The 144,179-nt window shown below is 41.1% G+C and overlaps 1 protein-coding gene and 2 long non-coding RNA genes across 3 annotated transcripts; 2 read left to right on the forward strand and 1 right to left on the reverse strand.

Moving 5' to 3' along the window:
* The first annotated feature begins 5,337 nt into the window (after positions 1-5,337).
* On the forward strand, positions 5,338-36,839 carry LOC102078135 (immunoglobulin superfamily member 8). Its single transcript, XR_001222955.3, has 7 exons — positions 5,338-5,524; positions 8,283-8,395; positions 26,962-27,220; positions 29,296-29,466; positions 33,426-33,523; positions 34,156-34,197; positions 34,364-36,839. It is a non-coding gene; the product is annotated as an immunoglobulin superfamily member 8 (long non-coding RNA).
* Positions 36,840-37,711: 872 nt separating this feature from the next.
* LOC112843817 (uncharacterized) lies at positions 37,712-39,559 on the reverse strand. Its single transcript, XR_003216339.1, has 2 exons — positions 39,399-39,559; positions 37,712-38,586 (listed from the first exon to the last, which is right to left on the reverse strand). It is a non-coding gene; the product is annotated as an uncharacterized LOC112843817 (long non-coding RNA).
* A 738-nt stretch (positions 39,560-40,297) lies between these two features.
* Positions 40,298-119,745, forward strand: ptgfrnb (prostaglandin F2 receptor inhibitor b). Its single transcript, XM_005460662.4, has 15 exons — positions 40,298-40,693; positions 47,433-47,545; positions 48,896-49,154; positions 57,929-58,336; positions 63,587-63,997; positions 80,576-80,722; positions 80,801-80,961; positions 81,151-81,271; positions 82,268-82,487; positions 82,580-82,767; positions 90,377-90,484; positions 113,866-114,052; positions 114,158-114,276; positions 114,402-114,452; positions 116,509-119,745. Exons 1-15 carry the CDS (start codon positions 40,648-40,650, stop codon positions 116,619-116,621), a joined length of 2,652 nt encoding a protein of 883 aa, XP_005460719.1. The 5' UTR covers positions 40,298-40,647; the 3' UTR covers positions 116,622-119,745.
* The last annotated feature ends 24,434 nt before the right edge of the window (positions 119,746-144,179 follow it).

A 144,179-nucleotide genomic window follows, 5' to 3' on the forward strand; every position in this document is an offset into this window, starting at 1 on the left:
ATCGCCTTCTTCATCTTTGGCATCTTGCGTTCTGTCTTCGCCGCCCATCGTTTAACCGAAATGTTCACACACTTTTAATTGTTCCTCACTTTTAAATGAGCTAGCAGTTCTGGATGGAAATATCAGTTTGCTCTTTCCTTCTTAGCCTACGCCTGTTTCACTGAGCTCTTTAAGCTAGCTGTGTGAGAGGAATTTGGTAAGATGTTAAGTTAAGCACTGGCTTTTGCTTTCTTTCTGGGTGTTGTCATGTTCATGTATGCAGTACACTTCAACTTTAAAAAAAAAAAAAAAAGCTGTGTAGAAGAAATCATGTAGAGGGTTGCAGTTTCATTCACAAGCAATGTGTAGGACCTGACGGCCTGATATCTCAGTGCAGCGTAAAATAATACCTATGGAGTTCCCCTACTTACACTTTTTGTAAACAAAGATAAACAAGTGACTGCTTGCATGTGACTCATTACCACAAATAGTTTGTCAACATGCAACATGCATGAACTCAGTTAGCTTGTAGAAATGAGTGTAAACAACACTGGATCAAAAACATTTTGCTCTCTCATGTTTTGAGGAAATACATGAAACTAATTTTGTAGACATTGTTCATGATCTGCTGAACTTGAACTTGATCTGCTGAGCAGTTAGCCCTCTCACCTCACAGCAAGAGGACTGTGGGTTTGAACCTGTGGGTTGGCTAGGCCCTTTCCTAGGTTTGTGAAGTTACCATGTCACCTGTGCCTGTGTGTGTACACCGATCTTCTCCAGACACATGCATTACGTTAACTGACGATTCTAAATTGGCCATAGTTGTGAATGTGAGTGTGGATGGCTGTCTGGCTCTGTATGTTAGCCCTGCAGCTGGAGACCAGATGTCCCTCTTTAAGTAGGACTGCACAGGATTTTTTCTGTCCCACATCTTGAGACAATGTCCCACATTTTGACTGGCTATGGCTGTGTCCAATGCTATGTCCAGTGAAAGTCACAAGATACCAAAAAGGCACAGAGTCAAAGTTACACTGCAGATTTTGGTGAATGTGATGGAAACGGGAGAAACTGTGGTGTGAAGTGACACAGTCTGTGTCATAATTTGCTAAAAATGGCTAAAACAGTCTGCTATAGGTCAAAAAAGGATGCTGAAACTCAAAGACTGGTACCAGACAGAACACCAGCAGAAATAACAGAGTATATAAAGACTGCTGCATGAGACCACAGGCGACAAATTTCAGCTGCAGTTTATTCTGTTTACTTAGAGTTGGAAAGGTTCCATTCAAATATAATATATTTGACTGCATTGTTGATCTAACGTTCAGTCTAATGTTAATGTTTTTGTCTCTCACTCCAGAAACTACAGCAAGCCTGCATGTAGCATCCTAAACACAATGTGTGACAAACCGCACTGCTGAGCTGATAAGTTGTATCTAAATTTATCTGCCACTTAGAAAAACTCAGTCCATTTAAACTGACTCCTCTTTTTTAGTGTTGCATGCTCGAATAGTGCAATTGCAACTTTCACACCTGCACCATGAACAGATTACAGGAAAGCGATGTCACACAATGCCAACCTGCTGCACACAAAAATATAACTTGCTCATTATGAAGTTTTAGTCTCATATGCCAATAAGATTTAATCACGTATTTATTGAAGGTCCTGCCTCTCACCCTGTAACAGCCCGGACAGGCTAAAGCCCAAACATGACTCCCTGAATTGGATAAATAGAAGAAGATGGATTGATGGATGAATGGAGCTCTCAAGAAATTACTGCTACAAAAGCTCAGTCTAGTTTTTTGAAACTAGACTGAGCTTTTCTGAGATTATTACAAATTTGAGCTCCAATACTTTTTTCAGATTAAGAGGACTGCCACGGGTGCAGCGACTGCTCCAGCATCTAAGTTGTTGGTTCCTGTTTGATGTTAGTTATAAGCCAACCTCCAGTTTTGTGTTTTTTGGTTATTTTTAATCTCCTCAGTGTTTCCCTTCTGTTATTCTACCCTGTTTTTTGTGCATTTATATCATCATTCCTCTTATTGGCCACAAGATGGCAATCTAGCTCCATATTTATGAGTATGTGAGCTCTAAAATGCATAATGTCTGAGACTGCCGTGACGATTACTGACCGCCGGGGCCACTATTTCCTGTTTGTGTGCGTGTGTTAACACTAATAAAGCTGCATTTCTGGGGCTGAGCGGTCTTTGATCACAAGAATTGCAAATTTTAACACTTTGATGTGAGCTTGCCACACTAGTGTCAAAAGTGGGATTTAAGATTAGCCTGGAAATAGCGAGACCCAAGAACTAGAAAGAGCCACTGAGCAGAACGTTTGTCGTCTGGAAAACTGAAGCAGATGAAGCAGCCAGTGATGGTTTAAGATTGTCAGCCCACTCTATGGCTCACTTGTGGAGAGGAGGATAATTTTGCTGAATACAACAAATCCATAGTGTATCGTCACCTTCCAAAAAAAATAAAATAAATAAAATAAAACAAACCCACCTCTACTGGCCCACATCCCCAGTTCAGGGCAGCCTGCAGCAATGTCCAAAACACGACCCAGGCTGCCAAAGTATCGTGGGCTAAACAACAAGACACCACCCATCGAGGCAATCTGCAACAACCAGACAATGCTGTGCGCTGTCCAGGTGAGTTGCTTATTAGGCATAGATTATTTAACTGTGTCGCAACATCTCAGTATAGATTTCATAATTATTTTAAACATTGTAGTTTTGAAACTTTCAGCCGAGCCCGCAGGTGATGAATATGAAGTAGGGTAATGAAAGAATAAAGTAGCCAGTAGGTACCAAGACAGGTCTTTGTGCCAGGGGACAGTGTCTGGGTGTGTTGCCCTGTATGCATGAAGGGCTTGCAATCATGACAGGGCTAAACTGGTGTATCAGCAGGGGCGGATCTAGAGAAATTTTCTTAGGGTGGCAAAGAAATCAAAGCCTTTTTTTTCACAAACACACATGCAGGTGGTTACATATGGTTATAATGATTCAAATGCAGTAAGTATACATGTTTTTCATATAAATATCATCTATAACTTAATTATTTTCTGTAGCCCACATAATTAAACACTTTAGTTACATAAAACATGTGAGTTTTGATCTTATGTACTGTATAGCCTGTATAATAAATAAACATGTAGCCCAATAAGTATAAAATCCAGAAAGCTACACAACATGGGGCGGTTCATTTACAAACACAAGTCTAACTTAAGTTTCACTGTTTTTTGTTAGAAAACAATCACATTGTTACAGCTTATATTACACAAAATGTCAGAAATCTGCACTGTCATGAACAGAAATTTAAACCTAATTTTTCATGATTTCATGATTTGGTGGATTAACCCACTGAAGTCCAAACTATCAGCAGCCATTTTTGACTCCCTTTGATTTTACGGTCAAGATTTCATCTTCAAATTGTTTCATTTTATTTTTTTCCTTTTGCCTTGTTTGGTATCGTTCTTTTCAGCTCAACCTCACGTGTCTGAATTTAGTTGTTTTTTCATTGACATACTAAAATAACACAGCTGATCTGAAATCACACAAAAAAATCCTAGTAGTAGTTTTTTTTATTTTTATAACTTGAGATTTTGAAAACTTGTCCACACATTTTGTAAACATATACAACTATTTATCTGCAGCCAATACACCTGCTGTTTTTTTATTTTATTTTGTACAACCATTGAAAAATATTACTATAACTAAAATTAGAGATTATGTGTGCCAGTAACAAAAAAAAAAAAAAAGGCCTGACAGCAGGAGGTGTATCACTCTGCTGGTTTTCTATTTGGTGGGAGTGTTTACAGTGCACTGTGCCTTTGTGACATTCATTAGTGCCCTCACTGACACACAAAATAATGACTACACAACAGACTAACTACATAATACACTAACTACACACTCCACACTAAATGTCACAAATCGAAAAACCCTCTCTCTCTTTATCTCTCGCTCGCTCTGTCTCACTGCCGTTACCGTCACTCCCAAAACTTTCCCCTCTCCCTAAACAACCACATCCCAAGTGTTGACATTTTTTTTTTTTTAATTGGTCGACATGGTACATTTTTCCAGGAAAGAGGTGGCTTTCCCCCCCTTTCTCTACTGTTTTCGTGCTGTCCTTAGAAAATGCTTTTTTTTTTTTAAAAACGTGATATCTATCTATCTATATCTATATACCTCTATAGATAGATAGAAAACCGGTGTATACTTTGAGGTCCCCAGACTAGTCCGCTGGCACTAGTCTGGGGCCCCAAGTATCTGTGTTGAAGTCCAATCTTTCAACACGGGCTGAAAGACTCAGTGTGGCTGCAGCTTGTTGCTATGTCAGCTTAAATCAGTCATGTGATTTAGAGGTGCAGTGTGTCCGTGGACCCCAGAGGGTTAATAACACTCACCTTCCTTCCATTTCCAGAGTGCAACAACCAACCACCTGTGTGAAATCTGAAATTCCCATGGTGTTGTTCAAAATGTGCTCTGGCACAATCATAAGCATTGCTTGGTACTGAAAACTAGAAAAAAGACTGTCTGTGCTATGGGCTGAACCATTTGTTAATGGTGGAGGGGGGGAACACTGTGCAATATATTCAGTTTTAGCATTTATATTCACTGTTAACTGTAACTACGCTCAAAGTGCTAATGCTATGTTATTTTAATAAACAACTGTCATATGCAAAACTGGGGTGGCACTTGGGGTGGCAAGAGATCATTTTAGGGTGGCACTTGCCACCCCATGCCACCCTTCTAGATCCGCCCCTGTGTATCAGGCACGCATGGCGAGCTGTGGGTGTATGGTGGTATTGTACCAGGACAGGATTTCACCATATTACCCCCTCACCCCTTCCTATATACACCCCAAAAACCTACCCTGTGCAACAGTTGACTGGGAGAATTGGTCACTGTTATTTTATAAGTATTCTGACACCACCAAGGGAGCTGTGCACGCCACTCGGTCATGTTACAGCCACCAGAGCTGGACACAGATCTGGCCGCTCTGAGTTAATTAATGTTAAACTAGCTAGTGTTAAACTAATGGAAGGTTCCTCACTGAGTGTCTGTCACGTAAAGTTAAGAATAAACTGGCAGCATTTAGGTTTTTCTCCTCTTCCTCTTTTTTCTTCTTTCTTTCTGCTTTTCAATTTTCATTTTTGTTCCTAGCTGCCATTAACTTAAACAGAACTATGAATGCCACTTGAACTGTAAGAGGCACGAGTGGGGTCCTTTTAGGGCGGTCAGGCCTCTGCTGTCAGAGACTCGCTGGCACTAGTCTGGGCCCCAAGCATCTGTCTGGTGGTTGACCACAATCTTACGCCCAGTCTCTGTCTCTCTCACACACAGACACACACTCACAGACTCTCTCTCCTCTGTCATGCTGTCACGCATTTCCTGCACTCACATACAGTGGTTAAGTGTCAGTGGAGAGAAAGGACTGGTCTTACCTTCAGAAAAAACACGTGGAAATCAAGGGAAAAGGAAAAAAGTGGAAGGAAAATGGAAAACTATGTCACTGCACTCACTTTTGGGATTTTCATGCTCAGTAAGAGACACTTCTTTGCTTGGTGGCTGATTAACTCTGCTGGTGTCCTTTTATTTAAAAAAAGAAGAAAAGAAAAAGTGATGTATTTTGAAAATATTTTTTATGTTATGTTTATAGTCAACAGGATTTAGGAAGATGTTTTATAAAAAAAAATAAGTGATATCTTTTGCAACTATCGTTATCACTGTGCATTATTTACCTGCTCTGTCTTATACATCTTCATCAGTTCATTTTGCCATTGTAGTTAAACAAGTGATCTGTAGCAGTTTAAGTACTCGCAGTCATTTTTGGTAAATAACTGCAACAGTGTTGGGCAGGCGATCGTTTGACAAGAAGCCAAATATTAATCCCCATTTTGCAGTCTGCCAATTTAATATTTCATTTTTGTCTGTGGGTGGACTATCTTTTTAAAAAATATTATTTAAACAATTAATAGTGCATTTAACATCCAGTATCCAGCCTGGCATACATCCAACCCATCAGTCCTCACTTACTTTTAATTGATTTGTAACTTTTCAACTGCCTGCCTGTGCTAATGCTGTGAATCTGAATGGAAGAAGTTTGTGAGTGTCACAGACTAAAGAAATGCTTTAAAAAAAAAAAGATGAATTTTGAGTGAAACAGAGGTTTTCTGTTGGTATGTTGGATTAAGCCGAATTGAAAAGTGAATCAAAGAGATTGAAAATAAACGTCTCTCAGTCACCGTCCTGTTCAGCCTCTCATTTGCCCGAGCGAACTGTACTCCCACTAAGACCAGTTAGCCAACATGAGTTGACATGGTCCCATTAACCTCATGAGAAGTGATGGCCCGGCCATAAAGATGAGCTGTATTATTATGATCAGGCTCGGCCAGACAAAGCCGGTGTTGGGCTGGTTTTCTTCACAGGGACAAACCAGGACCTGTTCACTGGCATACCTGAATATATGCCCTATAGGAACTGTCCCATTACACATCACATTAGTACTCTGGGAGAAGAGGAAGCCTCTTTAATGTGCTTCCCCTTTTACTGTGACCACCAGACTTCCTGTAACGAGCCATAAAGCATCTGCATTTTTTTCCTTTTTAACGGTTTCTGTTTTGATATTTTTGAGTGCACCACCAAAATGTTTTAGTGGTTTTATTTCTTAAAAAAAAAAAAAAAAAAAGGTGCTGCAATTTTGGGATTTGTGTTTGTTCGGTGTTGCAAATCCATCAATTACAAACAAGTGGACACTTAAAACATCTGTTGAAGGTGAAGTTCAGAAACCCTCGCACTGAGTGGACTGAGCTGGATCTGAGCTCTTTGACCTGGTATTGCAAATGTGTGAATTTTTTTCACTTTCAAATTTTGTTTTAAAATACTTTGAATTAAATCGGAAAGATGTTGGTGGTTGGTCACATGATAGTAACTTGTATTAGCTGCATATTAGACGGTGAAGTGAAACAAACTGTGGCTTTTATGAAGTTTTGTCACTTATGAAACAGAAAACATCCACACTCAGCAGGCTGACTCATACATGCACATCGTGCTTTTTCTTGACGTTGTGGTCAGATTTCTGGTTTACGTTTAAAAATAGAAGATATCTTCTTGCTCTGTAAAAATGCTTCCTCGTTTGTAGACCTCTCAATTGCTGACTGCTAAAGCTTAATAATTTCTAATATTAATAATATTAATAATAATAATAATACGTTTTATTTGAGGGCACCTTTCTAAAAATCCAAGGTTACACAAAAAGAGAAAAAGACATCAATAAAACATCAGATTAAAACAGATTCTAATAAATTAAAATATAAAAAACAGCAAAATACAACCACAAACAACAGATAATTAAAAACAACAACAACAACAAAAACTTGACAGCAAGTAAAATCTGTATTAAAGCAAGTAAGCAATTCCTGAAACCTGTTACATAAAGTCTGTAGATGTAAGAGTATTTGTTATTCTGGGGAAACCTGGATGAGTACACTACATCTGAGGTCTCCTACATCAAGCACTCCACGAACACCATCGACACTGACAAACGCATCTGGGTAACTGCCAAACTAAAAACCCTGGCTGACGAGGAGATTTGCCTGCACAGGATGACCCCAGAAAGTCATCAGCACAGTGCTCTCCTCTTCTTAGAGGAGCTCTACAGGTCTCACTGCCACAGTAAAGCCCGCAGCGTCCTGAAGGACGCATTTCACCCAGCACCTCACCTGTTTCAAGTGTTACCTCAGCAAGGTGGCAGATGAGACAAAGGCCTGTTTATTTCACCTTCAGTGGTGTCGCATTTCTAAGGAAAATACCAGTGCCAAAAAAGCTTTTTCTGCTATTGAGACTTGTTTGGTGTCTCTTTTGTTGTGGAAAAATGTGGAAGAACCACACACAGCCTGGCTGCTCCTCCTCATGCTGGTCTGGATGCCAAGTGTGGTCACACACTGACCAAGCTTGGCTTCCTGTTCTTCAGCCAGGATTTGTTGCAAGTCAGCCAGTGTGGTACAGTACACCTGACTGTCCATGATTAAAACATTGAACATCAGTGTCATTGTCAAACATATCATTACCTTATTCAAGCTGCTACAGGCCCAGCAAACTTCAATATGACCTCAATAGTCTGTTGTACTGAGGGGCAAATGTATATAAATACAGCATATTATTCATGTAAATTGTATTTTGCTTCATATATAGAAGGATTTTCTTTCATCTTGGAGGTTTCAGAGTCCAACTCAGCCTCCACACATATTTTTTTCTGTTACAGACTTTAATCTTTTAAAATGTTTTCTCTGTCCTTCAAGGTGGATGCTCGGCCCGTGTGGTGACGGTGCCTTCTGGTCCATTAATCCGGGTGGAGGGCCAGCCAGTCTCCATCAGATGTGATGTCAAAGAATACACAGGACCTAGTGAGCAGGTCATTTTCCCAACACACACACACACACACACACACACACACACACACACACACATCAGTCTTGAAGTTTTGTCTGACAGATGGGTTACACTTTGAAATGATGCAAATGACCACCATATGCAGTGGTTTCTCCTGTCAGAAATATAGTTAGTGAATTATTATTATTTTAGTTTCTTCCTCAAACTGTTGAACATTATTTATTTTAGCGAACGTGCCTCAAGAATGAACTAATAGTGGATTTGTTGTTAGCTTATTTTCAGTTATAGAAGTCAAGAATGTCATGTGTGAGACTGATCCAATCTTTGGTCCCTCACATACATTTTTATTATTATTTTTATTATTATTATTATGTGTGCCTATGCCAAGAGGCACACATATTACTATTCCTCGGATTTATTATTATGTGTGCCTATGCCAAGAGGCACACATATTACTATTCGTCGGATTTATTATGTGTGCCTATGCCAAGAGGCACACATATTACTATTCGTCGGATTTATTATTATTATTATTATTATTATTATTCTCCAGTTTCCGCCTGAAATTTTGCAGCGAATCTCGCCCCGCAGTTTTGAGACAAGCTTCATATATGTTACCTCATTTTGTGCGGCTGGATCAGGAATGGTGTGCTATGACTTTTGGTGTTTATAACTATTATAGTTTTTTAAATATTAATATTTTAGTGAAAATTTTCCCGCGCCTCTCTGCCTAACAGTTTTGACAATAGGGTTACATATGTTAGATCATTTTGTGCGGCTGGAGCTGGACTAGTATGGTATACACTTTTGGTGTTCATGACTTTTATAGTTTTTGAAATATTTAGATTTTAGTGCAAATTTAGGCCAATTTCCATAGAAACAGACTTTATTTGTGGTGGGTTGGCTCTCTCTAGTGGTATACCGGGAGTAGTACGGCCGAAATCTGTATGCTTGTTTTTAAACTCAATATCCCATAATGCATAGCACGCCTCTGCCGAGTTCAACAATGGCGGACACCTCTTCCTTTTAAACGTCTTTTATTCGTGTTTCTAGGTCACAAAATGAACTTTTAAGATATTTTCAGGCGAGAATGTAGGTGTGTAAACTTCAAATATCTGCTCGTTTTGTCAAAACATCCCATATTATATCTGACGATGTTGCCGGCTAACTAGCTAGCGTGGCTAGCGCCACTAGCTAGCGCCGCTCGATGTGGAATAATAACTGAGTTGTTTGGTCTTGGCTAACGCGCAGCTACAACAGAGAGCAGCTATCTACCGGTGTGTGTCAGAAAAACATGCGGGAACGAGACATAGGAGGCGGCGAGGGGACCGCCGATCGACCGGTGGTAGATCGTGGATCAGGCAAACCTAAGGCAGGAGCGTGAGGTGAACTGAATTTCAGGTAAGAAGTTATGAATTGCACAGGAGTTTCTATAGAGCTGTGTGCGCGCTAAGTTACTGACGTTGAACTTTATTTTATTCATAACGGTTAGTCCGTAGAGTTGTCGTACAAACGGAATCGTCCCACATTCAGAGAAAATATTACGATTTATTCTGTCGTTATGAAGCCTCCCCTGTCATTCTCTGGCCTGTTGCAACTTCAATCGTGAAACTGATCAACAATCGGCTTTTCGCTCTTGTTTATCGCGCTAAACAACAGCAGCACGTTTAAGCTTGATCAGCTGTTGTTAGAATTCATTTGATTTTAATTTTGCGGCTGGTCCAAACCAGGAGATGTCCTTACTGAATCATCAGAGCTGAACTGGTGATGGAGAAACAGGTTTACCCTTTACAGGGCTCGCAAAATCGCTAGCCCGACGTCCCGGGGCTAGCGATTTTTCCAATCGGGCTACCAAAATCCATCTCAGCCCTGCCCGTCGGGCTATCATGGGAGGGAAAGATATGTCAATGCTTTTGCATTCTTTCGCAAATGTAGCTGAGTAATTATGTCATCGGCATCGATGAGCCACTGTCAATATGTGACACATTGAAATCGCGTTTGAATTTGCGCTTGTTTTTTGCTTTCACTTTCACTTTGCGCTAACTGTGTGTAGAGAGCGACAGCACTAATTGGTAAGTCACAGATTAATTGCACACCAATTCCTCTGACATCGTCTTATCAATCGTTAGCTTACTATCAAACATGACAAGTGAAATCTCCTGCAGCAAGCTTAAACGTGATAGAGGCTGATTACGCAGAGAATTGCTGATCGTTATGTAAGTATGCATGTAAGAGCAGATGGATTTAAGCAGGTATTTTAGTTCTGCAGAGCCAAACAAGAGAGGTCAGGGTGAAGAAGGGGCAGCCAAAGAAAAGCCAACCACAAAACGGAAAAGTTATGACAAATCAGACTATGAGGGAAAAAGAAAGCGCAGCTTTATGGTTTCATGGACTAAGAATTTATGTGGCTGGAATACGACGAGCTAAATAACCTCATGTTCTGCCGGGTGTGTTGTGAGTTTCCCTCGATTTCTGAGTCGACAAGCGCCTTTGTTACTGGGACCAGTCATTTTAAGAAAGACCCCATCAGAACCCATGACAAATGCAAGAAATGCATTATTGCCCAGTCTGCAATATCTTTCCCAGAACAAACACCAATTGCAAAAAGCATACTAAAAATAAACCAAGCATAACAAGAAGTCCTGAAAAATCTGTTTAGAACAGCCTACTATGTTGCAAAGAGTGAACTACCACTGGCAAAATTTAGCAGTCTTTGCAAACTTCAAAAAGCAAATGGCCTAGATCTTGGTTGCACTTGCCTCTTACCTGTGATTTCAGTGGAAATGTCAAAAATAAGGATCTGACACAGACTGATTCCTGTTGTACAGTTCTTACAAGTTCATAGAAATTTGTTCAATTAGAACCAAATATTTGAGTTGATGATTGAAATTGTTGTTGTAATTTGTGTTTTAAATATTTTTAGATTGATGTTTTGTTTCCTTTACAATATTATACTTTAATGTATAATATTGTAAAGGAAACAAAACATCAATCCAAAATTGTCCTCTTTTTTTTTTTATTCGGGCTACTTAAATTTATTACCAAAAACTGAAGAGTGCCTCCCCGAAGGGCTACCAGGGATTTTGAAATTTTGCGAGCCCTGCTTTAGGTGACATGAATGAGTTGAAGGGAAGTTATGAACTGTTTCTCAGAGACAAATAAACACCCAGCTCCTGTTTTTGTGTAGCTGACAGCTGGTAACTGTGCAGGGGCGGATCTAGCAAAGCTTTTGCCAGGGGGCCAGGTAGGGCATTAACAGGGAAAGGGGGACACAAAGATATACTTTTCTTTCTTACTCTCGTATAAAATATTTAGCTTTTTATTAAATAGTTATCTGCATCTTACAACCAAAGTTTGTATAATAATACACAAGATTGGCTGTAGACCATTGTTAATCATTTACTGTGTAAAAATAACAAAAAACAAAAAGTAAATGCAAAAGTGCATAAATATTTATTTTACGTGTTTGATGTGTGTGGCGGGGCGTGGTCTGCAGTGCCGCTGCAGGGGAGGTGGACCCACGGGCGTAAAGTCTGTGCTCTTTCGGCTGTTTTTTGGGTGTGTGTCGGGCTGTCAGTTGAAAAGCTACAGCCGGCTGTGTGGGTACACCAAGCATGTGTGAAAAGTGGTCCATAACGTAATGCTTCAAAGAGTGTTCATGCAAACATTGTCGGGTCTGCCGTGGTACAATGGGACTTCTGCTCATGAACCTGTGTGCACAGCATCTGCAAATCGGGGCTGTGCAAAGTCACTTCATCTTTACCCAAAACTGTAAGCTGTCATCTGTGAGGCGCGAGCGGTGTTTGTTTTTACCATAGTTCACGGTGGAGAATGGCTGCTCTTCTGAGTTTTGCTCTCTGTAGCCGTATGAATGTCAAACTACACTGATTCGCAGCGGCATAGGCACACATAAAATTTCTTCTGAAATTTTCCCTTTCTAGTTATTCTTATTATTATTATTATTATTTTCCTTTTTCCGCCTGAAATTTTGCAGTGTATCTCTACCCGCAGTTTTGAGACAAGCTTCATATATGTTACCTCATTTTGTGCGGCTGGATCTGGAATGGTGTGCTATGACTTTTGGTGTTTATGAATATTATAGTTTTTTAAATATTAATATTTTAGTGAAAATTTTCCCGCGCTCCTCTGCCAAACAGTTTTGACATTAGGGTTACATATGTTAGATCATTTTGTGCGGCTGGAGCTGGACTATTATGTCATGACTTTTGGTGTTTATGACTTTTATAGTTTTTTAAATATTACTATTTTAGTGCAAATTTAGGCCAATTCATCTTTTGGCGCCAAATAAACAGACTTCATTTGTGGTGTGTTGGCGCCATCTTTTGGTCCCATTGAAACAAATTTCAAACTTCATTTGTGGTGTGTTGGCTCTCTCTAGTGGTATGCCGGGAGTGGTACAGCCTGTCTACCCTTATTTGGATACCGTAATGATGACAATATCAATGGCGCGCACAGCCTCGCTGCTTTCAGGAACCATTGGAGGTTTTAAGGTTGCGCGAACCATTGAATAGTTACGGTAAACACAATGGCTTCTATGCTTGGTGGAAAACTCCATATCCCACAATTCATAGCACACCTCTGCCGAGTTAAACAATGGCGGCCACCACTTCGTTTTATATGTCTTTTATTAGTGTTTCTAGGTCACAAAATAAACTTTTAAGATATTTTCAGGCGAGAATGTAGGTGTGTAAACTTCAAATATCTGCTTGTTTTATCAAGACATCCCATATTAGCGACAATGCTCTGACGACCTCGGTCCTGCCTGACAGCTAGCCGGCTACCTAGCTAGCTGCCGCACTTGGCTGCAAATGGACAGCGAGGGGACTCTCTCTCTCCTTTCACCTCCCCGGTCTCTCGCAAATGCTCGCACAGAATCGGAGTTACAGCTGGATGTGGAAAAAATAACTGAGTTGTTTGGTGGTGCTATAATGCGGAGCTACAACAGTGGGCAGCTATCCACCGGTGTATGACAGAAAGGACATGCCGCGACCGCCGATCGACCGGTGTTTGCTAACGCGGAGGTCAATCATGGATCAGGGAAAGCGAAGGCAGGAGCGTGAGGTGAACTGAATTTCAGGTAAGAAGTTATGACCTGCACTCTATTTGGGTCAAATATAAACCGAGTTTAGGTGTAGTTTATTTAGCAGCAGTTCTCTTATGTGTTGCTGATAGCCGGCTAGCTAGCTAGCTAGCGCCGCTAGCATAGTTAGCTCGCGCCGCTAGCAACCCTTCGTGAAAAAGCACCCAGGCTTGGCTTATATTGAGGCGGGTGAAACTCGTGTCAGCACCCGGTCGCTCTCTATTTGGGTCAGATATAAACCGAGTTTAGGTGTAATTTATTTTCGTTGACCTTTTACAATCGTACTGCCACGGGAGTTTATATACAGCTGTGTGCGCACTAAGTTACTGACGTTGGACTTTATTTTATTCATTAGGGTTAGTTCATAGAGTTGCCGTGCCGTACAAACGGAATCGTCCCACATTCAGAGAAAACATTATGATTTATTCTGTCGTTACGAAGCCTCCCCTGTCATTCTCTCGCGTGTTGAAACGTCAATCATGATAACTGATCAATGATCGGCTGTTCGCTCTTATTTATCGCGCTAAACAACAGCAGCACGTTTAAGCTTGATCAGCTGTTGTTAGAATTCTTTTGATTTTAATTTCTAGTATCAGCTGATGTTTGCTGGAGCATGAAGATGAAATCAGGAGATGTCCTTACTGAATCATCAGAGCTGAACTGGTGATGGAGAAACAGGTTTACACTTTAGGTGACATGAATGCGTTGAAGGGAAATTATGAGTTGTTTCTGAGAGACAAAGACCAAGCTCCTTTTTTGTGTAGCTGACAGCTGGTAACTGTGCAGGGGCAGCTAGGACATTAACAGAGAAAGGTGGACACAAAGATATACTTTTCTTTCTTACTCTCATATAAAATATTTAGCTTTTATTAAATAGTTATCTGAATCTCACAACCAAAGTTTGTATAATAATACACAAGATTGGCTGTAGACCATTGTTCATCATTCAGAACACTGTGTAAAAATAACAAAAAACAAAAAGTGAATGCATGTGTGAAAAGTGGTCCATAATGTAATGCTTCAAAGCGTGTTCATGCAAACATTGTCGGGTCTGCCGTGGTACAATGGGACTTCTGCTCATGAACCTGTGTGCACAGCGTCTGCAAATCGGCGCTGTACGAAGTCACTTCATCTTTACACAAAACTGTAAGCTGTCATCTGTGAAGCGTGAGCGGTGTTTGTTTTTACCATAGTTCATGGTGGAGAATGGCTGCTCTTCTGAGTTTTGCTCTCTGTAGCCGTATGAATGGCAAACTACAGTGATTAGCAGCGGCATAGGCACACATAAAATTTCTTCTGAAATTTTCGCTTTCTAGTTATGTGTGCCTATGCCAAGAGGCACACATATTACTATTCGTCGGATTTATTATTCTTATTATTATTATTCTCCATCTTCCGCCTAAATTTCGGCACGTATCACGCCCCGCAGTTTTGAGACAAGCTTCATATATGTTACCTCATTTTGTGCGGCCGGATCTGGAATGGTGTGCTATGACTTTTGGTGTTTATGAATTTTATAGTTTTTTAAATATTAATATTTTAGTGAAAATTTTCCCGCGCTCCTCTGCCAAACAGTTTTGACATTAGGATTACATATGTTAGATCATTTTGTGCGGCTGGAGCTGGACTATTATGTTGTGACTTTTGGTGTTTATGACTTTTATAGTTTTTTAAATATTAATATTTTAGTACAAATTTAGGCCAATTCATCTTTTGGCGCCAAATAAACAGACTTCATTTGTGGTGTCTTGGCTCTCTCTAGTGGTATACCGGGAGTAGTACAGCCGAAAAGATTTATCCTTGTGTTGAAAACTCCATATCCCACAATTCATAGCACGCCTCTACAGAGTGAACAATGGCGGCCACCACTTCGTTTTATATGTCTTTTATTCGTGTTTGTAGGTCACAAAATAAACTTTTAAGATATTTTCAGGCGAGAATGTAGGTGTGTAAACTTCAAATATCTGCTTGTTTTATCAAGACATCCCATATTTAGCGACAGTGCTCTGACTACGTTGGTCCTGCCTGACAGCTAGCCGGCTACCTAGCTAGCTGCCGCACTTGGCTGCAAATGGATAGCGAGGGGACTCTCTCTGTCGTTTCACCTCCCCGGTCTCTCGCAAATGCTCGCACAGAATCGGAGTTACAGCTGGATGTGGAAAAAATAACTGAGTTGTTTGGTGGTGCTATAATGCGGAGCTACAACAGTGGGCAGCTATCCACCGGTGTATGACAGAAAGGACATGCCGCGACCGCCGATCGACAGGTGTTTGCTAACGCGGAGGTCAATCGTGGATCAGGGAAAGCGAAGGCAGGAGCGTGAGGTGAACTGAATTTCAGGTAAGAAGTTATGACCTGCACTCTATTTGGGTCAGATATAAACCGAGTTTAGGTGTAGTTTATTTAGCAGCAGTTCTCTTATGTGTTGCTGATAGCCGGCTAGCTAGCTAGCTAGCGCCGCTAGCATAGTTAGCTAGCACCGCTAGCGACCCTTCGTGAAAAAGCACCCAGGCTTGGCTTATATTGAGGCGGGTGAAACTCGTGTCAGCACCCGGTCGCTCGCCGACAGTATGTGTTTTAGCTGGACTTATTTTTCGTTTATATGGACCGATGATTTATTTATTTATTCATTTTAGTAACGGTATAAACAGTGAAAGGTGGTGGATTGGCCAGATGTAAACTTCAAATATCTGCTCGTGTTACCAAGACATCCCATATTAGCTCTGATGTTTTCGGTGCCTGCAAAGAGCTAGACAGGTAGCTAGCTAACCCGAGCTGGCTGTCTTTTTGACTCAGGGTCATAGCTGGACTTATTTTTCGTTTTATGAGCCGATGAGGGGTTTTTTTTTAGTAACGGTACAAACAGTGAAAGGCGGTGGATTGTCCAGACGCTGGTCGATGTGGAAAAAATAACTGAATTGTTTGGTAGTCGCTGACGCGGAGCTACAACCGAGGGCAGCTATCCACCGGTGTGTGTCAGAAAGAACATGCGGGGAACGAGGCGGCGAGGTGACCGCCGATCGACCGGTGGTAGATCGTGGATCAGGGAAACCGAAGGCAGGAGAAGCAGGCGGCTGCCGGTCGGAGCGTGAGGTGAACTGAATTTCAGGTAAGAAGTTATGACCTGAACTCTATTTGGGTCAGATATAAACCGAGTTTAGGTGTAGTTTATTTTCGTTGTGCTGACTTTTTACAATCAGTTATAATAACTCGTACTGCGTGGTAGCTAGCACGATGGAGTTTCTATACAGCTGTGTGCGCGCTAAGTTACTGATGTTGAACTTTATGACAGCCTCCCCTGTCATTCTCTCGCCTGTTGAAACTTCAGTCATGAAACTGATCAATGATCGGCTTTTCTCTCTTGTTTGTTTATCGCGCTAAACAACAGCAGCACGTTTAAGCTTGATCAGCTGTTGTTAGAATTCATTTGATTTTAATTTCTAGTATCAGCTGATGTTTGCTGGAGCCACAGCTGTAGAAGCGGCTGGTCGAAACCAGGAGATGACCTTACTGAATCATCAGAGCTGAACTGGTGATGGAGAAACAGGTTTACCTTTTTTAGGTGACATGAATGAGTTGAAGGGAAGTTATGAACTGTTTCTGAGAGAAATAAACACCAAGCTCCTTTTTTTATTTAGCTGACAGCTGGTAACTGTGCAGGGGCGGATCTAGCAAAGCTTTTGCCAGGGGGCCAGGTAGGGCATTAACAGAGAAAGGTGGACACAAAGATATACTTTTCTTTCTTACTCTCATACAGGGAGTGCAGAATTATTAGGCAAGTTGTATTTTTGAGGAATAATTTTATTATTGAACAACAACCATGTTCTCAATGAACCCAAAAAACACATTAATATCAAAGCTGAATGTTTTTGGAAGTAGTTTTTAGTTTGTGTTTAGTTTTAGCTATTTTAGGGGGATATCTGTGTGTGCAGGTGACTATTACTGTGCATAATTATTAGGCAACTTAACAAAAAACAAATATATACCCATTTCAATTATTTATTTTTACCAGTGAAACCAATATAACATCTCCACATTCACAAATATACATTTCTGACATTCAAAAACAAAACAAAAACAAATCAGCCACCAATATAGCCACCTTTCTTTGCAAGGACACTCAAAAGCCTGCCATCCATGGATTCTGTCAGTGTTTTGATCTGTTCACCATCAACATTGCGTGCAGCAGCAACCACAGCCTCCCAGACACTGTTCAGAGAGGTGTACTGTTTTCCCTCCTTGTAAATCTCACATTTGATGATGGACCACAGGTTCTCAATGGGGTTCAGATCAGGTGAACAAGGAGGCCATGTCATTAGTTTTTCTTCTTTTATACCCTTTCTTGCCAGCCACGCTGTGGAGTACTTGGACGCGTGTGATGGAGCATTGTCCTGCATGAAAATCATGTTTTTCTTGAAGGATGCAGACTTCTTCCTGTACCACTGCTTGAAGAAGGTGTCTTCCAGAAACTGGCAGCAGGACTGGGAGTTGAGCTTGACTCCATCCTCAACCCGAAAAGGCCCCACAAGCTCATCTTTGATGATACCAGCCCAAACCAGTACTCCACCTCCACCTTGCTGGCGTCTGAGTGGGACTGGAGCTCTCTGCCCTTTACCAATCCAGCCACGGGCCCATCCATCTGGCCCATCAAGACTCACTCTCATTTCATCAGTCCATAAAACCTTAGAAAAATCAGTCTTGAGATATTTCTTGGCCCAGTCTTGACGTTTCAGCTTGTGTGTCTTGTTCAGTGGTGGTCGTCTTTCAGCCTTTCTTACCTTGGCCATGTCTCTGAGTATTGCACACCTTGTGCTTTTGGGCACTCCAGTGATGTTGCAGCTCTGAAATATGGCCAAACTGGTGGCAAGTGGCATCTTGGCAGCTGCACGCTTGACTTTTCTCAGTTCATGGGCAGTTATTTTGCGCCTTGGTTTTTCCACACGCTTCTTGCGACCCTGTTGACTATTTTGAATGAAACGCTTGATTGTTTGATGATCACGCTTCAGAAGCTTTGCAATTTTAAGACTGCCGCATCCCTCTGCAAGATATCTCACTATTTTTGACTTTTCTGAGCCTGTCAAGTCCTTCTTTTGACCCATTTTGCCAAAGGAAAGGAAGCTGCCTAATAATTATGCACACCTGATATAGGGTGTTGATGTCATTAGACCACACCCCTTCTCATTACAGAGATGCACATCACCTAATATGCTTAATTGGTAGTGGGCTTTCGAGCCTATACAGCTTGCAGTAAGACAACATGCATGAAGAGGATGATGTGGACAAATACTCATTTGCCTAATAATTCTGCACACCCTGTATAAAATATTTAGCTTTTATTAAATAGTTATCTGAATCTTACAACCAAAGTTTGTATAATAATACACAAGATTGGCTGTAGACCATTGTTCATCATTCAGAACACTGTGTAAAAATAACAAAAAACAAAAAGTGAATGCAAAAGTGCATAAATATTTATTTTACGTGTTTGATGTGTGTGGCGGGGCGTGGTCTGCAGTGCCGCTGCAGGGGAGGTGGACCCACCTGAGCGGCACCTGCAATCACGCCTCTCGGGCGTAGTCTGTGCTCTCTCGGCTGTTTTTGAGTGTGTGTCGGGCTGTGAGTTGAAAAGCTACAGCCGGCTGTGTGGGTAAACCAACCATGTATGAAAAGTGGTCCATAACGTAATGCTTCAAAGCGTGTTCATGCAAACATTGTCGGGTCTGCCGTGGTACAATGGGACTTCTGCTCATGAACCTGTGTGCACAGCGTCTGCAAATCGGCGCTGTACGAAGTAACTTCATCTTTACACAAAACTGTAAGCTGTCATCTGTGAAGCGTGAGCGGTGTTTGTTTTTACCATAGTTCATGTTGGAGAATGGCTGCTCTTCTGAGTTTTGCTCTCTGTAGCCGTATGAATGGCAAACTACAGTGATTAGCAGCGGCATAGGCACACATAAAATTTCTTCTGAAATTTTCGCTTTCTAGTTATGTGTGCCTATGCCAAGAGGCACACATATTACTATTCCTCGGATTTATTATTCTTATTATTATTATTTTCCTTTTTCCGCCTGAAATTTTGCAGCGTATCTCGCCCCGCAGTTTTGAGACAAGCTTCATATATCTTACCTCATTTTGTGCGGCTGGATCTGGAATGGTGTGCTATGACTTTTGGTGTTTATGAATTTTATAGTTTTTTTAATATTAATATTTTAGTGAAAATTTTCCCGCGCTCCTCTGCCAAACAGTTTTGACAATAGGGTTACATATGTTACATCATTTTGTGCGGCTGAAGCTGGACTAGTATGGTGTGACTTTTGGTGTTTATGACTTTTATAGTTTTTGAAATATTTAGATTTTAGTGCAAATTTAGGCCAATTCATCTTTTGGCGCCAAATAAACAGACTTCATTTGTGGTGTGTTGGCGCCATCTTTTGGTCCCATTGAAACAAATTTCAAACTTCATTTGTGGTGTGTTGGCTCTCTCTAGTGGTATGCCGGGAGTGGTACAGCCTGTCTACCCTTATTTGGATACCGTAATGATGACAATATCAATGGCGCGCACAGCCTCGCTGCTTTCAGGAACCATTGGAGGTTTTAAGGTTGCGCGAACCATTGAATAGTTACAGTAAACACAATGGCTTCTATGCTTGGTGGAAAACTCCATATCCCACAATTCATAGCACGCCTCTACAGAGTGAACAATGGCGGCCACCACTTCGTTTTATATGTCTTTTATTCGTGTTTCTAGGTCACAAAATCAACTTTTAAGATATTTTCAGGCGAGAATGTAGGTGTGTAAACTTCAAATATCTGCTTGTTTTATCAAGACATCCCATTATTAGCGACAATGCTCTGACGACCTCGGTCCTGCCTGACAGCTAGCCGGCTACCTAGCTAGCTGCCGCACTTGGCTGCAAATGGACAGCGAGGGGACTCTCTCTCTCCTTTCACCTCCCCGGTCTCTCGCAAATGCTCGCACAGAATCGGAGTTACAGCTGGATGTGGAAAAAATAACTGAGTTGTTTGGTGGTGCTATAATGCGGAGCTACAACAGTGGGCAGCTATCCACCGGTGTATGACAGAAAGGACATGCCGCGACCGCCGATCGACCGGTGTTTGCTAACGCGGAGGTCAATCGTGGATCAGGGAAAGCGAAGGCAGGAGCGTGAGGTGAACTGAATTTCAGGTAAGAAGTTATGACCTGCACTCTATTTGGGTCAGATATAAACCGAGTTTAGGTGTAGTTTATTTAGCAGCAGTTCTCTTATGTGTTGCTGATAGCCGGCTAGCTAGCTAGCGCCGCTAGCATAGTTAGCTCGCGCCGCTAGCAACCCTTCGTGAAAAAGCACCCAGGCTTGGCTTATATTGAGGCGGGTGAAACTCGTGTCAGCACCCGGTCGCTCTCTATTTGGGTCAGATATAAACCGAGTTTAGGTGTAGTTTGTTTAGCAGCAGTTCTCTTATGTGTTGCTGATAGCCGGCTAGCTAGCTAGCGCCGCTAGCATAGTTAGCTCGCGCCGCTAGCAACCCTTCGTGAAAAAGCACCCAGGCTTGGCTTATATTGAGGCGGGTGAAACTCGTGTCAGCACCCGGTCGCTCTCTATTTGGGTCAGATATAAACCGAGTTTAGGTGTAGTTTGTTTAGCAGCAGTTCTCTTATGTGTTGCTGATAGCCGGCTAGCTAGCTAGCGCCGCTAGCATAGTTAGCTCGCACCGCTAGCAACCCTTCGTGAAAAAGCACCCAGGCTTGGCTTATATTGAGGCGGGTGAAACTCGTGTCAGCACCCGGTCGCTCTCTATTTGGGTCAGATATAAACCGAGTTTAGGTGTAATTTATTTTCGTTGACCTTTTACAATCGTAATGCCACGGGAGTTTATATACAGCTGTGTGCGCACTAAGTTACTGACGTTGGACTTTATTTTATTCATTAGGGTTAGTTCATAGAGTTGCCGTGCCGTACAAACGGAATCGTCCCACATTCAGAGAAAACATTATGATTTATTCTGTCGTTACGAAGCCTCCCTGTCATTCTCTCGCGTGTTGAAACGTCAATCATGAAACTGATCAATGATCGGCTGTTCGCTCTTATTTATCGCGCTAAACAACAGCAGCACGTTTAAGCTTGATCAGCTGTTGTTAGAATTCTTTTGATTTTAATTTCTAGTATCAGCTGATGTTTGCTGGAGCATGAAGATGAAATCAGGAGATGTCCTTACTGAATCATCAGAGCTGAACTGGTGATGGAGAAACAGGTTTACACTTTAGGTGACATGAATGAGTTGAAGGGAAGTTATGAGTTGTTTCTGAGAGACAAAGACCAAGCTCCTTTTTTGTGTAGCTGACAGCTGGTAACTGTGCAGGGGCGGATCTAGCAAAGCTTTTAAGGGGGGGAGCTAGGGCATTAACAGAGAAAGGTGGACACAAAGATATACTTTTCTTTCTTACTCTCATATAAAATATTTAGCTTTTATTAAATAGTTATCTGAATCTCACAACCAAAGTTTGTATAATAATACACAGGATTGGCTGTAGACCATTGTTCATAATTCAGAACACTGTGTAAAATAACAAAAAACAAAAAGTGAATGCATGTGTGAAAAGTGGTCTATAATGTAATGCTTCAAAGTGTGTTCATGCAAACATTGTCGGGTCTGCCGTGGTACAATGGGACTTCTGCTCATGAACCTGTGTGCACAGCATCTGCAAATCGGCGCTGTACGAAGTAACTTCATCTTTACACAAAACTGTAAGCTGTCATCTGTGAAGCGTGAGCGGTGTTTGTTTTTACCATAGTTCATGGTGGAGAATGGCTGCTCTTCTGAGTTTTGCTCTCTGTAGCCGTATGAATGGCAACTACAGTGATTAGCAGCGGCATAGGCACACATAAAATTTCTTCTGAAATTTTCGCTTTCTAGTTCTTATTATTATTATTTTCCTTTTTCCGCCTGAAATTTTGCAGCGTATCTCGCCCCGCAGTTTTGAGACAAGCTTCATATATGTTACCTCATTTTGTGCGGCTGGATCTGGAATGGTGTGCTATGACTTTTGGTGTTTATGAATTTTATAGTTTTTTTAATATTAATATTTTAGTGAAAATTTTCCCGCGCTCCTCTGCCAAACACTTTTGACAATAGGGTTACATATGTTACATCATTTTGTGCGGCTGAAGCTGGACTAGTATGGTGTGACTTTTGGTGTTTATGACTTTTATAGTTTTTGAAATATTTAGATTTTAGTGCAAATTTAGGCCAATTCATCTTTTGGCGCCAAATAAACAGACTTCATTTGTGGTGTGTTGGCGCCATCTTTTGGTCCCATTGAAACAAATTTCAAACTTCATTTGTGGTGTGTTGGCTCTCTCTAGTGGTATGCCGGGAGTGGTACAGCCTGTCTACCCTTATTTGGATACCGTAATGATGACAATTTCAACGGTGCGCACAGCGTCGCTGCTTTCAGGAGCCATTGGAATTTTTAAGGTTGCGCAAATCATTCAAAAGTTACGGTAATGCTTGGTGGAAAACTCAATATCCCACAATTCATAGCACGCCTCTACAGAGTGAACAATGGCGGCCACCACTTCGTTTTATATGTCTTTTATTCTTGTTTCTAGGTCACAAAATAAGCTTTTAAGATATTTTCAGGCGAGAATGTAGGTGTGTAAACTTCAAATATCTGCTTGTTTTATCAAGACATCCCATATTTAGCGACAGTGCTCTGACTACGTCGGTCCTGCCTGACAGCTAGCCGGCTACCTAGCTAGCTGCCGCACTTGGCTGCAAATGGATAGCGAGGGGACTCTCTCTGTCATTTCACCTCCCCGGTCTCTCGCAAATGCTCGCATAGAATCAGAGTTACAGCTGGATGTGGAAAAAATAACTGAGTTGTTTGGTGGTGCTATAACGCGGAGCTACAACAGTGGGCAGCTATCCACCGGTGTATGACAGAAAGGATATGCCGCGAATGAGACATACGAGGCAGGCGACCGGTGTTTGCTAACGCGGAGGTCAATCGTGGATCAGGGAAAGCGAAGGCAGGAGCGTGAGGTGAACTGAATTTGAGGTAAGAAGTTATGACCTGCACTCTATTTGGGTCAGATATAAACCGAGTTTAGGTGTAGTTTATTTAGCAACAGTTCTCTTACGTGTTGCTGATAGCCGGCTGGCTAGCTAGCTTAGCGCCGCTAGCTTAGCGCCGCTAGCTTAGCTAGCTAGCGCGGCTAGCGACCCTTCGTGAAAAACCACCCAGGCTTGGCTGATAGTGAGGTGGCTAAAATTTGTTTAATCGCCCGATCGCTCGGCAAGGGTCTGTGTCTTAGCTGGACTTATTTTTCGTTTATATGGGCCGATGATGCTGGTCGATGTGGAAAAAATAACTGAGTTGTTTGGTGGTGGAGCTACAACAGAGGGCAGCTATCCACCGGTGTGTGACAGAAAGGACATGCCGCCAACGAGACATACGAGGCCGGGCAGGCGATTGCTAACGCGGTGGTCAATCATGGATCAGGGAAAGCGAAGGCAGGAGCGTGAGGTGAACTGAATTTCAGGTAAGAAGTTATGAACTGCACTCTATTTCGGTCAGATATAAACCGAGTTTAGGTGTAGTTTATTTTCGTTGTGCTGACTTTTTCAATCACTTACAATAACTCGTACTGCGTTCTAGCTAGCACGACGGAGTTTCTATACAGCTGTGTGCGCATGTTGAACTTTATGACAGCCTCCCCTGTCATTCTCTCGCCTGTTGAAACTTCAGTCATGAAACTGATCAATGATCGGCGTTTCTCTCTTGTTTGTTTATCGCGCAAAACAACAGCAGCACGTTTAAGCTTGATCAGCTGTTGTTAGAATTCATTTGCTTTTAATTTCTGGTATCAGCTGATGTTTGCTGGAGCTACAGCTGTAAAAACGGCAGATGTCCTTACTGAATCATCAGAGCTGAACTGGTGATGGAGAAACAGGTTTACTCTTTAGGTGACATGAATAAGTTGAAGGGAAGTTATGAACTATTTTTGACAGACAAATACAGGGAGTGCAGAATTATTAGGCAAGTTGTATTTTTGAGGAATAATTTTATTATTGAACAACAACCATGTTCTCAATGAACCCAAAAAACTCATTAATATCAAAGCTGAAAGTTTTTGGAAGTAGTTTTTAGTTTTAGCTATTTTAGGGGGATATCTGTGTGTGCAGGTGACTATTACTGTGCATAATTATTAGGCAACTTAACAAAAAACAAATATATACCCATTTCAATTATTTATTTTTACCAGTGAAACCAATATAACATCTCCACATTCACAAATATACATTTCTGACATTCAAAAACAAAACCAAAGCAAATCAGCGACCAATATAGCCACCTTTCTTTGCAAGGACACTCAAAAGCCTGCCATCCATGGATTCTGTCAGTGTTTTGATCTGTTCACCATCAACATTGCGTGCAGCAGCAACCACAGCCTCCCAGACACTGTTCAGAGAGGTGTATTGTTTTCCCTCCTTGTAAATCTCACATTTGATGATGGACCACAGGTTCTCAATGGGTTCAGATCAGGTGAACAAGGAGGCCATGTCATTAGTTTTTCTTCTTTTATACCCTTTCTTGCCAGCCACGCTGTGGAGTACTTGGACGCGTGTGATGGAGCATTGTCCTGCATGAAAATCATGTTTTTCTTGAAGGATGCAGACTTCTTCCTGTACCACTGCTTGAAGAAGGTGTCTTCCAGAAACTGGCAGTAGCACTGTGAGTTGAGCTTGACTCCATCCTCAACCCGAAAAGGCCCCACAAGCTCATCTTTGATGATACCGGCCCAAACCAGTACTCCACCTCCACCTTGCTGGCATCTGAGTGGGACTGGAGCTCTCTGCCCTTTACCAATCCAGCCACGGGCCCATCCATCTGGCCCATCAAGACTCACTCTCATTTCATCAGTCCATAAAACCTTAGAAAAATCAGTCTTGACATATTTCTTGGCCCAGTCTTGACGTTTCAGCTTGTGTGTCTTGTTCAGTGGTGGTCGTCTTTCAGCCTTTCTTACCTTGGCCATGTCTCTGAGTATTGCACACCTTGTGCTTTTGGGCACTCCAGTGATGTTGCAGCTCTGAAATATGGCCAAACTGGTGGCAAGTGGCATCTTGGCAGCTGCACGCTTGACTTTTCTCAGTTCATGGGCAGTTATTTTGCGCCTTGGTTTTTCCACACGCTTCTTGCGACCCTGTTGACTATTTTGAATGAAACGCTTGATTGTTCGATGATCACGCTTCAGAAGCTTTGCAATTTTAAGACTGCTGCATCCCTCTGCAAGATATCTCACTATTTTTGACTTTTCTGAGCCTGTCAAGTCCTTCTTTTGACCCATTTTGCCAAAGGAAAGGAAGTTGCCTAATAATTATGCACCCCTGATATAGGGTGTTGATGTCATTAGACCACACCCCTTCTCATTACAGAGATGCACATCACCTAATATGCTTAATTGGTAGTAGGCTTTCGAGCCTATACAGCTTGGAGTAAGACAACATGCATGAAGAGGATGATGTGGACAAAATACTGATTTGCCTAATAATTCTGCACTCCCTGTAAACACCAAGCTCCTTTTTTTGTGTAGCTGACAGCTGGTAACTGTGCAGGGGCGGATCTAGCAAAGCTTTTGCCAGGGGGCCAGGTAGGGCATTAACAGGGAAAGGTGGACACAAAGATATACTTTTCTTTCTTACTTTCATATAAAATATTTAGCTTTTATTAAATAGTTATCTGAATCTTACAACCAAAGTTTGTATAATAATACACAAGATTGGCTGTAGACCATTGTTCATCATTCAGAACACTGTGTAAAAATAACAAAAAACAAAAAGTGAATGCGAAAGTGCATACATATTTATTTTATGTGTTTGATGTGTGTCGGGGCGTGGTCTGCAGTGCCGCTGCAGGGGAGGTGGACCCACGGGTGTAAAGTCTGTGCTCTCTTGGCTGTTTTTTGGGTGTGTGTTGGGCTATGAGTTGAAAAGCTACGGCTGCCTGTGTGGGTACACCAACCATGTGTGAAAAGTGGTCCATAACGTAATGCTTCAAAGCATGTTCATGCAAACATTGTCGGGGTCTGCCGTGATACAATGGGACTTCTGCTCATGAACCTCTGTGCACAGCGTCTGCAAATCGGGGCTGTACGAAGTCACCTCATCTTTACCCAAAACTGTAAGCTGTCATCTGTGAGGCGCGAGCGGTGTTTGTTTTTATCATAATTCATGGTGGAGAATGGCTGCTCTGCTGAGTTTTGCTCTCTGTAGCCGTATGAATGGCAAACTACACTGATTACCAGCGGCATAGGCACACATAAAATTTCTTCTGAAATTTTCGCTTTCTAGTTATTATTGTTGTTGTTCTGGGGGTTTTTTTTTTTAGAAAACATATGCTCTTCTGCTTCAAGTTTAAATGTTGTTAAAAGTTTGCCTTAATATAACATTCACATCATCTTTGTTCCTCTCTTTTCCTGCAGGATTTTGAATGGAATATGTTAAAGGATGCTAAAGGGCGGAAGACACAGATAATCTCCTCTTTCGACTCTCGGTACTCCGACCAGTCTTACAGCACGCGCGTGGCATCTGGCGACATTTCAATGGTGCGTCTCCAAGACAATGAGGTGGAGCTGAAGATTGCTGAGGTGAAGTTGACGGATGCTGGCTTCTACGAGTGTCAAACACCGAGCACCGACTACGTCATCAGTGGAAATTATATGGCTCAGGTCCAGCTCACTGGTATGAAAGTGTGTGTGTATTTAACAATTCTGACCTATTAATAAAGAGGTTTAAATCCTGAACAAATGTTAAATTTAACAAGTGTCTGATCAAAAAAATAAAAACCTTCAAATCCAGGCACTCATACAGTAAATATCTAAGCATAGCCTACTAGTTGTCTTTGGAAACCATAAATTATTTCTATTTGCACATAATGATAAAAAACAAAAAATGTTACTGTAAAGTATTATATATCAGCATTGTCAAGCGTTTGAGCTGTCCCTATAGAAACTGACTTAATGCTCACTAAGGAGGTTTCCCCTCAGCCTCAACCGGTGGCAGCAGATGGCTGCCGCTCCCTGAGCCTGGTTCTGCCCGAAGTTTCTTCCTGTTAAGAGAGTTTTTGCTTGCCATCATTGCTATTCATAAGGGATCATCTGTTAGAGCCCTTATACTGCTGGGTCTTTACTTTGCATTATAAAGCAAATGTTGTTATGATTTACCACAAATGGTGCGCAGCAGCGCTTCTTCCAGGCATCTTGTTGCATAATCCACCAGAACTAATACAAAGCAATATCCACGTGCGCTCCAGTGAAATGGGACATCCATTAATGGTAAACGGCACAAAGGCCCTTTTTGTATGACTGGCTGGTGAACCAGCTGACACTCTGGGCAGGACAAGCGCTATTGGTTCACATCTGCCCGGCCAATAAAATTGAGCCATTATTCAATCCAGAGTTTTGTCATACCCAATGTGACCGGCCATTGGGTTGTAATGAACCACCTGGAAAATCATTTCCCGGCGGCTTCAAGACGCCAACAACTGGGTGTGTACCTCCTCTGTGCGAGTGTCGCAACTCACTCGATGCAATCTTTCCCTAATCAATACAAAATGCATAAATGTCAGTGCTGCTTCAGGGCGCGCCATCTGACCATCAATTCTTCTCACCTGGTCAAAGGCTGAGTGTAGGGTGTCAACTCAAGAAAGCTCCAGTAGAAAATTTTCTGTGGAGTGAATTCCTGGGCTTTCTCCTCCTCCTTCCCAGAGCCGGTTTCAGATGACCCCGTATCACCGCTTAGCGCAAGGCAGACCCCACATGTCCCTATCGGCCGTCAATGCACCCGGACACACTGCCCTATTAAACTACTGAACCTGGGCCAATCTAGCGTGCGTCAGGCGTGAACTAACCGCAGTCTTCAGTCTAAGCATTTTCCCCTTATATCTAAGGGATATTTGTGAATGTCCCCATGCACACACTTCACCATCACCCACTCTGCCTCCAGCAATGCCCCTGTGCGAACCAGGGTTTGGTGGACCAGGGTCTGCATACAGCCCGAATCCACCAGAGCCTGGTGTGTACCCCATTGTCACCTTACCGGTACGTGGCACGTCTTTCCTGAACCGGGGGAGGGCTGCCCCAGGTGTGTTGGGTGTGGCGTCCGTAGCGGCCATGATCTGCGAAGAAAACCAAGAGGAGAAGGGGTTAGTGGGTGTGAACTGCCTCTGCGCTGCAGCCACGCGCAGACAGGTGGTGGCAGGCCTGGGGCCTCCTTCGTGGGGCCGGGACTGGTCCAGAAAGGACGCCCACGCCGTCAGCGGGAGCCACCTGGGCTTCATCCGACAGCAGCGGATGAAGCCCAGGTGGCAACTGGAAACCTATTTCTCAGCCGACCACGAGGATGCCTCCACCATTGCCTGGAATGCCTCCAGGAAGGCTTTTCTACTGGGAAAGATCTTTGCAATATATCAGGCCTTGAAAAAGTTTTTACCTTTGCGTATAGAGCAGCGGGCCACACCAGTAAGCTTATACAGAGGCAACTAAACTAACAGCAACTAAATCAAATCACATTGAGCTGTTCTTGGCATCGACCATCACACAAAATTCAAAAATGATATCCTGAAGTTGTGGATGTTAGACTTCAGAGGGTCCTTCACATGGCCCCTTGGGAAAATGGATTGCCCAATCCTGCTGTAGAGGCTATCTTTAGTACTTTACTTTATTACTTTATAAAGTCAATATTTTTACTACTAGTTTGTTTCTTTTTATAACATTGTTTGTGTGTGAAAATGTTTTTTTGTTTTGTTTTCCCATCAGTCATTCCTAACACGCTCAAGGTGTCCCCTAAGACCCCGCCCCCTGTCATCACTGAGGGAAGTGACCTAACTCTCTCCTGCAACGTCACCCGGGAGCTCATCCACCCCAGAAATTGGACCAAAATCGTGGAGAGTACCAAAGAGATGGGAACCGTTGCAGTTACTCCTACAAGTAAGAGGACACATGTGAAGCACTGGTTACACCAGTGGTGGGCAATTCCAGGCCTCGAGGGCCGGTGTCCTGCAGGTTTTAGATCTCACCTTGGGTCAACACACCTGTCCCATGATTAGTTCGTTACCAGGCCTCTGGAGAACTTCAGGACATGTTGAGGAGCTAATCTAGCCATTTAAATCAGCTGTGTTGGTTCGAGGACACATCTAAAACCTGCAGGGACACCGGCCCTCGGGGCCTGGAATTGCCCACCCCTGAGTTACACCATTAAAGGCACCATTGCTGCTTTTCTGTTTGAATTAAATGTTTAAAAGCATTTTTCAGACCAATTCTACCAAATTATATGAATACAATGACTATATATTGGAAATAAGCTTCATCACAATTATACATAACCTGCTTGAATGAATTATGATAATGTTACTGATACTTTGATGAGTCTAGCGCTAAAAAAAACCCAGAACCTCTATATTGCCGAGAAATCGAACAGTCAAATCAGCATGAGTTCTACTTTTGATATTGTGCCCATAAGCAAATGTTAGGGTGGATATTTAACCACTCTTCTGGCAGAATACTGCCTGGTTTCCAGGCACAAACCTGGCTTTAAAGTGTAGGCCACAAATTTTCAATATGGTTGCAGTCTGAGCCAATCCAGTCTATAAGGCTGTTGTCCAAATCAAGGCAGTGAGCAGAGAGCAACTGAGAGACCTGCTGCAGAATGGAGGGAGCTTTCATAGCTCACTGGGCCCAGGTGTCTTCTTCTTCTTCTTCTGTATAGGGTTTATTGGCGGTTGGCAAACAGCAGAATGGTGCATTACCGCCACCAACTGGTGTGGAGTGTGAACCAAAATGACAAAATAAATAGATAAATAAATAAATAATTAAACAAATAAATTAATTAATTAAAAGAAAAGAAAATATTCAAATTCTCCTGAACAAATGGGTCCGTCTTAAAAACCAAAATACAGCTTGATAACTTTCACTCATAGAGCTCACGCGAAATAAATCAAACAAGTCCAACTTCACTTTCATATCGTCCAGCTTTTTGACCAGCTGTCTCCTCTCCACATCATACTTCTGACAATGCAATAAAACATGTTCTATTGTTTCCTGTTCCCTACTGCAGTCACACTCCCCTGTACTGTGTTTACCTATTAAAAATAATGTGCTATTTAAGCCAGTATGTCCAAATCTCAGTCGAGATATAATCGTCTCCTCTCTCCTGTTTCGTCCTGTACTTCTCATCTCCCCCACTTTCCTTTGGATGTTGTACAACCATCGCCCTTTCCTCTCCTCCTCCCATTGCTTTTGCCACCTTTCCTTCATTTTGTGTCGTATTCTGCTCTTGAGCTCCGTCCTACTCACACTAATAACCACATCTATCAGTGGTCTCCCTGTTGCGACTTTTGCTGTCCTATCTGCCATTTCATTTCCTTTAACTCCATGATGCGCCGGTACCCATAAGAATGTGACCACAAGCCCCATCATAACAAGTCTGAACAATGTTTGCTGGATCTCTAGCAGAATGTCAGGTCTGCAGTCTGAGTGGCTGTCTTGCAAGCTGGCCAGTGATGAGCTCGAGTCCGAGCACACCACAGATCTTAGTGGTTTCGTTTCCTCAATCCACTGGACTGCTAACAATATGGAAACCATTTCCCCTGTGCATACTGACAAATCGTCACTGATCCTTTTCCCCACCTTGATATTAAATTCAGGAACTATAAAGGCTATCCCACTCTGGTTGGCTGTATTCTTTGATGCATCCGTGTAGATTTTGACATAACTATAATACTGATTAATATATTCCTGTACTGTATGCGAATTTAAGATAACACCCCTCTCCTTGGTCTTCTTCTTTAACAATGTGAAATCCACTACTGCGTCAGGGAGCATCCATGGTGGTATTGTAGGCAGTGGTACTGTGTGACTTATGTTTATCTTGTCCAGATTAAGTTCAGCTGCTTTCTGTCCCACTGTCCACCCAAAGCTCTTCAATTGCATTTTCTCTTTTTCCCAGCATGGTTGGAAAACAGTTTTCGTTGGATGATCGTGACCATGTCCTTGTAAACTTGCCCAGTAATTCAATGTCAATTGCTCTCTTCTTATTTGTAATGGCATTTCCCCCATTTCTACCTGTAGTGCTGCTGCAGATGTTGTTTTGAATGCACCTGAGCAAAGTCTTAACGCTTGATATTGGATACTATCCAACTTACGAAGACTTGTTCTGGCAGCAGAATTATATACTACACACCCATAATCCAATACTGACCTAATCAACCCAGTATATATAGCTTTTAAAGATTTCCTATCAGCCCCCCAGTCAATTCCCACTAAGTACCTCATTACATTCAACACTTTCTTGCATCTGTCTATTATTTTCTGAATATGTATAGTCCATGTCACCCTTTCATCAAACCACAACCCCAAAAATTTAAATTGTTTAACCCTTTCCAATTCCCGTCCATACAATCTGACCCTGACGTCAACCCCACCTCTCTTTCTTGTAAAAACCATCAACTTAGTCTTATCAACTGGGAATTTAAACCCCCATTTATACGACCACTGTTCTATTTCTGCAATCGCCCCCTGTACTTTCTTCACCAAAAAGTCTAACCGTCGTCCTCTTGCCCACATTGCCCCATCGTCTGCAAAAAGTGAAAACCCCATCCCACCCTCTATGTTCCTAAACACATCATTAATCAGCAGTGAAAACAATAGCGGGCTAACTATGCTTCCTTGTGGCGTTCCATTTTCTATCGGCAAACTCTCCGAATAACTCCTCCCAATCCTCACTATTATTCGTCGGCCGTCCAAAAAATCCTTAACCCATCTGAACATTCAACCATTTATACCCATTTCCCTCATTTTTATTAACAGACCTTCCCTCCACATAATATCATACACTTTTTCTATATCAAAAAAGACCGCCAGCACACTCTCCTTATTCACTTGTGCCTTCCTTATCTCATGTTCTAAACATAAAGCTGGATCCATCGTTCCCCTCCCTCTTCTAAAACCACTATGACACTGAGCCAAATATCCCTTCTTTTCCACATAGAACACTAATCTTTCATTTATCATTCTCTCCATTATTTTGCAGACATTGGATGTTAATGCTATTGGTCTGTAGTTTCCTGGTTTCGTATCGTCTTTCCCTGGTTTGCGTATTGGTATTATCACTGCCTCCTTCCAGCTTTGTGGCAACTTCCCTCCCTCCCAAACTCTATTATACAGTTCTAGTAAAACTTCTTTAGCCGAGTCTCTCAAGTGACTTATCATCATGTAACAAATCTCATCCTTTCCAGGTGCTGAAAGATTAAATTTCCTAAGTGCCTGGTTCAATTCAGTTTTTGTAAATGGCATATTCAATGAAACATTTGTGTCGTCAACTTGCTGCAGCATCCCCGTTCTCTGCTAGTGTAACTTCCCTTCCCCTTTGACCTTCTTCACTAATATTACTTGAGCTATGGATGTTAACAAAAGTTTTTGCCATCATATCTGCCGGGCCCAGGTGTCGCTCGTGCAGTCTATTACTTCAATCAGCTCCTGCAGAGCAAAGCAAAGCACAAACCACACACAGATATTTATCTCCTACGTCCATGTTTTGTTTTGTTTTTTGTCGTTACTGGCTTCAGAGGCTTACTAGCGTTATCTTAACACGTTTGAAGGACCTAGCTCAAGTATTTTTTCAGCTAAACAAAAAAAAAAAAGTGTTTCGAACGACTTCAGTCTTTATTTTTTGTATGACACTTGGACCTGGAATCTTTGTTATGTTTATTTGTTTCTTTTCCCTCCAATTTGAGATGGTCACAGGGTCAGTCATGCCCCAGACTAAATTTATTTCAGCAGTAATAATATAGAGCAGGAAAAAGTAATATCTACACCAGCCTCCCTTTAACATTTCTTCAGATTTTGCTCATGCTTGCGCTTTGTTTAACCATTGACTCTGACCTCCACAGAGCCTGTAATCCTGTACGACTCCACGCGGTGTTACATCGTGAGCACCTTCCTCAGCCTTTATGGGCTCATCATCACCAGTATGTTCATCAGAGAGGAGGTGGGTCCTGTTTCTCCTTTGCTGTGCTGAAAGGATTCTGAGTGAATTCTGGTATTTAAAGGAGGAAATACAGTCAGACTGAGTGTTATTGATCACTTCCCAACCTACGCAATATTTTACCACATATTTATTTAACTTCCTCTTATCATAAATCTAATGCAGGCGAAGCACCAATGGGGGCTGGGGGGGCACCCTCCATAATTTGTTGTCCCCCATTAGTGGCGCCCTCTGACAAGACTATGTTGGTAATAAATCTAATAAACTTGAGCACAAGTTTATTAGATTTACACAATTGCTATTTCTCTCTCTCTTTTGCCATATTTTTCTAGTAACCTGTATCTGACAGCATATTAAAGCTGTAAATTCTGTTGGTGTGCCACCCCAATATTTTTAATGGTTGATTCAGGTTTTGCTTGTTTTTAGCATTGAGTTGTCTTTGAATTGGGACTTTTAGCTTTGACTTGTTCATTGTGGTTTTATTTTTAAATATGAGGTGACTTGACTTGAAACTTGCATTGACAGAGAGATGTTGTTTTGGACTTCTTGTCTTGAAACAGGACTTGTGGGTCACAGTAACACTCCAGTAAACAGCAGACTGTTTTTGACTAAACATATTTCACATTTTTCTGTAGTTCTTCAGAACCAAAGTAAAGACAAACCAGGACGTCAACAGTGTAAGTCACAATAAAACCCAAGCAGTAATCTGTATGTTTGCTGTAGCTTGTTTGTTACTGCCTATGTTCACAGATCTTCAGAGTAAATATGTGTACTCTACAGCTAATCTGTAAGTAACTGTTAATGAGGATAATGGTGTAGACTGAAATGTGTTCTTATGTTCAGGAACTGGAAGGTCTGGTAATTTCTCCCTGCAGACAAGACCATGAGACAAAAGAAGAAGAGTAGGTTTGCTGTTCTTGTACAACCTAATGTGATTGAAGTATTGAAGTAACAGGATGAAATATCACAACAAAATTCTTAATTATGTGTCTTTGTTGCTCTGTTTTTTGATTCCAAAGAAGTGAGCCTTATGTTTCAGTACTGCCTTTATTGTGCATTACCATCCTGCAGCAGTATATTATTAAGAGGACTTTTACCAGTTTTCAGGTTCTCTTAAGGTTTTTTGGTTCGTTGAGTCTTGGTGTCAAAGACTTTAACTCTGTAGATTAGTTAAGATTGATAAACTGACAGCAACTTAAATTCTTCATAACAAAGGTTGAAAGAAACACAAAAAACACAGAACTGAATTTTTTAAGCACCTCAAATGATTACACAATAAGAAACGATATTAACAGAGCTACCGTGAAGGATCCCTATAATGCAACATCTGTTTTTAGGGCGGAAGACACAGGTTAGTATTGGAGTAACTGTAACCCTAATTCAGATAGATTCATAGTTAAATTCTTTATTGATCCTACAAAGGACATACTATACCATATTAATTTATCCTCTCCCAATCACAGCTGTCATTTTATACTTTATAATTGAATGTATCTGTAAGTAGATTTAGGGCTTTAAATATGAATGATAACATGAGTAAGATTTCTGTATTTCATGTCAAATATAACATTTACGAGAAGCTGAAACTATTCCAGAATATTAACAACAATAATTATACATAAATATTACATGTTAAAAATATATTTTATTTCTAATCAATAGTTTGTGTACCCATCAAAGCTGCAGTCAGTAATCAATGAATTGATTAGTTGACTGAGAGAAGGTTAATTGGCCACTTTTTAATAAACTGCAAATCATTTGTGTTCAATTTTAAAAATTGCAATGAGATTTTTCTGATTCTCATATATGTTTTTTTGTTAAATTTAAATTGTCTGAAATGTTTAATTTTTAAGATGTCATCATTAGTGCTGGACACAGTAGCAGTCATTAAATGCTTTGTATACCAGGAGATGAACTGTTTCGTTTTCACGTTTCATATAAAGTGTTTCTAATTATACCTGAACACACTTCTAATCACTTGTGAGCTCACACATCAATAATTTATCAGCGACATGGGTGTTTAGTTTTTCATTACCAAATTGTAGGAATGAATTTGACTTGTAGTATTCAGCTGAGAGGGGCTGACTTTGACTTTATTGGGGGGGCCTAAGGCTCATCTGCAATGCAGACACGCAGCCCCAACACAGAGTCTGCAATTTTATCTGTGATTTTAATATTTAATATCCAAAGCTTGTCCAATTTGAGAAACATCTTTCGAATCTGTGTGAAATCTCTTAAAGCTGCAGAGGAGCAAGATTTAGTAAATGAACATTAAACACACGGCAAGCCATGTGAATAAATTTGACGACTATATGGAACTTTTGGAGGCAAAATAAACATAAAAAATTTTGAAACGCTATACGCATTTTATAAATATAAGTAAAAATAAGGATATTAGCGATGATTAAAAACTAAAAAGTTTAAAAGTTGGTTCTTTTACTATTTTTTCTTACATTTTATTTAATTGTTAATTTTTTAATGATTAATTTATTTCATATTCAACATTTTGTGCATGAATTCTTTGCAGCTTTTAAAATTTTGAAAACGAATGCTGCAGCTTTAAGTTTTTATATCGTCTGCCTTGTTTTTCATAATTTGTTTGTTTGTTTACACTTCTCCAAGTTCTTTGACCTGTCATGTTAGATGGTGCTTTAATCCAAGTTAATTTGTTCCTGTACGAATGTTTTGCTTCATTATTATTATCTGTAAAACTGAGTCTTTGTTGTTGTTTTTGTTTTGTTTTGTTTCCAGATATGAAACGTATCATTAAAAAACTCAGTAAAACTCAGTTTGAAGGTTTGCAGATCAGCAAACAGAAGCAGATTTTGGACAAATCTGCTACCTAATGAATTTAAGGTGAAATACATCAGGGGGGAAAAAAGCTTCTAAATGTTATCTTGATATAAGGAATTATATGAAGGATAGATATGAATATGGGAATCGTAATTGCTTGTAATTAAATGATTTAAAAGAATATCTGCATCTACCTTTGAAAGAATTTCTTTAGTGGTCTTTAAATAAAAGAAATATAAGGTTATTTTTAGAATGAAATAAAGATTATTTTTTAAGGTGTGAAATTATTTAAAAACTGTTTAGGAAAATAAAATCCACAGTTAAAGTAATTAAAGATTAAAGGATGAAATATATCACAATTATTATATTCTATCTGTGAGATGAAATACAACACATGTTAATGAATGTTTTTTGTTTGTTTCTCAATTTGGGGGGTTGGATATTCAGTATTTGTAAAAATGTGTCTGTAACGAGTGCTGATGTTAAACAAATAAATACACAGAACAGAAAGCTTCAAAAACAAAGTGGACTTGTCTTTAAAACTGGAAACATTTTGCAGTAGTGGATTTGTGTCAACCATTCAGCAACTTCACCGTCAAGTATGAGTGTGTGTGTGTGTGTGTGTGTGTGTGTGTGTGTGTGTGTGTGTGAGAGAGAGAGAGAGAGAGGGAGAGAGGGAGGTTTTGCATGTAGGTATCATTTAGATCTATTGTAGCCCATCTCTTTGAAGCAGGTACGCCACGTACATCAACAGAAAACCACACCGGGTGCCACCCCTTTCAAAGAACACGAAACTGAGGCTACAGTTTACACAGAAGGTCCATCCTGGTACTAGGAAGGTGTAGTTTAATAGAAAAAAAAACTGTTACAGGAAATTGTTTTGTTTTTTGTTTTTTTTCCTGTCAGAGCTGAAAAGGGAGGATGATTTAGTTTCTTCTGTAGCTAATAATCAACAGCTAATAGTTTATTTGTTTGTTCAAGGAATGAAGGAATAAACCATTAATTACCATTAATAAACATTTTTTTAATGACACAACATGAATTTTAAGAGGGTCGGACCAAGTATGTCTTACTTTTTTCCACATGGTAAAGAAATGTTGCTGCAATAGATGAAAAAAAAAAAAGTGTCAGCAGGACTGTTTTGGGGCTTAGATTGTAAAAAATAAATACAATTAAATATTTCTTAAATATTTAGATGTTTCAATGTTCACAGTGGAGGGATATATTAGCAGGAAAACCTGTAAAATGAAAAAATATGGTTAAAAGTCCAAAATTTCTGCCCTCCTTCCCATTTTCAAAAGCGATCCAGTGGCCAGATTGGAGTCTTTGCCAGGCCAATTCTGGCCCATGGGCCTTTTGTTTGACAGCCCTGCCTTAACTCCTACATTTAGGAGATACTTTTATTCTTTGGGGTCTATTTGGCTGGAAGGATTTAGCTACACTTCCCAAAATGCTCCCTGGAGAAGGAAAACTCGCTGTGAATCAATAAGAAAATAAGTTTCTTAGACCTGATGAAACATCTCCTGATTCCTGAAGAGATTATTCTGTTTTAGGGCAATATTACCTCCATCCAGTGTATATGATAGTGATGGGAAATTATATGCTGTGGCTTTATTGAGGGACTTACATGCAGAAGTAGTGCTGTCCAGGATTTGATACAATATCTTAATGCAGTGTGAAATTCCTCTGGTAATACTTCTTGTGGACAAGAATACATGCATGTGAGTAGATGCAGGGGACACGTTGTCACTCTTCCAATGAAAAGCAAAAAAAAGAAAGAAAAAAAAAGCCAGCTAGATGCAGCATGCATGAAGGCAGCTAGCTGGTAGAAATCCATGTAAACAATCCTGGATCAAAAACAATGTGCTCTCCAGTGTTGGAGAAGACTTACACGAGACATTTGTTAGCATGTACACACTGAGCTTTGGTGTGTAACAGAATGCAAGCAGAAAAAAACCAGAATATATTTGGAGTTCTGTGATATTCTATAAGACCAAACGAGTGCACAGTGGATCAGCTGCTGTGTACACAGCCTGCCTCGCACGCTGAAGACACTGTTCAAAGTGAAAAACAACAGAAAAACAAGAGAGACTTTGTTTCAGTGAGATCAGCTGTCACGTCTATGAGTTCTCATGCCACACTTGAATTTGACCTCTTTGTGCAGGTGGCATGGTGCTCTGCTGGTTTGCACCGTCGCCTCACAGCAAGAAGATCCTGGGTTTGAATCCATGAGCCAGCTGGAGCCTTTCCTTCTCCCTGCACCTGGGCGGCCTCTATACAGATACAGACACATGCATCGGTTGGTGATTCAAAGCTGTGTGAATGTGGGCGTGACTGGTTGTCTTTCTCTCTGTGTTAGCCCTGTGATAGGTAAGAGGAACGGTGTACCCTCTCCTTCACCCTGTAAAGTGTCCACACTGCATTCTTAAGACAATATCTACCCGCAAGCATCCACCATAATCACCTCTGAGACAAGTCATGTGGCAGTGGGTGTGTACAGGAGTGTGTTTCAGCGAAATACGCACACATTCTTTCATAGGGAAACACACATAACAGTAAGGGTGATGTCATGGGTGGTCATTAACTGAATCGAGCTGTTACCTGATCATATCCTACCAGGGTAAAACCTTCACCTTCAGATCATTTACAGTCCCTGGATTTGGTTATATTTTCCAGTTATGTCTCCCTGTTCGTCTCTGTTTATGTGCTTCTATCAGTGTTCCTCTCCGTGACCAGAAGGTGGTGTTCTAGCTCCATATTTTCTGAATAAGTGACTTCACACGGTCTAAAACGAATCATAACTGAGGTTGTTGGTAGGAATAACAGTCAGTGAAACCAGAGGTGGTGCCAAGACTCCATGACCTAGTTAATAACTGATAGAGTAGTGGTGCAATAACATAAACCTGCGTGTGTCCTGCATGTATGTGTCAGATTGAACAGATGTTGTGCGACAATAGAGTCTCCGGTGTTGGACCACATACAGTAGCAGGCTGCACATGCACACTTTAAAATTAGAAAGCACCAACGCAGATGACCTACGAAGTCTTAACCTTTGACCCCAAGGTTGGAAAACCAAAGTCCTTACCTCCTCTCAGCCCCTTGCTTCTTTCTCTGTCTCTGAGGCTGACTGAGCTGTGAACTTTGCCCTGCCCAGTGGCTTTGTGTAAGTAGACAGCATGGGCTTGGCCACAGGACAGTAACTGACAACTGGGATGTGTCAGCGCTGGTGAAAGGGCAGGCCGCAGGGAAAATGAAAATGGGAGAAATGTTAGCATACAAACAAGGCGGTGGGCGTATTCGTTTCGGAAGGGAAGTACATAGATTTTTGCGGATTCTTTTAGCCTCCAAATATATGTGGTTTGTGCATGGAACTGACTACAATGACTATATTGCTTATATAATAGTAAAAATAACAATAAATTGCCTTTGGAAGACCTGAGGAAACATGTTAACTGTAGAAGTTTCAGCCCTCACCTTCCTTTTAAACTTCTCCTGTGGCCTGTGCCATAAATTCCTAGGTGCTTCGCCCCCGACCTTTCTCTGTACTCCTAATTTAGTGTACTGGCCCTTTATCACTGCCAATTTTCAAATATGTATAGCAATTTTCCAAATGAGCTTTATAATTTTTATTATCATAAAGCATCCTGGGTATCAAAGTATCAATTTCAACACATCATGAAAGCAACATTACTGTAGAGAGAAATCAATCAAATGTATCAATTGTTATACACAAGGAGCTGGTGTAATAGCCTGGGCTGGTAGGTCGATATTAAAGGATAATCACTGGAGATTTAGCTGCTGTAATTTATGCTCTGTGATGGAGAAATCCATCATATCATCACTGGACTGTGCCCGACGTGTAATCTTCGCTATTAAAACTTGTGGCACAGTAAGAATGATGTGGGAATCTCTCTCTCTCCACCTGGGACCTCCCTGTTTCTCTCCACCCCTCCTCCAGACCGTCACCTAACTTCCGGCCACTCTCTCTCTCTCTCTCTCTCACCTCTATCAGCCTCACCCCCCTCTCTATGTAGCTCGTCCCAGTTCCCACACACAGAGACACACATTACACCGGTTCAGTGTAAGTGTCATGTAAACGCTCTCCCCCCGGACCCGGACTTTCGCCTCGCTGGATCAGAAACCGCGGTGTGTGCATCCGTTTTGCCTAGCGGCTCCGCCCGGTGTGCGGTGCGGACTGACTGCACACATCTGAGAGTTTTATTGGATTGCCCGACAGCGGCGGGAGAGGACTGGTCTTACCCCCAACGCGGGACAAAGAAAGCGGGGGGAAATTAAGGAAAAAAGGATAAGAGTGGAATAAGAGAGGAGGGAACATGGATAAGTGTCTTTTCGCATTCGCTTTCGGGCTTTTGATGCTCGGTAAGAGACATTTCTTTGCTTGACTATATTGATGGCTAATTAACTCCGATAGATGGCATTCTCTGGTCGCGAGAAGCCAGTGTTGTACTCCGTTTTAAAATCTGACAATTTAATATGTTTCGGTTGTGTACCAGCGAACATCCATTTTAAAACATAATTCAAACCATTTTCTGCATTTTTAACACCACCTATATAATTCGGCATACAGCCAACCCATCAACTATCACTTATTTTTAATGTATTTGTGACTTTGCAACTGGCTCCCGCTGCTAGTGCTGTGGATTTGGATGGAATAAGTTTGGGGGGCAGCAAGCTAGCCTCCTTAAAAAGTTGAAATTTCAGTGAAACAGAAGGGTCGGTTGGTATATTGGGTTAAGCCGAATTGAAAAGTCAATCCAAGAGATTGGAGAAAATAAATGACCGAGTTGTTATCTGAGACGCGGCTGGGTGTGACTGATAGAGTTACGTAAAAATGTATTGTTTTAAATGGAGTTTGTCACGGTAAAAATTTGCACCTACTTCCTCCGTAAAAACATTTTTTTCAGTGTCGGCCTTCTCATACAGGTGTGTTAAGCGAACGTTTTGAAGTCATTCCCACCAGTGATAATTTATTTAGTGTATTTAAAAAAAAATAAAATGTAAACGTGTTATAAATACTTTATTCTATTTAAAAGTAGAGCTTAAGAAAAAAAAAAATAAGGACAAATAAGGAAAAAATTCAAGTTTCGGGTGTTCTTCTGTCTCTCAGTCTCTGTGCTGTTCAGCCTCTCATTAGCCTAGCAAACTGTACTCCCATTAAGACCAATTAGCCAACGTGAGTTGACATGGTCCCATTAGCCTACTGAGAAGTCATGGCCCGGCCATAATGATGAGCTGTATTATTATAATCACATCAGACTGGTCTGAGCCAAAGTGCCAAGCCGGTGTTCGGCTGGTTTTCTCCACAGGGACAAACCAGGGCCTGTTCACTGGCATACCTGGATACTGCAGTTGCCATATGTTTATGAGCATAACCGTGACTGCCACAGGGTTTCTCCAGTATATGTATGTATGTGTGTGTGTGTGTGAGAGAGAGAGTTGGGCACTTGGCTTAAATTAGTGCAGTGTAAGATGATCAGATGCTGCCAGCGCTCATGCTGTGTGTATTCTGACTCCACACAAGGAGAAAGCGACTATAATATGCAAAATACTGTCATGCTTCAGGTAACATAACACCACATAACAGACTATTGATCTGTTTCTGGTTGCAGGGCTTAAAGATCACTTGCTGTGTGACCTCAGGTAGTCCCAACAGAGCCTGATCCCATCTTAGGTTTCCCAAATGTCCCATGTACAGCCATACCCATAAAGAGGAGGAAGCCTCTTAAGTGCAAATCCATCAAAATTAAATCTAGGATAACAGGACAACTGATCCATCTGTTAGTGTTTAATTAACACTCGTCGATGAAAGTTTAGAAAGTCTTAACCCTGACACTGTATGAACCCAGCTCCAGTGTTTCATCCTGGAGCTGGGGATGAGTTCCTCAATCTCCTTGATCTTTGCAAAGTCAACCTCAAAGAGTTTGCAAAGATGTGCTCTGAGTTTTATTGTCTTTTTAAGATGATGTATTACTTTAAGAGAATGTTCAATCAGAGGTCACACATTAAAATCAAAGAAGCACTGCATACATTTATGTGCAAAAGAGAGTTGTCACATGTCACAAAACTAAGTACACCCTTACTGCTTCCCAAAGAATTAGGGAGGTTATGTAACAGCTAGGTGCTGCTAATCAAGTGAATTTGATTAGCCCCCGCCACCCCCCGCCACCCCCCAATTCCCCCTCAAGATCTACATCTCAGACTCTACAGGCTTAGCTAACATGTTAAATGTTAATGTTCATGACAGCACAATTAGAAGGAAACCAAGCCAAGTATGGCTTGTTTGGAGAAGTTGGTGGGAGAAAGCCTTTTCTCTGTAAAAAGAACATGGCAGAACAGCTTAGGTTTGCAAAGTTTGATCTGAGCGAACTGCAAGACTTCTCAAACAATGTCCTTGAGACATATGAGATGTGGAGATGTTTGACCATAATACACAGCACCACATTTGTTGAAAAGCCAAACACCTCATACCAACTGTCAGCACGATGATTTGGGATTGTTTGCAGCCACGGGCCCCGGGCACATTGCAGTCATTGAGTTGTCCATGGACTTCTCTGTATACCAAAGTCTTCTAGACTTAAATGTGAGGCCATCAGTCTGCAGCAGGAAAGTGATCCAGAGCACAGCAGCAAAGCTACAACAGAATGGCTGGAAAAGAAAAGAATCAAGGTGTTGCGGTGGCCCAGTTAAAATCCAGACTAACTACACCAAAATGCCATGAGGGACCTTAGAGAGCTGTGCATAAAGAAGTACCCAAAAACTGCAATGACCTGAAGCAACATTGAAAAAAAAGACCGTACCAAACTTTGCCCTTAATGAAAACCACTACTTTAAGTTATTATTTTCGAAAAGCTACTAATTCATGGGATCTTATTTTGTTCATAGCAAAGAGTCCCTTTGAAAAAGCTCTTTTTCTCATGATTGTATAATGTACCCTAAATGCTGTCAGTTGTTACCGTGGAGTTCTGCCAGATAATTTATCATGTATTATGTATTTTGTTTTTATCATGCAGAAGATTTTCAGCCCCAGTTTGGTGACCTTTATGCTTATTTAATGACTCTCAGGTCAGGCCAACAGAGATGTTTATAGTGAAGCTCACTGAAAACCAACCAGTTTTTTTAGTACTCGTCTATATAAATCATGGGATTTTCTGAAAGCTGTGGTGAATCAGAAGTTTGAAATAAGAAGAACACCTATAATACCAGACAGTATCTATTATAGTACTGCCCAAACTATAGATTATCTATCGTACTTATTAATATAGCAAGGTTAAATAATCCCATCAAAGCTTTTGCAATCATCGTTTAATGGCAGAAACTGTTGAACCTGATCATGACTCAGGGCCCCCAAACCAGTGCTGTTTGTGGTGACTCATTGCAATGTTTCGACACACAATCATCAATTTAAAGGGGAAAAAATGAAATTAGAGACATGGTGTCACAGTCTGATGCCTTTTTTTATATAGAAAGGGGGATTTTTCTTTTTTTTCTTTTCAGATAAGAAAACTCAGCTGGAACATTAAGGGGTACAAGCTTAAATTGTAAATGGCTGACTCTTGCCACCTGTCTGTTAGCAATAGCATAACTGGCTCTTATGAAGCAGAACTAAGACATCAGCTATAAGACAGAAGAGACGGGTTTCAGGGTTTTTGCTGATAAGATTGACAGTAAGCATCACCTCAACATAACAAGCCAACTGAGCGTCCAGATGGTGATCCAGACGTGCTCGCTCATTCCAACACAGTGACGTAAAAATATCCAGATATCCCTTTTTACAAAATCGTATTTTATTATCAGACCTTGTGGGAATTTTCAGGCTCCGCTGGTTCCAATCTTTTATTTTCACAAGAGACCAGGAGTCATACAGGCTGGAAACTAAGTTTGAAAAACATAAATCTCAACAACGTTTTTCCTCTTGGTGATTAATGGCCCTCATGCTTTTTGACCCTTTTATGTTAATGCACCTTAAAATTAAAAGGGAAGCAAAGTTTTTGGTTGCGTCACGTGATGGTAACTTAGCATTAGTATTAGCTAAGGAAGTAATTTAAAGGGAATTTGGAGGAGATTTGCTTGCTGCTGGTTTCGCCTTGGTGGTGCAGAAAACCTCAGTGAGCCTCAGGTGCTCCTTGTAGTGGATGTTCACTGTTAGCATCACATTGTCATTTGAGACCAACCTGTCAACCATGCACGTCTGATGTGAAGATGGAGACAGATTAAACTGTAGACAGACAGTGAACTGGAACAGTAGGTTTCATATGCTTCTTTCTTCATTGTTCCTTGTTACTTGCAAAGCAGAAAAAAACCCCACACTCAGCAGGCTCACACATGCACTCACACCACCAGGCCAACTGCCAAAAACATAAGAATTGAACAACTCACAAGTATTGATGGCTCATGCAAGCACAGGGCTTTTTCTTGAAGTACTGTGTTGTTTTTTTTTTGTTTTTTTTCCTTCCAGATCCATTTATAGGTTTAAGGGTTTAAAGATAGAAGACATGACTTTTGCTGTAAAAATCCTCCTTTGCTTGCAGACCTCTCGGTATAAAGGTTTTGGTGATGTGTTGATTGGTATAGTAAGACCTAAAAAAAAACAAATTAAACTTCGGGTTGCTTTTGAAGTTACAATATATGTTGCCAAACAACAGTCTGACCAGGTAGGTCCTGATGACGGCTAAAACTAAATAATTTCTGAGACCTGTTCTATGAAGTCTATACAGAACTAATTATTAGATTATTTCCCAAACTGTATGATGATCTGAGTGGTTGTTCTCCTCCATCAGACTTATTTTTAGCAATCTGGCTTCGGACAGAGTGCAAATGCTCTGATTGAGCTGAACAGCCATGACATGACTGCTTCAGTTTCTTGGCCTTCAGGAAAATTCAATGCACAGACACACTTTGCAGTGCTGCTGTTCTCATAGTGCAGTTACTGACAGAACGGATGGTAAAAGCAGCTAATTGAAACCTGGCTTCAATAAACCTAAGTTTAAGAATAAAACAGGATGTTAAACAGACCCCCGTTGCAAACCTTAGCCAATTGAATTGCCGTTCCTCATTATCAGTCCAATATGTTTCCTGTACTGTTTAGTCAGCAGGTATAGACACTCCTCATTGGTTGTCATTGTGTCTTTCTGAATGGAGATAATAGGCTAAGTTCTTCAGATTAAACCAAACAAAAGTCGGAGAATAGCACTAGATGGGAGATGTCAAGGGGGTTTGAAACCCCTGTTTTAGGTTTTGTTTGATTTGCTTTCCACATCCTGTTCACTTAGTTTCAGTAGGCTTAAGCGTCAAAACTGCTTGGTTAAGATTAAGAAAAGATCCTGATTATAAATCAGATTTTACAAAGCACACAGAAAGGCTAGCTGTCTCATTTGTAATTTAGATAGCTTTTGGTTTATCAGTGGTTACAATGGAGGATAACTGAATACTGAGCTTGCTAGTAAGTGAAAGCGGGCGCCTACTGATGATGCGTACAGGACTCATTACAGCTGATAAGGGCGTTTCAGTGAGCTGAACTGAGTGCAACAGGGATTGAAGACCTTTTTCCTACATAAGGTCTCATGAATGATATTTTATTGGAATTTTTAATGGTCCCCACAAATTGATTCTGTTAATCTGGATGAAGCGTTTTTAGTGGGAGAAATGTTTCGTCAGTCATCAAAGTGAGTCATTCAGTCTGGGCTCTTCTGATGAACAGCGCTAACTTCCTGGGATGCTCTTACCTGAATGATTGAGTATGCTACACAGTGTTTTTCATGGTGTTTTCACTGTCTGTAGAGAAGAAGAACACAATTGTGAGCAGGGGCAGCAAGATTGCTTTATATAGCAACTACATAATATGATAGCTTTAGTAGACATGAGTGGTGTAAAAGTGGCGAGACATCTTCAGTGACGTATTGCACTTGCTTTATGGTGATTACACTTTACTACCAGGACAGAGGTACAGGGCGCCACCTTTGTGAACATCCCGTGCCCCGAGGTCTTTTATAGCTTGTAGTATAACTCTGTTGAACAAACCAAGTTGAAATATGATAAGACATCGGTGTGTTTGAGCCGTCTTTAATGCCTGTAACTGTGATGTCTGTATTGTCGTCGTATTGGTCGTATTTGTCTGACCCCTGGGACGAAACAAAAATGGAATTTCCAAAAGGAGAGTAAACATTAAATTGACACTGTAGTACAAACAGAGAGAAGGACTAATCTGATTGCATGTTCAGTATCAGCTTTCATATCTGGGTGCCACTTACCAAAAACTACTTACTTTACCATATTAGTATTTACCCTACATTGAAGATAATGTGTGGATGAGTTTGGTGTGGCTCATTAAAACTAGCTTGATGATGCTGGCATTAATTGGAGTGTGGACCGCGCCTCACCGACCAGAAAGCACAGTATCGCATAACTGTACATAGCTCCGTCAGTTCGGCTGTGTTGCTACATGCTCTTACCCAGCTGGAATTCAAGAGTCGAACACTTTGCCTAAGGAGGAATGAAATGCAGATGGTTTGATTTGATACAAGAAGTCTTACAATGTAACCAAACAGCACTAATGATCTGGTACGCAATTGAAGCTAAATTAAAGAGGCGCATATAAGTCTCAGCCTCTCGCTGTTGTTTTCTTCCTTCTCTGAAATCTGCTGGAGGGCTGTCATAACCAGCGGTTGGTGTTCGTGCCAGAGAAAATGATGTGGGTGTGAGCGTGTATAGAAATACATGTGCGTGGAGAGAGTGCAATTCAGGTTTCAGCACCGTCATCGTCAATAACGTCAGTTCTTCACTCAAGTTCCAACAAGACCTGTATCTGTGCCTCGGTCTCTGTTTTGTTTGTCTTTAAAAAGGCAACTTCAATTGGTAAAATCCTTCTTCTTTAACACAGTAGAGTTTGTTAATTGGTTGTCAGACTTGTAGCTTGCTCTTAAACATTTTTCTTGCTGAATTTATGCGAATACGGCGTATTCTTCATGTAAATTCTATTGCTTCACATAAGGGTGAATATTCTTTCATCTCAGAGGTTTTGGATTCCAACTCAGCCTCCAAATATTATTTTTTTCCTGTTATAAACTTTTAATCTTTTAAAATGTTTTCTCTCTCCTTCAAGGTGGATGCTCAGCCCGTGTGGTGACGGTGCCTCCTGGTCCATTAATCCGGGTGGAGGGCCAGCCAGTCTCCATCAGATGTGATGTTAAAGAATACACAGGACCTAGCGAGCAGGTCATTTTTCCAACACACACACACACACACACACACACACACACACCAGTCTTGAAGCTTTTTCTGACAGATGGGTTACACTTTGAAATGATGCAAATGTCAGTTTTCTTCCACTTGCAGTGGTTTCTTCTGCATGAATATAGTTAATGAGCTGTATTTTTTTTTTTGTTAGTTTTTTTTTATTAATTAAATGTACTCCTCCACCCCCAAAATAACTGAATATTGTAAGCTTTTAGCAAACATGGCTCAAAAAAGGGTAAATAATGGATTTTTGGTCAGGCTATTTTTAGCCAAGGATTGATACATAAATTATTGTGCAAAAGTCTTTAAATGTTCCTGGGATAATAGGTGTGGCACTTAACTGAAACATGTGGAAACTTGCATAAAAATACAGTATATAACAAAAAACAGAGTTTGAATAATTCTAACAAGCTTTAAAGTCAATGCTTGGTGTGACATACTGGTCATTGTTACGTAGCTTCGTTAAAAAAAAAACAAACCCTGTTTCCTAAAGTAGTCAGGTACAAGAACTGGACTTTCACCTTGATTAGCCCAGTGTCCAAGGGTGTTAGCCAGTGTTTCTTTTCAAACACTTTCCGAAAGCCTGGAGAACTATTATTACAAAAACACTTACAAAAAATACATGAATATAAAGAAAACAGGGGTGACTCAAGAATTTGGCAGAGTGCTGTTTCTGTTTCTTTGAGAAGAATGCCGTATACGAGACTGACCCAAGGCTGTGTTGAGAAATTTAAATGAATATGTCAAATCCAGTGAATATTTGTGCAGCCGATTAGCCTTGCTCGTGAACACAGCTAAGAATTCATATTTAAATACTTTAACTTTAAATCCAGTATCATAAGCATAAAAATCAATCTTACGTAGGTCCGCTGAAAGATGGTTGGTCATCTGTGTAAATCTGCCCGTCTGTTTTCAAATATCTTTTCCTCCGAGTTGTTGGTTTAGCCTAGAATTGAAATAGTTGATCCTCTGGAGAGTATGAATATTTAGTGTATTACTTGTGGCCACTAGGTTATTAATTGAACCGAATATTCTGTTTATTTGCAGCTGCTAATAGCACTGTCACTAAGGGTCAGATTTCTTCCTCTGAGGTTCTTGAATATACAGTAAAAAGTGAATGGAAGGATACTTTTAAGGCACTTTGTAGTGGAATTCAAAGTCTCTTACATTATTGGCTCACAGGCCACTAATGACTGTACTCCCATTAAGCTGAATATTATTTTGGTTGGTGACCCCACTGCTCTGGCCCAGTGTTTCTAATTTACTCCGCCTATATTTATGTGTCTGCGTTCACTTAACACTCGGATTGTTTTTATCCCTCCTCTGCAGGATTTTGAATGGAATATGTTAAAGGACGCGAAAGGGCCGAAGACAAAGATAATCTCCTCTTTCGACTCTCGCTACTCCGACCAGTCTTACAGCAAGCGCGTGGCGTCTGGCGACATTTCAGTGGTGCGTCTCCAAGACAACGAGGTGGAGCTGAAGATTGCTGAGGTGAAGTTGACGGATGCTGGCTTCTACGAGTGTCAAACACCGAGCACCGACTACGTCATCAGTGGAAATTATATGGCTCAGGTCCAACTCACTGGTATGAAAGTGTGTGTGCGTACTCGCGTGCCTTCGTGTGTCCGTGTGTGTGTGTGTGTGTGTGTGTGTGTGTTTGCCAAGTTTGTCCTTTCATTATTAAATAGGTGTAAATCCTATTTTACAGGCTTTCCATCCAGTCAAATTAAATAGCAGCATTTTTATGGAAAATTAGCTGTGGTAATTTATTATATGATACAAAGCTTCTGATGCAGAGTAGCTGTGTTTTTACTTTGTGTTTGAGGCTATTTGGTTATGCTGGTCCATTTAACAGCTATCCCCACAACTTACTAATGCTCTGCTGACCATGGATGTGTCCTCTTGCACATGAACACCCCTGCTGGTTTCAGACAATCACTGGCTTATAATTTAGTTTTCGCATAGACATGCATACCTCGACACAGCGTCACATTCGTGGGGAGCAGATGTCAGGTGGGAGTACTTGGCTTGTGTCAAATGAGGACCAGGGAGGCACGGATTTGGATGAAGAATATCAATGCCACGGTGTAGGAGAAATGTGTAGTTACATGGTTTATTTCGCTTATAATGTTTGTAATAGCTGCTGTAATTGTCCTTAATGAGATCTGGAAGGGGAAGCGCACCTGCTGCCAGACAATATTCACCTTGGAAAAAGTTAAAAATGGTTTATAAATTTGGCCACGGGTCTGTTTGTCAGAGGGAGTTAGGTGATTGCTTCATAATTAAAGACTGATTAAGATGGATTCATATTAGGGCTGCTCGATTATGGCAAAAATGATAATCACGATTATTTTCACTGAAATTGAGATCTCGATTATTTGACGATATTTATTTAACAATAACAATGTATTGAATAATGGCTTTAAAGATGTCAAAAAATAATATAAAATAGTGTGCAAATACTGATAACAGTGCAAATGTTTGCAATATAAAAAAATAAATGAAAAATGTAAACATCTATGTTTAGTGAACTTCAAAATACTGCATAATACTGGTTGTTCACTGTGTTAATTGAGCAGTGGTCTTTGGCGAGGAAAAACGTTACCGCGTTTGTTATCTCCTTGTGTCTCTGGGAGCTGGTGGGATATTTAGTCGCGTTGTACAGGGTAGCGTGAATGGAGGTCTGTGAGGATGAAGCAGGTGTTGTCAAGAGTTTTTCTCTATGTTCCTTCACTGTTTGATCGTATGTCACTTTGTGAGCGGTCTTCAAATGATTGAATAAATTTGTAGTGTTGCTCTGTGGTGCAGCTACGACACCGTAGCAAAGTTTACACACTATGTCTACTTGATCCACGTCTGACTCCTTACACCTGCATTGAGTTGCTGCCATGTGATTGGCTGATCAGATATTTGCATTAATGAGTATTTGAACAGATCTACCTAATGAAGTTTTATATTTATGATGAAAATGCTTTGCTGGTTCATACCTATGAAGTTACAGTATATCTGCAAAGCCTTAAAAGATTTTTTTTTACCATAGTAAACTTCAAAACAGACTTTATTATATGATACAGTTTTTAAAAAGGATAACAATTGACTTCAGCATAATATAAAATAATGTGTATTCACGATACCTGATTTTTAGCACTATGTATGCATTGGTCAACTTTCAGATCTATGAAGTTCAGCTAAGTTATCTATGTTTTCATTTTTAGTTTCCATTTGTATTTAGATAGGCTGATGCACGGCCGATTCTCTGATGTGTATCTGTTTCTACCTGTGCTGATGCTAGCATGACTAAAGCTGATCAAGCAGCAGTAAATATGTGAAGCAAGGCTGAAGGATATACTGATAAAATGAAGAGAATCATAAGAATATAACAGCACGAGCACTGCAAATGCAACAAAAACATGTTGACATCAAATGGTATGTTATTTAAAATCTATATGAAATAATGACACGTCTATGTTTTCCAATTTTTTTTTTTTTTTTTTGCATTTATTTATCTTTTCCACAATTGTCTAAATCAGTCTGTCTGTGGACTGGTACAGCTGAAAAGCCGACGCAGCCAGTTCCTCTTCTTCTTCTTCTTTGGTTTTTTCTCTGGCACAGTCTTAGCTTCAGTTTGAAGTTCAGCTGGATTGGTAGTTATCATTTTCTGTCTGTCTTCTGTTTGTTGGAAAGAGTCACGTAGAGTAACTGCAGTCTGTGGCAGGGAGTCCTCTTCTTCCTTGTCCTGTTCTTTGGTGTCTTTTTCCACCAGAAGCTCAGATTTTCCATTTGCAGTGTTGGACTTTTGGTCATTTTGCTCCTGTGTGATTTTAATGTAGGACGCTTTGACTTCTTTCAGCTCTTGATAAAGAGTCTCTACTTTCATGTCATGAAGCTCCTTGTTGGAGCAGAGCTGGGATTTAAGCTCACTGATTTCCATGTTCAGTGTCTCCTGGTCCTGCCTATGTTCATCTTCCTGTTCCTTGAGTTGGTTTTGAGCTTCTAGCAGCTGTTGTTGGAGTGTTCCTATTTGCTCTTGTTGAGTCCTGCACTGGCCTTCAAATTCAGCCTCCTTCAGACCTACAGAGTCAGTGTGTGAAGCCTCTGTGGTTTGGTTAGAAGAATCCACACACTGCTCTGTGGTAGGGTCGCTGACGTCTTCATGCAGGACACGGATCATGTCATCCAGCATGACAACTGCTTGGTTGTCCTTTGTTTGAACCTCTGTTTTGCTCTTATCAGGCTTATTATTATCATTAGCCTCCTCCAGTTGCTCTATGAGCTCTTTAATTGTTTCTTCATGCTGTTTTTTGTCGGCAATCATCTGTGCATGAAGTTTGCTCACCTTAGACTGGTAATAAGAAGCCCTCTTATTAGCAGCTACCAGTTTCCAGTAGAGCTCGTTCTGGTGGTTTTGGGAGGCTTGTAGTTGATGCCTGAGAGCAGCGATCTCGCAACATGAATCATACTGGACTCTGCCATGATGGGGTATAAATCTGGGATTGGGCTGATGTTGCCACGTCCCTCCCTTTGGTCCAGGGTTTTGTCCACTGGTGTTTTTCACGTTTGCCTCTGTCTCCATATTCACGTCCTCCTTTGGTTCTGACATAGGGATGGATTCAGGGTTTTCTGACATTTCTTCATTTCTCGGGTTGCTTCCATCAGCCGCGTTGTTCTGGGCTTCCAGAAGAGCCCGAGCATGCGCCCGAGTAATCGGTCGTCTGGGTTCTTCAGCCACTCTTTTCTGTTTTTGCCCCCTTTTTTTCTTGGCTTTCACGTCCACTTCTGTTTGAACTTGTGCCACAGGACGTGTTTCAGGATTTGGTGTTTGGGGTTTTTTGAGGTCAATTTTCGATCTTTGCAAAATTGTTATTTTTGGTCCCACAACCACTTCCATCTGTGCTTCTGCCATTTTATATGCTTCAGCATCTGCGTCTGTGTTTCTTTGCGTCTTCCTTATCTTGGTTTTAACAAACAGATTGTTTTCTAGTTCTGCCATCGAAGAGTCGCTACAGTTGGCTGAATTTCTCCCCTATTTATGGATTTCCAATGACAGAATGTGATGACATCACAGGCTTTGTGCCTTTGATGCTGTGATTGGATAATTCCAAACTAAAACGCCCACAAATTAATTGTAAAAAAGCCTTTTATGTTGAATTAAAACTATAAAAGCTACTCAACCAGAATTGCAGTAAAACATAAAACAAAAGCAAAACACAACTTGTTATAAGTGGTTGTTACAAACAAACCTAACCAAAGGAGAAGACGACTATTTAGTGGAAAAATATTAGACATTCTCACTCATAATAACTGTATAATAATGTAAACTAGGACATGTCGAAAACGTTGATATTTAGTTAAAGGTATTTATTAAAACTATCCAATGAGCAGCATGTTTAACTGAATGTCTGTAGGCACTGGGATCTTGGTGGTTGCCTAGGCGACAGAATGTCAGCTATGTTTTGTTTTTAATTCAGTTTCACTGGTGAAACTAAGAAACAACAGGCTGTAGAGGGAGACTTTAACAGAGCTTTACTAACTCTTACTGTCATATCCAGTGTGGACAAATCTGTATAGATTTATATTAATATATTAATCATTCATTTGAATAATCCAAGGATGCAAAATAAATATCACAGGAGAGTTTATGAGACGAGGTCAAGTTCAGAGACATAAGTTTAGCAGAGGTGAAGCCTAGAGGACAGCTGGCAGCTACACCCATGTATGACAGCACCCACCTGTCACAAACAGCAGCCTCTCCATGCCTGACTCTGCATAATTGTCAGCATCCAAGCATTTTAAATGAGTCATCATCCTCAGAAATCATCCTGTGCACAGTTGTTATGAAGAGAAAAATAAACTTTAGAGCTGAAAATCAGATATGAACCGTGTTTATGTTTGCTCTAAAGTTAAACTTTTTACCAAGAGTGGCACAGACTTTTTTGAACAAGTGGTCATTAAAGGAAATGCAGTTAAGCTTGCGTAATTGCAGCTTAAAAGTTCCAGATTTTAGCCGATGTTATTTTATCTAAAAGCCGGCTATTTCAAACCGACTGTATCCTTTGAAGAGCTAATGGCCCCCTAGATCTTTTGTAGACACACCGTTGAAAGAGACACGCTTTCCATTACTCAGATCATCTACTACATTCACAGTGTGAAGATTTAATTTGAACTACTTCCTGACAAAGAAACATGTATTCAGCATTTTCCTTTGAATTTAATTGGGTTTCTCTTTTTCTAGTTGGCAATTAAAGCTGTACTCTCCGCATTGGTTTAATCTGGTGTTTACCCGTACCCAACCCGTCCTTCTCAGGACAAATCTTTCCTCCAGAAAGGATTTCTTTTGTTTTTTATAAGTGGTAATTTGAGGAAGATTTTACCTGAGCAAGTTTTAAGAAATGAACTCACAAAGAGCGTTGTCTGACAGCAGGTTAGTTAGCTCCATAATGCACCATCATGTTCAGCTGCTCTCTGCTTCCCAGCACGGCTCCCCAGACACCTTGTTAAATTTAGACCTGAATTAACTAGGCAGCGCTGTTTGTGAGCGAGAGATTGTCGTGTATATGTAGAGCATATGTATCAGTGAGCGCTTCGTTTTGCAGCACGTAAAGGACAACATATTTCTGACCGAGACGGTCTTTAACGCAGATGATGAGCTAGATTTATACCATTTGAGTCATATTTGTGCCACATTTCTTACACACACACACAAACGTGCGCTGCCTCTTTCAGCCCACTGAGGCTGATTGGTTATGTAAGAAACAAGTGAAGTACAGGTCGCTGAGGGTTTGAGAACTCCTTTCAGGCTAATTTTAATTGATAGAGCAAAACGCAGATTATTTGCACTGCCTTTGTCATCTGCCACAGACAGCACTGCAGCACAGCAGCATTAGCAGGCCTGCAGGCTACTCTGACCTCCGCTGCCAGGTGTGACTGGTGTCTGTTGCAGTCCTGTTTATGTCCACGGTTTAAGAATGCCTCAAGGATTCAAACAAGTGCTTGAAATCCTGCAATAAGCACAGTTATTCCTATGGATAGAATGTTGTGTAACGAACAGAGACATCATGATGCAAATCTCCCAAGGTCACACAAAGGACCAAAGCATGAGAGGAGGAGTTCTGTTGATGCCGAATCGACAAAACATGAGCGACACCCATGCATATCTGCTGTATGTATGGAATATATTCGCAGTAGTGAGAATGCAACGAAGGCGGAAAATCTCCCGTTGTGTGCTACGTGTGAGAGAGGACAACTTTTCTAGACACTGTCAAGAAATATGTAATTAACCTTTAGAAACAATCATCTGAGTTTATTTCATGCACATACAAGCTGAAATGTGATTATTATGATTGAGACTAGAATCCCAAACCTCTGCTAGAGATCTATTTTGATTTATTTATGTTATACATGCAGGTGTTGGTATGTCCTTCACTTAAATATTGGCTTCATATCCTGCTCTCTTCCATCAATACTTGTGCAGACGTATGCCCTGAGTTTAAAATTTGTAGAGACTCATACATGACAGGAATTGAAACCAGGCAAAAAAAGGGTACAAAAATTCTTCTAAACACAGATAACATCATAAATTATTGTTACCTCTCAACAGATTCTGTCCATATTTAATGTGTTTGCTCACACTTTCCAGTGAACATGTTTATTAGAGGTGGGAAACCTCATCATACGATATTATCACAATATAAATTTATTGGTTTTCTTAAGTTTTGTGATATTCTGAGTATTGCAGTAACATAATGTCACTAAAATTAATTTTTTTTTAACTGCAGATTAAGTCCTCAGACTTTGTCAATAACTTAATTTTATTGGATAAAACGGATATCTTACGTCAGTTATCTTTTTGATGCAAAATGAAATTTTGAGCATACAATCACTGTCACTAAAAGCTGCTATAAATGTTACTATAAGACAGTCAGTCTGATATCAGTCTGTGATTGAATGGGGTCAAGTTGGCAATTAAAAGCACTGCTTCTGATAATACAGAAATTAACTGTGAAAAATCACATATCTGTTGCTCTCTACATAGAACGAAATTTACATTTGACTATTACAACGTTCTCAGCATCCTTCTGGTCCTATAGGAATATAATTAATCGCTCGTTAATCGCACAGAACAGTATTCACGAAGACAGTCAAGCCTGCTACAACACTTGTAAGTGCACAGTAGTAATTATTGTTAATGATTTATTCATTGGAAAGTGATCGAATTTTAATAAAGAGCCGGGACGTTTTCACTCGCGGGACAATAGACGGTTGAAGCAGCGCTGTGCATCGTTTGTACACTATAAAGTTGTCTACACCCGGACGTGTTGACACATTGTTTTTAAGTTTGCGTCTGAAGTTGGAGTGAACTTTTTATTCCTAAATGCTTACAAAGCAGTCTTTCCCACAGGATGTAAACGTGGCATTTCTCTAATTCCCATAATGCATAGCCACGTACTTCTCATTCCCGGCCATCTGCCGCTTCTTGGATTCATTTGTAGCGCGACTAGAGCTGGCTTCCAAAATACACGGTTTATCATTTATCTAAAACATTTCAGTGATAAATCTCAGAGTTTGGAGCTACTGTTGCTTTAAAGTGTTAGGAATGATAATGTGTGCGACAGAGTTGCACACAAACACACACAGAACACGGATTTCTTTCTTTCTTCTTTTTTTTTCCCCCTTTAATATACAAAAGATTCAAATGACTTGATTGCGATGATAAAACAGAGCCTGTAATTTTTGCTTAGCAGACACGCCAACCCCACCCTGATATTGCCTCTCAGCTTTGTTATTAACCCCCCGTGTCTTCGCTGCATCTCAGCATCTGTCTTTCCCCGCACTCTTCCCGTTGCGAGGAGCAGAGGTAAAAACTTATTTTCATAGCTCTCGCCGTGCATGCATTTAAAAGCAAAGCCATGCTCCCATCAGGAAATCCAGGAGTTATAGGCCTTTCACTTTATTTTATTTTTTTCTCTCCAGCAGTGACTCATCATCCTCCTTCGTGTGTCATAACAAGAAAGGAATGAGCGGTGAAAGCTGCTCTGTAAAAACCTTCTGGATGACACGTTTAGTTTCATTTTTAATACGTAAACGAGCCCGAGATGAAAGAGTGGAGGTGACACTGGTTGCGTGAGAATGTTGAGAGTTTATTTGGTTAAGACGGTGACCTTCAGAAGCACTCCTCTGGGCGTGTTGGGGGTTTTTTGCAGCTTTATCTGCGTCTGTTTGTTGGAGCGCTCCTTCAACCAATGACCTTGGCGCGAGTGTATGCGAAATATTATGTTGGATTACATGAATCACTAGGAGTTTACACTAGCCCTGCTTTTGCCTTTTAGTTTAAGCCGGACGACCTGACAGACGGGCCACTTTGAGGCGTGGTAAACACAGGTGTGACACTGAAGTAGGAGGTGTGATCATTAGTTAAGATTTCTGTAACTCCACCCAATAAATAGCTGCTAAATGTCGAGTTGTTCATTTCTTATCGTATGCACATGTGCAAACCGCCTAATATCAGGGAAAAGCCTTTGCTTACCTTGAGCTATTATGTCATCGTTTTACCTACAATTTCCAGCTCAAATACGCTGCTTTTTTAAACCTGGGAATTGGTTTAAACAGATCCTCGAAGTAAACAAGACCTTTTCGCTCACAGCAACACACAAATACGCCTCAAGTGATAGCGAAGACGAAGACAAGTGGAGTAAAATGCAGATATGCTGCCGATCAGCTGCCAGGCTCCGTATGAGGAATCGTGTATCTGCTGAATCTGTAGGCAAAGGGAAAGCTGACTGGTGCACAAAGATTTCTGGTTTATGTTTGTTGTCTGGTTGTAGTCCAAGTTTTATTGGCCTGTTGTGTTCAAGCAGGTTTTTGTCACTTGCAGGTAAACCGGGGAGCGCATTGATGGAAATGGGGCTTGTCTTTCCTTAAATGTAATCTTGAAACACTCAGCTATGGTTTGATGATTGGGGGGGAAAAAGGAAAAAAAAAATCTGTTGGGGTTCTTAAACGTATCCTGGCAGCCAGAGCAGAAGGTGTGAAATACAAAAAAGATGTGGGTGAAAAATATTTAACAGAAAGTTAATTCTAAATAAATATCCAATATGTGTGTGTGTGTGTGTGTGTGTGTGTGTGTGTGTGTGTGTGTGTGTGTGTGTGTGTGTGTGTGTGTGTGTGTGTGTGTGTGTGTGTGGTGTGTGTGTGTGTGTGTGTGTGTGTGTGTGTGTGTGTGTGTGTGTGTGTGTGTGTGTGTGTGTGTGTGTGTGTGTGTGTGTGTGTGTGTGTGTGGAGTCATTTTCAGCGTCTCCCAGTTTCTTGCTGTGTGATTAATTCACTCAAAACATTTTCTGTTTGTTTTTTTTTTACCGTCAGTCATTCCTAACACCCTCAAGGTCTCCCCCAAGACCCCGCCCCCAGTCATCTCAGAGGGAGGTGACCTAACTCTTTCCTGCAACGTCACCCGGGAGCTCATCCACCCCACCTACCTGTCTGTCACCTGGTCGGTGAAGAAGGGGACGACGTCAGAGGAGATTTTGACGTTTGGTCCTGATGGAGATGTGGTCACGGGGTCCAAGTTTGCCCGGCGTTATGCGGACGGAGGCATCCGGTTGGTCCCTGGCAGGAATGGAGTGTTTGAACTGGTGATTTCCAGAATGACGACGTCCGATGAAGGGAATTATGAATGCAACGGGACGGAGTGGACGCACGAAAGTGGAGGAAATTGGATAAAAATCGTGGAGAGTACCAAAGAGATGGGAACCGTGGCAGTTACTCCTACAGGTAAGAGTTGCACTGTTAGTCGCACAGCTAATGCTTTCTTTTGGTTAAATTAACTATAAAAAAACCCCCCTAAAACATGCTTTTGCCAGACAGATGTATTGTATTTCACTGTAGTGGATGCATGCTGCCCCTAGCTGAGCCTAGTTCTGAAGGAGGTCACTTCCTGTTAAAAGGGAGTTTTTCCTTCCCACTGTCGTCAAGTGCTTGCTCATAGTTGGGGTTTTCTCTGTATTATTGGTCTTTTCCTTACATTATAAACCGCCTTGAGGCGGCTGTTGTTGTGCTTTGACGCTGTATAAATAAACAGACTTTGAAATGTGTTATGAAAGATGTCCTGTATCTGTCCTTCTGCCAGTGGAGCTGAATCACTCTGTTAGAGAAGATGCTCTGCTGCCTGTGCAGTAAGTGTTGCAGAGGGCGGTCAGGATTTTACACGATTGTTCGCTGACCTCCTTTCACAGACAGAGACGGCCTTTCTTATTACTTCATTTAGTCTGATTGGCTGATCAGATGGTGCGCAGCATTGTGTTTGTAGGTGGCATGAAAGTGTGAGGTGAACACGAAGGGAGACAGCACAGTTCCCTGTGGAGCTCCAGTGCTGCACAGAGTAATGCATGGGACTGTGGAGATGGTGGATGTGTGTTTACTGACATTTCCTGTAGCTTCTCTCTCTAAACGCTCTCGAGGAATCAAAGGAGGCGATCCTCACCGAGCAGCTGTCTGCAGCATATAGTGTGTCAGATTCAGTCTGTATGCAAACTGCAGCAGGTCAAGACTTGTCTCTGCGTCACCTTCATCACATGTGATGTGAAGGCAACTGGTTAATAACCGTTAAGCTGTGATGGTACAGGAACCAGACGGGACGGTTTCCATAAAACCGATGTGTTCCCCTGTTTCAGGCTGAGGTTGTAAATGTGACTCAGGATCGCTAACAGCTGAGCTCGGGGCTGACACATTCAGGGCCTGCAGCCTTGCTCTGGTGGATTTTCTCCAGCTGTCTCCTAACCTGGCCAAAAGTCACAGAAAAGCCGGATTGTGCTTCTAAGATGTAAACCCCACCCTTCCTCAGACCTTTGAGAGCGTTTCTTCAGCTTCGTCATTGCTGTGTGCCTCTCAGTATTTCCCACTACACTGTTCACGCATCCATCCGTACACCCTCACTGCTAATAATACCAACGTTCACACTTCGTGGTTTTCTCTTTTTTGTTTTTCTTACTTTCATAATTTTGTCACATTTAATCATTCCTGGCTTCAGTCTGCATCTCTCTGACTTTGGAGCCAGGCTGTGACAACGTTGGCTCGACTGGGAGTGCGTAATGTTGAGGAGTGATAGATCAAGTGGACGCTAATTTTAACAGCGAGGTTTATTCATACGGATATGATGCTTATCAACATCAGATACAAGAGGAAGGTTTAAAAGATGCGGGTGAGATGAACTGAAATAAAGGACAGGTGGTGAAGCTGGTGGAGGCAGGTTGAATGGTTTAGATGGGACACCAGGGATAGTTAGAGATGGAGGCAGATGATCTTCTGTGGCAGCAGTGAAAACAAGAAGAGGCTTAACTAATGAGATACAGTAACATGTAATTCCACAAGTTTAAAGACTTCAAAATAAGATGTTTCTGGACAACATGGCAAAGACGTGCATTTCTTTGTCTCCAGCACTCCACACAGGCAGCTTGACTGCAAGCGACCCAGGCATACCACGCTAATGCTCGAGCTTATTGCTGTTGACACAGACTTGTGACTCTGACCTGCGTGGTCTGCTTTAATTCACATTACCGAAAAACCATAGAATCATACCTTTGACTTATTTGTTGAGAGGAGTTGTCGGAGAGTAGCAGTTAATTAAAAAAGGGCCACGAAAGTGAACAGTTTATTAGATTTCTTCATGCAGTCTTCTGAAAAAGTGAACATTAAAATCTGAACACCTTTACATGGAACTTGAGCGATTTTCATACAAGTGGTGGGGACTACTACTGTTCAGATGTAAAGATATAATCAATAAGTAAAGCAGGGATGCCAAACATCGTGGGCCACATACAGCTTACTTTGACTTTGAGTGGACTGACCCAGTGAAAATCCCTTTATATCAGTGTAAAGAAGTTTAACTACAAATTTAATCTATGAGATGTTAGAATATAAGAAAAATAAGTGCAGTTTGATAAGTATGTCTCAGGGTTTGTTTGGGGTTTTTTGCATAACAAGGAAATAAGTTAACGAAATCTGTCGCTACAACTCTTTGTCTATAAATTATGAGAAATAAATGTGTGAAGTTAAAGATACAGCTCTGACAGCTCATCGCTGTTATTTAACTGTTTATTACTGATGTAATAAGAATGAATGAGTGGACATCCGACAATCCATCAAGCGGTGCAGCTCCGTAGCTTACCAGAGTCGAACTAAAACATTTTTTGACAGATTGCTGAGCGCTGTGTATCACATAAAATCGGTTCGCGGTCATCAAGCACAACCAGAATTCATACAAAAGGCGCGCAGTCAACTTTTGAGAAGATGAAAGGATTTCAGGCCGTGCATGGCGTTAGCGTGGCTAGCTCGTTAAAACGTTGACACCGTCCAGCCCCACGCACGGGACGATGCGCAGTAACTCATTAACAGAGATTTGCCGTGTCCATCTTGTCGCTGCCTGCAGGTGAAGCGATGGGGGAGGAGGGGCAAGGTCGAGTAACGCTGCGTAAAGACAAAAGTGGACGAAAGAGAGGCAAACTTGCGGCTCCGCAACTATAATTATAACGTAACATAGACTATATCGATATAAAGGATATTGTCACATCTTATATCTCATATAAAAATATATCGATATTTTTAAGAAACTTGATATATCGCCCAGCTCTAGTCTGAAATTTATCCAAAGTGATCCAGTGGCCGGAAGTCTTTGCTCCGGAGACCGATTATGGCCCCCGGGCCTTATGTTTGACGCCTGTGATATAAACACATTATGGGGCTTTATACACTGAGCTGTGTAAAGTCTGATCAGGTTTATCAACTAATTATGGGTAACACAATTTTTTTTTTTTTTTTTTTTTGCTGCATAGAGTTTTATCTTTCTTTAACAGTCCTCGCACCTCTGACGGTGTTTCTGAGGTGAAATGCACGACTCTTAACACTTACAGAGAAATCTGCTTACTTATTAATTACTCAACTCTTTTTTTTTTTTTTCTTTTTTTTTTGTCGTCTACTTTTTTCAGCCACAGCGGTTAGTGATTTGTTGCCCGGCCTCAGCTTCGTGCGTTTGTCCTTCCCTCGGACAAAATTTAAATATCTTTTTTGGGATAATTGAAAAGGAAGCTGGCCGGTGGTTATTCAGGCTTCAAAAGATCCTTTGAAAAAAAGCCGAGGGTCATCAGCAGCAGTGCAGTGCGCCGCTTCCACGTGAGTCTGTGCGCACAGGTTCCCTGCACATCCCCAGCAGGGGAGGGATCAGTACATAATCCTCGAATCTGCTTCCTGATTTGGGATAAAAGATATTTAGTATGCATACTTAATGTGCAGATCTGTGAGCTGCTGTTGGATGTTTAACTTTGGTTTTTAACGGCAGTTCGCAGCAGCGGTCGTATCAGGACACAATGCTCAGCAAAGTGTAGAGAGGAGCCCCACGATTCCCTGTGAGCAAGTAGCTTGCGACAATGCCCGGAGTGAAATTGGAAGAAAGTCAAGGATGAGAGGGGCGGGGAGGGAGGGGACATGGGAGAGTTCTCCCTCTGTTGTGTGGCTGTCTTCATTTTAAAGGAATCTCCTCCTCTGTGAACCGCTCGTCTTTTCATTCTCTCTGCCTGCCTCGCTCTCTCCCAGGGGGTTCACGACCCTCATTGGCTGACCATAGAGGCCCCTATGTGCACAGACACACACACTTTCTCTGTCTCTCACGCTCATCGGTGTGGTTGCTCTGGTCACCATATCTTATATCTATCCAGGTTGCCATATCCTCTTAAGTGCTGCACAACACACAGGGGTTTGTAATGAAACCAGTGATGAGCAGCGCACAGACACACACAGACACACAAACAGGTCTCGGTCTCAGGTCCATTGTGTCCCAGTCTCTTTATATTGACTTACTGACTTGAGTAAAGAGGATGAGAAAAGTCAAACAGAGTGAGCTTTGTCTCTTTTGTCCGTTTCCAGACACCATACAGACTGTTTTTTTCTCCCCCATACTGCTGTTTATGTTGTCACTGGAGATGATATTTACAAGCCCGATCCAATCTTTGGGTTTAAAGATACATTTAAAAAAAAAAAAAAGAAGAAGTAGGCTGACAGCCATTTGTAATTGGCTACCCCCCCCCCTTTCTTTTTTTTATTAGTAGACAGACCTGCAGAAAGGTTTCTTCAGCACCTCTGCTTAACAATGCTGTAGGAGCAATCACATACACCCATGCACTGCTCTAAATGTTTTTCTGTTATCTCATGACTGATATGACGAGGATGTACAGACTGTGCTGTTACATCCTGTTTCATTCCAAACTATAATGGCACTTCCCACTTTCGTTAAGATTAGAATCAGCCAGTTGGCCAATTTGCTTATTCATATAACTGTCATACTAAATGAGTCACAGGTGTAGTGTTTTTGGCTTTGAATGGGACTTTGTGCTTACGTGTGCTGTCACCGCCCAGCTGGTTTGTGTACATAAAGGAAGTGTTTCCCACAGGTTAATTGTATTTGCGGTGGTTTCGGGAACAGGTGGGCGTGCAGACATGGGCACTTTGCTTACTTAAAGGAATAATCAATAATACTATGCGTACTCTGTAAAGAAATAACTGTGCATTAATTAGCTGCCTCTCCAGCGAGTTGCCCTGGCTCACATTACCACCTTGACGTGCAGTTGCAGACGGTCGTTGTTCTGCCCTGCAGCATCGACGAACTCAGTGTAGTGACACATGAAAGCAGATCTTCACAAATTAGTCATCCAGCTGTTGGATGAAAACTAGTCGATCAATCGCATCATTGATCTATGAAAAAACAAGGCTACCTAAGTAGATGTGTGGATGTAGATGTAGAAAACACCTCATTTAACAAAATCTGTGCCTTTCCCTGTTGTCTCTGACTACCTGTTAACATGAAAATGCTCATTATTCTTCAGTAAATGAAATCTCAATTCATAAAAAGAGTCATGAGATGTGTTTGTTTTGGTTGGTTGGATCAGTGCGAGGACAGAGACTTGAAGCATTTCATTGTCCTCATGCAGCGTTTTCTTAAGATTGATTGACTGATGCCGTGTCTGTCCTCTCAAGGTCGTTCCCTCAACGTGAAGGCCTCACCCTTCTCCTCTCCCTCCTCCACCTCTCTCGTCCTCTCTCCTGGCAACTCGCTGACCCTGATGTGCGGCGTCACCGCCGACAACCTGCCCGCCCTCTCCCTGGAAGTGTCCTGGCTGGCCGACGGCCGTGAAATCATCACCATGGATCGCAGTGGGGTGGTGATCTCAAACACATCCTCCAGCGGAGCGCAAGGAAAAAAGGGGGAGGCGAGCCTGGAGCGAACAGAAGCCGGCGACTACAGGTTGGCGGTGAGGGGGGTGAGCAATGAAAACGGAGGGAACTACACCTGCCGCATCCGAACGTTCATCAATCAAGAAGGACGGAGGTGGTACATGACAGCAGAGAAGACATCCAACCCTGTGACTGTGAAGGTCTCTGAGATCAGTGAGTGTTTTCCACAGTGTTTTTTCTTGTTTGTTGCCACACTATATGTCTCATCTTCATATAAGGTTTCAAATGAATGAGTTGAGCTTAAAGGACCAAATCAGTAATGAGAAGGAAAGATTAAATAATCTTTTTAAAGTGGTCCTATTGTGGTTTCCATTATTGTTACACTGCAAAACTGGTGGTTGTCCATATAAAGCTCCCAGGTACCAAGTTTTTTCTATTCTCGGCTCTGTGTGATGTCAGACAATGTGTATCATCTCTAGCACATGGGTCTGCCCTTGAGTGGAGAAGCCCCACCTACCTTCTGTTTGCCAAGGTCAGCCAATCAGAAGCAACTCAAAGAAGTCCAGACGCTTTTCTTTGCAAACTCCTTTGGCCAATCAGAAGAATGTTTGCAAAAAGCTGGAGAGCGAAGGACAAATAAAGACAAATTATTTTTTTAGTGTAACTCATGCAAACATACTGTGTTAGAGATGAAAGGTAAAAATATGGAGATGGAAATGAACATAGGTCTTCTTTAAGTTCCTCAAATAATTTAATTTATTTGTAATAACAGGCTCTCAGAGGACTGTAAAATGAACTTTACTGGGAAGACTGGGACTTCTTTCTGCTTGTAGCACTGTGTGCGCCTGGGATCAGGATTTCTTTCCAGCACAAAAGCACATTGGTTTAGAGAAGAAAAAGGGGAGACACCCCGTTCTGCTCTGCTGTGAGTGAAGCTGGGAAATGCCACCCTGATGTGCTGCTAAAACAATCAGTAATTTATTGGTTATTTTAAGCGTTTCACTGTCTAAATCCTCTTCTCGTTGAGTGATCTTGTTGGCTGTTTTTTAATTACAGCTTCAGTTCCTATGATGGATTTGAATTGCTTCTGGACGTGTTCTGAGCTATGATGCTTGTTTTGTTTTGGTAGACGGTTTAAATTGTGACACAGCAGATGTCGTGCTCTGTCTGTTGGCTTATTGATTTTTGCATAAAACCAATATTGACTGACTCTTTCTCAACTTTCACCTTATCAGCAAACTTTAAATTTTCCTACTCTCGACAAACAGGAAATGTGTGTGTAATGGCATCTCCTGGGCTGTGGTTGGCTAATTTTTCTTAAAGGAGTAGTTGGGGAAAGTAACAGTAAGAAGCCATGTGCACGTTTCTCATGTATGATTTCATGAGGTGTGGATGTGTAACAGTGGTGCTACAGATGAATCTTGAGTCTCAAGGGGGGGAATCTCTTTAATCCCCTCGTCAGCCTGTCGACTCCTGCTGTGAAGACAATTGATTAGTCATGCCTGTCCTGCTCCGTGTACCTCCGGGTATGCTGTTAGTGTGTCTGGGTACATGTGCACGATGCTCTGATCCTGCTTCTAAAGAGCAGTGATGTCAAACCCAGTTGACACAGCAATCAATTACTGGCGTGGTGGGTGGTCTCTCTGTCTATCCATCTTTCCCTTCTCTATTTCCATCCTGCTCTCACTGTGTTTGAATTTCACTTCATGTTGTATTTAAATATAGCTGGCATGCTGGGAAGGTTATCTGTGTCATGCAGTTAGTCATGGAATTGGTTTCTTTGTTTCATCCATAGCTGAAAAATATTAGGATGCTCATTCATACAGTCATGGTAAGTATATATACATATCAGTAAAAAAAAAAAAAAAAATAATAATAATCTTATGCTTAGAAACTCTTAAAATGAGGTAAATAAATCTTCAGCGGAACTACAAACATGACATATGATACTATTATTTATTTATTTATTTAACAAAAATTAAGCCAAAATACAGAAGCAGAAGCAAATCAAAATGTAGAAGCAAAATGCAGAAGCCAAAGTGCAGAAGGATGTAATGTAGTACGCACACCATTACTACAGTTTGCAGGTCTGGAGAATTCAGGTTTGTTTTAACACAGTGCCAAGAAGGAAAGAAGTCATCAGTGATCTTAGAGAAGCATCATAATAAAGGGTTATAAGGCAATTTCCAAACAATCCAAAGTTCATCCTTCTACTGGTTGATGCTTCCGGCAGTGGACGTCCTATCAAATTCACCCCAAAGGTCGTGCAGTGCTCACAGAAACAGTTCCACAGCTTCTTTTCTCTCAAAAGAACATGACAGCATTGCTACCAGTTTATAAAGCTGCATCTGAACAAACCACAAGAATGCTGAAACAATGTCCTTTGGATGGACGAGACCAAAGTGTAGATGTTTGGCCATGATGCACAGCACCACATTTGGTGCACACAGGTCCACACTGGACCTGGCCAACACACTCCACACCATGTTTGAGATTGTTTTTTCTTTTTTTGACTTTATCAACTAGGGATTGAAGGTGACTTTTGACTTTTTCTTTTTTTTTTTTTTTTTTTTTTTTTTAAAGCCGCAAAGGCCGTCTTTCAAGGGCAGATGCAGGTTTTACCACAAAAAGTCTGTTTGGTGCAGACTTGGGTGGTCCAGGCAGAACCAACCTGGAAAAATGTACATAATCAATGGAAAAAGCGAATGAGGGTTTATGTATGTTGTACTTCTTCTAAATTGACCTTGTTGACCCAAATACTCTTTTCAGCAAGGTCAACCACTCAGAATTTTATAAAAGCAAGACACAACAACAGTGTCACGCAGGAAACAGAATTACTTTGTTCTGATAATGGATGAAAGACAAAAACAGAATTTAGAATGAAATTAAGTGAAATTAACTTCCCATCCATAATATTTGGTGTTAAATTTTTCCTAAATACCATCTAAGAGGGCTCTGTTGTGTAGTGGTTAACATCTTTACATTGCATGCAAGAAATCCCCAGTTTGACTCCAGTAAGAGACACCAACCAACCTCAAGAAGGGTTCAAGGTTTGGGTTAAGAAGCAATGGGCGCGCCAGGAAGGTGTAAAATCTTTGCCTCTTGGGAACTAAGGGATCAGCCAAAAGAAAGTTTAGTGTATAACGTCTACAACAATGGTGAGCTAAATCTTTGGTTTGTTAGCCAAGCCATCCTGCTCGATTGTGGCATCTCTGGTATTCAATACTGATGTAAAAGTCCTGTTATAACTGATCATAAGAACAGCTGAATTTCTGACAAATTCCCCAAATCCCAGATCTTAATGAAAGAAACAGACTATAATGAATAAATAAAAATTTGTTACATAAGCACTCTTATTTCATCTACTGTACTATATTTAATGGTTTGGGGAATTCCCAGGAAGTGCTTTGGCAGATCGACTGGCTAAAAGTTTGAAAAGCCCAAGTGTTGGTTTATTTCAGGAAAGAGGCAATTAGTCTTTTTGTCCCCATTTCGTTTTCGGAGAGCATAAAAGACCCTTAATGATATTCATGGAGTCCAGTTTGCTTTGGTGCTTCTTGGCTGTAATATTGTCAGCAAGGATCAAAAGCACCTCGTAGTCCCATAATCCCTCTACGGAGTTTGGGGGACGTGGTTGCCAGAAAACGCTTACATCAAAAGGAAATCGGAAACATTTCAGCATTTACTGGACGTTCAACTAACAAGTTAATAACCCATAAATCCCTGAACATTGCGATGGATTTGGCACAAGAGGTTCATGCTGTTGCTGGATTCTTCAGTCTACTTGCCCGATTTCTAAAAATATTAGAATTCAAATTCATTTCGGTCCAGTTCTGCTTTATTTATTATAGCTCCAAATCAGAACAACGGTCACCTCAAGGTGCTTTATACTGTAAGGCAAAGACCCTATAGTAATGGAGGGAAAACCCCCAACAGTCGGACGACTCCCTATGAGCAAGCACTTGGTGACAGTGGGAAGGGAAAACTCCCTTTTAACAGGAAGAAAGGTCCAGCAGGACCAGACTCAGGGAGGGGCAGCCATCTGCTGTGACTGGTTGGGGATGACGGGAGGGAGACGTGACAAAAGACACACTGTGAAAGAGAGCCAGAGATTAATAATTACTAATGAATAAATGCAAAGAGAGTGACAAGAAATGCTCAGTAGTCAGCTATTGCTTCATGGGTGACTCAGCCTTAACAGCCGCCTTTGCTTTATCACTTCTTGGTTTGCACCCAGTTTTATGGCCAGCCTTTGGAGAATTTAGCTGGGCTTTCCTTTCCCGTATCCAACGTGTGGATCAGAGAGAGAATGTGGAATCCATATCCTGGTGTGCTTTAAACAGTTGGAAAAGCAGGTTCATTTAGCTTTGCTAACAATGTGCAGAAGTTGGATAATAAAAGCTACAGGGTGTCATTACTGTTAGCTTAAAATCTAACAGTATATCAACCAGGCCGGCTTCAGAATGTGACTTTGAATGTGTGTTGTTCCTGTTTACTCTAGCTGCGCACATGAATTATAAAGGCGCAGGGTGCCTGTTGTATGCTTTGGAACCACTGAACACCCCCCCCCCCCCCTTGATTGCAGTGCCCTCTTTCTTCAAAATCTTTAGACAAATTGTACTGTTACAAAAACAAAAGCAAACAGGCAGATTTGTTCCAGCTACACGTGTTCAGCACTGGGCACATCTTTGTTTTAAAGACAAGTTATCGTCAAAGGTTGGCCTGAGTCGACGGTGCGAGCAAGTGATCAGAGCTGGCGACGTCCAGCATGTTAAAAACAGCTAATGGCTTTGTTTAGACTAAGGCAGGTCTAATGTACATGCACGTGGAGCAGTTTAGTAGGATTTCTTTATATGTATTTAGTATAAAACACATGTTATACTAACAAAATGCTTTGAAAGCAAAGGGAAGCCATAGGCTGTAATGCACCAGTTCCTGGGGTTACAGTTAAATTCTGGGAATACTTGAGCATTTAAGGGGGAAAAAATATTTGCTGTAAGCTAGTGCACAGTCTTATGGTGTAGTCCAGCTATTAAACTACAATATATCTAAACGACAGCCGGTCAGTCTCAGTGGACGGTACAGTGTGCCTCTGCTAGCTGCAGGACATCCTGTAAAGTATGTCAAAGGCAGCCTTTAGTTAAACGAACAGCCATCTCTTTTCCAAACTCAAAAGATTCCTCAAGCCCGGAGGATCCGTGTTACATTTGCAAATATCAGCGAAGCTTTGCGGGCACACGCATATCAAAGTCAGCCCGCATGAGGGCACAGTATCGAACGGCACCATCAAGGACGTCGTCTCGCTTTCCAACGTAACCGTTTGCATGTGTTTGTGTTTACGTGTGTGTGATAGCACTCAGATTTATCTGCATGCTTCCTCTGCGTGTGTGTGTCTGCTGAGTGGTTTACAAGTGTATGAGAATGAAAGTAGGTTTGTTGAAGGCGCTCTCCGGAGAAATAAGTGCCACATACACACGCACGCTTCAAACACTGTCTTCAGTGTGTTTGTGTGTCCCACATACTGAGGGTCTGAGGCGGTTCTCACTGGTGGAACTCTTACATGCTGGCCTGAGGGTATACATTCCTTCATACTGCGTCTGCTGAAACACACACACTAACATTTCTAATTGACTATACAGAAGCTCATATACTCCAAACCCGTTCCTCTCAAGTTTTTCTGTGCGCGCGTGCACGTTGGTGTGTCTCTCCGTGTGTTGTCAACCAGTCAGCTCCTATTCAATTGATGTGCGGCCTTGAGGATTGCCCCTTCTTCCCACGATGCTTTGCTACAGGCTCACCCTACCACGAAGCGCAAAAAAAAAAAAGAGTTGGAGAACTTGTTTAGGAGTTTCCCCACGGCAGGAACACGCACAGACTCACACACAGATACACACGGAGTTAAAGAGGGTGTAATTTGTCTCACCCTTGGCTACACTTCCCCTATGTGTGCACGCGTTGTGGTGTCAGCTGGAGTTACTGTCAGTAGGACCACTTTACTGGAAAAAAGACATCTTGTAGTTCATGCAAACTATTAAATTTTGTGTATTTTATGAATATGCGCAGCAGTCATGTCTGCATACCACGCAGATATGGATCTCTGCACATTCGCTTTGAATCTGTGAATCATTTTGGTCTCTAAGCTGCTGTTTCCAGATTATCTAAACCACTTCATTTGAAGGTAAACTAAAAGGGTTTGTGCACACAGCTGTGGCACGTATACTTCAAATTTCAACCAGGAAGCCAGGCACGAAACTGAGACAGTTTGGTCAGTCATTTTTAACAAGTCCTGTGCAGTAACATGTCTGCTTGACCTCTTTGCTTCATATCACCTCTTTTAGTGGAAGAATAAATATAAAGATGAAAGAGTAGACTAAAAATCATTATCAGTAAATTTCTGCAGCAAAAATGGTTTTAGTAGTCTTCATGTAACCCTTACAGCGCGCCTCACAGATCCGATAGCTAAAGGAACATGTTCACCCTTTCTACAGTGTCATATGACACTGTTGGGAGGAGGAAAGACAGGTGGCTGTAGTCGTGTGTGGCTGTTTGCTGTCAATTTGTAGCAAGAATCCGGTAGAGCAACATGTACTGGCTGCGTGCATGGATACATGGAAAAGCCAGTATATGCATATGAGTCAAAGGCATCTGATCTCAAGCTGAACTAAAGGAGCAGCTCAGAACTTTGATTCTTGTCACTTGTTTTGATTTTTATCTCCATCTTGAGCTTGAGCCAGTGGATTTCTCACATAGAGGGTAAATGGCAGATGTCTATGCTTTTCCCAGCATTTTATTGCAATAAGCCAAACAGTCGAGCTGCTGTGGTTTTCCTGCACACACTTATCTCATGAAAAAAAAAAAAAAAGCTTTGTTCATTGAGATTTAATGAGGGATGATCTGGCGTTATTGGGTTGTGATCTCAAAATAAAGATTAGCATTCACACATCTCTGGTGTTGGAGAACAGAGATGCGAGCTGTTCGTTAACCACTTGATCTTTTTTTTTTCTTCTTTTACAGTCAGTCTCTGAGCACAGGACAGAAAATGAGCAGCTGAAATCTCGTTTCTCTGCTGCCTGCCTGGCCTCGTGCCACGGCACAATGAGGAATTCAGTATTATGTGTGAACCTCTGTGTGTTTCAGCTGCCACTCCACACTGAGAGGAGTCAGTGGAGGTAGTTGAACCACTTGGGGGAGGTCACAGACCCACTCAATTGGATGTATGACTGAGAGGAGACAGTGAGACCTCTCTGCAGACAGGATGGAGAGGCTCAGCCTTCCGGCTGAGATGTGAATGTCAGGTGGTGCCATTTTCAGTGGAAAAAGCTCTGATCATCCAACTGTACTGGCACCAAACAAGCTGTTATCAACCAGCTGATAAACATACCGGAGCATTTAGCAGCTAAAGGGGCAGATCTTCTTCCAGCAACAAAACGCAGATTAAAAGAGAAACTGCTGGAAACACAGTCGAGTAACTTCCTCTGTGTGTGCTGAATGTAGAAACAGGCAACACTTTGCACACAGGATTCCTGTGAAGCTGCATTAATACATCATTGTTAGCTTGTAAAATACTGGAGCCTCATTTGTTGTAATTACCGTGTAAGGCAGCTTCATTCTTATAAGATTTGCAAGAGATCAGGCCTGTGCTATAGGATCTACTTGCAATAAAAGATGGATGTGTCTATGATGTGTTTTAGATGTGCCAGTGATAAATTGTCTGTCTGATAACCAAGTTTTATTGAAAGTAGCTAGTAGAGCAGGGCGATATGACCAAAAATATTTATCACGATATACATTTGAACATTTGCGATAACGATATAACTGACAATATAATTGACACGAGACAAAATACTTTACAACTCCACAGCTTTATTAGTGCAAAAAAACCCCATCAATGTTTTTTCACTTAAACAAGCAGCTGTTTTTTATGTGCATTAAAGTTATATAAAAATGTAACAGTGCAAATGCAAATTCCTTGCTGACAGTTTAATCAAAAGGCATTTCCAGTGGAAAGTGGCCGACATATCCTCAGCATAACCATGTATAATATCCACAAAACTTAAAAAGAGGTTATACACACACAATAGGGTAACATTATGTTGAAGCACAGTACGTATCACTCCGCGAGGCTCCTGCCTACGATAGCCGTAATGCTCCGACAATCCATCAAGCGGTGCGGGTTCGTAGCTTAGCAAAGTCGTACTAAAACATTTTACAGATTTTCGAGCGCCGTGTTCCACATAAAATCGTTTCGAGGTCAGTAAACACAACCAGAATTCATACATAAGGCACACGGGATTATAAGGGACACTGTCGATTTTCAGAAAAATCAAAGGATTGATTTTAAGTGTGCCGTATTTCCAAACAACACGGTAATAACGACGGCCCGCTAGCATGCTCTACCAAAAATAGTGCTTTGTTGTGTATCTGATGGATGAAAGCCAAACCAGTTCCACACCACTGAAGTTGCAGCATTTTTACAAACCAATTCTGGTTCATCCGTTTCATTCAACGATCCGCTTTCGCCCTTCTCATTCTCCGTCACCGCCTTGCTTTTTCCGCCATGTGCGTATGAAAACAAAGGCACTGCTCATACGCGTTTTACCCATATTCTATTGCAGTATTTCATTTTCTTATCGTTGCCCAACATTATACCGGTATTACCGTGAGCGGTATGATATGGCCCAGCCCTAGTAGCTACCTTCCATAGTTGTCATGAACTGTTTTTTGTAAGATCTGGAAAGAGTTGTTTAGCCTTTTGCTAAATACAACAACCAAACTGACTCCTCACTAGCTCTCAAAGAAGCTCTAAAATCTTGTCCCTTACCTACTGATTCTGTACATTAATTTGCGTATGTTGAGGTTTTGCAGACATGTGACCGTTAACTTGTCCGCCATTTTGGTTGTGTGACAATCATGGTGGCAGAGTCAAGTGAAAAGGGGCCAGACCACATGTGCATGGAGCATCTGACATCCACCAATGGTGAGGGGAAAAATAAGCATTCACTGACGAGTGTTTGCCAGGTTAATTGCAATAGCTGGAAGGTCAATAGCTGAAGTTGATGGATGGACTGGTTCTTATCTAATGGTTTTCTGCTCTACTTGAGCATGCAAAGCGCTTTACAACATTTATAACACGCCCCACTCACACAGGCATTTTTTCCTAAGTGCTTTCTATCTGACATTCACACACACTCATACTTGCGGTTCAGTATCTTGCCCACGGATATTTAGGTATGCAAGGTATTTAAACTGGTGACTGGAGCAGCGATGAAAGGAACCACCAGCCTTCTACCACCTAAGCTCCAGCCACTCCCAACTAGGTGTGTCCCAGTCACAAAAGCCTCGAGACTAGTCGGTGAACCCCTGGCACCTATCGATCGCTTAAGAAAAATGTGTACCTGCGATCAGCTGGCAGAAATCCTACAACTGCTTTTGTTGCTTTCAGACTGCCACAATCGCCCACAGTTTGCAAGGAATACACGCCTGGACTTGTCTACAAACTCTCACTTGTTACACGCCGGTTGCTATTGAAAGTGCAACAGATTAAAGATAAAAGGCAAAATATTTTCAGAGGTGTTTGCGTTTGCACTTGGACCAACTTGTACTACTGCTACCAGTATAGCAAATAGTGTAAACTAGCAACTCCTCTCCTAGCAACCAAAGAAACCACAATGAGTTTTGTTGGTTCACCACCTTCTTTCTGGTCAGTTTTACCTAGCGACTGCCGACAAACTCCAGGAACGAACTCACCAGCCAGTCACACACTTTTTTTCATCGCAACCAGAGATGCATGACATTCCACACGCTGGACACTTGACATCATGCCAGAAACCTGATTAAATAATTAGCTCTTGGTTGATGTTCTATCAATTTCCATGGATGTTTTTTTCAAATTTTCCTTTAATGTTTAACTTTATTGTAAAATTGCACTAACAGGAATTAAAAGTTGTATGTGATTCATTGGGGAAAAAGAAATGCAAATAAAGAGGACGTTGTGTTTCCTCAAACTGTGTTGATGCTGCCGAGTGTTTGTGTTGTGGGTGTCCGTAGCTTAGGGAAGTATGGTTGGCTATCATTCTTGGGGATGGTGGTTTTAATTCCTGCCCACATGTTGAAGCTTATAAGCAAGACACTAAATCCCCAGTTGTTTCCAGCATATGTTTAAATTGGAGAAAAAGTAAGTAATTTTAAACGAGTAATGTTCCAGATTCATTTTAATGATCTGAAAACTGTAATTAGTCTCTACTTTGTGGGTAAGGGTTGCGTGAATAAGAGAGTTAAGCTTGGTAAACTTTGTTTCGTACAGGATTAACTGTATGACTTTTTCTCCCCTAAGGAAAGTGTTTAAGATGCTTCCTGCTGCTTTCCGGCAGTTTCCTACACTCGGTGAAAATTTATCCTTCAGTAAAATGAAAAGCAGCTAAATTAAGGAGGTTGTGCATGGCCACGGGCTGCAAGAAGCTCCACTCTGTGGTTTTGTGATGTTTAGCATCTATAGAGTTAAGTATCTGTCTTTCTAGCTGGAGAGCTCGAACGTTCATTCTCTGAACCCCTGCAGTTTTATTGTGCCCTGGCATGATTTTCACCTCGCCATCAGTTTGAGGTGTATTTGTCCAAATTAATGTAAGCCCTCTTAGAGATTCAGTGTCCAAATGCGAGTGTCTTATCCGACATTAGTAGTTGTCTGAGCTGTAAACGTGATATCAAAAGCACATCTGTTCAGTGTCAGCCTGCATTTTCCCTCCGTCCTGGGAGAAGTGCGGTGTGTTGACAGAAGGAGGGAATGGCTCAAGTGGCTTTTTTTTTTTTTTTTTTTTTTTTTCCTTCATATCTGCTTTTCCCGTCTCACACACAAACACACAAAATGTGTGCCCACGCCTGCACACTCCAGCGAAACCACGGCGACTCACACGCCTCTGGTTGTTTTGACATCATACAAATACTCCCGTTCGGTGAAACTGCTGAATCTGCTCTGGTTGAAAGTTTAACTCCGCTGCCCAGGTTAATCGCACAGTCACCGCCAAACTTCCCCCTCTAACCTCCGCTAGTCACCGCGGTGTTATCGTGGCTCACGGCCCACCTGTAAATGAGCCGAGGCAGGAAACGGTGACCAGACGCATTCCAGTTAAAGCCCAGCTCATCGAAAGAACAACATGCAGCACTTCTGAGCTCCGCTGCTGATGGCTGCACTTCCTTGTTTGAGCAAAGCTTCACTTTAATGGATTCTCGGATACATTTTCACAAACTGAAAACTTTGTCTGTAACAGTCTGTAACACTATACGCGTGTGCTTTTGCATTAACTGGAGGTGAAACTCTGTGCTGGCTCCCACCTGATTCCTCCACATCACACATATAACTTTAAGTCTAAACTTAGACACAGGAGCCACCTTAAGAGAGGGACTTAACCTGCTAAGACCCGAACTCTTCCTTGGCATGCATTTTTAATTTCTCTTTGATATTTGGGCTGATTGGGACCTGATGAATGTAAAAACAAAGAATTTCTAGATTTTCTTTTCTTTTTTTCTTTTTTTTTACCTGATTTTTGTTTCTCAGAAAAATGAGATCAACATACGAGGATATTTGTTTAAAGTTTTGATAGAACAGTGGCAGTATAACGTCCTCATAAGTGGATATGAGGCCCTTGTAGAGCAAAATTTAGTATTTTGGTCTAGACATCCCAAAATGTGATGTCCACATATGGGGACGCCAGGTCCTAGGAGGTTAAAGCCATATTACAGTTTAAGATGTGAGAACAAAGTTAACAACATATTGTGTCTCTTACGTCTTTTTTTGTGCTCATGTTTTTGGTCTCCGCATTCTCCTGTCGGAAATCAACATCTAATGCTCCTTTATTTGTATCGTACAATAAATTATACAGGAAAATTTATTGCACTGCTGCTCAAAAACAGGATCTCCTCATAGTATAGATAAAAATAGAAGAAATTAATAAGAAAGTAGATAAAAAATGTAAATAAAGTAAGTAACTGTTCAGAAGTCTAGTCATGTGCGTTCTTAATGTCCTGTATCATCTGCCCAAGGGCAGAAGTTCAAAAAGGTGGTGAGCAGGGAGTGAGTCCTTAATGATGTTTGTTGCTTTCTGAAAGCAGCGGGATGTGAAGATTTGATTCAGGGCAGGCGGGAGAAATGCCTGATCCTTTATCGGGAGATCTGGGAAACTGTTCGGTCAGTTCTAGAGATGACCGATCGACTGGCCAGATACCGGAATCGGACGGTTTCCAGCATTCTGCTGGATTCTCCTCACTGTGAGTGAAGATGCAAAGTTAGTCAAAGCAAACTGCAAAGGGGGGATCATGAAAACATCCATAACAGACCTAATCAGACCTTTCAATTACTCTTACCTGGCTAAAACTAAAGCTATCTACAGCTTAGAGCCAGCCACTGAGTAAGAGCCTCGTTATGAGCAAAGGGCCCAAGCAGTTATCTGTGTCTGGGCTTTACCGTCATGTTCCTTGATCTGTTCCTGGGGAGGTTTTTTTAATATGGTGGCCATTTGTCCCACTGAAGGATAGTGCTGTCCCACAGCTCCTGGTCTCAGTGAATTTACTGTCTGTCATTAATGTTATGGCTGATAGATCTACTAATAAAAATGAATCTGTTTATTCATATTAAAATCAGTTGTTAGTTTCATGTGAGCTGAAAAATAACAATTGATATGTAAAGTTTTAAAAACCAGCACTTAGTGGCTAGTGAATCTGTCACCGTTGCTCTCACTGAAATCCAAAGAGTACCTTCTCGACGTGAACACATGCTGTGTGATGAAAGCTGTTTGTTGTGTTATTGACAATGACCTATTTTTCCTCGCTCTGCCTCCCAGATCCACACACTAATGGAGCCATTTTCTCTGTTCTTAAAGCTTGTTTTACACAATTTTCTTCCCTGCTAAACTCTGCAGAATGCAGGATAACAGAAAGGAGCAATTTAGGCTGCCAGTCAGACTCAGCTTTGAGGACATGACTTCAGGTCAGAAGCGTAAAAAGCCTCTTTAACATGAAATCTATTTTTTCTTTGCTCTTCTTGCATTGAAACAAACTGCAGGATGACTGTGAATTGATGCTCAGTTTCATGCACACTGCATCTGTTTTCCATATTTAGTGCTTTTTCATAGTTGTAAAGCTGTTGTTGGGCAATTTTTGTCATGTGGGTGCGGCGACACGGAGAGTTAGTGGTTTAACCAGAGTGTTTTTAAGACTATTGATTAAATTAGTTTGCATTACTTATATAGTCAGCGGAGTAGGAAACGGATATCCCCTCAGCCCTGTGATGGACTTGTGAACCCCGCCTTTATCTCTCTGCCAGCTTGGATAGGCTTCAGTACCTCCAAGGAGAAACTAAGTTTGAATAGTGGGTAAGAAAATAAATGGATGGGTTGATATTTCCTTAGCTGAAGCATGAGTTTCAGCCAGGTTTTAGAAGTCTGAGGAAATCTTAATTGTTGCAGTAAATGAAAGAAATCTGTCAGTGTGGCTCAGTTGGCTTAAACAGAAAAAGCTGTAAAACCAATGAAAAAAGGCCACAAGTCCAAAATATGTCCTCCTTCACAATCAGACTCCTTTTGTAGTCTGATTGTGGCCCCTGGGCCTTATGTTCGATATTCCCGCTTTACGGGTGTGTTGAGGCGCATGCATTAGATAATAAAAACTGAAGAGTTTGAAGTTTGGAGGTCGGGTTTCCAACTTGGACTTGCCATCATGGTCCTGAGCCATCTTTGCAGTGTGGCGGCATGCTTTCTCCTTGGTATCTGTGCCATTGGCATGGGTGATTGTTCTAGGTGTGCTATTATTTTTAGGTGTTTGGCACATGATGAAGTGCTTTCAGAGTTCTGGCCAGTGAGATGCCACAAGCAAACATTTCACTGTGGATCAATGTCATCCAGTATATCTGTCAGTGGTTTTAATGTTGTGGCTGCTCAGTGTATACCTATTGCGTTTCAAGCTGCTGTACAGTATCAGAGCCCCTGAACTGGCGACGAGTGGTCATGTTACTCTACTAAATAAGGCAACATTTCGGTGTGGGAGAGAGCGTGGAGCGTGGCTAATTGGCAGAGGAGCTTCACACGTTCTCATTGATCAAAGTGTGCGTGTGTGTTTGTTTCACACCAGATGGTGACAGTGCATGAGTCAGTGTGTGTGTGCGTATGACGTCCAGCTGACATCATGCAAACCAACTCGTTTGCCAAACACACCCAAGCCTATGCACTTGATTTCTAACATTTTTGGCTCTGTCTGTTTGTGTGTGTCTGTGTGTGTGTGTGTGTGGTGTAGTGGCATCTATTGGTATGCTGGCACACTTTGGGATGTATCAGGAACTACTTTTATATACTGTGTGTGTGTGTGTGTGTGTGTGTGTGTGTCTGTGTGTGTGTGTGTGTGTGTGTGTGTGTGTGTGTGTGTGTGTGTGTGTGTGTGTGTGTGTGTGTGTGTGTGTGTGTGTGTGAGTGATTTCTCACGGTTAAGCAGGTGGAAATCTTGTTGTGTGTTTCCTGTTCACTGATGCGTAAAGGTGCAATCTGGATGCCTGACTGAGAGGACCTGCCTCCCCACCTACACACACACACACACTATTAATGCTTTGATACCCACCTCATCTCACACAGTTAACGGTGTTATTTCAGCTCTATTTCTGTCATCTGGCTCAATCACCTAACTCTATTTAAGGAAGAAATCACCTAAAAGAAAAAAAAAAGGAGGATTCACTTTGCATGTGTCTGGTGATGTCAGACTGTTAATGTGACCTGGGATTGACTGATGAAAGCAATACCCGGCTGGGTTGGGAATAATTTCTCTCGAGGCAGCACAGTAACTCAATTTCTGGCATTATCACCGAGGAGCTGTTCAGCCGTCAGGGTTCTGATTCCCCTCTTAAAAGAAGTGCTCATTTCAACCCTGCTGACAACGGGGATAATTAAAAACTCTACGTATCCAGTCTCCTGCTGTAGATTTTGTATGTGTATACTTAGATGTATGCTATGTGGTCATGGCCATTAATCTGCCGCCTTCTAGGCCGTTTGCCGGTAAGCTTAATTGCCATTCTAAGTCTGACCACTTAATTATGCCAGTTGCACCATCTGGGCTTGAGGCTTCTTTTCACTCAACCATACTTTATGTATCAAGTTTAAAACAAGGACAGGATATTTTTTTATATAACAAGAAGCACAAACCTGTGCCAAGTCAGCTCACTCTCTGGACAGCATTGTTTTCTATATAAGTGTTATGTAAGGGTATGTTGATTTGTAAATAATTCCACATAATTTGACTTGAGCCTATTGTACTATATTAAACTACAGTATAATTCTAACGAAGTAGCTCATTCTTTCTTTAATGATATAACACATTTTGATGTCAGCCGGACATAAAAAGGCAGATGTGAAATGTAAAAGTAAGGTCAGAGGTCAAATGTGACATTATATTTAGATGCCAACTATAATGTGATATTGAGACTCCCTATATACCAGTATTCCTAAATGTTGCCATTACAAACAAAGGCAGCACATTTTTAAGCATAGCTGAAGATGTCAGAGGCCCAATGGGCAATAAGAAACAGTTTTGAATAGCTCTGTTATCACTTTGACAATGTATACCACACCTCATCTCTAGTTTTGAGGCTTTTTTTGTCAGTTTTCAGGTAATAAATCATGAAGTTGACCTTTAAGACCTTGGTGGATGGATGCCCAATTTTAATGGATTAACGTCGCCCTGCTCTACACCTCTACTAAGTTTTATCAGAATTCAGTAAAAACTTCTCGAGTTATCCCGTTTACAGACAGAATGATAAACATGCAAATGCTACTAAAAACATAAACTCACTAAGGTGCATCAAAAAGAATCATCCAATTTCAAAAGGCTATATTTTTTTAAAGTAATGGACATAGAAGCTTGCGTATATTTTAAAACGCATATCTAAAGTTTTAGATAGGATGTTTAACACCTTAGTGTTGTGTGTTTCCATCATTACCTGAATGAATGGCTGCGAAATTAAAGCACTTTGAAATCGGATGATTCTTTTAGATACACCCTTGATATCAAAGTATTACGTGCCTTTCTTTGCCCTCCTTGGGAGGTTTTTCACTTCTTGCTTACATGCAGGATTAAGAGAAGTTATCTATGTCTTAGTAGGCAGCTTCTTTTTGATTGTCGTCAAGTTTGGAGCTTGACATTCAGTGTGTCCCTATGTTGACTGTACGGCTGTATTCTTTAGTTAAGTATTTTATTTTTGTCTTTTTATTGCTAGCCACACTTGCCAATGAGGCTTGGCTTAGATTTGGTTTATCCAACCAATATAAAGTTCCTGTTAAAGCCCACTTAGTAGTCGCCATCAGCTTTGGTAGAGGTGATTTTGTGAAATAGCCACGGCTTTCCAACACGGCTCAGGCAACAATATTGGACAAAAAGGCCTGCCAGTCAATCTGAAGAATTCTGCATGCTGTTGAAATCAAGAGCTCTGTGCAGGCCAGTCAGGTTTATCTCTTCCTTTACGGGCTAGGCTTTTGTTCAGGTTGGATGATGCTTGGATGGAACTTCACATTTGCAGTTGGTTATTTCTTATAGTCTGCAGTCTGCTGCCATAAAGCTGTGGGTCTTTCCTCGTGCCTTTCCTGAGGTTAAATTGAAAGCATGGCAGTTCAAACTGATAAAAATTAATTGGGTAAAAAGTACTGCAAATGAGTTTAAAACCCAAAAGGACCAGAGTTATCAGACCACCCAACCTCATTTAAAGTTTCCTATTCCGTACTGACACCCAGTTTAATTTTATGCTGCCTCGCTTTTTCACCACAGAGCCAAACTTCACGCTGACCCTCGTAGCTGAAGTCAACCCCCAGAAGACAGCTGAGCCAACAGAACTCGCCTGTCGCGTCACCAACATTGCCAACTTACCTCTCGGAGGCCGACTGGGCGTCAGCTGGGAGTACACATCGCTTCCTGGTATGTTTACTTCAGATTTACTTTAGAGAAGTTTTTCTACAGAATCACTTCATTTTTAAATTGTTCTGATACCGGCAGGGTTAGGGGACGATCCTCAGACCTCACATCCCATTGGCTCCGTGGATGCTAATGGCAACCTGCTGCCAGGGTCGATTTATATGGAAAGGATGAAGAGCGGTGCGTTAACGCTGAGCAGAGTCCAGCCCAACACGTTCAAGCTGCGAATCCTCCGCACACAGGTACAGTTTTTCATGTTGTGCAGCTAAACATTGCCCAGCAATAATTTTAAAGTTTGACTGGAATCCTGAAAATGACAAAGTGCTATGAGGCTAAATTCTGGTTAAATGTGTATAAACTGATGGAAAGGGTAAATGGCAGTCAGGTGTCGATAAAGGAACTTTATTCATTCATTCATTTTCGCTCTGCAGGAGATCGACATGGGCCAGTATGTTTGCAGTGTGTCTGCTTGGAGCGTCAACAGCCAGGGAGACCTGGTGAAGACCTCTGAGAACAGAAGCTCACCGCTGACTGTGCGATGGGACGCCAAGCGTAAGAAAGCTTTTATTATGACTTACAGATTCTTGATTCACTGGCATTAGTAATCAGAAAAAGCATATAGATCTTTATTTTTTCTAGCTTTTATCTGCCGGTCAGTCGGGCAAATATTATTATTTTTAATCAAAAAAATGTGGAGAAATGGCTGTGCAGCATCTATTACAAACTTAACTTCAGTCAACCAAGTATATATACCTGCCTTTCTTCCTGAGGCTGTATCCAAGTCAAAAGAATCATAAACTGTTGTGATATATTCGAGGCTTACCAGCCTCAAAATTATTACAACAAATTGCCTTTTAATTCAGTGTGACTTACCGAAAAAAATATGAAAGTAGCAGAAACCAGTTTCTTTTCTGTAACTGAGACTTGCACTTTTGTGGATTTGATTCTGTGTTACATGCCGATAAAAAGCTGAGCTTTGTATCAGTGTTTTGGCTAAATTAACAGTATACCTGCCTATGTGCATACACAAATGTGCCAGGTCAGTGAGGTACTTAATGAGGTATTTTTGGAAGAAATACAGAAAATCCAAACCATTAACTCACATTCGTGATTCAGAAAACTACTAATGCACTGCCAGGCTGCCACAGTAGCTTCACTGCTGAGTTTCATGAATAAATGTTAATGTGTCCATATCGTTTATAGACTTTACAGAAGAATCCCACAACAGACCTCCTTTTGTCTCAGCTTCATTGCCACAGTGTGCACACAGACACACACACACACACAGACATTCACTTCCTCCCTATTTGAGATCTACATGTTGAACTTGGTGACCATAATTTAGCTGATTGGGCTGTGATGTAATTGCAGTGTGCTGAGCGTGTATGTGTGTATGGGTTTATGGGCCTGCTTTGAATGAGTCACAGTTCATCGTCTAAGTACTTATCACTTCCCGTTGACCCCTGTCGGGGATTTCCCCCTCTCTGTGATGGTTTGAATGACGTTCTTCTTAGAACTAAATGATTGAACGGCTGCTTCTGTTTCCAGGTCCGATTGTGAATGTGGTGGCTAAACGCATCCGTGAGGCATCAGTAGGAGGCTCGACCTTTGAAATGGGCTGCAGCGTCACCACTCAGAACATTGGTGATGCAGGGTACTCTGTGCTCATCCAATCTCAGGACAGCATGGATAGCACCGTGAGGACCATCATGACTCTCAGCCCGGACAATGTCGTACAGCACGGAGGAGCCACAGACCCAAACAGGAGGTACACATGAACACATTAAGTAACAAACTGCAGTTTCTTGTTTTATATTGAGACGTATAAAACATTTTTTTTTTTTTTGACTGCTTATTCAGAGACAATCTGGTTCTGACCAAGTCGGGTGCGGCAGAGTTTCGGTTTCGCCTGGCAGGCGTCCAGCTGTCTGACAGAGGTTACTACTGGTGTGACGTCACTGCATGGACAAAACAGCAGCCGGGACAGGCTTGGACTAAAGCCAGCAGCTCAGAGTCAAATAAAATCAGGATAAACTTCCTGGAAAATGGTGAGTTTGTGCTTACAGACAGTAGGTTTAGTATTTGACCAAAATTTCCACCCTCCTCTATCATAGCAGGTTGACTGAAGTGGTTTTCTGACAATCTCCCCTTCAAGGTTGCGTCAATGGGCAGCCTGCAACACTTTTACGATGGCTGCTGGTTTTAGGTTTCTCTTGTTCTAACCCTTGTACTGTATGTCTGCGATGCGCACTGCATGTCCAAATTTGGTTTCTCTTCAGAGAAAAGGCTAAAGTAATATGGAGCCAAATCTGGCGAGTAGACCATGCAAGGCTATGCAAGGCGTTTATGTAAATTATATAGCCTGTTTTTAAACATTACAGTCAACGTGCTTTTACACGATCAAATCCAAAAATAAAAATGAAATAATAACTTCTTAAGTTAATCAGTTTAGCTAGATTTGGTTAAAGGCAAAATATGGTCAACAAAACTAAGGTTGTCAACCATCATTATACCAAGATTTTTCACATAGGTTGAAGTCTTCTTCTTTTTTTCCTTTTTTTTTGTAAAGATGCAACCGCACATCTTTGATTCCTAAATAGACCGAATTGAAGGAAATTTGTGTAGGTCTCTAATTTTTCAAGACACAAATGTAATGAATCAATAGGAATCATTTGATAGAGAGCCAAATAGATCAGGGTATCATCTGCATAGCTATGCTGAGCTGCCTTGTATACCTGAAAGTATCACTAAAAGATTAAACAAAAGGGGACCAAGGATTGATCCCTGCTGGACTCCACATGGCATTAGGGTTTACTCTGATTCACAAGCATCAATGGAGACAGAATAAATAATCCCTACCCTGAGAGTATGATCTTATACCATGCATGAACACTCCCTGTAGGACCCAATCAAATTTTCTAACCTGTCAGATGGTGTGTTAGGATGTACAGTATTGAATGCTAACATTACCAGGGTACTCAGTTTGCCTGAATCTGTATTCAGGCTGGTATCTGTTAATATCTTCAGGAGGGTGCTTTCTGTGCTGTTGTAAAAGTCTGATTGCAAGATGTTAGAATAATGTTAGGATGTTAGGCCAATAATTATGAAATGTACTAGGATCCAGATTTCTTTTTCAAGTGAAACTGCAGTCCCTAAGGAAGACTGTGTTAGTGTGGCCAAAATAAGCCCTTTATTTTCAGTGGGCTGTGTGCCGACGCACGCGCTACAGTTCTGGCCATCTCAGTCAAATGTCCTTCCTCAGTTACTTCAGAACATTACAGCAGAGATCTACATTAAATCTATCCTGCGGGATGGAGTCACTGTGGACAGCCCTGTGAATATAAACAAGGATGAAGAAAACCCAAAGAGCATGCTCCTGGCTTGGACGCTGAAATATCTGGTACCTGCTATTTGGTCTCAAATTCGAAGACCCACCTCTTATTACCAGAGCTGATTCTCAACATGAAAGCTGAATCACTTTGAAACAGGAGTTCATGCTCAAGTTTGATGAAATAGCAAAAATGCAAGAGGTCAGAACAGGACTCGTAGAGAGCGATTTAGAACAGGCAATCAGATGGCAGGTGAGACGTAACTCTCTGATTGCCGCCTGTACAGAAAACTCTTGATTTCAAGCATATGTCTGCCACTGAAGGGGCTCAAGGCGGCTGTTAAAACATAGCAGCAGAGTATCATTTCAATCACCCTGGAGGACGTCAGTGTGTGTATGCTGAGGAGGCCGGAGTTTATGCTTTGAGATAAACTTTACATGTGAATTTAGAGTCGAAAAAACACTAAAGAAGCAGCAGCTGCTCCTTTGTGTAGCACAGGATGACAGAGTTCATGTTAAACTTCCACCCTAATTGTGCCCTTTTACTCGTAGGTGGGTTTTTTCTCACTTATGTTGCTCCTAAGGCTGTATTTGTTTTGTAAGACACTGTGCTCATTTAATGAAATTTCCTAAAAGCGGCCTTTATACAAAGTGCATAATTTAATGCTAAATGGTGATAAAATATTTTCCAACATTGTAGTGAAATTCATCAATAATATAAAGCCATTGTCTAGTCTTTCGATCACTTATTCACTTTCATAACAGTGGGAACAAATACCAGCGAATAAATTAATATTAAGGCCTTGCAATTATCCTGGAAATCTCCAAGTAGCTGTCTATTTATAGAAATGTGTAAGCATCCGTGTTCTGTACATCCCTCTACACAAAATAAATACACATCCTCCTCCCACACAGTGTTGATAATGAGCAACATAAATTCCCTAAAAATGTGCAATGATAAAGATACTCTCACACACAGATACACACCTTAAGCCCTTTGACGCCCACCACAGCCACTGGCCTACTTAACTTTCTTTGATCTGGGAAGTGGGAGACAGGAGGAGAAACAGGAGCGTCAGAAAGGGAAGGAGGGAGGCAACAAGGAGGAAGACAAAGAGAGAGAGGTGGTAAAGTGGACTGAGGAGGAGGAAAGTGCAATGGGTGAGGCAGAGAAATAGAAATGGAAACAATGCGGAGAGCAGCTGAGGTGAAGGAAAATGGGAATAATTGGCAGTATCAGGGCTGGCTGGGGGGTTGGCGTGGAGGTATGCATCACCAGAAGAAGGAAAGTTTTCAAAAAGATGAAGGGAAGATGAAAGTCAACAATAACAAAATGTGGAGAATTTTAGAGAAAGGACAATGATAATAAAGTGATTAACTGTGTTAAATCAGTGAAAATCACAAAGCTGCGACCGTCTGTTGCTGATCTATTTCTATCTACATACACGTTAAACAGAAATTAACTGCTTACATTGAGAATCCAGTCAGAACCTCATAGATCTGAAAGAGAAATTCAGGAACTCTCCTACAAATGGTGACGTAGTTGCTAGAGGTGGGAATCACCAGACACCTCGCGATGTGATATTATCACAATACTTCTCACTTCAGTTTTTACATTTGTGATATGTGAGTATTGCCGTAACATATATTGTGATTTATTACATTTATCAAATTATGTCTTCACTGCTACTTCCTGTTTAGTAGGAATATAACCAGAATACAAGCAGCTGAGTTGAGTCCCCTCAAGTTCTGCTTATTGACACACTCATTCAGATTGATGGCAACATGTCGTCAATCTGTCTGCATCTATAATTTAGCAATCATTTGGAAACCTTCGCCAATCTCTCTGAGAATGATTGGAATTATCTGTAACACAGAGATTTCCCATGTGGGATCAATAAAGTATCTATCTAGCTATGTAATGTTCCATATATGAATTGATAACCCTGTGTAAAAAGCTAATCATCGCGGCTGAAAAATGTGAAAAACACCAGTTTGTCTAATGGCCACTTAGAGGATGTTTCCAAAACTCAGCCTGTCTCCATAGTTCCTAAGTAAAATGCCCATATTAAGATAAAACCATAAATGTATACAACATAAAGTAGTAGCTACCTGCTAGGCATCATCACTAATTCTCCTGAGTAAACTCGACCTGCGTTTGTGGTTTTGATGCCTTTTGGAGCATCATAACACGATTATATGCTCTGTGGTGCAGATGGTCCAAGAAGTCTGTTCTCCAGTTTTGGTGAGTGAAGCTTTAGCATGTCATTTATATGTTACTTAGCACTAATTAACAGTCTGTGTCATCCACCCATATATCATTTAATGCACCATGCTAACCTTGCTTGTTAGCATTAGCTGATCACTAAATGCGCCAACATCTCATGCAGATATAGCAACATTTTCCTCTAAAAAAAATAAATAAATAAATAAAATATTATCGTAGCTTTGATGCTAAAGTCAAATATAGGTGACATCATGGTGGCTACTTCCATCTTTTATATACAGCTAATAAGTAACCACAAGTAGAACTCTAACCTGCTTATACAAAAAATACAGATAAAAGATGCTGCCATTAAATTAGGAATCATTAAATTTCTGAGTGAATGAGCTACCATGAGGAAATTAGAGCATGGAAATCCAAAGCACAGTTTAGATGACAACTTCAAGTTACTGTGTGGGCAAAAAGATTAGCAAGTCTTCTCAGGGGACATAATATTTATTTTGAAAGCAGACGCCACCACCTGGAGTAAGTCGCACATCTTTGTTAAAAGACTGGATGAAACACTTTTTAATCGTGTGCGAGAGACGTTTGGTGACAGCAGAGATGCTCTGAGGCTGCAGGAGCGAAGACGCAAAAGATGACAGCAAATTGGAGGAAATGTGGAAAAGGAGAAGATAAACTGAAGACCGTCTTCTGTCTTTCTCTGGGGAGGGCAGGAACCCTTGAGCTTTACTTCCCTTTTTTTTTTTTCCTATCACACACTGTTTTTACCTTCTTCGTTCCCTCCACCACCCCTTCCCTCTCTCACCCCTGCCGTCTCTCCCTCCCTCCCTCGCTCTCTGAGACATCTTCAAAGTGAAGCCCTTTGGCCAGCCAGCTGCAAAGATCTGCACCACTGCTTTCCTTTTCTCTCTCTGCTTGCGTGCGTGTGTAATCTTTCAAGTGTTCGAGCGCGTGTGTCCAAGTTGAACATTTTGAGTTGACCCCACATAGAGCAACACACACTCCCACACTAACAGCGATCAAGCTTCAAGCAGAGTGGTTTTCAAGAACCCCTTACACTCGCCTTGGGGGACGGAAGCGCTGTGCACTCATCGTTGTTGTGTGTGTGTGTCGAGTGCATCCACAAACTGGCAAGCCTCCCATTGTTCCAGCTGTATCTTCAATGTTTCAGACGTGTTGTGGTATTTCTGCCTTGCACGGGGATCTTCTGTGAGGAGGTATATGGAAATGCGACGTCTCAACAGCACAGTCACTGTTTAATAATTCAGCCTTTAAGTGATTTTAACCGTTAAAATTAAGTGTGAGGTATATAAGTATAAGAAAAAAGTGGTATCTTTTGCCAAGAGTAATGCCTCCATAAAAAACAATGTCCCCATTTCAGACGTGACTTTTTCTTTTGTGAAAGTCTTCATTAGTAGAGTCTGGCTCTGATCCCAGAGTAAGATAGAGGAATGAGCTAAAAGGAGAACTTTATTGTCCACCTTTACTGAGACACATTCCTAAACTCAATCATTCATCATTTATTAGAAGGCTTTAAATGAAATCAGTGTCATCCAACATATCATTTGTCCTCTCATGACAAGACCATCCATGGCACAGAGTAATGAACACTTGCTTCCTAATACAAACATCAGTGATGTAAAGGATTTGTAAGGCCAGGCTTTCTTTGGACTTGCATATAGATCGCCAGTGGCAAGACTTAAACATGTCTTAGTATTTTCATAATGTTTATGCAGCTGGAGTGCATGCATTATACAGTATGCTACTCATGACAGCATGGGTAGTGCAAACTTCTGAGGGAAAACTGTCAGAACATTTTAAATTTTACGAGAAATGGCTCCAAGGTCTCACGACTGTAGTTGTTCCCGGGCAGTTTTTTTTTTTTTTTTTTTTTTGTCTCCACACGGTCAAATTAATTTGTACGTCACTTTTCTTGTTTTACAACCCGGTCAGCTTTAAGACACAAATTCACCACAAATTATGTGGTCCAAGGATGGGAATCATTTCTATCGGTCTACATGTTTGCTAATATCCCAATGAATCCTTATTTTTCTGTGATGATCCCAATTCTTCCATGTGTTGGTTTTCAGGCGTAGAATCACACAGGCTTAGATCTGGTTTCCAGCTATCTGGGGATAACTGGTCCCAAAGGACACATCTGTATTTCCTGACCGGTTGCCAGTGGTTGCTATGAAATTGATGAATAGAGCCTGGTCAGTAACCATCAGGTCCTGCTCATCGAGTGGTGGCTAAACTGTGAAAAGCGTGATGAAAACCAGAAGCAGAGACTTTTTTGCCTTCAAAATAAAAGTTTTGCCTTTTGAAACATATTGGTAGCAGCAGTGAGGCACAGCTTTTACTTTGAGGGTGAGCGTTCAACGTTTCCTGTTTGCTTTGCAGTTTTTCCAAGTCTAACTACAGCTCAGAGGGGTACACGCTGCTGGTCAGGAAATAAACGTTTCTCCATTGAAACTGATTGTTGCAGATGATCGCTAAACGTACTCTAGGCTAGTAAATGCATCTCTGGGACATATACTTCTTATTGGCAATTAACCAAACAGTAATTCGTATTATTTGTCAGATTATTGCATTCAAATTGTTGGAATAGGCACTAAACACGGTCCAGTTCAGCAACTTGGATGTGAAGCCGCACAGAAAGGTAGCACTCTTCTTGGCACCCACATTTCGTTGAAAGTGGACACACGCCTAAGAAGAACTTAAGGCTGTGTAAAATCTTACCGCTGTACAATTGTCACAGCTATCATGAAAAAGGGGAAATTGGCTGTAGAGCCCAAAAGCTTTCTTACTTTTATTTTTTGTACCTGGCTTTAAAGCTGCTTTTTAATGCTGCAAAGTTGAGCAGTTTAACATGGGAGTCTGTGGGGATTAACTCAGCAGGGACCCTCACAATTCAGCAGACCATCTGCACATATTTTAAAAGTATCCAGAACAGAGTGAGGAGCGGTGAGGGGGGCGGGCAGGCTGTCGGGTTAAGCGGTCCTGTGTGAGGTTTCCATCGAGGCCTAGCGTGGACCTTGACCTGCTGAACCTGCTCGTAGATTTCAAGACTCGGTGAACGTTCGAAATCTGAAACTAGATCCTGGTCCAAGACCCAGACACATATTTTTCTTCATCTCATCCCTGACTGAGAGTGGCTACGCTCTCTTGAGCTTTTTCTCACAGATTAGCTGCCACTCTGAACTGTTTTTAAGGACTTACCTGACTGAGGTGCAGGTGAGAATTCCCACGTCTTACGCAGTCTAATAAGACATTAGCCGGTCTTTAAGCTGCCAGCTCCCTATTACAAAGTCAGTGTGATGCCAGATTGGTCCGATTTGCAAATGGTGCTGTGTGTGGTGCATCATTCATGCTCCAACTGCTTCAGAAACACACCGTCTCCATTTCGACACAGTTTCTGAAGCAGACTATTTTCTGCTCCATGTGAGAGAGATCCTGATCTACAGCTCCAAAAAGTTTCACATGTAAAAAATGGCTTTTCACTCCTTCCTTCCACTTAGATGCATAGCATGCAAAAGCAGAAATTACTTGTTAGTAAACTAATTTTAAACATAACCCGAAAGAGCCTCAAGCTTTTTCCTTTTTTCTAACGAAACGGCCCAAAGCCAACCTGAAAACTTCATTGGGTTGCAGAATATAAAGCCATTAAGGTGTCAACACTGAAGGCACACTTGAAATTGTAGCTATAAATCTTTATAGTTGAGGGCTTTGTTAGCCTTGCAGCAGCGGTTCCATTTTACAAATTTATAGCGGGTGCCGAGCTCTGGTTTTGAGCTACCATCTGCTTTAGCTACAGTGCTGCTGTTTCCTGCTTGTTGATTTCAGCATATCAGAGAACCCGCAGACTGTGACTTTAAAGCAGTATTTACCATCTGAGGACTGAACGCTATTTTCTCCCCGCGAGCTCACATCTACTGTCTTTCCTCAGGGACCCGAATGCTGAATTATCGTATATGTAGGTTTAAAAGCAAGCCTGTGTTTGAACGAGCCCTTTTGATCTCAGCAGAGTTTCTCTGATGTTTGTTGTCTGTGTCAAATGTTTCTCAAATAAAGCTCATTTGAACCGATGTGCTGGCATTTGCAGGCCCATCCTTCTCCATCGCCATCAAGTCAGACGATAGCAGCGTTTATCCATGGGAAACTGCAAAGATGGAGTGCTCGCTCAGCGTCTCCGGATCCTCGCCAAAGACTGGTACAGCGCGCACACACACAGACACACACGTGTACAACATATACACAGGTAGTGTATGTGAGGTTTTCTCACGTGCACTCATAAATCACGATCTGCAACTGTTGCAAGCTCTTTTCATCTTTTTCCACATATGCATCGAGACACTGCTGCAGCTGCTACATGTGCAAATTCATGCAAACATTTCCTTTGCCTTCTTCACCTGTCAACCTGTCAGCAGCAGCTTTAATAAGAATGATGTGATGATTAAGAGTTCTGCATTCTTTCTTTCCTTTGTAGTTTTATATTCAGGGCTTGGTTACTTGGTGCACTGTACTAACATTTCTATTCAGGCTGCTTTCACTCATATTGAATTTGAGGTTCATACTGTTAGGTTTCAGTTTCTTCTGATATGAGAAACCACAGGTTAAAAAAGGGGGAAACGGTATTGTGTCACATCAGAATGCCAGAATGAAGGGTTTGCTTTCAGTGACACAGTTAGGTGGTCTAACCAGTGCTATGACTCAAAGCAGCAACCTTGCCAGGTTTGTTGAATTTGCAGAGTTGAAGAGCCCAGCCTTTCTACCACCAGCATCAGGTCAGAATCTTTAATCCCATGACACAGATTGTCACTGAGTTCATGCTAGGGCTGCACGATATTAGGAAAACCTGCGATGTGCGATAACTGTGATCAATATTGCGATAACGATATGACTTGCGATAAAATAAATAGCAAAACAACAAAAACCCGAATACATAATTTCAGTTTTACTGCAACAGTTTTATTTAAAGATAGCTGCTGTATTAGCAGTGTAACAACAAAGTGCACTTTAACATTGAAACATTGCCCCCATAAAAAATTTTCTGAGGGTAGAATTCTGAAAGATATCCTTCCCGGTCTCTATTATTAGTTTTAAATAAACATAACTTAAATTATACTGCAAATTATCTCAATGCAGTTGTTCATCATTTTACCACTCACCAAGTAGTTATGATGTAAGTCAAAACTGGAGAGGAAACTTTACTGTAGTGCTTGTGTAGTTTTCAGCTTGGCTCAGTTCAAACATGACGGTCTTGCGGCATGTCTCGTACATTTGTGGAATGGCGACATGGGAAAAGTAGTTTCGTGAGGGGATGCGGTATCTCCGGTCCACTTTATGTATCAGACTGGTGAAGCCCTCTCTGCTAACTGTATTTATAGGCATCATGTCTTTAGCCAAAAAATGTGTAATGGCCTCTGTTATTTCTTTGTACCGCTTCGACGTTTTCTCATAAGGAGTTCCACTTGAAAAACTCTGATACAGAGACGGCTGTTGGACTGCTGCGCTCTTTGTCTTAACATTAGCAACCTTTGTTTGGCTAGCGCTAACTTTCTGGAACTCTTCAAACAGTTCTGCGGTTGTATTGAAGATGATGGTGGAGATTAGTCATGTTTCCTCTGGTGGTTGCCACGAGTGTTCGGCAAGTTTTGCAGAGTACCTGTGTTTGGAGAACGTCGTCTTTATCAAATCCAAAGTACCTCCAAATAAGCGAGGTACTGTTTTTTTTTTTTTTTTTTTTTTTTTTTTTTTTTAAACCACGAGTTCATAGTAGCTGGTTGCTGCAGCGTTGTTCGCTCATCCCCCTACGTAGGAGGCGGGCCACTAATCCATTTGATTGGTTAATGCTGTGAAGGGCTCTATTCGACTGGTCAAATGTGTCAAGGGGTTTCTTTGGTAAAGTCTTTAAAGCACGTGTGTAAACATTTTAGGGTACCCAATTATCGCAGTTTACGCCGTGTTTTGCGATGGGCCCACCGCACAGGCAGATATCGCGATGACAATAAATTTTCGATTTATTGTGCAGGCCTAGTTCATGCATACTAATTCAATTATTGGTGGGCAGAATAATTATTTAATCAGTAGAACATAAATCAATAACAGCTTTAACACACTGTTATGTTCTCTTGTTCTAGTCTTTTCAAGTGTGAGGACTTTCCACTCACTGTGGCGGCTACTTCTTATCTTAAATTGGCTGTGGTTAATTAAATTGCCATACACAAAGCATACACTGTATATAAAAGATGGACATGATGGCCTGAAAAGTAAGGCCTCATACGCCATTGCAGACACAGAGGAGGAGTAAGTCCTGTTAAATTTCTTTGAGGTCCACTTTGAGTCTCTGGTGTGCGTTCATAGACGAATCCATGCAGTCGCAGAAAATAATAATAATATAATATAATAATATAAAAATATCCCACATGATGCACTTGATTTTTTTTTTTGTGTGTGTGTGTGTAAACCGGTAAAATTATTCCTGGGATGATAAAACTCTGAGCCACTGACACAGTGCTGGTAGTCTTATTATTAATCCAGTAATCAGTAAGCTTAATTATTAGACTCTACACCATCATAACGTCTGTTTTCCGCAGAATGTTGATGTGCTCACTTCTCTTCATTGCAGTCATGCTCCTTTAAAGGCTTACAGACACACGCTCACTCATACACTACCACACTTGAACACAAAGACACCTGCACATGAACATCAGATCTACCTCATCCAGGAGGTGCTGTCAGATTTCTTTTACTTTTTTCTGTCTTTTTTTGGCCTCTTGCTCATGTAAGAAAACCTTCCAAGAAAACGGATTAAAGGCTATTTTATGCCTTAGTTTGCTCGTATGTATACTTCATTTCATTGGCAGCTTGTCCAGGGCGTACCCTGCCGCTCACCCTGTGACATCTGGGATGGGCTCCAGCCCCCCAGCGACCCTGAAAATGATAAGCGGATGAAAATGGATGGATGGATGGATGGATTAGTGCATTATTTATTTATTCATTTTTGCATTTAGAAAAGTGTTTTCTTTAAATCTGACTATTGTATGACCTGTAAATGCACCAAACCCTTTAGTTCTTTTGAAATGTTGTTTGCAGACTGTTAAAATTTCTAAGAATATTACTCATTAAAAAACATATTTCTCATCCCGTTAATTGGAGTAAAACAATAGTAACAAAGTATTAGATTGCAGTTGATAGCTGCAGACATACATTGTGTTTTAGTCGCATGTTTTAAGCTGTAAACTGGTCGTATGAATATATGTAATAGAAGTTAAATAGAAAAGAATAGAATGCATTTTGATACATTATCTCCATTACTGTACACGTACAATGTTCTGTGACACTGGAAATTCCCCCTGGCACCCAAATGGATGCCTCCTGTGGGAACCATCTGTAGTATAACACACTACTTCTTCTTTCTTTTCTCGGTCCGTCTATATCTCCGTCTGCCTCGCCCCCCCTCCTCCGTCTCTCTTTCTCCATCACTCTAAACATCCATTCATCTTACGCCCTCCTCTTCCTCTTCACTCTGTACTCTTTAACTTAAACACATCACACGACGGTGCGCATAACTCACCACCTCGCTCGGCCCAGCTGTCACAGTTTCCCTCCGATTTCTCTTTGCGTCCTTCCTACTCTGTCCAACATGCGTTTTCTATATTATATCCACATAGTGAGCTGATAAAGCACAGATGGATAGTTAATACTGCATTTTAGCAAGCAGAGCTAACAAACAGAGATGAATACAATTTCTTTTCTCTTTTTTTCCAGTTTTTACAACCAAACATGATTATTTTTGCACCTGTGTCCTTGTAGGTGTGCATGTATGTAAGCATTAACACAGATGTGTAGAGCTGCAGGGATTGTGGGGGGTTGGCGTTTGCACCAGGGAGCAGAGCCTTCCTCTCCATGACAGCTGATAAAGATGCTACACGTGGATATTGATGTGTTCATTGTAGGAGGAGAGAGAGTCAGGAAAAGCATGTTGTGCACATAAAATGGTTTATGTTCTGCTGTTAGCCTTCCTCAGACGGGCAGCTTTAACTTTTAAGAATAAATACTGTGTGTGGCCATCAAGCCAAGAAGTCTCTTTAGGCTTTCCGTTAAAGCAAGTCAACTGGATTCACTAAGGAGTCAGCTGGTGACGGCATTTCAACCGTTTCAAGCTGATAACGTACGCCTAATTAGCTAGCTAATAGCTTCAGCTAGCAAAAATCTGTCATTTCACTGGGTAAAAATAGTTCAGTTTTTTTTATTTTTGTCATGAGTAACTTAGTAAAGTAAGAGGCAGAAGTTTCAGAGATAAACATCTCAAAACCTAAACTGTCTCTACACTCATTTTCTTTTTTTCTGCCATCACCATGGCGCACGTTTCCTGATTTGTGTTTCCTGTGGTCGGGGTTTAAGTTAAACTGTAACTAACGGGCTCAGTGCTAATGGCAAATCATTTGTCACTTCAGCATGTGTTTGCTGTGCAACGCTACGGCAGTGGGAACCGGCTGAATTACTTGGGCATTTCTGTATCGGTGATCATGCTCTCAGCGCAACATCTGGTTCCACTTTGTGCATGAATGAAGCCGCTTTCAGTCACACTTTGCTCTGCAAGTAACATGTGGTCTGAAAATCGCTCTCATTCAGCACCTGATCGGCTTGTTCCCTCTTTTATTTATTTCTTTTTTCTGACGATCGCAGTGGGTTTCTGAAACAGCTGGCAGGTTGTAGCAGATGCGACTCAAACAGGAGTAAAGGGGGAAGTGTGTTGGGGACTATTTACAGCTGCGGATTAACGTAGCACAGCTGGAGCGGTTCTTTATCATATATGAAATACATGTTTATTAATGAAGTAACATGTTATATACATCCAGGGGAAGTATACACGCACCAGTCACTTTATTTAGTACACTTTGTCATGAAGATTTAAGTTACTTACCTTCACAACTGTCTTAATTCTTCATGGCACAGATTCAAGAAGGTGACGGAGGTTTTGGTCCATATCCATGATGTGAATTTCCTGTTCCACCACATCCCAAAGGTGCTCTATTTGATTTAGATTTGGCTGTGGAGGCCATCTGAGTGCAGTGGAGTTATTGTCACACTCACAAAACCAGTTTTGGGAGATCACACATTATCCGGCTGGAATCATGATTTCATGTTGTGTATACAATTCTGACCTTAACGTCTAGTTGAGTTTAGAGCTCATCAGACCAGGCAGCGTTTTTCCAATTTCACAATCTCCAATTTTGGCGAGCCCGTGTGAACTACAACTTCAGTTTCCTCCTCTTAGCTGTAGGAGTGGCATCCTGTGTGGTCTTCTGCTGCTGTAGCTCATCTGCTTACAGGTTTGACGCGTTGTCCATTCAGAGATGCTCTTCTGCATAATTTGTCTATAACCAATGTATATTTGAGACAGCTTGGCCATGCTCGCTGGATTTTTTTTTTCTCTCAGACTCTCTGTGAAGGTTAGAGAGAGTTATGCAGCTTTAAATGCACAGACAAAATAGCGAGCTGTATCAGTTCATGTTTGATCTTTGAAAGCTTGCTATAAATAGGCATTTTTCTGGGTAATAACACGTACGGTTATATCATTGTACGTATCGCTGCGGATGATCATGTGACTATGGAGTTCTTCTGTGATCTAGCTAACCACAAAGCACTGTTTATATTTAGGGGTTAAACGACTGTGACAGGCAGGTGTGTTTTAAGTCGGCGAAAGTAGCCGAAAGTGCGACAAGTATCCATAACAAACAGACTACACACAAGTTAAAGGACCAATTAGGAAACTGGAATCGAGTGACATGCAGCAACAAAGGTGTGACGTGTATGTTTCCCGAGTTTGGACAACCGCCAAACCTCGGCTTATGCAGGTGTCCTTACATCAAACACATAAAGCTTTTTCTTGGGTGTGACAGCATGTTGTATAATAACAGCTCGTGTGTGTGTGTGTGTGTGTGTGTGTGTGTGTGTGAGTGTGTGTGTGTTCTAATACAAGTGATTTGTTACTACCTTGACTCTGAAGCTTATTGTTGTGACACAAGAAGGAAACTTGAGGAAATTACTGAAGAGGTTGAGCAACAGTCTGTCTGTGTGTGTGCACGTGTGTGTGTGTGTTAGAGAGAACAGTACATTCCTTAGAGATGGCCAAAAACGGCTCTCCTGTCAGAGCTTGTTTTAACAGCGAGCATGGTGAAACACAATTGCGAACATAATATCCCGCATTGTTCCTCACTGCTTAGTCATTCAGTGGTCCTGTTCACTGTTACGCTGACTCAGCCCATTATTAGTAAAACTACTGACTCCTTACGTGTAAGTGCGTTGCTACGTCAACATTTATGGAGCGACATTACATGAGTCAAAAGAACCTAATTCATGTCGCTCTGTCGTCTAAGATATTTTAATATTTTTTACAAATGAGCAGGATTGAAATCGGTTATCATGTCATCCACAGTAGATTGTAATTGTGCAACTAATTAATAGTAGATTTTATCCCAATTGGAAGCTTAGGGATAGAATTGCTAGCCAAGGAGACCCTTGTGTTGAAACAGGAGAACTTCCCAATTGCAGATTGTTGATCTTTGGTCCATGACGAATGCTGATCACTAGGAATTCGGTTTATGAGTTGAAGTTATTGCGTAATGAATAACCACTTCCTGTGAGGTGTACTGGATGCCCTGTTAGACGCATGGATAACTGTATTCAGGTGGCACAAGAAAAAAATGCATCTGTCACGATGCCATTAAAGGTGATTCTTTAACCTGCTCCTCATTCACAAGCCCTTCTCTTCTACCATCATCAGAGCATCTATGACAGGGTTGTCCAACTCCAGGCCTTGAGTGCCGGTGTCCTGCAGGTTTTAGAGCTCACCCTGGGTCAACACACCTGAATCAAATGATTATTTCATTATCAGGCCTCTGGAGAACTTCAAGACATGTCGAGGAGGTCATTTAGCCATTTAAATCAGCTGTGTTGGATCAAGGACACATCTAAAACCTGCAGGGACACTGGCCCTTAAGGCCTGGAGTTGGACACCCCTGATCTATGAGAAGATGCCATCTAATCATAATGATGGACATGCTGTAATTCATGTTTCCTGAGGCATGTGGTACATTTTCAACCATCTTGCAACATGACTCAAACATGGAGTCTGTCTGGTTTATATCATTCTCTTACAGTTTGATGAACTGCTATAAAATGCTTACTCAAACATCCCTTAATGTCAAAGTTATTTAAATTGTTCTTAAAACCAAACCTACAAAAATGTATTTGCACTTTATCTTTAGTGCTAATGTGCATGTTAGCACTTATTAGTGGCCAACCAATATATATCAATATTTGGGGATTTAAAAATCTGATAGAGACACAGGAAGCCACAGGTTTCTGTAACATTTGTAGTTATTTGGGAGTTTGTGTTAAAATAATCTAGCTGTGTGGTTTAAAAATAATCTTGTTTTGCTCACAAGCTTAAAAACAACAGTTACCAACAGCGAAGTTGCAGAGTGCCCTCTGATGGACAAACTATGCAATATCAACACTAATAACATGGTTAAAGCGTGTGCTCCAGTCTCTTCTTTACATTGTTATTTTCATTTATCAGCCATTAGCAAATGGCCAATAATGGTCAATGGTTGGGTTCTAGCATTTAGCTCAAAGCATCATGAATACATAATAAGTTCTAAGTTGAACTTGTGTACATGCAGTGAACATGGCAGCTTTTAGTTGGTTTTTAACTTGTGTGTGTTTAATGAGTTTTTAGCAGTACCACACACTGATACCTCCACACAGCCGCTGGAGTTGTAGGTAATTATTTTTCAGAAATCTGATGGTGCGTGGGATAACTTCAGACAGGATTATTGGCGTTCAAATCGCATTTCAATTACCGTCACCGCTTTCATCACCTTCTGCGTGGGGAGCTTCACGACCCCGATGATGACGGGAGAATTAATTGTGGACAAATATGTCAGGTTTACAGGATGTTGTTCCATAATGATCGGATGCTCTCTTCCTCCCTGCGTTGAGATTACTTTGATCCTTTGTTCTTTTAGTCATTAGAGTTAAATTTAGAGCTAATTTGCTAATCAAGCAAGTACCACCCTCCATGGCATACAGTAATTGGACAGTGTAATCATTTGTAAATTAAAGTTTATGGAAGATTTTTAAAGATTTTTCCTACCGCAACTCAAAAGATTGAGATGTGTGTTTGTCTCGCTGTCTTTTTGACCCTGTGTTGTTTTGCTTTTGATTAACTCAACGTGCTTCTGCGTGCGGACATGCAGCCTTCATTACCCGAGGAATGAATGGCATGTTGTTGCACTCGTGGAAGTCTGCACTTGTCAGATGTTGCATACTAGATGTCAGTGGAGGGGAGATGACATCACCATTAGAGATATTTTTCTTTGTGTTTTGAAGCAGTGCCTCTAAAAGTGTGACACTTTTCACAAGATACCACTGTTTTTACCAGCCTGAAATTCTATTGTTTAAGTAACAGCATATCACTCTGTACCTGCTGGGGAAAGCATAAAGCTTTATTCCTCAGTGGTTGCCTAGTACAGACACACACACACATACTGTTCTTTCCCTTTCCAAATGAGGCATCAGGCATGCAAGCAAAAAGAAAGCTAGATGGCTACAATTAGCAAATGCCAACCAAGATGGTTGTTAAAGGTACTAAACTTAACCGGTGAGCTCGGGAAAACAAATTTGCATTTGAAACAGCTTTTTTCGAAGTAGTTTGTATCACTGCTTTTTACTGTAGTGAGGATCTCATAGAAGTGCACAAAGATATTTATAGTGAAAAGAAAACATTGCATTATTCCAAGAAGGTTTTGGTGAAAATTCTTGGGTAATTCTGAAGAAAAACAAATGATATTGAATCCTGTTGGCACAGCAATCATGCCTACATTTGTCTGCCAACAATCCCTCCAGGTTCAGTTTTTTAGAGAACTACGGCCTAAAAACACGGCGTTGAATAGTGGAATAAAACCACGGTACTGGCAGTCTTTTCCTGGTTATCTGATTGTGTTTAGTTCTTTTATGTATTTATATGTTTGTTCCTTCAAATGAACTACTCTAGCATATACCACATAGCAAGTTTACCAAGCTAATAACTGGATTGTATAATTTAGTAGAAGAAGACCCAACCAAAACATTTTACAGAAAGTACGGACCATAGCTCATTCAATCAGTCAATCAGTATAGGTGATATTTACCATAGCCAGCAGCTGATGTCTGTTATTTGTGTATGTATTTATGTAGTTTGGCCCATACAGTGTTGGTGCTTACTTCAACTTAATATACACTGTATGGGGAAAAAGCATTGGGTCACACCTCTAAATCTTTGCATTCAGATCCCAGTACCACAGGTGTATAAAGTCAAGCATCTAGCCATGCAGTCTGCCTTTCCAAGCATTTGTGAAGCAATGCATTGTTCTAAACAGCTCACTGAATTCAAGTATGATGCTATAATAGGGCTTCACCATTGCAAAAAGTCAGTTTGTGAAATTTGTTCCCTCCCAGATATTCCACAATCAGCTGTAAGTGGTATTATTGCAAAGTAGAAGTGTTTAGGAGCCACAGCAACGGCCACAAAGTCGCTCCAAACCTCCTCCCTTTGCAAAAGTGTCTCCTGGCCAGAGAAAGTAAGACAGGATTGGAGTGTATATGATGTGAAAATGATTGTAAGGACAAATCCGCATAGAAGTATCGCCCAGCTCTGCAGTTTGGAGACAAGAACCTGTGATAAACTGAGTACTGCACACCTGCAAATCACCAACCCACAGACAGACACATGATGGACAAATGACTGCCTGCTGATGAAGGGTTCCAAAGGTTTTGTCGACTGAGTGCCAATTTAGGGTGCCAGCGTATGAGTGAGCGCCGCACACGAGCAACACAGAAACGCATCCAGTGTTTCCAGCGTGTCTCCGTGCAGGACGGTGGTTTATGTTAGAATTGAGTTTTTTAGTTTTTGACAGTTTTTTAAATCATTAGTCGGGTGGCGTTTACATTTCCTGACACCAGCTTTACTTGTCAGTGCTGCCGTGATGGGAACAAGAGATGAAATTAAGCATAAATATTCACTTCACCATGCTCTGCAGCGCTGTGCACTGGAAGCTCGTGCCACATTACTGCTGAGGAGGTGGTGGCAACCAAAATGGAGCTAAAAGGAGATGTGACGTTGGCCTTAATTTGGTTGGACTGCTCATGTTGCCTTTCTCATGAGATACAAAAAAATGATTGATATAGTTTAAACAAATTAACCCAGTTTGTGTGTGTATAGTAGAACACAATAACTTTTTTTTTTAATGTGCACTGCAAGCTTGAAGTTATATTTTAAAATCAGGTTGTGCGATAGATACACAACGATACTCGCTTTCGCTCCTCTTCTCATTTCCTCTTCAGTCTCTCCTCCCTTCTCTCCACTCTCACCAAATAACCCAGCTGTCTTCGCAGGGCCGACAGGCAGCCGTTAATTAGCCAATCTCACGCTCCGTTAGCCGGCCGGGGACACAGAACGAGGTAGAGAAAGAATAGACCCAGAGCTGGAGAGAGATGGGAAGAGATGGTGGGAGTGAATGGTTGAGGGTGGGGGGGTGTGGTGGGGAGCTAAACAGATTGTTAAAGTGAGTGAGAGTGGAAGAGAGTGAATAGAGGAGGCAGTAAATGGAGGGAGAGTGGTTGGAGAACACCATGCAAAGTTTCCTAAAGAGAGAGATGAGGACGAGAGGAAGGCAGGGAATTAAAAGTGGCGAGAGAAAGAGTTGTTGAGTAGAAAGAGAGGGATGAAGAGCGGATAGATGGGGAAGTGTAGGAAGTGGTGAGCTGACAGAAAGACCAAATGATTCTCCATTTAATGTTTCTGGTGAACTAATAAATTTACTACTAAAAACAAAAAAAACCCAAAAGGAAACACAGCCAACACACAGAGTCCATTCAACAACTGTTAGTTGAGGTTAGTTGTAGTTTATATGTATAGTTATTAGCCTCGACACCCTCAGTTTGAGGATGGCAGATTTGCCTATTATGTCCATCTTTGTGTCCACTTGGACAAAGAGTCTGGCCCCACCCGCCCCACAGTCAACAGGACACCAGCTTTAGCTTGTCAGCTCTACCTGTCCTGGTTTCAAACTGTTTACCACCCCACCAGCTGGGACGCACTACAGATGCCTGAGATTCATAGGTCTGTATTTTTTTCCCCCTCCTTTTTAAAAAAAAATGTTATTCTCTACCTTGTGGCCCGAGGCATTATACATTTGGGTTGTCCCATTTTTCACGAACACGGTATATGAGAAACATTGTGAGAGGGGATTTGTTGACATTCACAGTCAAGGACAAAGTGATTAGATTTTGCTATTCAAGGTCACAGTGAGCTGTGTTAGAGCAGATTAGTTGGAGTTTTAAGCTTATCGAGGCAAAATTTCACATGTCTAATTATAAAAGCACAAAATCATAGCAGGATGGCATTTTATATCCAATAGATACAAAAAAAAAGTGTGGGTGGACAAAGGTGTAAACTACAACTTTTCTTGACTTATTTACTATATCTACATTGTGATGATACCTTTATTTGACCTTTTTTTTCTCTTTTCTTTTTTTTAAAAAGCAAAATACAGAATTACAAAGTCCTGAATCCTGCAAGTTGTTTTTGACTCAAGTGTTAGTCAGTTCCTCATTTCCTGTTGTGTGCTCAGTCTGAGCTAGAGCAGGTCTAATAAACCAATCCTCATCTGGAAAAAGTCAGATGAGTGGCCCATCTGGTTGTGCTCTTCTTGTGGTTCTTGCACAGCTTCCTCTTCACTCAATGCAGGTAAAGCTTGTTATACTTGCCAGTCCTGCAGGGCTTTGGGATGTAGTTTAGGAAGTACAGCAGGTCATAATAATGGCTCTTAATCCACATGCATATTAAACAAAAGTCAAGCGAATGACTCATGAATCATGTTTAAATTGCCTTGTAATAAACATTTTTTAGTCCAGCTTGTTTCAACAATTAAAAGTATATAAAACTTGAGAAAAATTCAGTAATCATTTGACTTAAAAAAAAAAAAATCTACATTTCTGTGTCCCCTAGATGACTGCTAAAAGTCAGAACTACCTCTTTCAGGTTTTCAGCTCAAATGAAAGATGACTGACTGAAAACATCAAATGCGGTGCAGTTCTGCTTATTTTTACTTTATTGAAAAAGTAGAGCAAATGGTTGCCAATCAAAAAGCGGGAAACCGAGCGTAAGAGGAGGAAAAGAGAAAGGATGGGTTTGACAGTCACACACAAATTGAAAATGTTGCACAGAGTTGCACTGTGCCATAATTTTCACTCCATTACGTCCCACAGTTAAACCGGAGTAGGAACAGAGATGCAGCTTTGAAGCAATCCTTGGAAGCAGCAGATCACAGTGTCATCAGACTGCTAAGGCAGCAGTTTTCAAGCAGAAGTGTCGCACATGCAAAGATAAGACATCGTGACCGCACGCAGGGGGATTCTTCTGTTTGGGCTTACACTGCGTGCCAGTCAACAAGAGAAAGTGTCAAAATGTTTCTGATTGTAGAAGGCAGTGTTTCATGGACTGCCAATGTGTGGTATGGTTGCATCATTAGTCAGGTTGATTGCTTGCAGAATTCTATGGGGCAGTCTTGCGAAACAGCTAACTCTTAAAAATTATATTCAGTTTCTGGTAAAACACATGTCTGTAGAAAATATTTAGCAGCTCTGCTGAGACAAAAGATGCAGGTGGAGGTGAATGTTCATTTCAGTTTGAAGCTCAGGAAAATGGAAATGGGTTCATTGGTTTATTGAAACGTGCAATCATAAATGGAGCTGCAGTATTTAAGGTTCTAACGAAAGTGAAAGTGAGTATTTGGTGTGACCACCTTCATTCTTCAGCACAGTCTGAACCCTCTTAGGCAGCTTTCTTTGAGTAGTCTTCAGGAATAGTTCTCCAGGCTTGTTGAAGGACATTCAAAGCTCTTCTTTAGATGTTTCTGCCTTTTGTTCTGCTCTCCCACTATGCTTCAATAATGTTGAGGTCCGGGCTCTGGGGAGGCCAATCCATGACTGATGGTGTTCCACTGGTAGAAAAGCACACAGTGGTTGTGTTTGGGATCATTGTGATGCTGGAAAATGAAGCTGTTGTCAATCCAGTGCTTTCCATATGGTATTTATTGGTATGGTGGATCAAACATGTTCTCTGCTTTCATAATTCCATCAGTTCTGACGAGGTCTCCAACACCACTGGTTAAAATGTAGCCTAAACTATGACAGAGCCTCCACCATGTTTTACAGATGGCTGTAGACACTCTTGTACCGTTGCATTTATTTGTTTTGTGTAGGTAGACACATAACTGGTTTATCCCTTGCTCCAGTGCCTTTTTAATGCTTGAATGATTCATAGGTCTGTGTTAACTGGCTTAAGAAAATAAGAATTTCTCTTGAAATGGTCAGGCACAAGGAATGGACTGAAAACATTCAGAAAGTCAGGAGAACTATTGCTCAAGAGCTATTTAAAAAAAGACAATGCCTGGCTCCTTGAAGCCAAATAAAAGGAAATGACGGATGGCTTTTGCATAACACTGTATATTCATGGAACTCTGGAACAAAGAGAATTTCTAAAATAAATAATCTTATGTAGGTTTCCCAGCTTATCTTATCTCTTGTAGTTTAAACATCTAAAAGCAATAACAAATCTAAAAATATATTTCCTATGAAGTCCATATCAGTGTGGTCATTTGTTTAAAGGCAGCTGTATGTCAGTGTGCCAGATAAGAAGTACAATTTGCCTTCATTTACTGGCGTTCTTATTAAACATGCAGCGAGTAACGAGGGAAACTTAGCCTCCCAGTGGCTTTGTTTCTGTGAAGCTAAATGGTGTTTTTATAGTGTTTAGTATTCCACTCTACCAGTGCTGTCCTGCTTTATGGAGCAGAGAGCACACACACAGTTTCATTAGATGCACTGGTGGTAATCGTCAGTCTTTTGTGTTCGTGTGTGTGTGTGTTTCGGGCAGTTTTACGCCTTGGACTCTTCTCAAGGGACTAATCCAGAGAAATCCAATCAGACTGTCTTCATTTCCACCGACAGCCATTTTAGTTTTATTAGCTCAGACAGGAGCCAGATATTCTATTAGAGATCCACTGTAGTTTAGTTTCTGCCATCCTATCACCAGAGCAGATGACCCTTTTTTGCTTAATGAAGCTGCAGCAGCACCAGAACGCAGGTTGGGATTTGGATACCATTTTTATCACACGCTTACTGATACACCAGGATATCAGCGTGGCGTTGCTTCCACTCTATCAGATATGATTTTCCCCGTACCATCACTGCACACCGAAGCTGCCTGATGTGTAGCCATGTCAGCTTCACGTGACAACAAGAGTGCATGAAATAATATTATTAACCAGCCTAAACATGAAAAGAGGGACCAGTAAGCAGTGGTGTTGGCCTAGTCATTTATGTTATTAATCAATAGATTCCTTTTTAAACTGCGAGATCTGTCACCTCACAGGTGAACGCCTGATAGATTACGTACATGGATTTATAGCTTAAGCTCGAGCAAAGTTAACCCACTTAAGCTTCAAATTTAATAAGTGAAATTCAGAGATGGCTTATTTTTACCCCCTTAAGGTTGTTGACACACTGCTTTAGGGAACGATATTCATCAAAATAACCCAGTGCTACAATTAAATGATCTCTTCAGTTTGATTTGTTTTCTTTCTTCTCATGGTTGACATGAGTTTCCATTTTTATGCACTGCACCCAGCTGACGAGGGGGCTGGAGTCCAAGTCTCGTCACCGAGACCTCAATTAAACAGGCCAAGAAAACAGTCAATGATCGCCATTGCATCCTCTGATTGCTGGGAAAAAATGTGTACTCCCCAACCAGCTGACAGGTAGTAGCTGGAGGTTGCTAGCTGTCAGTCACAAAGAGGGTATTGCGCTTTACACCTACTTGTGAGTACTTTGGAAAACAGTGGCAACCTGCTAGTGACCATAGTTTGCATGGAAAATACCTACTTGCTTGCAAACACTTGCCACCTACTCACCTAGCAGTAATTTGCCTTAGTGCTATAAGCAACATGTTAGAAAAGACTCAACTGTTTCCATCTGTGGTTCACATCTTCAGTGCAAACTACGAACAACTGCAGCAGCCTGCTGCAATCATAGGTCATGGTTTGGGTTCAAATATACCCTTTTACAGTCCATGGCATTAACTCATGTTTTACTTGCGCTTATTCACCCGCTCACCCAGATGTCCATAAACGCCTGAACTTTTTTGTTTTATTTTTTCCTTTTGAGGTAGGACAGTGTCCTCAAACCAGATGGCAATGGTATCAGACAGTTTGTGTTTCTAATCCCTTTGCAATTCTTAAGATGACGCAGAGACACCACAGAGCTTTGCTGCCAGCTTTACAGGAAACCCAGTAAAGGGTTAAGACTTCAGCACGCCTGAAATAAGCCAGATCGTCTGACCACGTCTGAAAGCAGACTACCTGGCACAAGAAGCCTGCTGTCATAGGCTGTGTCTCACTGTGTCTCAGTGCAACTGTACAAATGGAGATAACGCCACACACTTCAGGCCCAGCTCTACTCAAAGGCTTTTTCCCCTCCTTCTGTACACATGAAAAGTGATTGAAGTAGTTGTGTGAAGAAAGAAACACGAGGACATAAGGGAGATGCTGAAATTCTGTTTGACAATCCAGAAAGCGTTTCTTTTTTTTCTTTCTTTCTTTTTCTTTCTTTTTTTTAAGTGTCCTTTGTAGAGCCTTTTGAGATGATACATCGTGGGCCACTTACTGCTTTTTTCCTCCAGATGATCATTACCTAATTGCAAACAGTTTGACCAGTTCTTTGCTTATTAAAAATACAAACTAGCTTATTTTACAGTCTGTTAGATCACCCTTAGAGCCCCCCTTCTTTCTTTCTTTTTTGATGCCGTGCTTACATGCAGCAAAAATATGGAAATATTTGTCTGCACGTGCTTATGTAGCAGCACATCCACACTTCTTCTTTTTTTTTTTTCCCTGTTTGTTCTGCTGGCTCTGTTTGTAGTACACAGGAAGCTTAAAGGCAGTGTTTAAAGCTTGTCAAGTAACTGTTGAGAGAGTTCACGAGTTCATAAAAGAGGGGTAGAAAGGTCTGGACAGCGGTCTAGATTCAGAGGAGGAACAGCTGTGGGCAAGAGGCTGTGCGTCACCCTGCTGGTGGGGGATCAGTTACTCCTCGAGCCCCTCTCATGAGGAGGGGGCGGGTGGAGACCTCTCTCTCTGGTGATACCGCGTCCTCTCCAAAGGCACAGCTTGAGATGCGTTCACATTTCCGAGTGCCTTTTTCTGCCGTTTATTTATGGCTGCGTAATAAACAAAATAATCTTCTCAGTCACTAAGTATTTTAAATCCCCTCTCTTCCTACCTCCTTCCCTCCTTCCTTCCCCTCGTTCTCCGTCCGCTCCACCATCAAGAACAAAGAAATAAAGGAAGGAGGCTAACTGAGAAAGCGGAGGCTTTCTAATTATAGCTCCGTTCCTCGAGTAGCGGTGTCGTCGCTGAAACAAGCAACTGGAGTTCATGCATCAGTCCCGTGGAATTATGCAAAGCGCGTCTTTGATCACTCACGGCAATGTCAGACTGTAACCTGGTGCTATCACAGCGTCAGAGAAATGCCTATCTTCTGACTGTCAGCTAGCCAGTTTTTAAATGATGTCATTATATAAGAGTATAGTCGTAGTCATTATGCAGTGGATTAACATCTTTTTAAAAATCTTTTCACATACCAAAATGTGCTATTTTTACTCTTTTCCTCGCAGGTATTCAAGGAAAAGTGTGTTTGGCCAACAAATTAAAGTAACGTTGAATGGAGTCACTTTGTTGAACATATAACCAGGGACATAAGGGAGAAAGGTGGCACTCAAAGAATAGAAACCTATGGGAATTTTCTGCAAAGATGGTCGCTGTCTCACTCACTGCGCCCAAAGAGTCAAACCTGAGCTGTTCATGTTGCTTCCCTGGTCCAGGGGTACAGCAGAGCTGCACGACAGGCAGGCATATTTACACGATATCGTAGTAAAGATGAAGCAAATGAGCTTATCATCTTTAATGGGTGACTGAAGCTATATCGCGGACTATCATGGCATTTGTTTAGTCCTCTGTTGGGTTGACAAAGACACGACGAATACATCAGCACTTTGAGTTGAGTTGGTAATTAAGTTATATTATCATGTTTGCACATAGTGCGAGTATGAACTTGCTGAGGCGGTGGGGTTGTTTTAAATATCATCGTTGGGCAAAGTCCCCAGGCTGTTTCAGCGCTTTTTAGATCATCCGGTCAAAGGATTGACGTGGTCACGCTATAGGGAGGCGTCTGTCATCCTGTCTGTCCATTGTTCACAAGAATAACTACCCTTCCTGGAGTGTTGGTCAGCTTTTATTGAAACTTTAATGCAAGGATCACCTAATGGATCTTGATTATATTGTGGTCGAGGTCATATTTGTGGTTCTCTGTGGATTTTAATTCTCATTAGTTTATGCAAAACAGCCAAACCAGTGACAGGGAAACTTCTCACCTTTTTTTCTGTGCTTCACACATTATAATAACCTGTGAACTGTGGTGGATCGTGGGCTGGATGAGCTACAACGTCACCAGTGTTCTGGTTATCAGAGTTGTCTGGTGGCTCCATGCTGGTAGTTTTTATGTGGTTGTGTTTTCTGAATTTAATACATGGATCTGTCCCCATGTGTTTAGATTGGAGTTTCTCGATGCCATTACCAAGGTGGCTGCTTGGGATGTACAGTCTCTCTTTCTGGGATTTATCAATACAATAGCACGATTTACATAAACATCAGCAATCAGATTGTAACCCAACCAAATTCTACCATTTTTGAAAAGTTAAACTAAACGTTGGTGTATCTGACATGTAGTAATGATACATTGAAAAAAAGACAACCACACATTTCTAATAGGAGCACCTACCATTGTAGCAGTATATAATGAAATAAAAGGAACAGTAAAATAAATCTTCTTAATCTCTTTAAGCGTAAGTCTCTGTATGAAATATGCCTGTGCCTGAGATTAGCCCATTATTATAGCTCATTTGATGACATCATAAAGAGCTAAGACGAGATAAAAGTGCTTGAAACTAGTCATTTACAGCTGTCTGATGAGTCCGCCACCTCTAACACTATTTATACAGTAAATAGCATGATTCTCTAAACAACTAGAAAACTTAATTTGAACTTTGGTCTTTCACTCGTCCTTTTCCTTCATTTAAACCAGTTCTGAGCTCAGGACGTGATTCTAAGGTCACTTTGAGTACACGGCCCAGGAGGCCATCATTCATATCATACTCATCATTCATCTTGCACAGGAACTCTTTCCATGTTTTTCTTTGACTGAAGCGTGTGCTGGTGGGATCCCTGACCTAATATGGGGATCAGGTTTGGAGGAGCAGCCCTCGGTGTATTTCACCACGCCTGTGCTCGAGAGTCTCGGAGGAGTATTGGTTTACTTTTAGGCAAGCCTCGAGGTACATTAGGTTTGTGACGGGAAAACAGCTTGAAACACTTAATGTGATGGTGGTGATTGTTCGTAAATAGTTACAGCCCTTCTGTTAGTGGTTAAAGTTTTATAGGGGCAAAACAGGTATGACCATCCTAATTTGTCCTTGAATAAACTTCAAGAAATTTGATCTTGTCTTTAAAGTTTGATTAGCTGCAAGTCTTTGTCATTAACTTTTTTTAATAGGAGGAGCAGAAGTGAGGAAGGACTGATTCTGATTGTCTGTTAATCCGCTTGATTATTTTCTTGATTAATCATTTATCCTGTTAAACATCAGCACAAATTTTTCCATCCTGGATCCCAAAACACAAGGACCAGCAGCCAGTTCTCACATTCAAGTAGATCAAATTGTCACATTATAATTTTAGCCTTAACTTTGGCATTTTTAATCTGCACTGTAGCGGCTTTGAGGAAACGTAGCTTTCTTGAGGATGTTACAGGGTAACTCGGCCCTGTCTCCATGTCAGAACTTAGTCTTCAGTCGATTCTGGTCAGCGAGTCTGGAGGCTGTGTGTGTGTGTGTGTGTGTGTGTGTGTGTGTGTGTGTGTGTGTGTGTGTGTGTGTGTGTGTGTGTGTGTGTGTGTGTGTGTGTGTGTGTGTGTGTGTGTGTGTGTGTGTGTGTGTGTGTGTGTGTGTGTGTGTGTGTGTGTGTGTGTGTGTCTGATGTGTGTGAGGTCAGTCGACCCGCGGTGTCACCTCCTGTTTCCTCCTCTTTGGTTGGATGGAGCGCTCGGCTACTTGTATTTGTGCAAAAATATCAGTGCCCTCCCTCTAGGCTGTCTCAGTGCATCTTCATCATCACCTTCATCATCGCCGCCATCAATTTAGTCAGATTTAACAATGTGAAGGGAGGCTAATACATGACTTTATATGAGCTTTACATTAACTCTTTAAAAATGACCAAATCTTAACTGATTTCTTTACCTTGATATCAAAGATTCTTCTGATAATTGAAAGTTGAAAACAAATTCAATTTGCACATTATTGTATATTTTTTATATAAAACAATTGCGTATTACACAATAACGATAATTTAACCAGTACAAATGTGGCTAACTCCACTGAAATCAGGCTCTGCACGAGAGAAAAGCGTCTCCTCTCCTCTAAATGAGAAGCAGTAGAGTTGATTTGCCAAAATTACATCCTAGTGTCCAGTGTCCACTTCTCCACTAACAGGAAGTGATTGATTTAGACTTTAGAGAGAGAACAGCCAGGGAGGAAGCGCGCTGCGACTTCTAATTTTGTGCTCTTGGAAAAGTAGCACCTCAGACTAAAAGTGCAGTTTGCTGAAGTTCTGCTGTTGTTATTTCTGCATTAAATTTAAATTCTCATGAATAAAATCTGCATGTTTAGTGTGGTTGCGTTACCATTCAAGAAGGTTTAAAGTAGAATTTGTAAGTTCATAAAACCAGAATAAATCCAGAGAATATGGAGGCAGAAAAATGATGATACTCATCAAGCTGTACAGCGGTGCGTAAAAACACACACGCTTACAAATTATAGTGTAATTTTTATTGGGTTTATGTTGATAAATCAATATAGTTTTGACAAATAAAGGCAGCTTACACTTACAGATATTTCTAAATTGGACCATCGGACGATCAGATACAGTCATGCTAAAGAGAAAGTACACATTATGTCAGGTCTAAGGTCTTATAAATCGGACTGTGAAATGAGGTTAATTCACCTTCAGATGAACAACAACCTATGACATATTATACTGTATTATTTATTTAATAAGAACTAAGCCTTAATACAGAACCAGCCCCTCATTATTCAATAGTTTGTAGAACCACCTTTACCAGCAATAACTTGAAGTGTTTATTTCCTGTGTGACTTTATCAGTCACATCATTGTAAAGGAGTTTTGGTCCACTCTGCTTTAAAACATTGAGTCTTCCCACAGCATGTAATCGGGGTTCAGATCTGGACTTTTTCAGCCATTCTGTGTAGATTTGCTGCTGGACTTGGGATCATTTTCCTGCTGCACGATCAGTTTAAGCCAAGCTTTAGCTGTCAGACAGGTGGCATCACATTTGATTGTAGACTACTTTGATATATAGAGGAAATCATGGTGGACACAATGACTGCAGGGTGCGCAGGCCCTGTGGCTGCAGAACAAGCCCAAACCATCACGCCTCCACCACCGTGCCTGACAGTTAGTATGAGGTGTTTGTGTACTACGTCCAAGCATCTTCACTTTTCTCTCTAAAGAATGGTTTCCGTAGGTTCCTATGCTTTGTTACATTTTAACACACACATACTTTTTCAGCTTTTTTCTAATTGTATTGTCACTAACTTTGCCATTTAACATACTGAGGTCTGTAGAGTCTGAGATGTTGCTGATGGGATTTTTAAAGTTTCCCTGTGCATTGCACTGTCTGACCTTGATGGGAGTGTGCGGGACATCCACCCCTGGGATGATGGTTATTAGTAAGAATCCAGGTTTTAGTCTCTTCCGCACTGGCCACTCTTCAGAACATGGTCAGAAATGTTTTTATAAAAATATAAACGGCAGCATTTGCCTCAAACGTTACATCAGTCTGACTACGCAGCCTGTGAACGTGTGGGATAAGGTGACATTTTGCCGTCAGTGGAGCTAAAACTTTATCAAAAGAAAAAGGTACATGCTTTAGGGCTCGTCTTTGAATGCCGCTTTAATTTCAAAAAGTGGTTTATAGTGTGATATTGGAAGGGGTGATGAGATTTCCTGCTAAATTGAGATTATTTTTGAAATGTTCTGGTCTTGCTGTACTGTACATACTGTACTTTTTTTGCGGGCCCTCTGGTCATCTTCTGGTGTGGTGTTCAGTCACACAAAACCTTGACTATCTACAGCAAAACTTAATGAGATTTCAGCCTAGTGTCACACACAGAAGGGCAAACAGTTTTCAGGTGATGACCAATATTGAGACCTGGGGGTGCTAAACTTGATACCAAGGTCGGTGTTATTACTATCGCCGCTGCTGCTCACGCTACTACCGATTTTTAATGATGTAGCACTTGAATATTAAAGCCATTAGGGAAGAGAGGGAGAGAGAAATTGAGATGTGATTCATTTCTCTGCTCTGGCTGAGTTCACTCCTCAGTTTTTTTTCCCTTCTCTTCATTATATTTGCTCCATCCATTCTCCCCACCTCTTTCTTCCTCCCCATGTCTGTTTCTTTCACTCTTTTTTTCATAATTGTTTTTCATCATCATTTATCTTTTTCTTTCTTTTTTCTTTTTTTTACCCTGCACTGTCGCTCGCAAATGTTCCTTTTATTTTTTCATCTGTATCCTCTATTTGTCTCCTAAATGACAGAGGATGACTAAGACTCCATGGGGTTTGTATTGTGCTTCACTGTGTGTGTGTGTGTGTGTGTGTGTGTGTGTGTGTGTGTGTGTGTGTGTGTGTGGGAGGTGCAGTGCTAATAGTCTCTCTCGCTCGTGCTCTCTCTCTCTCTCTCTCTGACAGACTAATGACTAGTTTGTGCTTCTGTCTCTCACGCTCGCTCTCTTTTTCTCTCCCTCTCTCTCTCTCTGAAATAATTAGCTCGCGCGCCCCTTTTTCCAAAGATTGCATCTATTATCACAAATTCTATCAAACTCTCGTCCCCGTTTTTATTTCTTTTGTCATCGCTATCCCCCTTTTATGATGCGTGTCCGTCTCCCTGTCTTTCTATCTTAATGTGGGAAAAGGAACGCCAGCGTTCATAATGTGGTGATAATGGATTTCTTCTGCTTTCTAGGTTTCCTCCTCTCCTCTGTTTGTTATCGTAGTGAAATTAGGGCTGCGCTGGACCTCAAACACTCAGTTTCTATAATGAAGTCGGTATAGTAGCGCTTTTCTGTAAATGTTAGGCTGGCTAAAGTCAATGTTAGCCAGTGACTTAAAGGCTTAAAGAAATGCTTCAAACTGAGCTGGGGTGTCGTGATCAGCGGCAGTAACACACATTTCAGCTGTCCTACCTTCTCTAACTCTTCTGTCACATAAAGCGACTTTGTTCTCCTAAACAGCTCGTTGGTTTACACTTGATCTCTTACTGGCTTCAAATATGTCACATCGCTGCAGTAACGCTATCTTTTAATGGCACTTCTAATCTTCTTTATTAACTGGTACATACAGTATTTTGCCTTTGAGTTTTCTTTTGTAGTTTGTAAGGTTCAGATTGAAGGTATTTGAGAGACGATGGGATTGGTTGGTGTCAGCACATTAACACGACATGCAGATACTGTTAAAGAAACGCTCAGTTTTGTTTTGAATGGAAGTACTTATTGAGACATTACCACCAAAGAAAACCTGTAAATACTGATCTGTGTTTCAGGTTGTACAAAGTGTGTCCATAGTGGGTTAGGCCTTGTTTGGCAGTCCAGCTGTGTCCCATCTAAACAGAGCAAATGAGTTACACAAATTTCAGCGTAGGTTAAAAAAAAAAAGTGGTTTTAAAGGTGTTCAGAGCTTCTACCTGACGAACAATTAGCTAATAGTGCAGTTACTGAATGTCAGAAACTACGGGCGAAAGCATATTGAATGTTTTCGCGAATTTATTTCCACATTATCTCCTTCAAGTTTCATGGAAATAAAATGGTTAAACACATTTTGGTTTTTATTTGACAATTCATTTCCAATTGGACATATATGAATGTCCAATGGATACACTGAACATTCATAATATATGTATGAATGATTAGTTAATACCTAATCTGTATATTTTCTTCTGTCTGTGTTTTGAATATATTTACAGAGGGGTGTTTGAATTTGATGCACAGAACTTTTGGATCTAATATGTCGGAAAATGAATAAGATCTTTGAACCTGGTTTTATCCTTAAGTTCATATTTTGTCCATAACTATTTAGATACTATCCGAAAAGGTTGATTCTGTTCATCTGGACGCAGCGTCCAGATGAACAGAATCAGCCTTTTGGGATTAACTTGGATGATTGAGAATGCATCAAGACTATTTAGATACTAAAAAAAATGTATATAATGATGTCTAATAGTTAAAATCCTCACCACTCTAAACATCTTAAAAGTCATTCACAGCTTCACTTAAATTTGTCTGTGTCTCTCTCAGATGACCTGGCGTACGAGGTGAAATGGTTTTTCACCCGGCTGCGCGGTGGACCCGCGCCGATCCAGGTGGCCAGCGTCGACCGCTTTGGCGTTGTGAGAAAAATCAACCGTAACTCATCCAGCGACGTTACAATAGAGCGCAAAGACACACACATCTACCTGCTCAACATATTTGGCACTCAGGACAGGTGAGGTGCAAACAAATGATTTGTCTGTTTAATCTCTTCTGGCTGAGAGACTTGCACAACACCATGACCGTCATCACAACAACCTGTGTCCTCTGTGGTTTCCAGTGACAGTGGGGAGTATTTCTGCTCCGTCACTCCCTGGTACCTGTCGGCCTCAACGGGAGCCTGGACAGAAGCTCAAGAGCTGACATCATCCAAAGTCTTCCTCGCTGTCAAATTTGCAGGTGTGGTGCAAAAGACACGCAGTTACTTTATAACATGAACACATTTAAACATAAACATAATGATACACATGCATTATTTTGTTATACGTAACACCAATTCTCTTGTTTCCTCTCTCCTTCTGCAGTTTGGGACTCCCTAAAGTTACCTCTCTTATATGGTGCATCGGCCTCACTGGGTAATATAGTCATTATATGTTTGTTGTACTTCAGAGACTTTGCTTTAGGCAATCTTTAATTGTCTATATCCTTTTCTTTCATCTAGATGACATATTTTTAGGGATTTAAGATTTAATTATGGATTCATTTTTCCACAGTAATGCCTGATTATCTCCAAGTCCTCTAAGTGAACTTGTACTTTTTACCCCTCGGCCGCAAAAGGCTGATGGGGTATTGTTGTCAGGTCACAGGCAACGTGGACACCCAAGTTTGTACGATGATTCGAGACTGAGGCGACGTAGGATATTCAAATTGATACCATAGATTCATCTCTTAAAAGGCTCGGACGAGTTTGAGTCCCAGTGACATTGACCTCAAGATGATCTCAAGACCTGTGAGGTCACTGCATCTACTAGAAAGCTGAGGGGTAGCACTGGAGACTTTTTTAAATTTGTGACTCTAATAGAGAAGCTCTGATTCACAGTAGAAAATAATCCTTATTTATTTTATACCGAGCCCTGGTGCAGCTCCTCAATTTATCCTAAAGCAAGGTGTTTTAGTGACATTTGGCCTCCTTTTAAGATAACCTTCTTTTGATTGGCTACCCTTTGCAAACAGAGGGCCACTCTCTATGACATCATTGAGAGCCAAAAGTAGAAAAAAATGTCTGAAATAGTGTTTAGACCTGTCTAAAGCCTGGCCTTTTAGCCCATGGGAATTACATCTACACTTTGCTTGTGTTGGGTATGAGTAACCACTGTTGTGACAGTATGTTGATCCCAGAAAATGAGGAAAAACGCATAAACCACCAACTCTACACTAATTCGGTATTTCTTCCAGTTTGACAGCTGACTAGCTCCGCACCTAAACAGTACATCACGGGTTTCTTGTCTCCTTGTTCTCCTGTACTGTTCTGTAAAGCATCCGCTTGTGTTATGTGTATAGGGTTGTGTGTAGGCATTTATGAAAGGGTGTTGTGTTGCTGTTGCAGTGCTGAATGACAAGCTGTTGTAGTCCGATTCTGTAAGAGGGCTAACTAAAATGTTGACTTAGCATAAAGAAAATGTTAAATGTAGCCAAGCGCAGCAGAAAAATGTCTCTGGAAAGTGAGAAAAGCTTGGCTCACTGCTGCTTTCTGTCAGCGAGGGCGTCCTTGCTAAAAGTGCTGGCCGACAGACTCTCTTTTGTGTTTTCTTTTGTGCTGCACTGCACTTCACTTGCTGACAGTGTTCGTCTCTATTTAGGACACATTTCTGATAGCTGATGTTGTCCGTGCACTGCGGACAAGAGTTTAATCAAAATAGTCAGTAGAGTATGCCTTAATTAGCACTGATGGGGATTTTGGAAAGCAAGGATGGGCTTTTCTGTTTGCTGTTCACATAAAAATCTGTGTTTTATTAGTGGTTGTTGCAGCAATGCTAGCAGCACAGAAGTGATTATAGTCCTGACATAGCCCTAGTCTTCTCGGTGCCACATGAGCTGGAGACGAGGGAATCCCTGCTTGTCAACTTTTAGGCGCTTGAACCAATGCCTTAAACAGACAAGAGAATGAGATTGGAGTAATGAGACCTTAATCAGAGTTAAAGCTATCTGTCATGTGCTCTATATCTCCGGAAGTCGGTCCCTTTTCCCAGCACTGGCCAAGAAATTCTTTTGTCAGACTTGTACAGGGCTGTGGTTTAGTGGTTAACACATTCAGCTTACATGTAAAAGGTCCCTGGTTCAATGGCCAAACTCAAGCCTGGATAAAGTGGGAAGTCTGTGTCCAGAAGGACTTAAAAAGGGTATAAAATGTGTAGCAAATCAGTCAATACCTTGTGAAATAAAGGAGCAACCAAAAGTACCTTATTCTTCTGTAAATTTGAAGTGTGTGAAGACTAATATTAACCACTAAAAAGGGCAAAAACATTAAAGACACTGTTTTTAGAAGGTTGCTAAAGTTATTAGCTTTTATTGTATCAGTTAAAAATGGTACGCATGAATAAATTAATCGATAGAAATGGTAGCATTAACAATCGTTGGCTTGGAATGGTTTTATTGGTGTTGGTTACATGGTGTCTTTTCTGGTTTTTCCAGGTGTCGGCCTCTTCTCTCTGGTCCTGGGTCTGGTTTGCGCCCAGTGCTGCTGCCGTAACACTGCACACCTTCCACGCTCACGCAACAAACTCATGGACCTGGAGATGGACTGACAAACACTTTCCCCCGCGCCCTCACACTGCAGCGCTCACAGGAAGCACCACACGCATAACAGACACACGCCCATAGACGATTTCTGGGACACCCAGTTGTGCCCGGGCGACGGGCGTTGGGATTAAAACGCATTTTCGCAGTGCTTTAAAAGGTGCTCAGGACTGTTGTTTTTTTCAACTCTGCAGTGTAGGAGCAGGGGACTTTCACGCTCACCAATGGGGAAAAAATAGCCTTTCAGACTTCTGTTTCTATGAAGAAATCTTGTGGCACTTCTAGAGAATTTTATGCAGATAAATTTGTGCCCCGCCGGCACCACCGCCGTACAAGAAGCTCTGAGGGATCCAGAGTTTAATATCCGAGGAACAGGAGACTTCTGAGACATCACTGCCACTTGGGAATAACGGATCAGTAAACAGATCTGCTGCCTCTATAACCACTAGGGATAACAAATGAAGTGCTCAGGCCTGACTAAATGCTTTTTTAGGTTTTTTTTTTTTTTCTTATCCTGATGCCAAGGCAACCAGTAAGCGACGTACCAGTGAATCCCACTATAATCTCTTTTTGGGGAAGCACGTAAAATTCATGGGTTCTTTGGGGTTGGCGAGACTGGAGTGCCATTACTTAATATGAATCTGCACAGGGTTAAAAGACATAATATATCCCTACTTAAGTCACATGGGAAACATCTGCTGAAGGTGTTCTGGCATTGCACTACCACCCCAAAGTATTCCCACCTTAACACCTGGATTATATTTACCTTTATTCTCAACTCTAGTTTTTTGAAAATTCAGAGATTTTAAAAAAATGAGACATTTTTAAGCTTTACACAGAGATATGCAGTGTGTTTGTGTGTGAGATATACTGTACATGGTGCCAATATTTTGAACTAATGGAGGCGTGCTTGGTTCGTATTGCCACATCAACACTTGAACTGCTGCTCAAAGCGCCAACAGCAAGCACTCTTCTTTTATAAATATTCAAAAATGTATCCAGCTGTTATTTTTGCCCGGGTCTCGTGTGTGTTTCGTACACTGTGTGAGTGCTGTGCTACAGTGTGTGAGACAAAGAGTTGCATGTACTGTTTTGTAATAACAGTATGATGTCATTCATGAGCAACACAAGGCGTCCCCCCCCCCCCGTTACATTTTGATCACATCAAAGCTTCCTACATCTAGATTTGAAAAGCTAGCTGTCACCTCGCTATGGCAGACTCAAGTTTGTTCGTACTGTGAACAAAATGACAAAAATAGTTTGGGTGATGTAAGGAACTTGGTTTCTTCCATGGTTTGACGTTTTGAATAAAGTGATGCATGTTTCTTGCTTTGGGTATAAAAGGAATAGTTGAATAACTTGGGAAATGTGCTTAGCTTGGTTAGCTTAGCGTAAAGGCTAGGAGGAGGGGAAATGCTAGCCTACCTTGTTCAGAAGTGATGCAGTTTGCTCTGAAAGAACTTATTCTTCCCTCTATATTTAACATTTCCAACCATTTTGCATAACCAACATAAATGAGACTCTCTGACATTGTTGCTAAGTATTTTGTGTCACTTTTGGTTAAGCTAGGTTAGCAGTTCTCCTCACAAACAATATAAAAGATGGACGTAGCTACTATGTCATCCACTGGTTTCTGAAATCCCATTTTGAAGCCTTGAGATGAGGATTTCCACTGTTGCTGTGTTCGTTGCAAAAAAAAGAAACGGCAAAAAAATAGTTGAGACAAACAAGGGTGGGGCCAACTGTAAACCTGTACCCTTATTGGCTAACAGCTTGGGAGTGGCATCTTATTAGCTAAGAGACGTGTGGTTCATTCCACAGATAATGCTCCATAAAACATAGCATGACCAGAAGTTACAAAATATAATTTTTAAATTTTAATTAATCATTTTTGCAGCTACATCTATCGCCATCTGGTGGCCTTCAGATAGAATGCAGGTTTAAGGCACTTTTTCCAAACGGACAGCTAACAGCTACATCCATGTTTTACGCTGTTTGTTGTTCCTTTATTTACGCAGCATGAACGAGCTACAGTGTAGCTAAAAAACTGACCAGTAAACTTCCAGTTGTTCAAAACGTGTCAACAACCAACGTGTGCATTATTTTTCCTTTGATATGTTTAGGTTCTGCTTTTTCAACAGTCCTGCTGTTTTCCTTGCACCTGCTAGATAAAACTCTAAAATGTATTTCTATAAAACAACAACAAAAAGAAACCTGCAATAATCTGCAATAATCGGCCAACTGGCAAAGTTAGCTGTGTCCAACTTGCATCAGCTGACATCTGTTTAGTCTCTGTGGAGTTTTTATCGCAAGTGAATGAACTTGCAATGAGGGGTGTGTCGTGTCGACTGCTGTGCGAACACACACATACTTGAAGCAACCACACACACAGAAAATGAGGAAGTTTGTGTCCAAACCCAGCAGGATCCAAGTGGGCCTGTTGGGTTTTTTAGCATGATGTGCCAGACGGTTTTCTCCTGAACTGGCTGGGGTTGAATCAGGCTTTGTTTGATGTGTTTTAAAGAGAGTTTTAAGCAACTTTACAAGCAATATGAGGCTGTAGTCGGGTCACAGCTCCCAGAAAGTTAAACTTCTATTATTCACTCTTAATCAGAACTAAAACACTCAGTTAACTCAGGCAGCCAGTGCGGAGCCATTATCCAGTCACAATAAACACGTAAAAGATCCCCATCACCGTGTTTCTGAGTTAATGTTGTCATATCCACATTTTTTCTTTTAACTGAAACCGAAACCAGTGGTCTGCATCATTTCCACATACATCCTCCCTGAATTAGAAGAACACTGGTGAGTGTTTTGGCTTGGCTTAAGGGAGGCTGGTTATTTCAGAAACTTCCAGTGTGGTTCCTTAAATCCTCTCCGTGATTATACTGGTGCAGTATTCGGAACAGGTTCTTCCACTATCATTATCATACACACACCTACACATTCACAGGTAAATAATATCGCTCTGTGCCAGTAAACAAGACCTGAAAAGTAGCATCAGTACACATCCCTGATCATGTGATAACGTCACTGCAAGACCTCCCCAGTGTCTTTTTATTTTGTCATTTTATTGCAATTAGTATGATGACTCATGATGATGTTTTTTAATAAACAGATTTGTAAGATGTATTCATTCTGACACAGTTGTGTCTGTATGGTCTCATTTTATTGTGTGGTGTTTCATGAGGATGATTTCAGTGTTGGTCAGTTCCACTCTTCACATTAATACTGTCACTTAGGCTACCCTTGTCTTCACTCCAGCTCTTTATGAGCACAGATATTAATATCATGACTATTTTGAGGTTTAACCCCCCTAAAGTTGTTTATGAAGGGTGGGGGGGGACAACCATTTGTTGTTTACCCCAACAAATGGTTGTTGGGGTAAACATGGTTTTTAATGCTGGAAAAATGGAATTTTAACATGGGAGTCTATGGACAATCAGGCATGTGTTGGAAGCAGCCTTAAGCGGCCATTAGAGGATATACAGTTTCGGCACATCGGCTGAATACATTTTGGCTACATTTTCTGTCCCTGGCTAGACAAAAAAAAAAAAAAAAAGAATAGGTCTGGGTCAGAGCCAATCAGATGCAGTGTTGGGTGTATATTGGCAAAATATGGTTGTTTCTGTGTGTCTGAAACTCAAATAAAAGCAGAGCATGAGCGGCTCACCTGTAAATGACAATACAGTGACTTGCAGTCTGCAAAATGGAAAATCGACCATCATTTGGCATTTGGATGTTGTCAGTTGTAGTCCCCGTTTCCCACCATTCAGTTAAATATTCATCTAAGAAGTTCGTTTGCCATTACAAGCTATTAATTTACAAATATGGTACTGTGCAATAGTGTTGTGCCACCCCTCTTATGATATAGGAGTATATATTTTGTATATGATATATACTTGTGTATTTTGCCAGGGAAATGGGTGGAGGGATTTCTTGAAATATGTAAATGTACATGGAAATACAGTATGTAAGGCACAAACGGAGTCTGTCAATATTTGGTATGACCACCTTTTTTCTTCTGCACAGTCTGAACACTCTCGGGCAGCTTTAAGCAGTCTTCAGGAATAGTTCTCCAGGCTTCTTGAGAGACATTCAAAGCTCTTCTTTGGATGTTTTTGCCTTTTGTTCTGTTCTCTGTCAACATGATCCCACACTGCTCCAATAATGTCGACGTCCGGGCTCTGTGGAGGCCAATCCATGACTGATGGTGTTCCAAGGTTTGTTTTTCTATCCAAGTTTGCGTTCATTGCGTTGGCAGCACTTCTAAAAATGGTCAGATACAGGGACTGCATTGAAAATGACTGAAAAATCAGCCAGTTTCCCAGAAAACCTTCAGAAAGCCTTGGAAACTATTGCTCAAGATCATTTTTCAATAATGACAACAAAGTCTGGCTGCTTGACCAGAGACTTTAGTACAGTACTGGATGAGTAACCCAACTGAGAACCACCTTCTTGATCAGCTAGTGCCTCTTCCTAAAGCTACTCAAATGAAAATTTCAGTGTTTGTATCGTCTGTTGCTGCATGCTGGAGTTGATTTATTGTGTATGAATAAGCCAACCCTTCCTGCAGTTGTCCCTGGCTGGCCCACATTTACCCTCTTTCTTTTAAATGGCTGCTGAATTTTTTCCAGAGGATCTGATGTGGTCGTGATCAGCGTTCCCGCTACGAGATTTGTGACAAATGTGGGCCAATTTAGTTTTCTTTTCCGTCTGTGGGCAAGCCATCAATCAGATTTTTCTATGCTCCCAAAAACATGGTTTAAAAAAAAAAACAACCAAAAAGCAACTTTAAAAACTTCCAGCAGAATAAATGTTTTATAATTCAACATTAGACCACGACTATATCTCTCCCTCTTGCCTCCATGTTGTTCTTTGTGTGTCTCCAATCGCCTTGTTACTCTTATGGGATTCATCTGTTTGTACTTTTTCCTCTATTTGTCACCCATCTCTCTCTGCTGCTGCTGTTATAACCACTTCTCCATCCCTTTCTCTTAATTTCTCCTCATCACACCGATCCCTCTTTCACTCCCCCTCTTCATTAGAAATGCAGATGAGCTGAAACCTCAGCCGCTCTCCGGGGCTTTTACACCTCTTTAAAGCCAATCTCTCGTTCCATCTCTCTCCCTCTTTCACCACCACCCTTTCTCTTTCTCTCATCTCCATCTCGTGTGGAGATGGCAGAGAAGAAAGACACGCTGTTGATTGGCTCTGGAGCTGTCTGTGGTTTTGCTAACATGCTCTTGTTCTCTCTCAGGGTCCATTTGACCCATTTTCCAGTTCCTGTATGTTTGCGTCTATGCCACCCATGGATCACTGATAATGTGGCCTTGTCACAACTTAAAGCATTCTGTTCCCAGTTTAATCAGTGGTGTATATGTGTGTGTGGGTGTGTGACTTTTTAAAAAATAAAAGCTGCACTGGGTATAATTCTTTTTTTATTTAGCTCTTGTTCACCGCTGTAAACTCCTGCCGTTTTGGAGATGGCACCGACTCGAACGTGTCACAGCTTGAGGGTTGCTCCACATAACAAAGAATTCAGACAGAAAAATTTAGCAGCGCGTGGAGCAAAGTAAGCAGCCTGTTATCCCCAGAGTCTACCAGAGGCGACGTTTTCTTGTCTTCATTGTAATCAGTGCTGATGTCTCCAGCAGCTCCAAAAAGCCCCGGCTCCATCACACCAGTCTGCTGTCTGTTAATGCCCCGTTTCCCTTCTCTACACCCCCACCCCTCTGCACCTCTGCCCAAAACAATACTTTGGTTGCAGTTTATAAAACTGATTTTAATTCTGTTTTGGTTTTGCTCCAGAATATGGGGTTTCCTGCTGTGTCAAAGCTCAAATTAGCCTTGCTTTTGTGTGCTTTTGGAGATCAGTCAGGTTGCAGATTTGAAACCATGTCTGCTGAAACTTGCTTGCTATATGTACTAAAGACTTTGAAGAGATTTATAGGAGTTAGAAAGACACAGAGATCCTTTGGCTTGGCACATGAATATCTCCAAAGGTTCAGAGATTCTGTACAATCATTTGCAAATTATTTCAACCCTAAATTATACAGATTTGATGCAGATGTAGAAAGTTATCCATAATGTCCTTATTGTTTCGGGACCATGGGAGTACACATCAATCCAGTTTCAAGGTTCTCACTCAGAAATATCGGCATAGCGCATGAAATCTCATCATCTGCTATGCTGTTTAATAATAACCAGAAAATTGTTTCTCATGTCCCAGTGAAGCAAAGCTTTGAGCTCATGGATATAAAGTATTACTAACACATATAGTCCTGGTCCACTAGTACCTAATTTGGTCAGGCTGGTTTGACTCAGTTTTTAGGGTTTTTTAGTACCTACTCAGTTGGAGTTCCAAGCAATCCGAGGCTATCCAAAATCGTTACGTCAGCAGACTGCATGTCACCAACTGGCTAATCAGTGGTGTCATTTGATGAGTCATGAGAGTGTCTCCTTCTCAAAAATCAAAACAAGCATGTTTGAAACCCAACAACGAGGCAAAAAAACACAGTGGTCGCCGAATGTGACAAAAAGCCAGACACCTGGGCAGCAGGTACACCATCGTCTCGATGTCGACCTTTGTTGTGGCTTCTTTTGTCGCATTCAAATGCCTCGTTGCTATAATGACCCCACGCATATTAGCTGATTAGGCAAAACGACCAAAATCATGCCGAGTAGGTACTTGTGGAAGAGGGCGAATACTGAGCTATCGCCAAAAATGAGTTTGATGGAGTTACAGTTACCTTTAAAGGTACAGTGTGTAAAATGTCACCACTAGATGTCAGTAGATTGCCGATTGCAGTTCATTGAATTCTTACATCACATCCCAACCCCCCACATTTCAAATGGATAATCCTAGCTATGGTGGCCGCTTTAGGACAAACAACTTTTCCAGCCATTCATCTGTATAGAGATTGACAGACCACGTGACTTTCGTGCATTGCACGTCGGGCACTGGTGGCAAAACAATCAAAGTAATGCATCAAACGCAAACATTTGCAGCACCGCAAAAACGTTCATTCTCCGGTTCCAATACCTTCTTGCTTTTTCTTTGCCCCCCCCAAAAAAAAGGTATGTACAAAAATGAAGGAGAACAATGCCGGTCCGTACAAAGACAGACGTGATGAAAAGTCAAAGAAAAGATACGAGGAAAAAAAAAAAAAATCAAAGAAGTGAAAGGGTCAGACCCTTACGAGCACACAGAGTGGACAAAAGATGTTAGCGTGCTGCCCAACTTTTACCACGCTCATATTTATAGTTATACGGTTCTTGGAGTGAGTTCATACACTCATGAAGTTTTTAGTAACTTCAGGTCACTGCAACAAGCCCAGGTACAGTTTACTGACGGATGGGTTCAGGACCTTGAAATGCACCGTGTAGAATGAAAGACCATCGTACGCATCGTAAGTTTACCAGTCTCACAAATCGTCTTCATAAATACACATTCGTTAACCGTTTATTAATAGGACCTTTGAGCTCAACGGTAATTAGTAGTGGAAATAATTTCTGGTAGCATTACAGAAATGTAGCAGTGACAATAATATTGTATGTTGTAATCGTACTGGGCAATTAGTGATACAAAACAACTGTTTTATCCTGTGAATAAAAGTATGTTTTTGTCAATGTACCGTGGTAATAACAGAAGCGAAACGCAATATTCTGTCAGGACAATTCACTATTTATGCACAATAAACAAAGAAACATAGCGTGACAGTTTCTGTTCAGCGCCAGACTTGCTTGTAACCTATATCACCAATTATGTTATGAAAAATGACATATTGACTACTACAAAACACTGACCTTAGTCTGCTCCAAGCATTCTCACAAACATGTGAGCTGGAGTGTTCTGGGACGTTATATTTGGTCTTCGAATGGCTGCAATCCTTTTTATCGCTGTGTAACTGATTTCAATTGGAAGCCTGCGTGCGCTAGTACCTCTTGCCACGAGTTCCCAGAATCCTTTGCGGTTTTACCCCTGAATGACGTCACATTTTCAATCTCTATTGAGTGTAGGCTGTCAGTCTGCTATTTACCTCTACTCTGGGTCGTTACGTCTATCTACTCTGGAGGAGGCTGTAAAACTGGCTGACTGATGTCAACTATACTGCGGTGAGTTGTTGAGGATATCCTGCATATATAATATAATCAATATAATCAGAATACAATGAAGCTGTTCATCAGAAGCATAATCTGGTTTTTAGGATACTCAAGCCTGACATTAGCTGGTATAACGTTAGCTTCTAACAAGCTGTTGTTATTTAGCTGGCTTGTTGTCAGCTGTCTGCAGACGGACGTGTTGGATGTCTACTGTGCTGACAACAACAAACTGTGACAATATTAGGGATAAATAAGCATATTTATTTTTATTTATTAGGTTATTAACTATTTGGACACTACCCTAGATTAAAATCATTCCTTTCATATGTTTTCATATGTTTCTGTTACTCAGACTGTAAAGCAACAAAGATACAAGAGAACCTAGTCCATGATATCGCAAAGAAAGGGAAAAGATTTCAACAGTGACTGGGTGAGGCTGCTGTGCTAACAAGGGGAAATGGGAAATGCAAGGCTGGAACTGAATTACAGGATTTCAGATCCTAATATTTCCTGGAAATTCTTGTCAACTTCTGCCTTTTTGTGCAATTGTTGGTGTGTTTTTCAAAATAGGAAACCTGAAGGAGTTCAAACAACCATCCAGTGAATTTTTCTTTTCTTTTCTTTTTTTTTTTTTTTTTTTTTTTGATCTATCAGATTGATTTATCAGCCACGACCCCTCATGCTCTCATGCTACTTCCCAGAACACAAGTCCGCTCAGACAATAAAGCTCAGCAGCTGTTTTCCCTACAGGAACACGGGTGTGTCTACAGTTCATTAATACTACGTGATGAATTAAACCCAAATTCAAACTCCCTCCATAACTGAGCTCTTGCTGATAAGCCTGTGAAAGCTGATTGCAGGCTGGAGGAGCAGATCTGCTAGTCTGCCCGGGGTGAGATCTCACTGACTGTGTCGACGTTACAGCACTGCAACATACGGAGGCGAAACAGATGCTCTGCCTCGTCTCACCAACTTGTGTTTCTTCTGTAATCCACGGGGGCTACCACACCTTCCATCCTGGCAGTGATTGGCTGAGGGTTTACCTAGACTGTACCCACAATGCTTCCACAGTAGCTCCAAGTCCTGTGGTGCTATAGTGAAGTCTTCAAGATAATAATGAAGTATTTATTCAAGTTAACACCCATCAGCTGTTAAGCTTTGCCTTGGATTATTGTGGTTAACTGAAGAATTTAAACTGGTGTGTCTCTGCATGTGAATGTCGGAAGCTTGCACAAGGTGTGCCTGTAGCCTGTCTTTTATCATCCAATATCCAAAGTAACAAAACACACAAACAATTAAAACTGAGCCCACTCAACATGCATCTTTTTCTTTTTCATTTGCAGGCCCAAACTCGTTGCTTCATGCTTATCAATTATTGCTGCAGGAAAAGAAGGCCCCCAAAGCAAACTGCAAGCTTAGTCTGGGCCTGCAAACCTCCAGGGCCAGAAAAACAAATAGTTTTTATTAAAACAAGCACAAGAACATGTTTAATCAGAATATATGTGTTGAAATCCAAAAGGTTTCAGATATCCAACAACTTCAGTTAATTGAATGGATTCATGTTCTCCTGAGGATTAACTTTTAGAAACCCAGTGAGTTCTCTTCTAACACCTCCTTGTGTCCATGAACAAGGTGTTAAAGTGTCCATAAAACTTGCTGTTTTACTGTCTCCAGAGGATTCATCTTATGGTTTTGTGACCCTTTTGTACTCATCAGGCCAAACCATCTGTGCTTCTGCAACCCAATGACAGTCGGGACACATTATCATGAGTTAGACTTCTGTACAGACCTAAAACTGAGACTGCAGATGACCTAAAGTAACCAAGACTGGAGATTGGTACGACATAAACAAATGTAGCCTAAGGTTTTACATTTCAGAACAAAATAAAAATCAGTTGTTGCTGCCCATCAATCTGCGAACGTTTATTAAGGTCATTTCCAAACAACTTTAAGTCTGATCAGTCAACATTGAGAAATATTATTTATAAGTTGAAAACACTGAAGACAGATGCCAAACCTCTTAGGAGAGGACATCCCAACAAATCCAGCCTAGATTACACTGTGTAATATCAGATGAACTGCAAAAAACACAAGAGCCACAGGTCTACAGGTCTTGATAAGCATTTTTAAATGTTAAAGTTTACGACTGCACAGTTATAAAAAGACTGAGTAAGTACGGCTTGATTGGATTTGGTCTGCCAAGAGAAAAGTCTCTTCTCTCTTAAAAGAACATGTCAGCATTGATTAGTTTTGTAAAGCTGCATCTGGAAAAAAAAGAGGAGACAAAAGTGGGGATGACTGATCATATTGTGCTACATTTGGAGAAAACACAGCATATAAGCATATATACCTCATACCAGCTGTCAAGCACAGTGGTGGAAGGGTCATTATTTTGGTGTATTTTGTAGCCACAGGACTTGAGCACCTGCAGTCATTGGGTCGACCATGAACCCCTCTGTATACCAAAGTATCCTAGAGTCAACTGTGTTTGACAGCTAAAGCTTGTTGAAACTGGGTCGTGCAGCAGCAAGTAAAGCTGCTGTGCATGCCCGATTTCAATGAACTGAAGGAATGCTGCAAGGAAGAATCTGCAAAAAATCTTCCACAAGGATTTGAGAGACTGATGAAGTCATACAGAAAACTACAAGCTAATTATAGTTGATCCTGGGGTGTACTTAGTGTTTTACATGCTGTGTCTGCATTTTGGTTGTGTGTTTGTCAAATAAATATTGAAACAGTCTAATGTGTCATATGTTGTATATAAATTACAAACTTTATTTTTTTAAGATCAATTTTTTAGAATTGACAGAGGATGCACTCTGTGTTTACCATGAGTGTAAGCTAATATGTCTCTGCAGCAAGCATGGCCTCACCCAGTCTGTAAAGGAATTAAGGCACAAGAGAACCTATTCCTTTATATCACAAAGAACGGTAGTGCTACATTTTTGACACCGTTGCTGCTTTTTGTTGTTTCTCCTGTAATTCACTCTGAACACTGTGCTAAGGCCAAAGAAACAGCAAAACAGTCCAAAAGCAACAGGAAGCCATGAATGCTACATCCTCTTGGGCCTGGAGTTAGGCTTTACACTACAAAGAGGTTTCAGCATGCACGCTGACTGCAAGTTAGCTTTGAAATGTGAAGGACAGAGGCAATGACAAGCAAGAAGAGAAAACAGACTGGATCACGAATGGCACATTTTACCTACAGGACATCGGAAATCTCTGGGCTGTTTTCTGTTTTTCTTTTTTTTGTTTATTGGGACAGCGGTCAAATATTGGCCCGGGAGAGCTGTGAGACAGTGTTAACTGACCCCCCAGAGTAAATGTTAATGTGTGTGTGTGTGTGAGCATGCTCCCAGGAATGCAGTGATGGCTCTCAACACCTTCCCCTCACCATGGAAACTATGTCAACACACAAGTGGGGGATGGAAAGAGAGAAAGAGGGTATATCAGACGGGAGGGTGGCAGAGTGTGTGTGTGTGTGTGTGTGTGTGTGTGTGTGTGTGTGTGTGTGTGTGTGTGTGTGTGAGATTTATTATTAGGTTGAAGATATTTGACCTTACTTCTCCATAAATCTCTCTTCTGCTTTCACTCTCACTTACACACACACACACACACACACACACCAACTTCACAGCAGTTAGATCCTTTTCAGAGTCACTTTCATCTGCAGAGCTTCACTCAGCTGATGTATGAAACATTTAAATGCGAACATGTTAAGAGCACACACACACACACAGTGCCAGGGTTATACTTGTGTTACAAATTGCATGAGTTCCAGTCTGTGATGTCTGCCTCAGATATAATCAGTGTGCTGCAGCTTTATTTGTTTTCACTGTAGCGTCCACACAAACAGATGAAAAAGGCACTTTATCAAATGTGTTTTCAGAGTTTTGGATTCAACCAGCATTTCAAATGTACTTGAAACTGAATGGACAGTCCTCGAGTTTGTTGTCTTCTGTAGTGTGTGTTTAATGCATAGACAGCACAAATGATGGACATGGACAATGATGGCTTCCAGGTCTCGAAAGGGAAGCCAATGCCGAGGGACTAAAATTTGCATTCTTTTAAAGGCCACCGGAGGGCGATAGCTGCAGTTTTAAAATGTCTTCCGGTCCGATCAGAAAACAGCTTTATGACTTGATCTCTGTAAACACTTACAACTGAATTTCATGGTCTCAGTCACTAATTTTTGGCCATATTAAATTAAAAAAAGCAAAAAAAAAAGCAATCAATTTGGTAAATCTTGGTGTCTCATTTCAGAAACAACAGCTATCATTGGCTGACGACGGTGATTAACCAATCAGCATTCAATTTAACAGTCAAATGAATTATAGACAGTCCCAGGTATTTAACTCCTGGTGGCGTTGAACCTCTGGCAGGGGGGGAGGTCCTGAGGGTCACAGTTTTGTTCATTCATTCATTCGCTCATGTGACCCTTTAATGACTCACATGATTAATAGTGACCCACAAGAATCCCCCATGGGGACAGGCCCTCCAGGGGTTACCTACTGGGGCTCTGGGACTCTCCTTCAGGCTACGTCCACACTAGCCCGGATAGATTTGAAAACAGTGTTTTCATCTGAAAACGTTACGCGCCCACACTAGTGTTTTCAGTCGTTTTCAAAGAGTTGCGCATCCACACTAAAACGGACGAAAACGCTGACGTTGCAATTCCGCGCATGCGTGAAACGCAAGACCACTCGACCTGCGTCATTTCTCTCTGCCGTTTATTTACATTCCGGCTATTTGAAACGTGGCAGCGAAATGGCAAGACAAAGCACCGAATTCTTGGTTTACGTGGTCACATGACTGCATCATATGACCAACATGTGTCATCGTTTTCGAAAGTCTGCGTTTTCGAGTGTCCACACTGCAATGGGACAGCTCCATTTTGAAATGTATGCGTTTTTGAGAGTGTTTTCAAAACGTTGCGTTTTTCCTTGGGGAAAACGCCGTCTCAGTGTGGACGGGAGGCCAAAACGGAGAGAACGCATTAGTGTGGACGTAGCCTCAGACACTCCATCATACAGAGCTGAAGAAGAACTGAAAAGAACTGAAATGTCTCCACAAGCCTTTTTCCAATGACCCAAGACCAGGATCATGCTAGCTACATCCATATTTTTTTGTTTCACCTAGCTTACCTCGCCCTAGCACAAGGACTTGAGTCAGAGGGAAAACGCTTGTTCAAACAACCCATTTAAAAGTGCAACATGTAAATTTACTTTATTCTTACTCTAGTTGCTGTTTTTCTGCTCATGCTAACTCGTCAACAACCAGTCAATAGCTCTGCAACCACCACCACCTGTTAGTTTTTCATTTTCTATTGATTATTTTAATTTTTAAAAATGTTTTTAAGATAACAAAAAACACAATTTGCACCATGAAGACATCAGAATCTTTTGTCTTTGACGGAGGGCACTGCTGTTCACATCGCTCCATCTCGCCCTAACCTTGAGCGAGTAGTTTAATCTACAGGGCATTTACAGAGGTGTTGATAGGCTGCTGATTGAGCTGTCAGATAGAGGAAAAATCTCAAATCTGTTATTTGAGATGGCAACGTGTAATTAGTTTTTGTGTGTCTTTTTATGCTGGTTAGGCTTTGAAGAAAGCAAATGTATTTTCCAGTGCATCCGATGCCAGCAAATATCTGTAATTCTAAAACATCAGGCTTCTGAACTCCATCTGGTTGGAGCTCTCAGAGCTGCGGTACTCTCACCCTGCAGGAGTACCACCCTGCAGGCAGCCTGAACCTCCAGCATGACTTGTCCTTGTATGGCGTTGTGTCTTCAGCCTGGCACGGCTCCAGCTCGTCACCAGGCACACATCCTCATAATGCATACACATCCAAGTATACACAAATAAATGCCACAAGTACCATAAGTATGACTCCACATTGTCTCTCCTTTTCTCTCTCTCTCTGTGGCGCGAGGCCAGCTAATATCTCGCTGAAAGACCAGGCTGCAGCAACTGCTCTGATGCTGCAAATACTGTTTACCTCAGTGCCCAGATGGTAAATAAAACTCAGGGTTTGATGATGGCTTGGAGCGAAAGGTAGGAAACCATCTTAGGCTGCCAAAAACCAAGAGTCACTAAGAGGGTCTTGTAAAAATATCAATTAGATGTGCTAAATATGTCCTCCACATTCCCCATCCACAGTGAGCTGTGCATCAGTGACAGGTAGACAGCTAAATATTAACAAGCATTTTAATGTGTGAGCTGCAGCTAATTTAGGATGGTTCACTACATGCAGATTTGCAGACTGGGTTGGACATTTCTCTTACTCTCCCATTAATTTAATTTTAGATCAGGGGTTTCAAACATGTGGCCTGGGGATCAGAAATGGCCCACCAATGACTACAATCCGGCCCACTGAACTGGCTTGGAAGAAAATGTGAATGAGGGCATAAATGTGGGATTTTTAACAGTATTCCAGCTTTTATTTGACCTTCATGGTCATTCATACTGCACCAAGGTAGCTAATAGATAAACAATTAAATTTTCACTATTAAAAAATTGTCTTTATGAGTCCACAATAAAAAAAACAAAACAAAAACAAGCAAACAAAAAAACAGCAGTTTTATTACTACAGGACAGTTTGTGTGATGATTTATTTCAGTTATTTTACATCCCTGTTACTTATAATTTAGTCCCAAATAGTTGAGCTGGCAAATTTCTTATATTTAATACATAGCATACGTAGTATTTCTTGTAGAAAAACCGAGACATACAGTTGAAATTGTACTTTTTCTTATATAGATAACGGCATGGTTACATTTCCTTGCACTGTCAGTGGTCCAGCACACTCATGGTCAGTATGCAGCCCATTATGTAAAATGAGTTTGACATCCCTTTTGTAGATGAAGCTAAAAGTTTTGCCTGTGGAGGTTAGTGACCTACACATAAATCCCTGCAAAGCTTTAGAAAAAACTAGAAGGAAAAAAGATCTGAAATTATCTTGTGAATGATCAACTACTAAAACTGTATAATAACCCACAGCAATTAGATGACCAGTACATGTGGTGGGGTGAAAATGGCAATATTTCCCTCATAAGTTGAAGCATAAAGTAGCATGCAACAGAAATATTCCAGTAATGTACAAGTTAGAATTCTCTGATTTACCATGACATTAAAAGCAGCCAGCTGACAGGTGAATTTAATAAGATTGATTGCCTCATTATATTGGCACCTGTCAAGGGGTGGGCTATATTAGGAAGCATCTCAGGAAGCAGCCCTTGATTTATGTGTTAGAGGCAGAAAAAATTAGCAACGGTAAGTAAGTAACAAGGGCTTGGTCAAAGTATCTCCAAGATGACAGGGCTCAAACGTGGTCCAAAGATTTATGACTGGACACCTGGAGTTGTATGTGGGAAGAAAATCTGGATAATCTGGTGCATTTGGTCCAAACTGCTCAAACATAATGCTCACTATTATAGAAAGGTGTGAGAACACACACGTATATGCATGAATATCTCCTCTGATGACTCCCGTTTTCTTTTACATTAGGTGGGCAGCCAGGTGCATGGGCAGCAGGTTGAACCATGGAAAGCCTCCAGAGGCAACGTGTTATTCTAAGCAATGGTCGTAATTATAGTGGAGAACATTTCAGAGATAAGAAGTTAAAAAAAACCAAACAGGTGTGAGCCAAAACAGAACTTCTAGGACATGATCATGATCTGCTGCCTCGGCGCTGACACAACCAGCCTTGGATTTGTTATTAAAAACAAACAGTGCTTTACATGATGCTTATTACTTATTATAGGAAAGTAACACAGTATTTTACTTAATCAGTAGAGAAATTAATTTGTTACACTACTTGTTACATTACTTTCACTTTTACTCTGTAAATGACCTGAAACACACACCAACACAAATCCCCATGCTAGTGAGGACAAGTGATTCTACTGTAGCTGTTTATACAGGTAGAAATGAAGGCTACTGCAAGTTGCCTTTGTTACCTGGTGAAGTTCAGGCTCTGGCTGCTGGGCTGGGGTCAGCATACACTCAGCTTTAACATCATTCTAGGATCTTGGCTAGCTTTATGTTAGCATGCTATCTGTGCAGATGGTTGCAAAGAGTCGAGGTTTAATGCAGTTGTTTTTGTCTTGGAGGCAGGTTGCACTCCACTATCATGCTCTTGTTCTTTAGTGCATTAAAAATAAATGTAATGTTCATATTTCCACTCCTGAACAGCTGTAGACTGCTCCACCATCCTCCTGCACACAAAGTGAAATCAGCTGCAACGTGCGAAGGAAAAAGCCATGTTTATTTGATTTCTTCCCTTTTCTATCAAACCCACTGTGTGAATAACTGTGTAATGCAAGTAACAACACAACTATAATATATTGTAATACAGTTACTGAATTTAGTACATTAATGTACAGGGTTAGGGTTAGGGTGACTGGATACCACAGTCACCAAGACCTCTTACCACGAAGTCTTAATGGGTCAGAATATAAACAGTTGGTTTTAACGTCGAATGATTCTTACTTGTGTTATTGTACCAGTGGTAGATCTGCTTTCTCCCTTCCTCTCTTCCTATCTGTTAGAATGTGGGTGTTACTAATCAGACTTCTTCAGTGGCTGTGGGTGGTCTTATGAAGTCTCCCGCAGGTGTATCTGCTCTCGATCTACAGTTAGTTATAGTTAAACCTTGCACTGACCTCCATTCTTTGCCAGGTGGTTGTTCTACCCGTGGGGCTGTAGCGCAGGCCTTTTGCACCTCTTCATTCACTTACCACCTTGCTTGAATTCCCTCGCGTCTTGTACTTGCTCACCTGTCTTCTCCCTCTTCTTAGGAAACCTGCTGGAAAGCCTGCCTGACCCATTCTAACTCTGCCTGCATTATCGCTCTAAGTGACTGGGCCTAGTTACTTACCTGAAGATACTCACTTGAACATAATCCCTGCCTTCATTTTTACTGCTAATTCCTCAGTTTAGCTCATTCGACTGTGTCCTATATTTGAGGTGAACTCTTTAAATTTCTCTCCATATTTGGAATTACTATTGGATAAGATGTGAAGCTAGTGCACATACAGATTTCAGCACCAATGTTGTGTATCTCAGTCATGTACAGCAGTCTTCCCTTAGACTCGCTTAAGTGTTGGAAAGCCTCGACAACTCTTGCAAATGATTTGATCCAGTGAACCTTCTCTCTGTTCATGGTTAAACTGGATGTATTGTAAACTGATAACTTTGTTTCTCTTGTCTGGTATTTAACCTCTACCATCTATGGATCCAGGGACTGCAGGTGATACATTTACAGTATAACTGGCACAATCCATAACAAACAACTTAAGAGAAGAGCCATTAAACTCGACGAAAGGCCCCGTGTCTGCGTTAAACCCTAAACATCATCTCCGGTCTTCCCAGAAATGGACTCAGAAATCAACAATTACATCTCTTAAAAACAGCCACAAAATGGTGAATACAGAGCACTGTGGACACACACAGACACTGATGATGGTGCACAATGTGTATTGACATCATAGCTGTAATTCCACGGCTGCAGGGATCTCAGCTAATGCTCCATGAAGAAGGCATTAAGGCAGAAGTGATGAGGGGAGTCAGACCGACTTCGACATGTCTGTTTGAAGTCGTTTGATGCCGCCGCGACCCTGCAACTGCTGTTTTCTGCAGACTCTGGTTGCTCCTGCTCAACTTACGAGCCCGTGAAGTTCACGTTCCAGAGCGTGAACATAACAAACATAATCTCAGGTTCTAAAGTTAATTTACAGGAATTAATAGAAAAAATATGTACGCTGTTTAAAAATAGCTACAAGTGAATTTCAAGATGAGAATTTGATCACTGGGACGTAACCCTCAGGCTGAATCGAGTTAGATCGTCACATCCTATCATCGTATCCATCACTCCTGTTTTTAAGATCAACAAAGCAGAAAATGAAAGCAGTAGAAAGCAAATTAAATGAGGAAGCTCGGAGGGAAACTGCGTCTGTATCATCTTACTGAGTAGTAAACTTCCTCATAAACGTGAGCCCTGTAATCCCTCTCTCAGACATAGCTACTTTAAAAGGCTCACAGCCCATCGAACAGCACATCTTGGCTAGGATTTACACAGAAGGTTGGATTCTTTATTTTAACTTTATTTTTTTATGGGAAATTCTCTGCTTTACTGGATCTTGTTCATGAGGGCAAAGGCAGAACTACTGCACTTAGTTTAGTAGGTGGGCTTAAACCCAAGACACCATTGGCTGCTTTGGGCCTTTCAGCTTTCTGAAATTTTGATCGACTTGCTGTTGGTCAGCCCAGTGATCCAAAAAGAATCACATCACATAGTCAAAATACCAGCACTGCTCATAAGCGAGGGGAAGCAAATGATGACTGTGGGACTTTCACATTATTGGTACAGGGTTTGATCATTTTCAGAATTAGCCTTAAGTTCATATACAGTACCATTAACTACCTGTCTTGCTAAGAAACTGGGAAATATGTGTAGCAGTTTATTAAAATATGTTTGTACAATTCTAATGAGCTTGAAAGTGAATATTTAGCAGCACCACCTTTATTCTTCCTCATAGTCTGAATTAAGCAGCTTTCTTGTCATGTCTTTAAGTAGTCTTTAGGAATAGTTCTCCAAGGACATTCAAAGCTCTTCTTTGGATGTTTCTGCCTTTTCTTCTGTTCTCTGTCAACATGATCCCACACTGCTTCAGTAACGTTGAGGTCTGAGCTGTGGGGAGGCCAGTCCATGACTGATAATGTTTCACTGTGTGTTTTTCTATCCAAGTTTGCTTTCGCTGCACTGACAGTGTGTTTTGTAGCCCCATAACATTACACAGCATCCACCACGTTCTACAGATTGCTTTAAAACATGTTGTATCTTTCTCCTGACCTCCTCTGTACCTATTGATGATCATATGAACCAAAATTCTGGATTCATTATTCCTTGAAACCCGTTGCCACTGATTTTCAGTCCAGTTCTTGTACAGTGTGGTATACCTCAGCATTTTCTCTATTTCTCTTCTTTAAGAATGACTTCTGGATAGTCAACCTTCCACTGAGACCATTTCTGCCATATCTGATGAGGCTTCAATGAACAGTAGATGAACTGAAAGGCCAGGTGTATCTGCCAGGTCTTCATTGGGCTTTCTTTTTTTGTTTTTTGTTTTTAGATACTGTTTATCTGCTGTAGATTAATTTTTAGGCCTGACACTTCTTCTTTTGTCCTCCAGTTGTCCAGTTTTCTCCTTTTTCTTTATTTAAGGAGAGACTGCACACCATGCTGAGATATAAAAAGTGTTCAGCTAATAGCTCTTTGGAATCACTTTGTTGGTACAAAAACACAATTTTAATCTAAAATCTAACTTAAGAAATGGAAAAAAATGTGTTTTTGCAACAGGCTTCTAGCAGCAAAGTGCCTAAAGATATAAACATAAATTGGTTCTTTGCTAAGTTGTCTTTGTAGACACAACACGGGTTCATCACTTGAGTTAGGCGCTTTTTTAAAGCTTAAATGATTCATAGGTCAGAGTTAAGTGCTTTAACAAAGAGAAAATCAAAAAAATGGTCAGGTGCAAGGATTGGATTGAAAATGATTGAAAAAGAAGAGAGTGTCCAAAGAAAACCTTTAGAGTGACTTCAGCCTGGAGAACTGTTGTTCTAGACATTGTAAGGAGTAAGAAAAAAGTCCAGCTCATTGGAACCAAGTATAATGAAATGAGGAGTTTTAAAATTTCTTCATGTGGTCATTTTGGTGAACTGAACCAGCCATGATATGGCATTACATAAAAGCTGCAGATACCAGTGTGAATTTCAACGAGGGCTGAACGGTTGATGTCAGACAACGGCGTCTGCTGTTCTGCAGATTAACGCCCAGTAACGCGATACGTAACACTCCGTAACTCTGCTTCTCCTGCCAGGTTGAGGCAGCACAGCGAGGATGTGGGTCAAGTCATCTTTAAAATGTGATGCGGTGCTTGTGTGCAAAGTTAGTCGACGTGTCATCAACGAGTGCTTTTCACGGTCACACAAACCCTGATGGTGAGCGAGGAGAAAACGTGTCACACTTCACAGTCACCAACCTTTAAATAATGCATCTCATTACAGAAAATACACACACTCGGTGCTCGCTGTAATGGATCCAAGCATGGAGGAAAACATAACATTCAAGTAATTTTATTGTCGCAACTAGTTAAACTGAGCCCCTGGTGTTTATTGCAAAATTTATTTCAGTAGGTCTTTACTTCATCTTATGATGATTGTGCAATATTTAAGCTGCTGTGGAACCACCGAGCTCTTTTTCTAAAAGATTAACTCAGTATTTTTTACATGTACGGTTCCTACTAAACAAGCAAATGGAGCGTGTTTGTTTAGATCAGGAAAAAGATGGTCCTAATTGGAGTAAAGGGATTTTTACAGTGGAGCAGACTAATTATGATTATGACTGATTATAAGAGTCTTTGATCTTTGTGCTTTTATTATTCCCCTAAATTAAACGGCACAAAACAAGTGAATGTTAACTAGACTGGACCTTGAAAAAGGTGGGGAGACAGGTAAGTGAGTGTGGAAGCTTGGGTGAATTTAAGTGACATATTATTGGAATTAATGTCTTTTTATGAATCGGCTCATACAGGCTGATTATAACTATATATACATATATGGTGTGTGCGTGTATACAGAGCCTTTTTTTACATGGCACTGATTTTATTATCATTCTCTTGTGAATATTTAACAAGGCAGCTCAGCCACTTCCTTCATCCGCTCCAGTTTACATCTCTCAGATCAGCCAGTGTAAATCTATTATACACATAAAGTGTCAGAGCTCATCATTACCACGCTGACCCTTCATTACTCTGCCTGTTGTGATGCTCTGTGGATGCTCACACACTTCCCGAGGCCTTCTTACATTACCCTCTTTTCCACTGGGAGAAAAGGACAGCTTCAGAGTTTGACCCAGTCTCTGGCCTTCACATAATGAAGAGTGCCGAGTGTGGTTAACAGTGAATATCAGCGTGTCGCGCTTGAGTGCAGCCGTCTTCCTGTTTATGTATGTTTTCAAAATAAAGGTAGCATGTTATTAAGCTGCACAATGATCATTAACCCCGTTATTGGCGTGCATGTTTAGTAGCACATTAGCTTTTCAGTCATCGTAAAGCATAATGAATTGTATTGTTTTACACCCACAGCTATTTGTGTTGTTTTGCCCATCCCGTTTATATCAATGATAGTCGGCTCATAACAGAAACAGCTCTCTGTAAAGTGCACCATGATATCTAAGTCCTCCCAAATCATCATTGAAGCTGATTTAGTGAAAATTAAATAAAAACTTAACAGAAGGTAAGATTTATTCCATGAGTGTTGTATTATGCTAAATATACGCCACAATTATTGTGTCCAGTTATGGAGGTACTTGCCTACAGAGAAAAGTTTTTGTCCACTGAGTGTGTCCCTCGTGAAGTTCTCAAATTCCCACTACACGTTGCTCAAGTTGTTGGGTTACGGTGTGTGTCAGTCGAATGCTGATTGGAGCAACAACAGCACAAGCAAGAGTGGCCCACAGACCCGTTGTACCACATATTTTTGACACTGCCCCCTTCTGGCAACAGACACTTTCTGCAAGGATATTCTGGTTAACGAACACTAAACTGAAAACATTTGAACTAACTGAAAGACAAAAACCAGACTTAAAAAATTTAAACCAATTGAAATGATTTTGTGAAATTGGAAAACTAAACTAGAATAAATATTTTTAGTTTTAGTATTTGTTTGTTCGGTAAAATTTGATGGACGTGTTTATTGAAACTCTGGATGTCTGCAAGAATAACAAATACTTCAAATACTTTTTTAAAATTACTGTGTTTTTATTGTATTACCTGTATAGAGTACTACTAAATCTAATTATATAATAGGCTTACTAAAGCTAACTAAAACTAAACATTTTCAAATAGAAAAAACTAAAACAAAACAAGAAAATCCACTCTGGAAACTAACTAAAACTAAACTGACAAAAAAAAAAAGCAAATGGTGAAAAAAAAAAAAAAATACAAGCTAAGTAAAAAATACAAAACTAACTATATGAATTTCTCTGCAGGCAGATGGAAGACCAACATGTTTTCACCGCTGAACCATAATTTCACCAGTAATTCTAAGTGAAGTGGCCGCTGACTTTACCCCACAAAAAAAAAACATTTAAAAAAAAACTTAAAATGTCCTGGTTATTTTCTGCTAGTACATCATCTGTTTTTTCAGTGGAAGTTGTGCAATTTATTTTGATTTTTTGAGTGGAAGAAAATCACACTGATGAGGTTTCAAAAACTCACAAATAGAGTTGAGATGGATGGAAAAGTCCTGTATTTCAAAAATGTTAAATGTACAGTATCTTCGCAGTTTTTCCCAGTGTACATCACATGTATTGTAAGCAGGCATCACATCAACATTCATGTAGTAACACTGCAAAAAGCAATCTTTTATAGCTTGCTGAGGCACAGCAGTGCCCAAAACAGCAAACTTTTTCAGCATTTTTAGCCTTCACGTGACCAGCTAAGGTGAGTGGTGTAAACCTTAAACTTTTTTTTGGCTGCCTAAGATGCACTTTGCCCATGTGTGAAAGTATCTGAGAGCACTTGTTCTGTGAGCTGGAGTATCTGCTGCACAAATCAATAAGCACATTTTGGAGCTGCAGTCTCACACTCCTCTCTCTGCAAAGAGGAAGGTTACAACGGTTCAATAACGTTAGCTCAACGAGAGCTTAAGGTCGGAATTAAAGAGTCTAAAAAAAAAAATGGGAATTCAAAATGTTCTCACTTTCTCCTCTGACAAACCAAAAAGCAGTGAGCAATTTAGAGTCTTCCATTAAAATAACCTCAGAGACATTCGATGGCAGCTGGGTGATATTACATTTTAATAGCACAGCTTGCAGTCGTCCTCTGCTGAATCGCTCCAAAGGGGCGTTTGAAGAACTGTATGTGCTTATGGTCTAGATTTTTCCCTTTTCTGGGGAATTTGTGATGAGAATGCATGTTAAATATTACAAAAGAACTCTTCTGTTGGTATGTAAGTGCTGCAATGCTTGTATGTTAACATTATGCACGCTGATAAATATAAAGCTTGACAAAATTACAAGTGATTTTATTAAAATCCTCTTGTATTGCATTGCATCTATGACAACTGACTGGATTCTTTTTGATTAATTATTGAATGAGTTATTTTGCTTTGCCTTGGGCCACTGCTCATATCAAAATAAAAGTCAGATTATGCCTCAGGGGGGTGTAAGCTAGACCGACCTCTTCTCTTCTGCCAGCGCACAGTACGTGCTCTCTTTGTCTGTGCTGCTTGATGCTTTCCACTTCTCCCGGGTCATTCCCTCCAGCTCTGCACCAACAATGCCTACAGGTGATTTTCAAACACCCTATTCATTAATGCAGGAGACTTCTTACTGTTTTTTTGTTGGGTTTTTTTTGTCTTTTTTGGAGATGCTATGCTATTCTCCTAAAAATTTGTGTCTACATGAGTATAACCTGACTATACCTGATACTGATTTTTGTCTGTAAATAAAAGCTGGGTGCCCCTTGCTTCAGTGGAACAGCATTTCCACCAGCCTGTTCAATATGTCAGTCTCTCCCTTGTCTTTCAGTTTGTGCACATGTTGGTTTCTTAAACAGGAAAACATGACAACTGTGTCCTAGGTCTCTTCTAAAATTTCAGTCAAATATCTATTAAAGAACAGCACATAATTTGTCCAGGAAATATACAAAGCTGAGCACAGGCAGTGGTGCTCCATTTGCAGGGCATTGCAGAAGGAAAAGCAGTGGTAATGTAGAAAACTCAGTTACCGTTTTATAGTAAAATTACAGATAGATAAATATAACCGGAGAACAAGAATACATGACACATTAAACAGTTTCTTTATTTAGCAAAACCTTAGACAAAGCATAGATGCAATGTGTGGAAAACTAAGTGCACCCCACAATTCAATAACTTGTAGAATCACTTCTAAGAACAATGATTTGAAGTTATTGTTTTCTGTATGACTTTATCAGTCTTCACATCATTGTGGAGGAATTTTGGGCCACTCTTCTTTACGTTGGTTCAGTCCATTGAGATTTGTTCCATTTGTTTATACAAAACTCTCCACATCATTTTAATCAGATTGACATCTGGATTTTAACTGTACATTGTAACACCTTTTCTTTTGCAGCAATTCTGTTGTTAATTTTCTGCTGTGTTTGGGATCTTTGTCCTGTTGTGTGACCCAGTTTGGCCCAGGCTTTAGCTGTTGGATACTTTGGTAAATAGAGGAGTTCATATTTGACTTATTGACTGCAGGGTCCAGAGCTCCTGGCTGCAAAACAAGCCAAAATCATCACTTCTCCAGCACCGTGCCTCACAGCTTGCATGAGGTGTTTGTGCTGATATGCTGTGCTAGGTTTTGATCTAGCACAGCATATCAGCCTCTCCACTTTAATCTCATCTGTCCAAAGGACATTGTTCCAGAAGTCTTGGTTTGTTCAGATGCAACTTTTTAAAGACGAGTCTTAATCTTGATGAAGACAAGAGTCTTACTCTTGGCAAATCTTCCAAACGAGCCAAACTTGTTCAGTGTTTTTCTCATTGTGCTGTCATGAACTTTAACATTTAGCATTCTGAGTGAGGCCTGTAAGCCTGTAGATTCTTGAGTGGGAAAATTACTTCTCCCACTCAAGAATGATGGTCTTCAGATTGTTTAGAAATAGTCAACTCAGGGGTCTCAAACTCACGGCCCGGGGGCCACTTGCCCCCATATATTGATGTGAAGAAATATAATGCAGTTTGGCCCTTGAAGTTACAAATGCAGATTTGTATTTCTGCATTTTTATTTTGCTAAAAATGAACAAAATTCTAGCAGAAGTGCTGCTACGTGTCTGGGCAGAAAGAGAGTATCAGTTTGTTCATTTAGTTCAATGAAAGGCTTCAGTTTGTTAACCTTTAAGTTTGTTAAGTTTTCATCTGATGCCTAATTTTAAGACCTGCTAAAGACCAGATTCTTTTTTTATTTCCTGACACACAAAAGTGTGTAAGGTAAGTGCGATTTCTGGCAATATTTTTCTGCTTTTCAGTTTCCTATTCTAGTAACATCACACATGTAGGCAGCGTTTCAGAGTGGTGTTAATTAAGTTCACTTTTTTTTTTTTTTTTTACTTTGATCAGAAGTGGTTGATGATACTGCTGCCTGTTGTAACTAGTCGCACCATCCTTCCATTACCTCAGCACTGACACTTTCTGATTACTGATAGTGAGACGCCACAATGCTCATTCCCACTATGAACAGATCCACCAGATCTGTGTTGCCGGAGGGACATGGGGAATTGTTACTGGTACGGACAAAGGTATAGGTACACACACTGTAGGTACATCCAGTACTTTCTGTGCTTGACGACTGCTGTCCGTTCAAATTCTACATGCGGGTCACAATAAAAAAGAGCCAGATACACATCTCTAGTTCCTTTTTTCTGACCCTCTTTAACCAGGTGTGTATTTACAGCAATATCCGGGGGCAGTAGAAGCACACAGTCTCCCCAGTGTAACCAGTCTGGATTGAGTTGGAGGTTTGATGCAATTCGACCAGTTGCCTAAATGACCAGAGGATATGCTGTAAATACAACTGTAACCTCAGGGATCAAACCTGAACAGTTTTCTAAAAGAATTCCCACCAGCTGCAGCTTTTTACTGGTTATGAATCATTCAGACACTAAAAGCTGTTTTTTTTATATCTCTCTCCCTGTAGTATGAATCATTAACAATTACCCTCCAGGTCGTGCACTGAAAGGTTCCTCGGAAACAAAAGAATGTCAAAACAAAGGTAGAAATGCCACAAAGTACATTCACATTTTTAATTATGGAGCAAACATATTTTTCCAGTCAGCAGCCTCACTGATGAGTTCACAGAGTCACAGAAACAGGAATATGTGCTGCACAGGGAATCCACAGACCCAAAAATGGCAAACACAGGTAGTCGAAGTCACGACTATGGCAGAAGTCTTTGGCGGGGTCCATTGCAGTAAGACCAGCGTAAGCCAAGGGCAAAGACTGGGAACGGCTTATTATGGAGGAACTTTGAACTAGCTGGATGGAGGGAATGGGACAACAAGGATCTTGGATGAAATGAGAAATCTAGTGGTCTAACATCTGGTAACAAAATACTAATGTATAATGTTCTTGGTCCAAGCTGTATACAGTGTCATACCCAGTCCAGCAAACTTCCACATTTGGGGCTGAAGGAAATCGGATCTCTGCCCTCTTTGCTGTGAAAGAGAGTCCTTGGATCACCTTCTTAGCAACTCCCTAAAAGCCTTTAAAGACTGTGCTGTTGTTGGCCCCATGATCAGGCACTCAAGGCAATGGCTGATGGCAGCCATTAAAAACATCAGTGAGTGCCATCACCCAAAGACCATTGCCTTGTAATTGCTGGCGAGAAACCAAGCTAAAGCAAAAGCTGGCCTCCTCATCACTGCATCAACTCGGAGGAAGACTCTAGCAACTAAAGTTCCCAGCCCAGACAAAACCATCATGGCTGCTGCCTGACATGATCACTATATCAGAAATTGATGGAGCTGGAATAAACAGTGCTCTGGAAAGAGCACGTAGATGAGTTAAAAACAAAAAAGTGTGTCAAGTACCAGGACCGATGACTGTGTACAATGACTTTGAATGATTTTGAAAATTCATTGACCAGAACCCCGGCAGAAGGAAAGGGTCGAGATGTGCTGCTGAGGATTTGCTGGACATTCACTCTACAAAGCGCTTGTATTGTAGGATCAACAGAGGGCCATTAGATCAAGTACTGATGCTGCAGTGAAAGCCATGGATGGGAATCAAAATGAGGTCTGATCAACCCTGGCTGGGTTGCCTCGGAAACAACCGATGACCCTTGTTCTGTTGCAAAAATGATTTGCAACAGAACAAGATGCAAACACTTTACTCCACGATCATATCAAAGACCTTTTTATAATGTCTTTGAATATACTTACATATTCTTCCAATTACGCAAAACCACCAAAGTGGTGGAGAGGTGGACCAAGGGCAGAGGAAGACACCATTAATTTTGAAATCATTAACTTATTTGTTAGTTTTTATTCAGCACAACAACAATGAAGATGGTTAAAGTAATATTTAAGAAATACATTTTAATATTTAAGATTTTGGATTAAACTAAAGTGGATAAAGTTAAAATGTTTCATTATTTACAACTTTTCCTTTATTTATTTGTCTGACGTTATTGCATTTACAGTGGCATCTAAATCAGGTTCTGGAGAAGTCACTGAACTAATAAATGATGTATTCATGTCACAATGTTCCCCTTACAGGACATTCATATTATAGTAATGCCATTGTGTGTGTGTGTGTGTGTGTGTGTGTGTGTGTGTGTGTGTGTGTGTGTGTGTGTGTGTGTTCAGCTGTGAAAAAATCAATTCTGCTCTGATTTGTATTTGCATCCACAGAATGAGTGTGATTGAACCACGAGG

Source organism: Oreochromis niloticus, linkage group LG23, assembly GCF_001858045.2.
Source record: "Oreochromis niloticus isolate F11D_XX linkage group LG23, O_niloticus_UMD_NMBU, whole genome shotgun sequence".
Lineage (NCBI taxonomy): Eukaryota > Metazoa > Chordata > Actinopteri > Cichliformes > Cichlidae > Oreochromis > Oreochromis niloticus.

What these genes read in the sequence shown, in the direction of transcription:
- ptgfrnb (XM_005460662.4), top strand. Translation starts at nt 40,648, where the DNA reads ATGGATAAGTGTCTTTTCGCATTCGCTTTCGGGCTTTTGATGCTCG. An exon ending in TTTCGGGCTTTTGATGCTCG is followed by an intron (nt 40,694 to 47,432) that starts GTAAGAGACATT and finishes CTCTCCTTCAAG; the next exon opens with GTGGATGCTCAGCCCGTGTG. An exon ending in TGGTGCATCGGCCTCACTGG is followed by an intron (nt 114,453 to 116,508) that starts GTAATATAGTCA and finishes TGGTTTTTCCAG; the next exon opens with GTGTCGGCCTCTTCTCTCTG.